This window comes from Cervus canadensis, chromosome 11 (assembly GCF_019320065.1).
Source record: "Cervus canadensis isolate Bull #8, Minnesota chromosome 11, ASM1932006v1, whole genome shotgun sequence".
NCBI classification, from domain to species: Eukaryota; Metazoa; Chordata; class Mammalia; order Artiodactyla; family Cervidae; genus Cervus; species Cervus canadensis.
This window is the reverse complement of record NC_057396.1, coordinates 35,616,038-35,760,216: the sequence shown is the minus strand read 5'-3', so window position 1 is coordinate 35,760,216 and position 144,179 is coordinate 35,616,038. Positions and strand designations below refer to the sequence as shown.

Here is a 144,179-nt window from a genome sequence, read left to right as displayed (position 1 = left end):
AGAAAGTGAAGAACTAAAGAGCTTCTTGATGAAAGTGAAAGAGGAGAGTGAAAAAGTTGGCTTAAAGCTCAACATTCAGAAAACTAAGATCATGGCATCTGGTCCCATCACTTCATGGGAAATAGATGGGGAAACAGTGGAAACAGTGTCAGACTTTATTCTGGGGGGCTCCAAAATCACTGCAGATGGTGACTGCAGCCATGAAATTAAAAGACGCTTACTCCTTGGAAGGAAAGTTGTGACCAACCTAGATAGCATATTAAAAAGCAGAGACATTACTTTACCAACAAAGGTCCGTCTAGTCAAGGCTATGGTTTTTCCAGTGGTCATGTATGGATGTGAGAGTTGGACTATAAAGAAAGCTGAGTGCCGAAGAACTGATGCTTTTGAACTGTGGTGTTGGAGAAGACTCCTGAGAGTCCCTTGGACTGCAAGGAGATCCAACCAGTCCCTCCTAAAGGAGATCAGTCCTGGGTGTTCATTGGAAGGACTGATGCTGAAGCTGAGACTCCAATACTTTGGCCACCTGATGGGAAGGGCTGACTCATTTAAAAAGACCCTGATGCTGGGAAAGATTGAGGGCAGGAGGCGAAGGGGACGATAGAGTATGAGATGGCTGGATAGCATCACCGACTCGATGGACATGGGTTTGGGTAAACTCCGGGAGTTGGTGATGGACAGGGAGGCCTGGCGTGCTATGGTTCATGGGGTCACAAAGAGTCAGACATGACTGAGTGACTGAACTGAACTGAACTGAACAAAGATGTCCGTATCTGTATACAAAAAACTTTAGATGCCATATGTAACCAATGTTGGTTAAATCTGAGGAGCTATTATAAGTATTTATAAATTTGTTTTTCCATCTATAATTTTATTCTTTTTTGACAAAAAACATAGCCTATAAAAGTTTAAAAATTAAATAAAGAAGTTAATTGCAACATTAATAGTGGGTCATGAAACCATTTAGCAAGATAAGGTCAAGAAAATAAAAAGGGTCTCCCTGAAAGCTGTGTGTGTCTCAGAGGATAATGTTAGTAGAATTCGGCCTCTCCACACTACGTGTCTACTTTCCCCATAACAACCAATCCCAGCAGGGTCACATCAATTGTCAGCACCCTCAGTTTGACTTTTTCTGATTTTTTTTCTATTCATTCCTCTCTTGGAAGATTCATCTTCACTGTCAGGTCAGGAGATGTGGGTATAGTTTTCCAAGCCTACTTGTGCCCACACCAGTGCTCTGCTGGCAGAGGGACATAGTTGTGCACTTTCTTGGACTCACTCACGCTTAAAGCTACTAGCACCAACCTTGCCACTTCCTGATATGGCAGTTCTGTCATTTATCCTCTTCCTTTTCCCAATCATCCCTGGCTCCTCTGCTTAACAAAATTAATAAACTCCAATGACAGGTTTAATTCTGTCTCTTCTACCTGGTAGGACTGGGAGGGTGGCAAAAAAGAAAGAACATCACTCCTCAAAAAAGTGATGCTCCTGAAGCTTACTCCAAAAAGATTCAGCAACATCCTCTCTCTATTGAGACAGAGATATCTCTGTGTCTAATGAGGTATGATCCTGTGATGAGCTATAGTTTTATCTTAACCTTTTCTGCTGGGGCTTGACTAGAATACCTCCCCTAGCATCATCCATATGCTGTATGTTCTCAACCTTTGCTTGTCCTTGACTTACTATATGAGCTGAAGGCATGGCCCAGACTCATGGTATCTTTCCTTAGGCATTCTAAGGAATAGAAATAGGCGACATTTTATCCCACCAAAACACTAACATCAAATATGTCATGAGAATTTCTTATATTGTCTCACCAGGGTTCTCAATTATTTCACCAAACTTCTCAGAGTTTGGTAATATTCATATATGTTCATGTCATTTGGTTATTACCCTTCATGACATTTTTCTCCTGCTAAGAAAGACCAGTTAATCTCTGGATTAACCAGGAAACACCACCAATGCCCCTTAACCAAGACAAATGTCCAACCAGCTGAGTTACTAAGAATTAAATGGAATGAGGTCGGATACAAACACTCATTAGTATTATTTTCTGCTGCTTAGAAGCAACATGCTGCATATCCCTGACAGACTATCACTTTTCTGAAAACTGGGAGTGTCATATCCCTCGAAAATTCTTTTTGATGATGTTGAAGTTTTGTTCTCATTGTTTAAAATATCTAGAACTTTGGGACTTCTGTGGTGGTCCAGTGGCTAAGACTTCATGATCCTAGTGCAGGGGGCCCAGGTTTGATCCCTGGTCAGGGAACTAGTTCTCACATGCCACAACTAGGAGTTCACATGCCACAACTAAGACACAGCACAGCCAAATAAATAAATATTTTTAAAAAATATCTAGAGCTTCTTAATGCATGGTTAAGTCCATTATTGAAGAAAGTAGTAGGAAAAGAAAGCCTGGGTGTTTTTCAAGTATTGGAAGAATTAAAAGCCTGTGTCCCTGGAGAGGTAGATTAGCAAAAAGTAGGAAAAGGCCAGTAGAAGTATGGAAGTAATAGCTTCCTTAGAGAAATCAGAACAGTCCAAATATAGTGCACTGGAAACATACAGGTAGCTACGCTAAGCCGTGGCAGAACTCTCTGTACCTTGGCTTGGTGATCTGTGGCAAAGTTCCCCATGGCTGAGTCTTCGCAACTGAACCGTCTAATTTTGCGTAATATGAAGTCTAATGAAAAATGATCTCATGGCAGAACTCATGGACTAAATGAGACTAGGCCTTGAGGCTGTCTCTGGTAGTGATCACACTAGACTGAAAGCTAGAGGTCCCTGTCTTGTTTACCTTGCAACTCAGTAAGCTCTGGAATCTGGATAAAATCCAAAGACAGACAAGAAGAACCATGAAGAATGATTGACACTGAACTTATCCCTCCTCTTGGGATAAGATTTTATTTGACAGAGAAAAACAAAAACTGTCACACTGTTGGTACCTGCCACGGTAGTGGGAAAGACTGGAGGAATCTGTTTCCGTGAAGCAATCTGGATGATCCACACATTAGTGTTTCAAGTTATAGTCAAACTTCTAACTCAAGTCTTAGTGCCAGGGTCCCCAGAGATTTTTACATTCTATCACACATAACATATATGAAAGTTAATTTAGTTAGCTGGGAACCTGAAGTTGTCTTCTGTTCTTTCTTAGCAGGAATATGTATGTATATTTTTGTGTGCAAAATAAAACTAAATACAAGATATAATCTTATATATATACTTTTAAACAATTATTCATTTAAATTTCTCACAAAGGAAAGTTTGAAACAAGGGCTTAAGTTTAGGAGGTAAGCAGGAGGGAGAGAATAAAGTGAATGAGACATAGAAGAACTGCTGATGGTGAGAGGTATGAAGAGAGTAACATGGAAATATACCTTGCCAAATGTGAAATAGATAGCCAATGGGAATTTGCTGCATGACTCAGGGAACTCAAACCGCGGTTTGGTAACAGCCTAGAGGAGTGGGATGGGGAGGGATGTCCAAGTGGAAGGGGACATGGGTAAATCTATGGCTGATTCCTGGTGATATTTAGTAGAAACCAATGCAGTACTGTAAAGCAATTATCCTTCAATTAAAAATAAATACTTTTTTTTAAAAAATGAGACAAACTCCTGATAAAAGATGTGTTATTCAGTGAGTTATTGCATAGGCAATTGGAATTCAATCCCTCTCTGAACCCTCTAAAGAGCTACACAAACTGGGCTTCAGGATTGTCCTTCTTAAGGATGGAAAGCTAGGGTTTGTTTGTTTTGTTTTTACTGATTCTCACTCTGCATTGAGGCTTGCTCCTGAGAGTGTTTCTGGACTACCCCGTGGAGGAACTACCCTATGCAGCATGTGGGATCTCAGTTCCCTGACCAAGGATTGAATCCAGGCCTCTTGCATTGAGAACAAGGAGTCTTAACAACCAGACCACCAGGCAAGTCCTTGGATTTTAGTCTTTTATCCAAGAGATAAGATTTGCAAAAATCTTCTCCCATTATGTATATTGCCTTTCACTTTTTCAGTGGGTGTACTTTGAAACACAAACATTTTTAATTTAGATTAAGTGTAATTAATCTATTTTTCCTTCAGCTGCTGCTTTTAGTTTCATATTTAAGAAGCAATTGCCTAATCAAAGATCATAATCTATCTCTATGTTTTCTTCTAAGAGTTTTATACTTTTACTGTTTGGACTTCAGTTTTTATTCATTTTAAGTTGATTTTTGTATATGATGTGAGGTATAAGTCCAAATTCACTCTGTAGTATGTGGATATCCTGCTGTCCCTGCACTATTTGTTGAAAAATTATTTTTTTCCAATTGAATTGTCTTGGCACCTTTGTTAAAACTCAGCTGTTCATGAAATGTAAGGGTTTATTTATGAATCCCAGTTTTATTCCACTGATCTGTCTTTCTATCCTTATGCCAGAACCACACTGTCTTGATTAGTGTAGCACTGTCTTGAAATTGGGAAGCTTGAGTCCTTTGAATTTGTTCTTCTTCAATACTGTTTTGGATTGTTTGGTTATTCTTAGTCCCTTGAATTTCCATATAAATTTTAAGAAAAGCTTGCCAATTTCTGCAAAGAGGTCAACTGTGATTGTAAATTGTTATTTAACTTTTCTTAATAATAAATTACTTGTAACATACCTCATGCTGATTATAACATTTTTCAACATGAATACTGAGAATCATACACATATTTATTATTTTTGTGCATGTGCATTATGAAATTCTATGAAGGTGCCATTCAGAGGATAGCAGTTGAAAATCATAGCAAAAATTTCTAACTTTGTGAAAATATATTTTTTTATTTTCATGAAGCATAATGATATACATATAACAGTGACACAACATGACTGTTTTTGTCCTTTTCAAATGTACCATGTGATATTTTTGTTGTAGAGGATAAATGTTAACAAGATTGCAGACAGATTCTTCTTGTTTTTTATTTTTTAGTTAATTATAGAGTGCTGAATAATATTGTTCAATAAAAGTATTCTCTAAAATAACCTCATTATATTTCTGAACTACTTTGGCATTAATCTGGAAGTTCAATTGAACTCTCGATTTAGTGTAATTACTTTTCCAAAAGATGGTATCTGTGAATCAGATCAAATAAAACGTAACACTTCTACAGCATAAAAAAATATACCGAGTACCTCACATAGGTCGATCCCATCTCTTCATTGTGAAACTTGAATTTATCCTGGTCACTTCCGTCTGACCCAGATAAAGTATTTCTTTAATTGTTGAAATGTGGCTTCCTTACCTTACCAATTACACTCTTCCTCCAGTGTTGCCACATTCAGGGATCAGTTTTCTTTTGTTTCATGTAACGTATATACTTCATTAGGGACTAATGGTAAAGGCGGCACTAGTGGTAAAGAATCCACCTGCCAATGCAGTAGACGCAATAGACATGGGTTCAATCCCTGGGTCGGGAAGATCCCCTGGAGGCGGGCACAGCAACCTACTCCAGTATTCTTGCCTGGAGGATCCCAGGAACAGAGGGGCCTGGACGGCTACGGTGCATAGGGTCGCAAAGAGTTGGACATGACTGAAGCAACCTAGCATGCCCACATGCATGCCGCATTAGACACGATGGCTTGCTCTCTACTTCATGAACTATGTCCTTTGAACTCTGTCCAGGTATTATACTATTCTGGATCTCCTGCTTCTGAATACCTGGTCTCCACTTTCCCTAGTACTCCCTATTCTTCTTACCACACCCAAGGAACATGACCTTGGTTACCCTGGTCCTTGCTTAATAATTTCAAAACAATTCTTATCCTGATGTTTTCTCATCAAGGCTCATGCCCTCTCTTGTCTAGAGGGCAGAGCTACTTGAACATCAGTTCAGTTCAGTTCAGTTCAGTCTCTCAGTCGTGTCCGACTCTTTGAGACCCCATGAATCGAAGCACGCCAGCAGATCACCTCAAATATGGTATATCTGGATATGGACTCCCTTCACTCTAATCAACTTCCTTTCAACTTCATTTCATGATGGTAACAATCATTTCCTTGTGTCACTAGAGTTCAGTCCCCGGCCCTTCATCCCCTATATATAGTCAGTTACCATAAAGTCCTGCAGGTATATCCGGCAAGAATTCGTCCGGCAAGACGATCTATTTGTCTCCATTCCACTTCCACCACTTGTACAATTACTTATGAAACTTTTTGTTCATGAGGTCAAGGGCAACCTAGTTAAGAACTTTAATCTGCAAGAGCTTTGATCTGTAAGACATGCACCAGACTAGAAGGCAAAATAAGCCCTAAGAGCTGGGCCAGATAAAATAATTTGTTGATCAGAGTTGAAGGGGAAACACTAGAGATATCTTCAGGAAAATTGGAAATATCAAGGGAATATTTTGCCCAAAGATGTGCATAATAAAGGACAGAAAACGTAGAGACCTAGTAGGAGGAGAAGAGATCAACAGGAAATGGAAAGAATACATGGAAGAACTGTACCAAAAAGATCTTAATGAACTGGATAACCACAATGGTGTGGTCAGTCACCCAGAGCCTGGACATTAGCCCAGACATTCTGGAGTGTGAAGTTAAGTGGGCCTTAGGAAACACTGCTCAGTAAAGTTGGTATATGTGATGGAATTCCTGTAGAGCTGTTCAAAACCCTAAAAAGATGGTGCTATCAAAGTGTTGCACTCAATATGTCAGCAAATCTAGAAGACCCAGCAGTGGCCACAGGACTGGAAAAGGTCAATCCTTATCCCAATCCCAAGAAGGGCAGTACTAAAGAATGTTCAGACCATCAGACAATTGCACTCATCTCCCATGCTAGTAAGGTCATGCTTAAAATCTTGCATGCTAGGTTTTAGCATTATGTGAACCAAGAACTTCCCAACATCGAAGCTGGGTTTAGAAAAGGCAGAGGAACCAGAGATCAAATTGTTAACATTCACTGGATCATAGAGAAAGCAAGGGAATTCCAGTAAAACATCTACCTCTGTTTTGTTGGCTACACTAAAACTTTTGACTGTGGATCATAACAAATAGTGGAAAGCTGTTAAAGAGATGAGAATACTGGACCATTTTGCCTGTCTCCTGAGAAACCTCTATGTGGATCAAGAAGCAGCAGTTAGAACCCTGTATGGAACAACTGATTGGTTCAGAATTGAGAAAGGAGTAAGATAGAGCTGTTTGCTGTCACCCTGATTATTTAACCTATACACTGAGCACATAATGAGAAATGCTAGGCTGGATGAATCACAAACTGGAACCAAGATAATCAGAAGAAACATCAACAACCTCAGATATGTGAATGATACCACTCTAATGGCAGAAAGTGAAGAGGAACTAAAGAACCTCTTGATGAGGGTGAAAGAGGAGAATGAAAGAGCCCACTTAAAACTAAACATTTAAAAAACTAAGATCATGGCATCTGGCTCCATTGCTTCATGGCACATAGAAGAGGAAAAGGTGGAAGTAGTAATAGGTTTCCTCTTCTTGGGTTCTAAAATCACTGCAGATGGTGATTGCAGCCATGAAATCAGAAGACAATGGCTTCTTGTCAGGAAAGTTGTGAGAAACCTAGACAGTGTATTGAAAAGCAGAGACATCACTCTGCCAACAAAGGTCTGTATAGTCAAGGCTATGTATGGTTGTGAGAGCTGGACCATAAAGAAGGCAGAGCACCAAAGAACTGTGGTGCTGGAGGAGAAGACTCCTGAGGGTCCTTTAGACACCAAGGAGATCAAACCAGTCAATCTTAAAGGAAAACAACCCTGAATACTCATTGGAAGGACTGGTGCTGAAGTTGAAGCTCCAGTACTTTGATAACCTGATGCAAACAACTGACTCACTGGATGCTGGGAAAGACTGAGGGCAGAAGGAGGAGAGGGCATCTGTGAATAAGATGGCTGGATGGCATCACTGACACAATGGACATGAACTTGGGCAAACTTTGGGAGATTGTAAGGGACAAGGAGGCCTGGTGTGCTACAGTTCATGGTGTAGCAAAGAGTCAGACATGACTGAGCAACTGAACAACGAACAGTAACAAAGTTGAAGGCCATTTTCAGATGGTATCAAGAACTGATATGAAAGAAAAAGATAAATATGGATGATTCATGTTCAGGTTTGACAAAATAACAAAATTCTGTAAAGCAATGATCCTTCAATTAAAAAATAAATTAATTTTAAAAATTAAAAAAAAAAGGACTGATATGACCTTTACTTCAGGCTTGTATATCTACAACTCCCACCATGTCTCCCGAACAATCTGTTCTATTAACATATTTTGTTCACACCACCTCTATACTTTGGTTAGCCTGGTTGGTGGTACTAGCTTAGTATTATCCCATTTAAAGTTCAGTGACTTATGTCATAAAAGCTTTGTACTATGGAACAATACAGTCAAGCACATCCCTAGGTTGGTTTCCATGAAAACCAAAAGGTAGAGAAAACACAGACAGGTATATAACCTTAAATTCAAGACATTGTTCTCTAAGTCAACAAGATAGTGTCAGGAACTAGAACTGAAGTAGAGCTTTCCAGCCAAAGAAAATTCTGGGCAGGAGTTTTTCTAAGTTTCCGTAAGTTCTCTGCCACTTGTAAAGCAAATCAACTCAAACCTTCACAATGAGTCCTATCTGAACTCTCCTTGTCTTTGACATCTAGCAAGTTTTAGTATTTCCTGTAGAAGAGTAGCAAACACTCATATAGCACTTTCTATTGGCAGCTAGTGTATTAATCATGTTTTTTAATATTTTATGATGCTTTGATATCTTGGGGGCTCTAGCTGGCTGAGAAGAGACTGCTCCTCCCAAGGATTGCTAATTCCCAGAGAAAATAAACAATTTGCCTGAAGACATATTTTTCATACACAAATCAACCAGTTCCAAGTACATCATCCCAACCACTGTTTTTATCTAATTCTTCTACCCCAAGTGAATATTTCCTTGTTCTAAATCACTTAGGTCCAGTTGCCAGAAACTAGAGACTACCCCTATAGCCCAGAGACAACTAGAATCATTCAAGCTAGTCATTTGGAAGCAGTTTCCCTGCGTTGTTTTGCCTTTCTTACAGAAAACTATAAAGTCTTTGGCCAGGCTTTCTCTTTCATTCTTTTTTGCTTCCTGATCAACACTAGTGTTTCCCCATGTGGTCTGCATCATGTGAGAAACATAACTACTCTTGGAAACATAACTAATTTTCTCCATGACATCACTCAGTCATCTCCATAAATTAAAATCCCATGAAAGTGAAAGTGAAAACCGCTCACTTGTGTCTGACTCTTTGTGACCCCATGCACTATACATATACAGTCCATGGAATTCTCCAGGCCAGAATACTAGAGTGGGTAGCCTTTCCCTTCTCCAGGGGATCTTCCCAACCCAGGGATTGAACTCAGGTCTCCCACATTGCAGGCAGATTCTTTACCAGCTGAGCCACAAGAGAAGCCCAAGAATACTGGAGTGGGTAGCCTATCCCTTCTCCAGGGGATATTCTTGACCCAGGAATCAAGCTGGGGTCTCCTGCATTGCAGGTGTATTCTTTACCAGCTGAGCTATTAGGGAAGCCCCAAATCCCATGAGTACAACTGAAATAACTAGAGTCATTCTAAATATGTTGTATAGATGAACTCATTTAATCTTCATAACTCTATGAGGTATATACAATTATCTCCATTCTAAGAAAGAGAATACTGATGTACAAAGATGGTAATCAATTTGCTCAAAGTTCTAGGAGTCAGTGGCAGAGTTGGAATGCAAGCCCAGGAAGTCCAGTGTCAGTCTGTGGCTTCACAACTACACTATATTGTCTTCTGAGGAAGTTGGGAGCGTTCTACACGTTCAAGATACAAATCAGTGGCATTTTCCTTACCGCCAAAGACCTCTTGAAATGCTTACCATTCTTGTTTGAAAAATTGTCTTAAATTATTTATCAGAATGTGGAACAAACATTTGTTGTTGTTGTTGTTCAGTCAGTAAGTCGTGTTTGGCTCTTTTTGACCCCATGGACTACAGCACTTCGGCCTCCCCTGTCCTTCACTATCTCCCAGAGTTTGCTCAGACTCATGTCCATTAAATGATGCCATCCAACCGTCTCATACTCTGTTGTCCCCTTCTCCTCCTGCCTTCAGTCTTTCCCAGAAGCAGGGTCTTTTTCAATGAGTCAAGTCTTTGCATGAGGTAGCCAAAGTATTGGAGTTTCAGCTTCAGCACCAGTCCTTCCAATGAATGTTCAGTATTGATTTCCTTTAGGATTGACTGATTTGATCTCCTTGTTGTCCAAGGGACTCTTAAGAGTCTTCTCCAACACCACAGTATGAAAGCATCAGTTCTTTGGAGCTCAGGCTTCTTTATGGTCCAACTCTCACATCCTTCCATGACTACTGGAAAAACCATAGCTTTGACTAGACAGACCTTTGTTGGCAAAGTAATGCCTCTGCTTTTTAATATGTTGTCTAGGTTTGTCATAGCTTTTCTTCTAAGGAACATCTTAATTTCATGGCTGCAGTCACCATTTAGAGCTCAAGAAAATAAAGTCTCTCACTATTTCTATTGTTTCCCCATCTATTTGCCAGGCAGCGATGGGTCGGGTCGCCATGATCTTAGTTTTTTTAATGTCAAGTGTGAAGCCAGCTTCTACACTCTCCTCTTTCACTTTCATCAAGAGGTTCTTTAGTTCCACTTTGTTTTCTGCCATAAGGGTGGTGTTATCTGCATATCTGAGGTTATTGATATTTCTCCCAGCAATCTTCATTCCAGTTTGTGCTTCTTCATCCAGCCAGGCACTTCACATAATGAACTCTGCATACAAGATAAATAAACAGGGTGACAATATACAGCCTTATTGTACTCCTTTCCAAATTTGGAACCAGTTGTTCCATATCTGGTTCTAACTGTTGCTTCTTGACCTGCATACAGGTTTCTCAGGAAGTATGTGAAGTAGTCTGGCATTCTCATCTCTTTCAGAATTTTTCACAGTTTGTCATGATTCACACAGTAACAGGCAAGTGTGGCCTTGGAGAACAAAATGAAGTAAGGCAAAGGCTAACAGAGTTTTGCCAAGAGAACACACTGGTCATAGCAAACACCCTCTTCCAACAACACAAGAGATGACTACGTACGGGCATCACCAGATGGTCAATGCAGAAATCAGATTGATTATATTCCTTGCAGCCGAAGATGGAGAAACTCTATACAGTCAGCAAAAACAAGACTGGGAGCTGACTGTAGCTCAGATCATGAACTCCTTATTGAAAAATTCAGACTTAAATTGAAGAAAGTAGGGAAAACCACAAGGTCATTCAGGTACGACCTAAATCAAGTCCCTTATGATTATACCATGGAGGTGACAAATAGATTCAAGGAATTAGATCTAATAGACAGAGTGCCTGAAGAATTATTGATGAGGGTTTGTATCATTGTACAGGAGGCGGTGATCAAAACCATCCCCCAGAAAAAGAAATGCAAGAAGGCAAAATGGTTGTCTGAAGAGGCCTTACAAATAGGTGAGAAAAGAAGAGAGGCCAAAGGCAAAGAAGAAAAGGAATGATATACCCATTTGAATGCAGAGTTCCAAAAAATAGCAAGGAGAGATAAGAAAGCCTTCCTAAGTGATCAATGCAAAGAAATAGAGAAAAACCATGGTAAAGACAAGAGATCTCTTCAAGAAAAGTAGAGATACTAAGGGAATATTTCATGCAAAGATGGGCACAATAAAGGACAGAAACAGTATGAACCTAACAGAAGCAGAAGATATTAAGAAGAGGTGGCAAAAACACACAGAAGAACCATACAAGAAAGGATCTTAATGACCCAGATAACCACAATGGCATGATCATTCACCTAGAGCCAGACATCCTGGAGTGCAAAGTCAAGGAAGCATCACTATAAACAAACTAGTGGAGGTGACGGAATTCCAGCTGAGCTTTTTCAAATCTTAAAAGATGACTGGAAAACTCAGCAGTGACCACAGAACTGGTAAAGGTCAGTTTTCATTCCAATCCCAAAGAAAGTCAATGCCAAAGAATGTTCGAACTACCACACATTACACTTATTTCACATGCTGACAAAAAAATGCCCAAATTTTCCAAACGAGGCTTCAATAATACGTAAACTGAGAACTTCCAAATGTTCAAGCTTGATTAAAAAAGAGAGGAACCAGAGGTCAAATTGCTAACAACTGTTGGATCATAGAAAAAGCAAGAGAATTACAGAAAAACATCTACTTCTGTTTCATTGACTATGCCAAAGACTTTGACTGTGGATCACAAAAAGCTGCAGAAAATTCTTGAAGAGATGGGAATACCAGACTACCTCACATGTCTCCTAAGAAACCTGTATGCAGGTCAGGAAGCAACAGTTAGAACCAGACATGGAACAATGGACTGGTTCCAAATTGGGAAAGGAGTACATCAAAGCTGTATATTGTCACCCTGCTTATTTAACTTACATGCAGAGTACATCATGCAAAATGCCAGACTGGATGAAGCACAAGCTGGAATGAAGATTGCTGGGAGAAATATCAACAACCTCAGATATACAGATGACACAACCCTTATGGCAGAAAGTGAATTAGAACTAAAGAGCCTCTTGGTGAAAGTGAAAGAGGAGAGTGAAAAAGTTGGCTTAAAGCTCAACATTCAGAAAACTAAGATCATGGCATCTGGTCCTATCACTTCATGGCAAATAGATAGGGAAACAGTGGCTGACTTTATTTTTTGGGGATCCAAAATCACACAGATGGAGACCCCATCCATGAAATTGAAAGATGCTTGCTCCTTGGAAGAAAAGCTATGACCAACCTAGATAGTGTATTAAAAAGCAGAGACATTATTTTGCTGACAAGTTCCATATAATCAAAGCTATGGTTTTTCCAGTAGTCATGTATGGGTGTGAGAGTAGGACCATAAACAAATCTGAGCACCAAAGATCTGATGATTTTGAATTGTGGTGTTGGAGAAGACTCTTGAGAGTCCCTTGGACAGCAAGGAGATCAAACCAGTCAATCCTAAAGGAGATCAGTCCTGGGTATTCATTGGAAGGACTGATGCCGAAGCTGAAGTTCCAATACTTTTGGCCACCTGACATGAAGAGCCAACTCATTAGAAAAGATCCTGTTGCTGGGAAAGATTGAAGGGAGGAGGAAAAGGGGATGACAGAGGGCGAGATGACTGGATGGCATCACCAACTCAATGAACATGAGTTTGAGCAAGCTCTAGGACATGATGAAGGACAAGAAAGCTTGGCGTGGTGCAGTCTATGGGTCACAAAGAGTTGGACATGACCGAGCTACTGAAAAAAAACACAGTCAAAGGTTTTAGCGTAGTCAATGAAGCAGAAACAGATTTTTTCTGGAACATGCTTGTACATACTCCAAATGCCTTCAACAATCTGGTCCTTTTCTTTTCACGATAGGGAATCACTGATACCACTTTAATTTTGACTTCTAAACTTTCTGCCTTGCACCTATATTCATACATACACACATTCCCAGATGAAACAAAGTTATATTTTATAGTTTGGTTTAGGTTTTACATAAAGGAAGACTGTTCTGAAACTTTCTTTTACCCATTCAACACTGTATCTTAGGTCTTTCCATATTAATATTATTTTTTCAGTGATCATATAGTATTTTGTGGTCTGACTTTACAACAGTTTATTACACTACACTTGGCTTGTTTCTTATTTTGGGGTTTACAAACAATGCTGCAATGAATATACTTGTACATACTTCCCTGTGTACCTGTACTTACCGTTAGTATTTCTTTGGGGGACTACAAGGAGAACTCTTGAGAGACATGAAGAATCACTGAGTTACAATTTATGTATGTTTAGTATTTTAATACTTTATTTCCAAATTGCCGTCCAAAATGATGGCAATCTAAGCTACTATTAGCAACATATGAGATAATCTCTTCTTCTAGCACATAGTCACCCTTGATATTTTCAGGCTCTTTCAATTTTGCAAATCTACTGAGTGAAAATGCAAACTCATTGTATCATTTTTATTTTTCTGTTTTCTAGTAAAGTTCAATATCTTCTCCTCTCTTAAGGCTATTTATATTTCTATTGTGAGCTGTCTACTTATATTACTTATGCTTTTTCTATACAGGTGGTTTTCTCACCACTAATGTCTTTTAGTTGAGTAGAAATTCTACATGTTGGTGACGTCAATTTATGACTTCTGATTTTTTTAAATAAGGTAAAAAAAAAAAGTCACATAACAGAAAATTTACCATTTTAAAGTAAAAAGCAATTTGATGATTTTAGTACAGTCACAAAGTTGTGCAACCATAATATCATTTAATTTCAGAACATCATTATCTGGAAAAGAAACCCTGTAGCATTAGGCATTTGTTTCACATTCTCCTTCCACGACCAGACCTGTGGCAATCACTAATCAGCTTTATGTTTCTATGAATTTGACTATCTTTGATATTTCACACAAATGGAATCATGTAATATATTGCCTTTGTGTCTGGCTTCTTTCACTTAGAAATTTTCAAGGGTCACTCATAGCTCAGTCAGTAAAGAATCTGCCTGCAGTGCAGGAGACCCAGGTTCAATTCCTGGGTTGAGAAGATCCCCTGGAGAAGGAAATGGCAATCCACTCCAGTATTCTTTCCTGGAAAATCCCATGGACAGAGGAGCCTGGCTGGCTACAGTCCATGGGGTCACAAGAGTCCGACACAACTTAGCGACTAAACCACCACCCACATGTTGTAGTATGTATCAGTAGTTCATTCCTTTTTATTGCAAAACAATATTCCATTATATGGATATACCACATTTTACTTATTCATTCATCAATCATGGAAACTTGGGATTTTTTTTTCATTCCTTGGCTATTCTGAATAATGCTGCTATGAATATTTCTGTACAAGTTTCTATCTGTTTTCAACTCTCTTGTAAATATACCTGGTAGTATTAGAGGATTTCTGAGTCTTATTATAACTCTATGTTTAAAATTTTAAGGAAATACTAAACTCTTTTCCAAAATAGATGCACCATTTTATATTCTGAAGAACAGCTTACAAGTTTCTGCCAATAATATTATTTTCCTATTTAGTTGTGGTTTTTTTTTTTTTTTTTTGGTCACTCAACATGTGGGATCCTAGTCCTCCAACCAAGGATTGAACCCATGCCCACTGCATTTGAAGCACAGACTCTTAACCACTGGACTGCCAGGAAAATTCTGCCTGTTTTTAAATTATACCCACTCTAGTGGATGTGTAGTAGTATCTCATTACGGTTTCAAATTGCAGTTTTCTAATGATTAACATTTTCATATGTTTACTGGCCATTTGTATACCTTCTCTGGAGAAATATACATTTAAAACATTTGCCCATTTTTGAATTCGGTTGTTTGCCTTTTTGTTGATGAGTTGTATTAGGTTTTTTTAAAAATACATTCTGTATACTAGAACCTTATCAGATGTTTGAGTTGCAAATATTCTCTCCCATTCTGAGTTGTCTTTTAACTTTCTCTATAGTGTCCTTCAATGTACAGTTTTTTATTTTAATGAAGTCTAACATCTATTTTTTCTTTTCTATATCTTTATATATATTTTTGCTTGTGTTTTCAATATCCTAAGAGTTCACTGCCAAATGCAAGAAATTGAAATATGCGCCTAAGTTTTCCTCTAAGAGTTTTATATTATCTCTTACATTAAATCTTGATCCATTTTGAGTTAATTTTTGTGTATGGTGTGAGATAAGGGTCCAGCTTCATTCTTACGCATATGGATGTCCAGTTGTCCCAGCACCATTTGTTGAAAAGATTATTTTTGTCCCACTGAATAGTGCTGGCACCCTTTTGAAAATCAGTTGACCATAAATGTGAGGATTTCCTTCTGGACTCAAAATTCTATTTAATTGATCTATATGTCTACACAGATACCAATACCACACAGTTTTGATTACTGTGGCTTTGTAGTTAAGTTTTGAAGTTTAGAGTTCTGAGTCCTCTAACTTTATTCTTTTTCAAGATTGTTTTGGTTACTATGGGTTCCTTGCTATTCTATATGGATTTTAGGATTGACTTGTCCATTTCTGGAAAGCAGGAAATTGAAATTTGATAGGGATTGCAACTAATCTGTAAATGTAGGGAATATTGCCATCTTAACAATTTCATCTTCTAATCAGTGAACACATGATGTCTTTTTATTTATTCAGGTTTTCTTTAATTTCTTTTTTTATTTGCTTGTTTGTTTGTTTGTTTTTGATGCAACATGTGGGATCTTAGTTTCCCAGCCAGGGACTGAACTCATGACCCATGTGTTGGGAAAGTGGAGTCTTAACCACTCAGCTGCTAGGGAGGACCCTTTAATTTCTTTTGGCAGTGTTTTATAGTATCTAGTATGTGAATCTTGCACCTCTTCAGTTAAATTTACTCTTCAGTATTTTATTATTTCTGATGATATTGTGAATGGAATTGTTTTCTAAATTCATTTTCAGGTTGTTCTTTTTTTTTTAAAACATTTATTTTTATTTATTTATTTTGATGTGCTGGGTCTTAGTTGCAGTACCTGGGATCTCTGATTGTGGTGTGTGAACTCTCAGTTGTGGTATGTAGGATCTAGTTCCCTAACAACGGAGAGAAAACAGGGCACCTGCATTGGGAACATGGAGTCTTAGCCAATGGACCACTAGGGTCTATTGTTTGTCGATAGAGTATAGAAATAAAATTGATTTTTATAAGTAATCTTGTATCCTGCAACTTTGCTGAATTCATTGGTTAGCTCTAATAGTTTTTTAAATAGATTCTTAACAGTTTTCTGTATTTGAAATTATGCCATCAGTGAAATAGCCTTACTTTTTCTTTTCAATTTGGATGACTTTTACTCTTTGTCTTGCCTAATTGCCTTTACTAGAACTTCCAGTGCTAGATAGTGAATAGAAGTGTAAAGTAGATATCCTTGTCTTGTTCCTGATTTTAGGGAGAAAGTTTCAAGTATGATGTTAGCTGCGAGTTTTTCCACTGATGCCATTTAGTAGGTTGGGGAAGATTCTGTCTCCTCTTGGCTTGAAGACCTTTTTTTTTTTTTTTTTCATGGAAGGGTGCTGGAATTTGTCAAATGCTTTTTCTGCATCTATTGAGGTGATCATCTGACTTTCACCTCTTCATTTTCATAAAATGGTGTATTACATTGATTTTCATGTTGACCCACCCTTATGTTCCTGAAATAAATCTTACTTGAGTTTGTGACTTGAGGACTAGTGTTATTTTTTCTTTAATGTTTGATAAATAAAATTTGCTGGTGAAGCTATCTGGTTCTGGGATTTTACTAGTTGCAAGTTTTTAGATAAATGAATCAATCCTTTTACTAGTTACAGGTTTATTCAAATTTTCTATTTATTCTTTAGTCAGTTTTAGTTTTCTGTGTGTTTCTAAGAATATGTCTATTTTATCCAGGGTATCCAATTTGTTAATACATATTTTTTATAACATTCTCTTATAAATTTTCTATTTATGTAATATTTAAAGTAATGTCCATTTTCATTCTTGATTTTATTAATTTGGATCTTCTCTCAAATTTTTTTGCAGTAAAGTGAAATTGAGAAATAAAGCAGCTTTTGTAAGGGGAAGTGTGGTCAAGAAACATTTTGTGAAAGATGGAATGTTCTAAATTACATAGCTCTGAGCATCCTCTAGTTATTGATCTGATGCCGTATAATTTCTCTGCAACCTGTTCAATCTATTCTGCCCTTTGGAAGTCTTAGTCATAAACAAAACTTTCCATTCCCTCAACATGTTCTCTGAAGCTTTGCCTATTTATTTGGATCAGCCCCTTGTACATCAAGTTGGGCTGGGAGTGGAGGAGATCGTATCCAAACCATAGATATTCCCTACTTCTTCTCCTTTGTGGTGAACTTATCAATAGATACTGTCTGTTTTCAGGGATGCATTTCATAGGGATTCTCAAATTAGGATCACTTCTGGCCTGTGTTAATGATGCAGATACCTTGTTTCTACCCAAGACCTACAGATCAGAATCTCCTTAAGGACATACAAATTTGGGAACTACTGCTGTTAATACTTCTTACTGTCTCCTTCATCTGTTTGCCTCTGCACCTTGATACCTACCTCTGGCATTTCTAAGACCCTTTGATGCATACTACTCTATCTTGACCTCAGATATGACTCTATCATTCATCATTTGTTCTTAGGGTCTTTGACAGCATGTAAGAGATATTCCATCCTTAGCCTCACAGCCTTACAGTTTGAGGAATAAGACAGCAGCCTTCAACCTATTTGAGTTAACTTGGGAGGCAGCCAGATAGAAAACTTTATGGCTGGATGGTCAACCAAAGATGTGATAGTGTTAGAGAAACTGAGTGAAATATTCCACTTACACTTTGAATATGAACTGGCATAATGGAATCATCCAAGAAAGAGTCACTTCTGAAGGAAAGAAGGATTATTTGTGAAATGGCAGAATTACAGACATTTTAAGATAGAACTGGAATTAAGCATTTAACAATAGTATGAACATAACAGCAAAGAAATTTTTGTAAGCAATGTTTATTTGTTACCTAGTCATCAACTGAAGAGATGGAAGAGAAAAATAGTGTTAAGAACCTAACAGTTCAGTTTGAATTTTATTTCTGCTGCATATCCATTGGGTAATCTTAGGCAATAGGTTATTCAGTTTCTCTGAATTTCATTTTTATCCCTCATCTGTAAAGTAGAGACAATGGCACTTAATACAATGAGCAGTTTGTGGACTGAATAAAAATATGATGTATAGTGCATAGAACACATTGTATGTTCAATAAATGGTATGTTCCCTCTCTCCCACGGGAATCCAAAGCTTAATTAAATATGGGCAACTTGATAAAATTTGACTGAAGGAACTTTGTTTTAAATTTATGTTTTGAGCAGAAGTAGAGCACTGAAGAATTGATGCTTTTGAACTATGAACTATGGTCTTGGAGAAAACTCTTGAGAGTCCTTTATACAATGAGGAGATCAAATAAGTTAATCTTAAAGGAAATAAACCCTGAATGTTCAGTGGAAGGACTGAAGCTGAAGTTGAAGCTCCAATACTTTGGCCACCTGATGTGAAGAGCCAGCTCTTTGGAAAAGACCCTGATGCTGGAAAAGATTGAAGGCAGAATGAGAAGAGGGCAACAGGGGACAGGATGGTAGGATGGTATCACTGATTCAGTGGGCATGAACTTGAGCAAACTCCAGGAGATGGTGAGGGGCAGGGAAGCCTGGGCTGCTGCAGTCCATGGGGTTGCAAAGAATTGAACATGACTTGGCAGCTGAACAACAATAACAAATCAAGCTTAGCAGGTTCTAAACTAAGAAGTAAAATGATTTAGTGACTCAGAGAGGAGACTCCAAGATTTAGTAAAACAATAGTTTTCAAAAGTCTCATCTATAGCAACATAAGGCATAAGCTCCCTACCTCCTTGCCCCCAAGGTAAAATTAACAAATTTCTAAAGCTCTTTTAAAAAGTGAGAACTTTTTTTTTTTTCCAAAAGTGGAGTTGGAGTTAGACAAGGAAGGTGCTATTTCAAAGAATGGTACTTCAGACATGTAATAAATAGACAAAAAATTAAAAAAAAAACAAAATAAACAAAAACCTCACAAAACCAAAAATCATCCTGAAGATGGAAATAATAGAAAAGGAACTATAAAATCTTTTCCAGTTCCTGACTCTTGTCTATTTATCTGTCCTCTGTTTAAGCTTAAAGACAAAACAAAATAAAATGCAAAATAATGTCCTGTTGAAATTGGTTCTAAACCAGGGATTGTCTTCTTAACAATTTGTCCCACTTGCTTGTTTCTTCTTGGACTGCATAAAGGAAACTCAAAGACCAAATAAAGGGTTGTATTTTAGTGCTCAAAAACTAGTCACATCACCTCTACAAATGATCAAACACCTCTAAAGTCCCCTCACTCTAGTCAACTTTTTTCTGTTCTGGTCTTTGGACACTTTTCTAAAACCAGCTTGAACATCTGGAAGTTCATGGTTCACGTATTGCTGAAGCCTGGTTTGGAGAATTTTGAGCATTACTTTACTAGTATGTGAGATGAGTACAATTGTGCGGTAGTTTGAGCGTTCTTTGACATTGCCTTTCTTTGGGATTGGAATGAAAACTGACCTTTTCCAGTCCTGTGGCCACTGCTGAGGTTTCCAAATTTGCTGGCATATTGAGTGCAGCACTTTCACAACATCATCTTTCAGGGTTTGAAATAGCTCAACTGGAATTCCATCACCTCCACTAACTTTGTTTGTAGTGATACTTCCTAAGGCCCACTTGACTTCACATTCCAGGATGTCTAGCTTGAGGTGAGTGATCACACCATCATGATTATATGGGTCGTGAAGATCTTTTTTATACAGTTCTTCTGTGTATTCTTGCCACCTCTTCTCTATGTCTTCTGCTCCTGTTGGGTCCATACCATTTCTGTCCTTTATTGAGCCCATCTTTGCATGAAATGTTCCCTTGGTATCTCTGATTTTCTTGAAGAGGTCTCTAGTCTTTCCCATTCTGTTGTTTTCCTCTATTTCTTTGCACTGATCACTGAGGAAGGCTTTCTTATCTCTCCTTGCTATTCTTTGGAACTCTGCATTCAAATGGGTATATCTTTCCTTTTCTCCTTTGCTTTTGGCTTCCCTTCTTTTCACAGCTATTTGTAAGGCCTCCTCAGATAGCCATTTTGCTTTTTTGCATTTCTTTTTCTTGGGGATGGTCTTGATCCCTGTCTCCTTTACAATGTCATGAACCTCCGTCCATAGTTCATCAGGCACTCTGTCTGTCAGATCTCATCCCTTAAATCTATTTCTCACTTCCACTGTATAGTCATAAGGGATTTTATTTAGGTCATACCAGAGTGGTCTAGTGGTTTTCTCCACTTTCTTCAATTTAAGTCTGAATTTGGCAATAAGGAGTTCATGAAAAGGCAGAGGAACCAGAGATCAAATTGCCAACATTCACTGTATCATTGAAAAAGCAACAGAGTTCCAGAAAAACATCTATTTCTGCTTTTTTGACTATGCCAAAGACTTTGACTGTATGGATCACAATAAACTGTGGAAAATTCTGAAAGAGATGGGAATACCAGACCACCTGACCTGCCTCTTGAGAAACCTATATGCAGGTCAGGAAGCAACAGTTAAAACAGGATGTGGAACAGTAGACTGGTTCCAAATAGGAAAAGGAGTACATCAAGGCTATATATTCTCACCCTGCTTATTTAACTTATATGCAGAGTACATCATGAGAAACACTGGGCTGGAGGAAGCACAAGCTGGAATCAAGATTGCCGGGAGAAATATCAATAACCTCAGATACGCAGGTGACACCACCCTTATGGCAGAGAGTGAAGAAGAACTAAAGAGCCTCTTGATGAAAGTGAAAGAGGAGAGTGAAAAAGTTGGCTTAAAGCTCAACATTCAGAAAACTAAGATCATGGCATCTGGTCCCATCACTTCATGGGAAATAGATGGGGAAACAGTGTCAGACTTTATTCTGGGGGGCTCCAAAATCACTGCAGATGGTGACTGCAGCCATGAAATTAAAAGATGCTTACTCCTTGGAAGGAAAGTTACGACCAACCTAGACAACATATTAAAAAGAAGAGAGATTACTTTGTCAACAAAGGTCTGTCTAGTCAAGGCTCTGGTTTTTCCAGTGGTCATGTATGGATGTGAGAGTTGGACTATAAAGAAAGCTGAGCACAGAAAGATTGATGCTTTTGAACTGTGGTGTTGGAGAAGACTCTTGGGAGTCCCTTGGACTGCAAGGAAATCGAACCAGTCCATCCTAAATGAGATCAGTCCTCGGTGTTCATTGGAAGAACTGATGCTGAAGCTAAAACTCCAATACTTTGGCCACCTGATGTGAAGAGCTGACTCATTGGAAAAGACCCTGATGCTGGGAAAGATTGAAGGCAGGAGAAGGGGACAACAGAGGATGAGATGGTTAGGTGGCATCACTGACTCAATGGACATGAGTTTGGATAAACTCCAGCAGTTGGTTGTGGACAGGGAGCCCTGGCATACTGCAGTCCATGGAGTCGCAAAGAGTTGGACACGACTGAGCAACTGAACTGAACTGAACTGAACTTTGGACACTTGCTCTTCCTGTGATAAATGCACAATGCTACTCATTGTGCAGAAGCAGAAACTTCAACAAGGAACTTGGGTTATTTTCTTCACCATTGTTTACAGAGGACAGGGAGAGGCTGTATGACAACTCTTAGAACACTGTATTGTTCTCTGTGTCTGCACCAAGCTCCTCATTGTGGTTGTGACTTACTTGGAATTATACTGAATACCTGAGAGAGCCCATTTGCTGTGTTCTCAGTCCCATTTATAGCCCATGTTGACCAAGTAACTGTTGTATATTATGTGACCACCTCATCCTATACCACATGGCCACAGCTGATTGAGGACAGGTAAGTACCTGACAGAAGGACCACCTATACATAGGCTGGCTCACATTCTATATAGTGGAATGACATGAAATGCTTTGCCTTAACTGAGGAAGGAGTTTGCTTACTAAAGGCTGAAACTTTGCTTACTAAAGACTGCCAAAAATGTATATGCAATAACATTTTCATTTATATGCTACAAGTACCTTCTGCCTCAGAGTAATCTGGAAAAACAGATTACTTTTAAGAGCAGACCCTATCCATACTCTGGAAAGTATTATTTTTGAATGACTTTTTTAGTTATATGAATATGAGTCAGGGGCTTCCCCACACCTGCCAATGTAGGAGACATAAGAGATGTGGGTTTGATCCCAAGGTCGGGAAGATCCCCTGGAGGAGGGCACAGCAACCCATTCCAGTATTCTTGCCTGGAGAATCCCCAAAGACAGAGGAGTCTGGTGGGCTAGAGTCCATAGTGTCGCAAAGAGTCGGACACGACGGAAGTGACTTAGCATGCATGCACGAATATGAGTCAAGTATCTATAAACTTTCCTTGGGGAATTCAGTAAAAATACACAAATATAGAGGGCTTATGTTGAAAACCTGAGTGTCCTATTTAGAAAGGTAAATTGATATTTTTTAAAAGCAGAACTACCTCCTGAAAATGATATTAAAAACATTTTTCTTTAGTCTGGAAATAGAATAGCCTACACCTAAAAATCACTGAAGGTATGTGACTTTGTCCAAGTAAGTAGAAGTAGGAAATCAGAGCTGAAGACAAGTCACAGTTATCTAAAATGAGCTTGATTGGTTGTAAACCTACATGTGGTAATGCAAAAGACTGAGCTGTTCATATGTTGGAAAATGGACTGCTCTTTATTTTCAGAGGATCCTTATGGTAAGAGCCTAAGGTAAGGGAAGATTTATCCCCAAGAATGGGGGGTGAAGAGAATGTGTGCTTCCAACCTTCAATCACCCTGAAAGTGAAAGTGTTTGTTGCTCAGTCATGTCCGACTCTTTGCAAACCCATGAACTTTAGCCCTTCAGTCTCCTCTGTGCATGGGATTCTCCTGGCAGGAATACTGGAGTGGATTGCCATTCCCTTCTCCAGGGGATCTTCCCAACACGGACTGAACTCCAGTCTCCTGTGTTGCAGGCAGATTCTTTACCACTGAGCCACCGGGGAAGCCCTTATCTTCCATTACTTTCCCCTGATATTTCCTAGTCACTTCTACAATTTACCACTCCTACAAGGTTAAACTCTTTTCCTTTGTCTTGTCATTTCTCCACAATTTTTTTTTTAAAGGTATATAGGCTCTTGGTCCTAACTACTTCTTCGGGTCTTCAATTCTCATTTAAAGGTTCCAAGTGCACATAACAATATTAAACAAAATCTGTATACATTTTTCCTGTTACTCTATCTATGTCTGTTTAATGCTCAGGCCTGGCCACAGAACCTAAAAGGGTAGAGGAAAGGTTCTTCCCTTGCAAGAACCATGAGTGTGTTGAAGAGAATAACTGAAAGCTTGAGTGTACACGAACTGTGAGCTGGAGAAAAGATAAAAGGTGAAAGAGAGAAACAGATGTAGAGAGAAGCAGACAAACAGTAGTTGATCCTGTTGCACTAGAGAGATAGTATTTGACTTTCTACTGCTGAGGACCCAAGAGCTGTTTTTTGTTTTTTTTAAATTGTTGTTATTTATTTATTTATGGCTGTGCTGTGTCTTTGTTGCTTTGTGCGGGCTTTTTCTAGTTGTGGCAAGTGGGGGCTATTCTTCATTGGAGTGGGCAGGCTTTTCATTGTGGTAGCTTCTCTTGGTGGAGCACAGGCTCTAGGCGCTTGGGCTTCAGTAGATGTAGCACGTGGGCTTAGTAGTTGTAGCACGTGGGCTTAGTAGTTGCGGCTCCAGGGCTCTAGAGCTTGAGCTCAGTAGTTGTGATGCACGGGCTTATCTGCTCCTCCGTATGTGGAATCTTCTTGGACCAGGGATTGAATCTGTGTTCCCTGCCTTGGCAGGCAGATTCTTATCCACTGTGCCACCAGGGAAGTTTCCCAGGAACCGGTTTGGATTATGCATGGTCACCCAGTCCCATGGGACCTAGCCCTATCATGGTTCCAGTTATTCATGAGTGAGTTTTTCTGTGGCAAACTACCGAAAACAGCTCTAACTTAAGCAGAAGGGAGTTTATTCAGAAGGCATTAGGGATATAATCAAACTGACTGGAGATAGGAGAGTCAGGCTTGAGAACTGGTGGGAAGCAAGAGAGCCCTAGAGACAGCAGCTATTTTGGTGGCAGGAATGGTCTGGTCAAGATGTTGCTATACAGACAGAAGGGAAATATGATCATTAATAGTTTCAATCTCTTTGTCCCTGTGCTAGCGATTGAAATTCCAGGGAGGGAATATACAATGCCCTAGCTTGAGTCAGGGGCCTGCCCTCCTAGCTTGAGTTAGAAACCAAGTATCAAATGATAGCTCCAAATTTTTAATTGAAGTGGAAGAGATAATAGGGGAAAAGGAAATTGGGGTGCTAAGGAGGAAAAGGTGAATATTGGGAACCAAACCAAAAACTGTCCACTGTCCAACAACATGGCTTCCTGTCCTTTCCTGTGTTGCCAGAGGCTTTCCCACATGACTGGATTCCCATCTTTTGATTCCTGTGAATACCATTACCATCGGCTGTCCCATAACCATCACTTGAATGATTCTCAGTACTTGGCAACAGAAGGAGTTGAGGCAGATTGCAAAGAAAAGTGTGATCTTTTGGCTTTTCTGCTGTTTTTGTTTTTGGTCTATCTCCTATAGAAATTAATGAAACCTCTCATAAAATAAAGAAAAAGATATCAACTTGCTTCTTCAGAGAATGTTTGGCTCTGCTGGAGTCTCTTGACTTTGTCAATTTTCTCTTTGGACATGTTCCATGTGGGAAGGGGTTATAATACTATAGTATTTCCTTTCTCAGTTAATATTCACTTGGTTTGGCTCAGAGATCAGCCCAAAGAACAGCAGTACATGGGCCCTTACACTCCCTCATTCTTTTCTTTTTTAAAATGAGCTATATAATTCACATGCCATAAAATTCACCCTTTTAAGGAATCAAACTCAGTGGTTGCTGTATATTCACAAACTTCTGCAACTATCACTACTATAACATACCAGAATGTTTTTATTAGTTACTCCATGTTTTTCCTTCCCCTCAACCCCTAACAACTACTAGTCTATTTTCTGTCTCTATGAATTTGCCTATTCTAGACATTTCATATAAATGGGATCATGTAATACATGACATTGTATGTCTGGTTTCTTTCATTTAGCATAAAGTCCCAAGGCTCATTCATGTTGTAACATGACTTAGTACTTTATTTCTTTCTATGGCTAAACAATATTCTGTTGTATGGATACATCATAATTTGTTTATCCATTCACAATCGATAGATATTTAGGTTGTCTCCACTTTACAGCTATTGTAAATAAAGCAGTTATGAACATTATGTACAGTTTTTTGTGTCCACATGAGTTTTCAATTCTATTGAGTATATACCCAGGAGTGTAGTTACTGGCTCATGTGGTAATTCTATGTATAACCTTTTGAGAAATTGACAAACACCATTTGCAAAGTATAAGATTTTATTCCAGATCCTCAACACTATTTGTCCCTCATTTTTTTTCTTTTGGCCACATCACTCAGCACGTGAGGATCTTAGTTTCCCAACTAGAGATCAAACTTGTGCCTCCTGCAGTGGAAGCATGGAGTCTTAACCTCTGGACTGCCAGAGAAGTCCCAGTTCCTCATTTTTATTTTAACTGTTCTAGTGGGTGTGAAGTGGTATCTCATTGTGGTTTCCATTTCCATTTCCTTAATGGTTGATGATGTTGAACATCTTCCCAAGGGCTTATTGGCTATTTGTATAATTTCTCTGGAGAAATGTCTATTCAAATCCTTTTCCCACATGTAACTGGATTGTCTTTTTACTGTTTAGTTGAAAGAGACCTTCCTTTATGTATCCTGGATATTAGTCTCTTAAATGATATATGTGTGTGTGTTAGTCGCTCAGTCGTATCCGACTCTTTGTGACCCCATGCACTGAAGCCTGACAGGCTCCTCTGTCCATGGGATTTTCCAGGCAAGAATACTAGAGTGGGTTGCCATTTCCTTCTCCATAGGACCTTCCCAACCCAGGGATTGAACCTGGGTCTCCTGCACTGCTGGCACAAGCTTTACCATCTGAGCCACCAGGGAAACCCTATCTGATATATAATTTGCAATATTTTCTCGCATTCTGTGGTTAATTATTTCACTTTCTTGACATTGAAGAACAACAGTTTTTAATTTTGATGAAATCTGATCTATCTATTATTTATCTGGTGGCATGTCTTAGAAATCACTTGCTAATGCAAGGTAACAAAACCTTATACTCATGTTTTCTTCTAAGAGTTCTACAGTTTAAGCTTTTACATTTAGTTTTCTGATTCATTTTCAGTTAATATTTTTACATGGTGTGAAGTGAGGGGAACAAATTCCCTCTTTTACATATAGATATCTTGTCCTCGTGACATTTGTTGCAAAGATTATTATTTTCCCTATTGAGTTGCTTCAGTATTCTTTTTGAAATCAAATGACTATTAATATAAGGGTTTATTTCTGTACTGCCAACTTGATTTCATTAATCTATATTGCCATCTTCATGCCAGTACCACACTGTCTTGATTACTGTAGCTTTGTAGTAATTTTTGAAATCAAGAATTGTGTGTCCTCCAACTTTGATATTTTTAAAGATTATTTTTGCTACTCTGAATCCCTTGGTATTCCATATGAATTTTAGGATCAAAAGAAAAGCTGCTGATATTTTGAAAGGGATGGCACTGGATCTGCAGATCAGTTTGGGGTACACTGCCATCTTAACAATGTGAAGTTTTCTAACCTGTGACCATGTCTTTACATTTATTTAGGTCTTCTTTAATTTTTTCAAAAATTTTTAATAATTAAAAGATTATTTTTTAATATTTTATTTGTTTGATGCTATTAAAATGGTATTGTTTTCTCAATCTTATTTGCTGATGGTTGTTTGCTGGTGTACCTAGATACAACTGATATTTGTATATTGATCTGCTATTTTGTAATTTCAGTGACAATTTATTTATTAGTTTTATAATGGTTTTAATGGAGTCTTGGGATTTCCTATGTACAAGATTATGTCAACTACAAATAGAAGTAGTTTTACTTCTTGCTTTCCAATCTGGATGACTTTTCTTCTTTTCTTTCGTCTTCTTTTCTTTTGTCTAACTGCACTGACTAGACTCTCCAGCACAACACTGAATAGAATGGCAAGAGCAAACAACCTTGTCTTGTTCCTGATCTTAGAGGAAAGCTCTGAAAGTTTTGCCATCAAGTATGATGCTAGCAGTAGTGTTTTCACATATACCCTTTATCAGATTGAGGAAGTTGCCTTCTATTCTTAGTTTGTTAAATGTTTTTATCAGCAATATTGAGATGATCATGTGATTTTTTAAACTTTATTAATGTGGCATATTATTTGCTTGATTTTTGTATGTCAAACCAACCTTTCATTCTTGGGGTAAGTGCCATTTGGCCATGGTGTATATCCTTTTTTATATGTTGCTAAATATGGTTTATAAATGCACAAATACACAGCTATTATTTTGCTGAGGATTTTTGTGACTATATTCACAAAGGATGTCCATCTGTAGTTTTGTTCTGTCTTTTCCTTTGTGAGGCCTTTGTCTGGCTTTTTTTGGCTGAGCTGTGTGGCTTGCAGGAGCTTAGTTCCCTGACCAGGAATTTAACCTGCTCCCTCAGCAGTGAGAGTGCAAGGTGTTAAACACTGGACCACCAGGAAATCCTCTCTTTATCTGCTTTTGGTATTAGGATCACAGTGGCCTCACAGAATTAGGCAGTAAGTTTTCCCTCCTGTTCCATTTTTTTTTGAAGTTTGGAAAGACCATACTAGTAATGCAACTTAAGACCAAGAAAATTAAAGACTGTTTCCTGCTGAATAATTCTATTCTTCTAGTTTATAAGAATATGAAATATGATATGAAAGACTATTATGAACAAGGTACTAAATATTTAAAAGACAAAAATCAAGCCAACAAGTTTTGTCCTGGATTAAGCTTACTCCCTCCTAAAATTCCTAAAGATAATTTACTTAAGCTATATCACAAACTTATTTTTATTTATTTATTTTTCAGATTTTTAAATTAATTAATTAATTTTTTTTCATTTATTTTTATTAATTGGAGGCTAATTACTTTACAATATTGTAGTGGTTTTTGCCATACATTGACATGAATCAGCCATGGATTTACATGTGTTCCCCATCCTGATCCCCCCATCACAGTTATTTAATTCCATATTTTTTAAATTAATTTCTTTATTTGTTTTACTTTAAAACATTGTGTTGGTTTTGCCATACATTGACTTGAATCTGCCATGGGTGTACACATGTTCCCCATCCTGAACCCCCCTCCCACCTCCCTCCCCATCCCATCCCTCTGGGTCATCCCAGTGCACCAGCCCTGAGCACCCTGTATCATGCATCGAATCTGGACTGGCGATTCGTTTCACATATGATAATTTACATATTTCAATGCCATTCTCCCATATCATCCCCCCCTCGCCCTCTCCCACAGAGTGCAAAAGACTATTCAATACATCTGTGTCTCTTTTGCTGTCTCACATACAGGGTTATCGTTACCATCTTTCTAAATTCCATATATATGCATTAGTATACTGTACTGGTGTTTTTCTTTCTGGCTTACTTCACTCTGTATAATAGGCTCTGGTTTCATCCACCTCATTAGAAATGATTCAAATGTATTCTTTTTAATAGCTGAATAATACTCCATTGTGTATCTATACCACAGCTTTCTAATCCATTCATCTGCTGATGGACCTCTAGGTTGCTTCCATGTCCTGTCTATTATAAACAGTGCTGCGATGAACATTGGGGTGCACGTGACTCTTTCAGATCTGGTTTCCTTGGTGTGTATGCCCAGAAGTGGTATTGCTGGGTTATATGGCAGTTCTATTTCCAGTTTTTTAAGAAATCTCCACACTGTTCTCCATAGCGGCTGTACTAGTTTGCATTCCCACCAACAGTGTAAGAGGGTTCCCTTTTCTCCACACCCTGGATATATGGATTTCTTAAAGTAGTTTTGTGTTAGTACTCCTGGGTAATGTGATTCCTGAGTTTCTCTCTTCTCAAGGATGTTAATATGCTTCCTTATATGTGTTGTACTCTTGTCTCACATTTTAATTTTCTAGAGATTATTGTATTATATTTCAGGCATGAATGTTGCTGTGGAAGAGTCAAAGGATAATCCAAATTCCCTGCCCCTGTTTTTTTCTGTGTGGATGCTTGAAGAACATTCTTTAATCTTGAAGTTCAATTTAATTTGATATATTTCATCTCAAGTAAATCACTTTAGAATGATAAAAATCAGCTCTTTATTTTACAGATTCAGTTTCTTTTAATTTTTTTTTCTGCTGCATTTTTTGTTACCTCTATTTCAGTCTTTTCATTTTTTAAATTTTTGTTGAAGTATAGTTGATTTACAATGTTGTGTTACTCTCAGCTGTGCAACAAAGTGAATCAGTTATACATATACATTTATTCACTGTCTGCCTTTTTTTCTTTTGGTTTCACTGAACGTCATGTGGGATCTTAGTTCCCCGACCAGGGATTGAACCTGTACCCCTTCCATTGAAAGAGCAGTCTTAACCACTGTATGACCAGGGAAATCCTCTTTGCTGCAATTTTTTCAAGCTCACTCTTATGCAGATAATAATTAGTCTCATGTTGAATAAAGTTTGTTTCCTGTAATGACTAAATTCTAATTGTTTTCATTTTTGTTTTTTCTCTTATAAGTGATTAATTAGGCTTTTTTGTGTTAGAAATCCTTTTTCAGTTGTGTGCATTTTATTTCTTCCTATTTTATGTTAATTTATTAGAGACAGTTAGTGTTATTTTGACCCTTGAATTGTTTTCATAACTCTGCAATTTCCCTCCATCTCTTGTTGCATCTTATCTGATTTTTGAGTTCTTGCTTTGTTTAATTGAGACTATTAAAAGTTCCTTAGGTATACTTATGAACATGTTTATTCTGCAAAGTATTGAAACAGTTACAGATGTTTCTTTTTTAACACCTCTCACACACTTCTACTTGAATATTCATTGGAAGGACTGACGCTGAAGCTGAAACTCCAATACTTTGGCCACCTGATGTGAAGAACTGACTCATCGGAAAAGACTCTGATGCTGGGAAAGATTGAAGGTGGAAGGAGAAGGGGACAACAGAGGATGATATGGTTGGATGGCATCACCGACTCAATGGACATGAGTTTGAGTAGACGTTGGGAGTTGGTCATTGACAGGGAGGCCTGGCATGATGCAATCCATGGGGTCACAGAATCGGACATGACTAAGCGACTGAACTGAACATACATCTATTATGTTACTAGTATCTAGATCTTTCAAGGCTATTTCTGCAGCTTAACTATGTCATTGAGGACCTAAGCTATTCCTATCTTTTGTTCTGCCATACCTCAAAATCACAAGATGGTTGCCACAGCTCCAAGATTCAAGTTTATACACACCAGCATCCCAGCAAGCAAGGATAGGGAAGGAACTAAGAGGGAGCTAATTTTTATTGTGCTTTGTTTTTTTCAGAAAGGAAAGTTTTCCTCAGAACCTCTCTTCCTTCCACCCCAAACTCTAAATAGACTTCTCCTTTCATATTGCCAGAACATATGCTCTTCTCTAAATAAGTCACTGAAAAAGGAGAACTGGATTGTCATGACTCATCTAAGACAATGACTCTCTACTGAGGCTGATTTTGCCCTTCAAGGGACATTTGACAATATTTGTGAACATTTTTGGTTGATACAACTTCAAACCAAAACCAATATTGGCAAGGATAAAGGGAAGAACAGCAGTTGAGCATATACACTACCAACCTATACACCACTGACTAGTGGGAAGAAACCCATTTTCAGCTAGAACACTAAAGAATAATTTATTTTTCTCAACAAGAGGATTGTTAAATTATCCTTCCATTGCCATACAAATGACAAAACAGAACTCCAAGAGAATGTATGGGTCCTAGATATACAGAGAGTAATGCTTCAACATCAAAGTCAGAAAAAGAAAAAAGCAATTGGGGTTTAACAAGTGAAAAAAATACTTCTGTAGAGTATGAGAATACACCTATGAAAATAAACTAATCAAAACAGTCCTTAATGTGAACTTTGTAAATTATTTTATGAATAAAAGTAAAAGTAAAATAGAGAATAAATTAGAGAAAAATGATATCTGTAGTAGACCGAATAATAAATCCTTAAAGATACTCATGTCTTGACTCCTGGAATCTGTAAATGTTATCATACATGCAAAATTTGTTTTTAAAATATGAATAAGTTCTTAAGAAATAGGGAAATTATTTTTTGATTATCCTGTTAGACTCAATGTAATCACAAAAGTTCTTAGAAAAGGAAGGCAGGAGAGTCAGAGTCAGAATAAGAAATATGACAATGGAAGCAGAGTTGAAGTGATGCCATCACCAAGGAATGCAGACAGCCTCCCCAAACTAGAAAAGGCAAGAAAATAGATTCTCCTCTGGAACCTCCAGAAGGAAATAGCCCTGCTGACAGGCATTTTAGACTTGATTTCCAGAACTGTAAGATAATAAATTTAAGGTTTTTAAACTACTAAGTTTGGGCTTCCCAGGTGGTGCAATGGTAAAGAATCTGCCTGCAAATGCAGGAGACACAAGAGACACAGGTTCGACTCTGGACCCAGAAGACCCTTGAGTAGGAAATGGCAATCCACTCCATTATTCTTGCTTGGTAAATTTCATGGAGAGAGGAACCTGGTGGACTATTGTCTATAGGGTTTCAAAGAGTTGGACATGACTGAACCATCATGCACAGCCACAACAAGTTTGGAATAATTTGCTACAGCAGCATTAGAGTATCCAAGTACAGTCTTACATAGAAAAAGAACAGCCCGAGACAAAACAAAAATCATCTACAGGACTTGGACAAGGCAAAGACAAGAGAAATCAAAATTGGATCAAAACAGAGGCGATACCTAGTTAAACACTAATTGGTTTCATCATTTTTCATAGTAAGAAGGAAATTGAACATTTCTTTGGGAATTCACTGTGTATTTGTTACAGTTTGATATATGTACTACTAGTCAAGATTCTTTAGAGGAACAGAACCAATTAGAGATTTTATATATGTGAGATGTCTCTGTATGTGTGTTTTAAGAAATCATCCCACACAATTGGGAGGTCCGGCAAGTCTGAAATCTGTAGGGCTGCCTGGCAGTCTGGGAATTCAGGATGATGTTGCAGGAGTGAGAATTCTGGAGGTCAGCAGGCTACAAACTTAGGTAGGGCTTCAATGTTGCAGATGTGAGAATTTCCTCTTCAGAAACCTCAGTCGTTACTCTGAAGGCCTTGAACTGATTGAATGAGGCCCAGTCACATTATGCAGGTACTCTGCTTTATTCAAACTATACTAAATTAAATGTTAATCACATGTTAAAAAACAAAACAAAACCCTTACAGAACACACCTAGTCTGTTCTTTGACCAAGCGACTAGGCACATAATCTAACCAAGTGGCACAGAAAATTAACCATCACAATGTACACATGTACATTTAACTCTATAGTAGAATACACTGTTTAATTAACAACAGTTCCTTTGTTGTGTTCATCAACTTCACTTACTAGTGTTTAGATAAAGATTATTTATTTATGGCTGCACGGGGTCTTTGTTGTTGCACACAGTCTGTCTCTAGTTGTGGTGATCAAGGGCTTCTCTTCATTGCAGTGTGTGGCCTTCTTACTGTGGTGGCTTCTCTTGTTTCAGAGCACAGGCCCTAGAGCATGTAAGATTCAGTAGTTGTGGCGCCTGGGCTTAGTCATTGTGTGTATGGGCCTAGTTGTCCTTCAGTATGTGGAACCTTTCTGTACTACGGATCAAACATGTGTGCCCTGCATTGGCATAGGGATTCCTAACCACTAGACCACCAGGGAAGTCCTAGATAAAGTTTTTTAATCTGGAATCCATGGACCTAAAGATTCTTAATCAGGAATCCATGGATCTCTAGAGGGTCTCCCATCTTCAGGTGTGGGGAGGAGGTTCATGAAACATTCTAATTATATACAACATTTTGAGTTGATGTATGTTTTTGCATCTTTCTGGGTGATGGGTCCACAATTTTCACTACATGCTCAGAAGACTGAAAGAGTATGAGATGGCCAAGAAAGGTCAAGGAGTCATCATAAACAGACATCAAAGTTGAGTGGACCACTTTTGACATTTGAAGACTAGGTTCTAACTTTTGAACAAGCAGCACCCTTACCAACTGCCCTGGCAGTTACTCATTATACAAAGTCCTCATCAACTGCAAATAACAGATTAAATATAAATCTTACTCTGATATGATATTACATAGAGAAGGAAATGGAACAGTCCCATAGTTCAGCCCAAAATGAGTCTTTTAGAAGCAATTCTGGAGTCATCATAATTTTATAGATGAGCTATAAATGACTTAATGTCAATACATGGTGGTGGAGTAAGAAGCAATGTGGAGCCTTCCACAGTTTTAGAAATGAAAAGGAATACTGCTCTTTGAATCCTAAACTTATCAACTCAGCATATGTAAGAAGCCAGCAAAATGTCTCCTAGGCTCTACAAACAACTATGTAGTTAAAGTGAATAAATCAATTAATAGGGGAAACTAGTATTTTAAAACAATTCGGACTACAAGTCAGCTGCACAAGGGAACTTATAGGGTGATGGAAATATTCTATATGATACTGTATTTATAGACAGATGACTTATGCCTTTGTCACAACCCATAGAATTACACATCACAAGTAGCGAATTTCTATATGCAAATTTAAAAAATATCAACCAGGATGTGCAGAAATCTCAGGATGGAATGCAGACAATGATGAATGAACCTAATATTACAAATGTACACTATAACTTGACAGAAGGAAGTGGAAAAAACAGGAGCTGACTTAAGTGACTTTGGAAAAACATATTTTGACAGGATACTTCAAGGCTAAAGACAAAAAGAACTAGTTAATATGAGTTAACATTTCTGAAATTACTTTATATACATAGAAGGGTAGAATAAGGTCTTCTTTGGTGGCTCAGACAGTAAAAAAAAATTCGCCTGCAATGAAGGAGACCTGGGTTCGATCCCTGGGTCAGAAGGGAATGGCTACCTACTCCACTATTCTTGCCTGGATAATTCCACGGACAGAGTGGCCTACAGTCCATGGAGTCACAAACAGCTGGAAACCACTGAGTGACTATAACATACACAGGGTAGAATAATTGAATGGTATAGATAATAGGAGCCAGATTTCTAACTCTCAGAGAATAAAGTTAAAAATTAATTAAGGAGAAAAGGCTAGAATTAATCTTGTAGTGCTGTATTAGAGTTAGGGATGTATGAACTCAGGTTTGTTGTAAGACATATGCACACAGATACAGAAACATGTATGTGTGTGTTTACATGGATTAATGTCTATGTGTACACACCCTCACAGACACACATAAACACACACATTTGCTAGTTCTGTTCACTGAGTGGGCTGAGAAATGGTGGCAACTCAGCAGCAATAAGCACACTCAGGACTCAGATATTGGTTCCTAAATATAATTCTCCAATAAAAGGACACAGGAGGTAACCTGAAATAACCCTCAGGTAACCTGAAATAACTTTCAGAACTAGAAAAGTCTGACCAAAGCTGCAATTATTTCATCAACAAAATAACAACAAAATAACGATTATTCTCTTATAATACATAGAATAAAATAAATATCCATGAACTTATGCTGATATAAAGAAACCACTGAATAAATAAGTAGATATGTCAATGTGAAAGAAAGAATAAATTTTTCTTACAAAAGAAAAGATTATACATCATGATCAGTGGACTTTATTCTAGGGATGCAAGGGTTCTTCAATATTTGCAAATCAATCAATGTGATACACCATAGTAACAAATTGAAAGATAAAAGCCATATGATTATTTCAATAGATGCAGAGAAAGCCTCTGACAAAATTCAGCACCCATTTATGGTAAAAACTCTCCAGAAAGTGGGCATGGAAGGAACATACCTCAACATAATAAAAACCATCTACAATAAACCCACAGGAAACATTATCCTCAAAGGCGAAAAATTGAAAGCATTTCCTCTAAAATCAGGAACAAGAAAAGGGTGCCCACTCTCACCACTACTATTCAACATAGTTTTGGAAGTCCTAGCCACAGCAATCAAAGAAGAAAAAGAAATAAAAGGAATCCAGATTTGAAAAGAAGAAGTAAAACTCACTGTTTGCAGATGACATGATTCTCTACATAGAAAACCCTAAACACACAACAAGAAATTTACTAGAGATAATCAGTGAACATAGTAAAGTTTCAGGATATAAAATTAATACACAGAAATCCCTTGCATTCCTATACACTAACAATGAGAAAACAGAAAGAGAAATCAAGGAAACAATCCCATTAACCATTGCAACAAAAAGAATAAAATACATAAGAATAGATTTACCTAAAGAAACAAAAGATCCATATATAGAAAACTATAAAACAGTGATGAAAGAAATCAAAGATGACACAAATAGATGGAGAAATATACCATGTTCATGGATTGGGAGAATCAATATAGTGAAAATGAGTGTACTACCCAAAGCAATCTATAGATTCAATGCAATCCCCATCAAGCTACCAATGGTATTTTTCACAAAACTAGAAAATATAATTTCACAATTTGTATGGAAACACAAAAAAACCTCAAATGGCCAAAGCAATCTTGAGAAAGAAGAATGGAACTGGAGGAATCAACCTGCCTGACTTCAGACTATACTACAAAGCTACCAGTCATCAAGACAGTATGGTACTGGCACAAAGATGGAAATATAGATCAGTGGAACAAAACAGAAAGCCCAGAGATAAAGCCATGCACCTATGGACACCTTATGTTTGAAAAAGGAGGCAAAAATATACAAAGGAGAAAAGAAAATCTCTTTAACAAGTGGTGCTGGGAAAACTGGTCAACTACCTGTAAAGGAATGAAACTAGAACACTTTCTAACACCATACACAAAAATAAACTCAAAATGGATTAAAGATCTAAATGTAAGATCAGAAACTATAAACTCTTTGAGGAAAACATAGGCAGAACACTCTCTGACATAAATCACAGCAAGATCCTCTATGACCCATGCCCCAGAGTAATGGAAATAAAAACAAAAATAAACAAATGGGACCTAATTAAACTTCAAAGCTTTTGCACAATGAAGGAAACTATAAGCAAGGTGAAAAGGCAGCCTTCAGAATGGGAGAAAATAGTAGCAAACCAAAATATACAAGTAGCTCATGCAGCTCAATAACAGAAAAATAAATGACCCAATCAAAACATGGGCCAAAGAAACAAACAGACATTTCTCCAAAGAAGACATACAGATGGTTAACAAACACATGAAAAGATGCTCAACATCACTCATTATCAGAGAAATGCAAATCAAAACCTCAATGAGGTACCATCTCACGCTGGTCAGAATGGCTGCCATCAAAAAGTCTACAAACAATAAATGCTGGAGAGGGTGTGGAGAAAAGGGAACCCTCTTACACTGTTGGTGGGAATGCAAACTAGTACAGCCACTATGGAGAACAGTGTGGAGATTCCTTAAGAAACTAGAAACAGAACTGCCATACAACTCAGCAATCCCACTGCAGGGCATACACACTGAGGAAACCAGAATTGAAAGAGACATGTGTACCCCAGTGTTCATCGCAGCACTGTTTACAACATCTAGGACATGGAATCAACCTACCTATCCATCAGCAGACGAATTGATAAGGAAGTTGTGGTATAGATACCCAATGGAATGTTACTCAGTGGTACATATACACAATTGAATGTTACTCAGCTATAAAAAAAAGTGCATTTGAGTCAGTTCTAATGAGGTGGATGAAACTGGAGCCTATTATACAGAGTGAAGTAAGTCAGAAAGAAAAACACTAATGTGGTATATTAATGCATATATATGGAATTTAGAAAGATGGTAATGACAACCCTATATGCAAGAGAGCAAAAGAGACCCAGATGTAAAGAACAGACTTTTGGACTCTGTGAGAGAAGGCAAGGGTGGGATGATTTGAGAGAATAGCTTTGAAACATTTATATTACTATATGTGAAATAAATGACCAGTCCAATTTCGATGCATGAAGCAGGGCACTCAAAGCCAGTGCACTGGGACAACCAAGAGGGATGGGATGGGAGGGAGGTGGGAGGAGGGAATCATGACGGGGGATACATGTGCACCCACAGCTGATTCACGTCAATGTTTGGCAAAACCCACCACAGTATTGTAAAGAATTAGACTACAATTAAAATAAATAAATTAATTTAAAAAAGAATTCAAAACAGTATTTGTAGATACTTCTTCCTCCAGGGGAGAGAGATAATTCCCATCTCCTTGAGTGTGGGCTGGATTTAGTGGCTTGCTTCCAAAGAACAGAGTATGGGAAAGAAAAATGGTAACTTTACAGTGGAGAAAGCTGGCAGGTACTACCTTGACCAAGTGGATAAGGTTAACATAATCAGTAGCAAATCATTTTGATATCATATATCCCCTGATAAATGGTGTGAGGAAAATTCACCTTACTTCTGTGGTAATTTCCCCCCAAACTCATAACTCTTGTGTAATCATGAGAAAAACCCAAACTGAAGGATATTTGACAAAGTATCTGACCAGTACTCTTCAAAACTCTCAAAGTCATAAAGAACAAAGAGACTTCAGTTCAGTTCAGTTCAATCACTTAGTCATGTCCAACTGTTTGCAACCCCATGGCGGACCGCAGCACACCAGGCCTCCCTGTCCATCACCAACTCCCGGAGTTTACCCAAACTGAAAGACTTAGAAACTGTCAAAGATTGGAGGGGAAATGGTAATGGAAATGTGATAACTAAATGCAAATATGGGATACCAGCTTGGACTAGGAATAGAAAAATGACATCAGTGGAAAGTTTTGGTAACTGTACTGTTTGTGTAAAAGATATTACACACAGTAGGGGAAACTGGGTGAAGCATACATGATGTGTTTGTGCATTTACTGTTGTCCCAGAAGTCTCTTATGTTGTCTTCATTTTTTTTTTTTTTCTTTTTTCTATATTGCTTTGTGACAGTGATTTCCACCATTCTGTCCTGCAGGTCATTTATCTGTTGTCTCAGTTATTTATTACTGATTCCTTCTGGTGTATTATTTATCTATCTGTTTGTTTCTTAGTTCTGCTGCTGCTGCTGCTGCTAAGTCGCATCAGTCATGTCCGACTCTGTGCGACCCCATAGACGGCAGCCCACCAGGCTCCGCTGTTCCTGGGATTCTCCAGGCAAGAACACTGGAGTGGTTTGCCATTTCCTTCTCCAACGCATGAAAGTGAAAAGTGAAAGTGAAGTCACTCAGTCATGTTGGACTCTTCGTGACCCCATGGACTGCAGCCCAACAGGCCCTTCCGTTCATGGGATTTTCCAGGCAAGAATACTGGAGTGGGGTGACCATTGCCTTCTCTGTTAGTTCTTTTAGGGCTTTGGTAAACATTTCTTGCATCTTCTCCATTGTATTCCCAAGACCCTGGATCATCTTCACTATCATTATTCTGAATTATTTTTCTGGAAGGTTGCCTATCTCTACTTCATTTAATTGTTTTTCTGGGGTTTTATCTTTTCCTTTCATCTGGGACATAACTTTCTGCTTTTTCATCCTGATTTGCTTTCTGTAATGGACAGGGAGGCCTGGCGTGCTGTAGTCCATGTGGTCGCAAAGAGACATGACTGAGCAAATGAACTGAACTGAACTGAATGTGCTTTTTGTTCTAGCTGATGTGGGATTGTGGTTCTTCTTGCTTCTTCTTTAATCTGATGGAGGAGGTTAAGAGGCTTGTGTAGGCTTCCTGATGTGAGATACTGGCAGTGGGGAAAACTGGGTCTTGCTCTGGTGGGCAGGGCCTTGCTCAGTAAAACTTTAATCCAATTATCTCATATAGACTTTTCTTAATCCTGTGTCTGTCACTCCCCCAATATCAGGGTTTTTTCCAGCGAGTCAGGACTTCCATGGTGGCTCAGACAGTAAAGAGTCCACCTGCAGTGTGGGAAATCCAGGTTCGACCCCTGGATCAGGAAGCTTGAAGGCAGAAGGAGAAGAGAGGGATAGAAGATGAGATAGTGGGATTGTATTACCCATTCAATGGACATGAACTTGGGCAAACTCCAGGGGATGGTGGCGGACAGGGAGGCCTGGCATACCACAGTCCATGGGGTCGCAAAGAGCCAGATACAACTTGGCAACTGAACACACACACATCTGTCATTTGCTGGCTTTGTGACCACAGGGAGGTAATTTATATCCCCACAGCTCAGTGTACTTGTGTGACTTTGGAAAAGTTGCATAACCTCTCTGTCCTTGGAAGCATTCTTATTTGAATTTCTGTCACAGCACTTCTCATTGAAGAAGGACCCTCTAGCCAAAAACTTTAAGATAGTTTATTCAGCCTACAGAAACTGTGGTTCTGGGAAAGGAATGCAGTGAAAAGGGCACATGAACATACTGTCACTAGAAAAATACATCCCCTGTATAAACCAATCATGCAGCTTTCAAGCTAATTGCACCAACACAGAAAATTCTGTTATTGAGTCTCTCACTGAGAATCTGTTCATTATAGGGTCCAAAGTTTACTTTCTGGACTAGTAAGCCTCACATTCAGACCTTACAATCTGATGGGTTCCCTCCCCAAGTCCTCCCCCACCTCCTCAACACCCCTTTATCCACTTTGTTGTTCCAGCCTATTAGGCTTCCCAATAGCCCGCTCTCCCAGCAATAAGTCCAGTAACAACCATACTTGCTACATATAAGATATCCCTGATATCTTGGCATCCCTTTTACTCTCTTGAATAACATGAATACCACTTTACAAAGGGAGATTCCCTCAGCCCCCTTGATGTTTTTATTAAGTAAAAGTTGTGGCTATATACTGGAAAAGTTGGGGCATAACACCAATAAACAATGACTCTAGATTCCAGGCTCTATCTGGTTCCTACTGTGTTGAAAGAAAAGAACTCGAGTTTCTCTCTCCTGCATAATTTTTCTTTCATCTCTGTATACATTACCTGTGCTTTTCCTTACCATTCTATGTTTGAAGGTCTGTGTAACCTGACTTGCCACTTCTCAGAGATGAAGAGAGAAGTACACATGTCATTCATATTTCAGGTATGAGGTCCTTTCCCCTTCTCAATTTTTTACCCATCCTAAAATTTTGCTATGTACCTCAAGTTCTGGCCAACAAGACTCTAACCTGGTTGTAAATTTCTAGTAACTATTGTAACCAAGAACTTTTCTTTACCACTCAAAGTTTGCCAAACTCTATACTAAAAATAGAAATATGTTAGTGAGCCAGGCAGAGGTAAGCAGAACATCTTCTTATGTAAGCTAAAATGAAAAATAAAGTTGCTAAATATTTGTTTCCTCTTTATTATTCAAACTTTCTTACATATAATTTTGTGTGTGTGATTATTACAGTAAATAAACTTAACATCAAGAAATGGACAGTTTCAAGAAATGGCAGGCTACAGTCCATGGATCACAGAGTTGGACATGACTGAGTGACTAACATTTCCACACTTTCTGTATATGTACATATTTTTAAAACACATCTATAGAAGCTCTCACATTTTCTTCCCACAGATGCCTGGGCTGCTAGAGCCTTGCTTTCCATAACCGTGCTCAGGGATACAAAAATCTAATGGCTGACTTCTATGAAATGTACATTTTCAGTTTTACCGCAAACCATGAAACTGCTTTTCAAAATGCAATGTGCTAATCTGCAAGCAGTTTATGAAGGAGCTCCTATTTCTTCACATTCTTTCTAAACTCCATATTGTGGAGTTTACACCTGCCAGCCTGTGGATTGATCTCTCCCCTCAGGGATCAGATTCCTGCTCTGACTGTCTCATTAGATAAGGAAGCCCCCTATTTTCACCTTAGCACTAGATCTTTGATTGTTTAATGTCCCTGAAAATAAGATTACTCCACAGAAGTAAAATAAAAGTTTCAATAGTGGGCCAGTTGTTGTTGTTCAGTTGCTAAGTTGTGTCCACCTCCTTGAAACCCCATGGGCTGTAGTCTGCCAGGCTCCTCAGTCCTTGGGGCTTTCCAGGAAAGAATACTGGAGTGGGTTGCCATTTCCTTCTGCAGGGGATCTTCTCAGACCGGGAATCAAACCCATGTCTCCTGTATTGCCAGGAACATTCTTTACCACTGAGCCACGAGGGAAGCCCGGGACAGTAATAAATGTGAATTTAATAATATATTCTTTTCTGATCCTTCATGAGTCTTTAAAACATAATAAAATAATGTTAAGACATTGTCACCAGGAGCCATTACACACTACTGCCTACTATCTGGCACCTAAATAAGTCTTCAGTAAATATTTGGTGAATGAACAGAAGGAAATGTCAATAATATGTAGCCATGTACAAATACAACTAGGTATCTCTCTTCATCCCTCTCTTTTTGTTGCTTCCCTGACCAGAGTTACCAAGTCCCGTTAGTTCTACTTCTGAGATATCTTTTGTGGCCCTTTCTTCTTAATGATTCCCACTAACGTGACCCAGGTTATAGCCATCTGAATCTCTCTTCCTTTCCCATTTTCTCATCCCAAAACGGACAATATGTCAGTTATTCTTTCATGTTTGTATGGCATCATACATGTTTATCTTCTGCCTGGAAAATATTCATCTGACAATATTCTTACTTATCCTTTAGGATTCAAGTCAAATTTTACCTCCTCTGTGAAGATTTTCTTGACTTCTGGGCAGTTTGTCCTCTGTGCTCCCACAGATGTTTTAATGACTCTTCTAATTGGTTTGTTCTGCTTGTTCGCTAAGTTGTGTTGGATCTTTGCAACTCCATGCACTGCAGCATGCCAGGCTTCCCTGTTCTTCACTATCTCCCAGAGTTTGCTCAAACTCATGTCTCATTGAGTCGGTGATGCCATCCAACCATCTCATCCTCTGTCGCCCCCTTCTCCTCCTGCCCTCGATCTTTCCCAGCGTCAGGGTCTTTTCCAATGAGTTGACTCTTTGTATTATGTGGCCAAAGTATTGGTGCTTCAGTTTCAGCATCAGTCCTTCCAATGAGTATTCAGGGTTGAGTTCTATAAGGATTGATTGGTAAAGATCTCCTTGCTTCCCAAGGGACTCTCAGGAGTCTTCTCTAGCACCACAGTTTGAAAGCATCAATTCTTTGGTGCTCAGCCTTCTTTATGGTCCAACTCTCACACCCGTACATGACTACTGGAAAAATCATAGCTTTGACTATACGGATCTTTGTCGGCAAAGTGATGTCTCTGCTTTTTAGTATGCTGTCTAGGTTGGTCATTTCTTTTCTTCCAAGGAGCAAGCATCCTTTAATTTCAAGGCTGCAATCACCATCTGCAGTGATTTTGGAGCCCAAGAAAATAAAATCTGCTACTATTTCCACTTTTCCCCCAACTGCTTGCCATGAAGTGATGGGACTGGATGCTATGATCTTAGTTTTTTTGAATGTTGAGTTTCAAGCCAGCTTTTTCACTCTCTTCTTTCACCTTCATCAAGATGCTCTTTAGTTCCTCTTCACTTTTTGCCATTAGGGTGGTATTATCTGCCTATTTGAGGTTATTGATATTTCTCTCAGCAATCTTATTCCAACTTATGATTATCCCACCCAGCATGATGTACTTTGCATATAAGTTAAATAACCAGGATGAAAATATATGGCCTTGTTGTACTCCTCTCCCAATTTTTTTTTTCCTCTCCCAATTTTGAACCAGTCTGTTGTTGCATGTCTGGTTCTAACTGTTGCTTCTTGACCTGCATATGGATTTCTCAGGAGGTAGGTAAAGTGGTCTGGTATTCCCATCTCTTTAAGCATTTTCCACAGTTTGTTATGATCCACACAAAGGCTTTAGCATAGTTGATGAAGTAAAAGTAGATGTTTTTCTGGAATTCCCTTGCTTTCTCTATGATCCAATGGATGTTGGTAATTTGATCTCTGGTTCCTCTGCCTTTTCTAAATCCAGCTTATACATCTGGAAATTCCCAGTTCATGTGCCATTGAAGCCTAGCTTGAAGGATTTTGAGAATTATTTTGCTAGCATGTGCAGTTGTATGGTAGCTTTGAGTTCGATTCCTAGGTAGGGAAGAACCCCTGGAGAAGGGAATAGCTAGCTACCCATTCTAGTAATTCTTATCTAGAGAATCCAGGGGCAGAGAAGCCTGGTGGGCTACAGTCCACAAGGTTGCAAAGAGTTGGACATTACTGAGTGACTTCTTGTTCAGTTCAGTTCAGTTCAGTCACTCAGTCGTGTCCGACTCTTTGCGACCCCATGAATCGCAGCACGCCAGGCCTCCCTGTCCCTCACAAACTCCCGGAGTTTACTCAAACTCATGCCCATCGAGTTGGTGATGCCATCCAGCCATCTCATCCTCTGTCGTCCCCTCTCCTCCTGCCCCCAATCCCTCCCAGCATCAGTGTCTTTTCCAATGAGTCAACTCTTCACATCAGGTGGCCAAAGTATTGGAGTTTCAGCTTCAGCATCAGTCCTTTCAATGAACACCCAGGACTGATCTCCTTTAGAATGGACTGGTTCGATCTCCTTGCAGTCCCAGGGACTCTCAGGAGTCTTCTCCAACACCACAGTTCGGAAGCATCAATTCTTCAGTGCTCAGCTTTCTTCACAGTCCAACTCTCACATCCATACATGACCACTGGAAAAACCATAGCCTTGACTAGACAGACCTTTGCTGGCAAAGTAATGTCTCTGCTTTTTAATATGCTATCTAGGTTGGTCATAACTTTCCTTCCAAGGGGTAAGCATCTTTTAATTTCATGGCTGCAGTCACCATCTGCAGTGATTTTGGAGCCCCCCAGAATAAAGTCTGACACTGTTTCCATTGTTTCCCCATCTATTTCCCATGAGGTGATGAGACCAGATGCCATGATCTTAGTTTTCTGAATGTTGAGCTTTAAGCCAACTTTTTCACTCTCCTCTTTCACTTTCATCAAGAGGCTTTTTAGTTCCTCTTCACTTTCTGCCATAAGGGTGGTGTCACCTGCATATCTGAGGTTATTGATATTTCTCCCGGCAACCTTGATTCCAGCTTGTGCTTCCTCCAGCCCAGTGTTTCTCATGATGTACTCTGCATATAAGTTAAATAAGCAGGGTGAGAATATATAGCCTTGATGTACTCCTTTTCCTATTTGGAACCAGTCTACTGTTCCACATCCTGTTTTAACTGTTGCTTCCTGACCTGCATATAGGTTTCTCAAGACTTCTTGTTGGACTACCTTTAATTGTCCTTATTTTTTTGCCATCTTGATCAATGCTGTCCAATAGAAATATAATACTAGCCACATATAATTTTTCTAGTAGTCATATTAAACATGTAAAGAGAAATAGATTAAAAGAATTTAGATATTTTAATTTAGGCTAATACATCCCAATTATTATCATTTCAATATGCAACATATTTATCAATGAGGTATTTTATCTTATTTCTTGGTACTAAGTCTTCAAAATTCTGCATTTTTTATACTTATAGCATTCTCCAATCTAGACTGGCCACATTTCAAGTGCTCAGTAGCCATATGTGGTTAATGGCTCCCATACTGAACAACTAGTGGACATTTAAAAGGAATCATATCCTATTAACTTTTGTACTCCCAGGTGTTTGTCAGAAATACTTAACAAATGTTTGCTAAATGAATTAATGAATAAATGAAGAATGACAAAAATAGCTGGTGTTGATTGCTTACTAAGTAAAAGGCAATGCGATAAGCGATACATGTAAATTCATTCCGTTCCCTACCAGCAATGTTCAGTTGATATTCAATGGCTACTTAACAGTGATTAAGTAATAATTAGTGTTGGGAAAGCCACTTACTTTCTTAAGAACACAATTTTCCCACTTGTGAAAGGAGATGGGCAAAGTGACTCTTAGACCAGTCCTAAAATAGTGTGGATATAAATAAATGCAGTGTATTTTGAGTTGAGTCATGAAAATAATGAATGGTCAGGTAACTTTAGAAGACTAATGTGCAGTGGAAGGACACACATTTTGGAATTAGGCACACCTTGTTAGAATTCCCAACTTCATTATTCAGATAGTTATATGCTCTTAGGCAATGAAATTAAATTTACTAACCTTCCACTTCTTTGTAAAATGGAGACAATAATACCTACCTTGTTGTGGAGTTTGGAAATAGTATTTCTAAAATGTTTGACATATTTGTATATCTTCAAAAGACAGAGACATTATCGGTTATGAGAAATCTTTCACTCTATTTGCCCCCTTAGGATTTAACAATCTTAAAAATAAGCTTTTACATAGGGCTTACCATGTGCTAGAATGCTTTAAAATGTAATATTAACTCATTCAGCTTGATAGCATTCCTATGACGTAAATGCTGTTACTGCTATTTCCATTTCACCCCCAGGAAACTGAGACAAAAATAACTTGCCCACGGTCACACAGATAGTAAGTGGTAGTGCTTGGATTGTGCCACTTACTAGGTGGTGTAATGCCAGGTGTTCAGTGCCAAAGTCAGGACATACGTCTCTCCTCTCTCTTTTGTGTTTCAGCATTTGCGGGTTTTCGATAGTTGCAATGAGCAGAAGCTACTCTCTAGCCGTGGTGCTTGGGCTTCTCTTGTGGTGGCTTGTCTGGTTGCAGAGCATGGACTCCCAGGTGTGCAGGCTACAGTAACTCTGCAACAGGCTCAGTACTTGGAGTGCATGGGCTTAGTTGCCCTGTGCCATGTGGAATCTTTCTGGACTAGGAATGGAACCTGTGTCCTCTGCATTGGCAAGAAGATTCTTAACCACTGGATCAACAGGGAAGTCTTTTTTTTTTTTTTAAACTATTTTTATTAATTTATTTATGGCTGCATCGGGTCTTTGTTGTCGCATACAGAATCTTTTGTTGCAGCACGTGGGCTTCTCTCTAGTTGTGGCACATAGGCTCAGTAGTTGCAGCTTGAGGCCTTATCTGCTACAAGGCGTGTGGGGTCTTTAAAAGTTCCCAGTGGCGGTTTGCTCACTAAGTCATGGCCGACTCTTGTGACCCCCTGGACTATAGCCTGCCAGGTTCCTCTGTCCATGGGATTCTCCAGACAAGAATACTGGAGTGGGTTGCCATTTCCTTCTCCTGGGGATCGTCCCAAGAATCTAACCCGGGTCTCCTGCATTGCAGGCAGATTCTTTACCAACTGAGCTACCAGGAAGCCCTCATAGTTCCCAGACCAGTGATCAAATCTGTGTCCCTTGCTGTGGAAGGTGGCTTCTTAACCACTGGACCACCAGGGAAGTCCCTAGAGTCAGGACTCTTTATCACTGCTCTATTCTTCTCAAGCTAACCACTGATTAATTCATGAGAAAAAACCATACAATTGGCTGCACTAATAAATATATGTTATTATATCATATTTGTTATATGATAATAAATATCATAACAGAGTGGTAAAATGGCTTTTTTTTAATGGAGAAACTAATCTGTGCACTGTTCTCCACTCTGGAGAATAAATGATTGGGGATTGAGTCAAATGTAAGTTCTATTTCCTTAAGAAGCATACATTTGTAATCACTCACAATTTTTTTACACATAGGTGTGGTTTGCTGCCTAAGGCTCTCCCAGTTCAGGTCCTTTGTTTCAACTGTTTCTATTAAAGAGGCCTCTCCCTAGAAGCTCAAGGGTGAGCTGATACTGATTTCAGAGACTTTAGGCATAATTCTCTAAAAGAACCACCCAAAGAGGAGGACAGAGGGGAGTCAGAGTCTGTGACTTACACCTTGGACCTGTTGTGGTGTTAGAATACAGAACTAGTGCTTCTCACTTCTGGGCATTGGGAGCAGCTGTATTCTGACTGAAGCACAAAGGGAGTAAATCACTAAAAAAGAAAGAAAAACGAAAAAAGACAGGAAAAAGAAAATAACCTCCAGGTCTCAGGGTTCTATTGATTTACTACCACCCTCAAAGTAAGTTCCAAATAAATGCCAACGCTATACACAAAAGATTGGCAAATGACTATCAAATCAGTTGTGGGAAGAAACTGGCTAGCAAGACAGTTACTTCTGTTCACAGTGACACTTGGAAAAAAAGACAACAAATGGTATTTAAAGAAATGTTACATTTACTGTTCTTCTTCCAATACCTGTAAGCCAGCTAACAATAGAACACTATTATCAAACAGGGTCTTTGAGGAGATGCTCAAAAACGTAGGCAAAATTTTACCTCTATCTTCTTAGAGGTTTTCAATAGGGCCTGAAAATTAAACTGACATAATACAAGACAAATGTATACACATTTGTATGTTTTACATGACACAGGGACTTGATAAGAAAACGAAGACCCCCCCCCCCCCGCCCCCCAACAAATGGCAAAACCTACAGGCTTTTACATTAGGTGAAACAAAGAAGAAATTGTGGGAAAGTACCTTGTAGCTCAGTTGGTAAAGAATCTGTCTGCAATGCAGGAGACCCTGGTTCAATTCCTGGGTCGGGAAGATCCCCTGGAGAAGGAAATAGTAACCCACACCAGGGTCAGACACGACTTAGCAACTAAACCACCAACTAAATTACGTGGGAAGGTTAAAAAAAGATAAGAATCATTTTAACAGGTCTGTTTATACAGGATTCTCTCAGCTTTGATTCCCTATTGAAGAATGTTTCTTTCTCCTGGTATAGGGAGAGTATCCTTCACACAGGAGATTTCACCTCCTTTTTTGAGGAAGAAATGGGGAGATTAGAAGTTTTTTTGGCATCTGTTATTGTTTCAAATAGCAGGTGAGCTAGTGGTAAAGAACCTGCCTGCCAATGCTGGAGACATAAGAGATGTGGATTTGATCCCTCGGTTGGGAAGATCCTCTGGAGGAGAACTTGGCAACCCACTCCAGTATTCTTGCCTGCAGAATCCCATGGACAGAGGAACCTGGCAGGCTACAGTCCATGGGGTAGCAGAGTCAGACATGACTGAAGTGACCCAGCAGCAGTAGCAGCATTCGTTCAAGTGCCTTTAGTTCAAAATAATCCTTATGTCAAAGCATATTTTGGAGTGGCATAGTCTGCCACTTTTTATTCCTCTCCTTTGAAATTCCCCCTAAAGATTCATAATCCAGAATCTGAGTTGGCAGATTATTCTGTTTATCATTGAATAAGTCTCTTAGTCTTGAGAATAGGTCAGTTCATTTGAACAGCAGTGTCTCAGTTCAGAAGGCAGTGGTACATGTGAGAGTAGTAATTCATCTAAGTCAGATCTCTATTTGATGTGAACAATCAGGCATTCAATGAGGAGCATTTTTAAATGGAAACAAAAGAAAAATAAATATTAACCGTTGGAAACCTAGTTTCTGAGTACAGAGGACAGCCAGGTGAGAAGATTTCTAGATTTAAGCTTAGAAGCATCTTTAGATGGTAGAATGAGGAGGGTAGTTTTTTGTACTTTGATGAATATCCTGGTTTGAAGTTTGAAGTCTCTGGTTATGGCACTGGGTGTTCTGGTGAATTTTCTGAGTGGCCCACACAAGACAGCAGGCATGAAGGTTTTCTTTTAATGTGTGATTTATTGTGATGATTTTTCTGAAGTTTATATTGTCATCTAGTTTTAGATTTTAGGACTTGGGGAAAAGGGAATTTTGAGTTCTTAGTGATTTCAAGTCAGAAGGGTGGGAGAAAAATTAGAAGTGATAATTTGGAGAGTGGTAGCCATATACTGGAGGAAACTAGAAGAATTAAAAATCTAGAGCAGTTTATGAGTAGGTAACAAAACCTCAAAGACAGTGAACACAGCTAGAATCTAATAGTTACAAGAATGTGTTATAGTTTTTCACTGAAATATGTTTTCTCTCTAGAGTCAACCCCATTTTTATTAAACATAGTTACAGTAAGACTATTTTCTTTTTGTAAAATAAGTTTAGTCTTATTAAACTTAGCCTGATTATTTATGTAAGTGCAGCAAGAATGACTTATCATATAGGTTTTTTTTGTCTGCTTTGATAGAACTTTTAATAAGGAATCTTAGGCTGAAACTTTAAAAGTCTTTCAAGGATAAGAAGCCAATCATGAATTCACCATCAGACTTTGCCTATGTACCCATGTGCCATAGTACCCATGGATTTAGGTGAATTCCGCTCTTCTTGAGGTATCCAATATACTTTCAAGCTGGATTTAGAAAAGGCAGAGGAACCAGAGATCAAATTGCCAACATCTGCTGGATCATCAAAAAAAGCAAGAGAATTCTAGAAAAACATCTATTTCTGCTTTATTGACTACATCAAAGCCTTTGACTATGTGGATCACCACAAACTGTGGAAAATTCTTAAAGAGATGGGAATACCAGACCACCTGACCTGCCTCTTGAGAAATCTGTGTGCAGGTTAGGAAGCAACAGTTAGAACTGGACATGGAACAACATACTGGTTCCAAATATGGAAAGGAGTATGTCAAGGCTGTATATTGTCACCCTGCTTATTTGACTTATATGCAGAGTACATCATGAGAAATGCTGGGTTGGATGAAGCACAAGCTGGAATGAAGATTGCCGGGAGAAATATCAATAACCTCAGATACACAGATGACACCACACTTATGGCAGAAAATGAAAAGGAACTGAAGAGCCTTTTGATGAAAGTGAAAAAGTTGGCTTAAAACTCAACATTCAGAAAACTAAGATCATGGCATCTGGTCCCATCACTTTATGGCAAATAGATGGGGAAACAGTGGAAACAGTGACAGACTTTATTTTTGGGGGCTCCAAAATCACTGCAGATAGTGACTGCAGCCATGAAATTAAAAGACTCTTACTCCTTGGAAGAAAAGTTATGACCAACCTGAACAGTATATTAAAAAGCAGAGACATTCCTTTGCCAACAAAGGTTCGTCTAGTCAAAGCTATAGTTTTTCCAGTAGTCATGTATGGATGTAAGAGTTGGACTATAAAGAAAGTTGAGTGCCGAAGAATTGATGCTTCTGATCTATGGTGTTTGAGAAGATTCCTTACAGTCCCTTGGACAGCAAGGAGATCCAACCAGTCCATGCTGAAGGAAATCAGTCCTGAATATTCATTGGAAGGACTGATGCTGAAACTCCAAAACTTTGATCGTTTGATGCAAAGAACTGACTCACTGGAAAAGACTCTGATGCTGGGAAAGATTGAGGGCAGGAGGAGAAGGGGAGGACAGAGGATGAGATGATTGGATGGCATCACCGATTCAATGGACATGAGTTTGAGCAGACTCTGGGAGTTGGTGATGGACAGGCAGGCCTGGCATACTGCAGTCCATGGGGTCACAAAGAGTCAGACACGTCAATAACTGTGAATGATGAAAGACTTAAAAACAGCCATGGTTAAAGATCTGGTAAGAGTTCACTATTTAAAAAATGATACTAATAAATAAATAAATAAATAAATAACGATACAATTATCAGGGACATTTGGTTATTTCTGTGACATGGAATGTTTTTTAAATAACTGGGTTTATGACTACTTACATAGATAATAAGGACACTGACAAATTTCTAGAAAATTTGGAAAATTCTTGAAATATTAGCAACATATGGCCATACAAATATAAACAAATGAAAGTTGTTTAGCATTTCTAACAATGGCTTTTATGTAATTTAACACATTAAATAAGCTAATTAATCTCGCTCTTCTCAAGGAGAGGGAACAAGTCTTTTGAGATCTTCTGAGGGGCATACAGAAAATCTAAGTTAGTTCAAGGTCAAAAAGTCTTCATTTTGAATTTGATTGGGGGAAATTTATCAAAATTGTCAAAAGGTTTAAAACACTTAAGTAGTATCATAGGTCACTGAAAAACAGATATCTAATTAAGGTGACTATTGAAAGATTTTAAAGGGAAATGCAAAAAATTACATAGGTGTTAAAAAAAAAAAAACCATCAGCTATTTTAATACCAAAGACTCAGTTTTGAAAGTAAGCAAAGACCTAATAAATACAGTGAGAGAAATAGGAAATTACTTTGATCAAACACAAAATATTTATTTCCTTGACAAACAAAAATAAAGAAAACATCCTTTTATGATCTTGTATTAAAAGCAGACCAAACATAGCATAACCTTTAAAAACTGTATTAAAAAATTTAAAAATTTTACAATAGCAGACTAATAATCTAATAAACTTTGTCATGTTAACAGAGAAAAAAATTTAACTATAGTTTGTATCCATATACTATTGCAATCATTTAAAAACATCTTATGGGTGTGTATGTACTCAGTTGTGTCCAACCCCTTGTGACCCCATGGACTAGAGCCCACCAGGCTACCCTGTCCATGGAATTTTCCAAGCAAGAATACTGGAGTGGGTTGCCATTTCATACTCCAGGATATCTTCCTGACCCAGGGATTGAGCTCAGGTCTTCTGAATTGCAGGCAGTCTCCTGCACATACTGTGAAGTGTAATAAAATGAGGTATACCAGGCACATAATTATAAACATTTATAAGTTTTAGAGATATATGCTTTTTCATATACACAATTTTTTTAATGTGGCAAAAATATGTATAGTAACAGACCTTCAAATATCTTTTTTCTCTTTGCAAAAATTAAGAAGAGTTTGTTGTTCAGTCACATCCAACTGTTTTCAACCCCATGGACTGTAGGTTGCCAGGCTCCTCTGTCCATGGGATTGTCCAGGCAAGAATACTGGAGTGGATTGCCATTCCCTTCTCCTGGAGATCTTCCTGACTCAGGAATCAAACCCAGGTTTCCTGCATTGTAGGCAGATTCTTTACCTTCAAATCCTTTACCTAAAAATTAAGAAGCCAAAAGTAAATAAACTTAGGTTTAGCAATTAATGTTTTAGTGTATTATCTCATTTAGAAATGATCTAGATATTCAATGAATATCCATCAGTTCAGTTCAGTTCAGTTGCTTAGTCACGTCCCATTGCTTCCCCGTCTATTTGCCATGTGGTGATGGGACTGGAGGCCATGATCTTAGTTTTTTGAATGTTGAGTTTTAAGCCAGCTTCTTCACTCTCCTCTTTCACTTTCATCAAGATGTTCTTTAGTTCCTCTTCATTTTCTGCCATAAAGGTGGTGTCATCTGCACATCTGAAGTTATTGATATGACAATCTTGATTACAGCTTGTGCTTCATCCAGCCCAGCATTTTACATGATGTACTCTGCATATAAGTTAAATAAGCAGGGTGACAATATACAGCCTTGACATACTCCTTTCCCAACTTGGAACCAGTCCATTGTTCCATGTCCAGTTGTAACTGTTGCTTCTGGACAAGCATACAGATTTGAATATCCATAATTTAACTTAATATAACTTTAAGGCCTTGAGCTTCAGAACAGATTTAGGAAACTATTTTTAAGTAGATCTAATATTTCATTATATATATTATATATATTCATATATATTTCATTAATAAAAAACCAAGTATAAATTATTTTTCCTGTAGATAAATCAGGCAAATATTTTTAAAAAACCACAGAAGCAAAGAACCTAAAAGTTAAAACATGACTTTCTCCAATTTTTTAAACATACTGTTGTGTTTGACATACATCAAGCAATTTATTTTCATTATACATTCTGATTTTAAAATTTTACAATCTCAAACATCTAGTTGAGATAACATAAATTTTTTTGACTAGTAAATCCAAATATTAATAGAATACATTCTGTGTTTTCATTACGTTTAATGCTGACAACTCTGGAGACACAACTGCTTTTACTAAAACCAACAAACTTAAGCTAGCTTTCATCCCAGATGCTGTGTACCCGAGAAACATTTGGGTTAGTTTCTATATTTCTGAGAGTTTTATGAATACTTAAATTTATGTAAGCATTTATGTTTTAAGCCAATTAAATAGAACCCTTTTACAAAGTAATTTTGGCAATATCATCCAGAGATAGAAAAGTATTGCATATACACATAGACATACAGAGACAGATAGGAAAAGAGATGCTACAGTTTTCATTTTAAATCTTAGCCATGCATTAGGTATAAATACAGAAAAGCAAAATTTACAAACTTAAACAAGAGTTACCTTTGTCTTATTTTTTCCTTTCAATTTGACCTTCCCATAGGTAGCAATAGGATATGTGTTTAGGGTGAGTGCTGTCTAAAAAAATTCAGATATAAAAGTCTAAGTATTCAAGAATATACCTATTTTAGGGGCTTCCCAGGTGGTTCAGAGGTAAAAACATCTGCCTGCCAACGCAGGAGATGTGGGTTTGATCCTTGGGTCAGGAAGATCCCCTGGAGGAGGAAATGGCAACCTGCTCCAGTATGGACAGAGGAGCCTGGTGAGCTACAGTCCATGGGGTCGCAAGAGTCAGACACGACATACCTATTTCAGCTATGACTCAAAACCAACAAGCCTTTTTATGGCTTAAAATTCAATAAACCTTTTATGGCTTAACCACAGACATGAGAGGCATGCCCGGAGAGTAGAAAAAATGCAGCCCTCCGAAGACCAACAAAGTTCACTCACACAGATTTAGCCTAAGAATGCAAAGAGCTTCACTGTTACAAGCAGTAAGAACAGGGTTTGTGAAACTGTTGTCTCTTGCTTCCAACAGGGATTCGAAATGCTTCCAGCATTAACTAGCGAATCTGTAGCATCCAGTGGGCAATACTAGGATAAGGGCTTCCTAGCTCTAGGAAGACAGTGAAGGTAGAACAAAGGTTTCCTAGGGGCTGGAATCTCTAATTAAGACAAAGCTGGCAAGGTTGGACAATGAGAATGCTGCTTGTCATTTTGTGTCTTGACTTCTAGCCTGTTTGGCTGATTACCTGACTCAAGCCAACACTTGTACCATCCAGTCCAACTGGTAGAGACAAGATAGATTATTTTCACTAGTCACAAAGCCAAGCACTGATGACAAGAAACAAGATGAATGGGGCATCTCCTTTTATGATTTTTCTCCTTATGACAAATACTACGAAGAAACAGAAAAACAAAACAAACAAACAAACAAAAAACAAAGATGAGCAGCCTGTGGATTATTGCCAATAGGTATTGGGAACCAAATTTACAAGACTCACAATTCAAAGAACAAATTTTCACATATATTTTTCTCCTGACAATCCACATTTAGAAAGGGAAAAGATAAGGAGAGACTTTTTATTTTTCTTGTTTTGATTGGGGTATGCAGGCAGAGATTTAAAGGACCAATGTGTAAGAACTGTTACCTTCTGCCAGTTTTTTGTCTGATGTCCCAGGATATCTGAGTGTCCCAACTGTTAAAATCCCAACCTTATCACCAAAAATTGTAGGGGAGGCAAAATTTTGCCTCTTATCTTCTTAAGGCTTTTTGGCTAGGCCTGAGAATTCAACTGTTGGAAGGGTAGGGCTGTGTTCCCTCCCTGTTGTTTGGCCTGAGGCCAAACTGTTGACCTACTCCTGGACACTCACAGGCAAGTCTGAATCAGTCTCTCACCGGCCTCCAAGGTCAAACTCCCTGAGGGTTCTCAGTCCCTTTGCCGGAACCCTAGGTTGGGAAATCAGTTGCAGGTCCCAGAACTTTCTTAACAGTGTGAGAATTTCTCCGGTATAATTTTTCTGCAGTTTGTGGGTCATCTGTTTGGCAGCTTTACGGCGGGGCTAAGGGTGACCTCCTCCAAGAGGGCTTATGTAACACGCTGGGTGTCCCAGGTCTGCTGCAGCCAGAGCCTCTGTCCCAGGGGCAGGTCACTGCTGACCCGTGCCTCCACAGCAGACACTCAAACACTCAAAGGCAAGTCTGGCTCAGTCTCTGTGGGGCCTCTAGGTCCTGACGCACACAATGTTTTGTTTGAGCCATCTGAGCATTGCTGGTGGGTATGATGTTTGATTCTAAATGCGATTTCACCCCTCCTACCGTCTTGTTGGGGCTTTTCCGTTGCCCCTGGACATGGGGTATCTTTTTTTGGTTAGCTCCAACATTCTGCTGTCGATGATTGTTCAGCAGTGAGTTGCAATTTTGGAGTTCTCACAGAAGATGAGCACGTATCCTTCTACTCTGCCATCTTGTTTCTTGGCTGTATATTGTCACCCTGCTTATTTAACTTATATGCAGAGTACATCATGTAAAATGCTGGGCTGTATGAAGTACAAGCTGGAATCATGATTGCCAGGAGAAATATCAATAACCTCAGATATGCAGATGACACCACCCTTATGGCAGAAAGCGAAGAGGAACTGAAGAGCCTCTTGATGAAAGTGAAAAATGAGAGTGAAGTAGCTGGCTTAAAACTCAACATTCAAAAAACTAAGATCATGGCACCTGGTCCCATCACTTTATGGCAAATAGATGGGGAAACAATGGAAACAGTAACAGACTTCATTTTCTTGGGCTCCAAAATCACTGCAGATGGTGACTGCAGCCATGAAATTAAAAGACACTTGCTCCTTGGAAGAAAGTCTATGACCAACCAAGACAGCATATTAAAAAGCAGAGACATTACTTTGCCAACAAAGCTCCATCTAGTCAAAGCTATGGTTTTTCCAGTAGTCATGTATGGATGTGAGAGTTGGACTATAAAGAAAGCTGAGTGCCAAAGAATTCATGCTTTTGAACTGTGGTGTTGGAGAAGACTCTTGAGAGTCCCTTGGACTGTAAGGAGATCCAACCAGTTAATCCCAAAGGAAATCAGTCCTTAATATTCTTTGGAAGGACTGATGCTGAAGCTGAAGCTCCAATACTTTGTCCACCTGACTTGAAGAACTGATTCACTGGAAAAGACTCTGATGCTGGGAAAGATTGAAGGCAGGAGAAGGGGATGACAGAGGATTAGATGGTTAGATGGCATCACCGACTCAATGGACATGAGTTTGAGCAGGCTCCAGGAGTTGGTGATGGACAGGGGAGCCTGGCATGCTGCAGTCCATGGGGTTGCAAAGAGTTGGACATGACTGAGTAAATGAACTGACTGACTAACTGATGTTAGGTAAAGTTGTCTCCAGACCAGATAAAAAACAATCATTTAATCATGTGGTTGAAAGAGTGAATTAAATGAGTTATAATTTTTAAATGTTTGAAAACAGTCTGGGGGAGAGAAAACTTACACAATGCTCAAACTGTACTTTTAAAAAAATACTATGTCGTTTATATTCATATATGAAAAAAAGGGCTATATTACTATGTTTACATACATACCAACAGTGGAAACAGAATTCAATAATGAATCACATCTAAATTTTATAAAAAAGATACAAACATTAAAAAATACTGATTGGTTATAGAAAGCAGAGTGCAATAGAAAGACATTCGGTATCATTTTCATTTCCAATAAAGAGCAGCACCCTCTGGGAAGAATCAAATCAGTGTTGGGGTCCTTTAATGGACCGGAACCTTGTGGTACGGAGTCAACGATAAGAAAGTGAAAGAGAGAAAGAGGCTGACATCCCTTGGTTTACGCAGAGGACCAATAAAGTCCTTGACACAGGACTTGCATCGCTCACGAAGGCACCAGGCGCCCTCTCAAGGGGGTCTTAGAAGCCCGGGCAGAAAAGTGAGCACGACGGGTCTCCACGCTCCAGAGAGTCAGCCAGAAAAAGAGAGAGAGAAAGAGAGAGAGAGAGAGACAGACAGACAAAAAAGACCCAGGGACCTAAGCTCTGATGGAGCAAACGTGCTTTAATGATTTTTCTATGAGTATATATAGGCTGCAGTACAAGAAACTTCTTTTGGGAATGATAGAGATCAGAAAACCAAATGTACAGCAACCGCTACCAAGGGAACAAGGGGTAATGTTAGTCACAAGGTCGGGAGACAATCCATATCTCAACAAAGGGGAAGGAGACTAAGCTGTTTTGTCCTAAGGAGAATGTTTACTAAAGGAGACTCATGCTTGCCTCACACAATGACCTCAGTCCCTGGGAGCAGCGTGCTGTTCTGCTTGAAGAGGGACAAAGGACTCATGAGAGACAGCATGTAGGAATCCTCCCGTCAAACATTCTCTGACAAAGCAGTTAGTAAGACTCCTTACACCCAAAAAAAATATGTACAAAGGAAAGCCAGTGATTGTACTGGTTTTATTACTTTTGCGAAACCATTAAAAAAAAGACCACAAAAATAGGTTGAGCACCAAAGAATTGATTCTTTTGAATTGTGGTGCTGGAGAAGACTCTTGAGAGTCCCTGTACTGCAAGGACATAAAACTAATAAATCCTAAAGGAAATCAATCCTGAATATTCATTGGAAGGACTGATGCTAAAGCTGAAGCTCCAGTACTTTGGCCACCTGATACAAAAAGCCAACACACTGGAAAAGACCTTGATGCTGGGAAAGATTGAGGGCAGGAGGAGAAGGGGACGACAGAGGATGAGATGGTTAGGCAGCATCACTGACTCAATACTCATGAACTTGAGCAAATCCTGGAAGATAGAGGGTGAAAAGAAAGTCTGGCATGCTACAGTCCATTGGGTCAGAAAGAGTTGGACACAACTTAGTAACTGAAAAATGACAAGCCATTTTTTCTTCCTAATACTCAATGCAAAGAAAGTAATATGAAGAAAAATATGCCCTCATTATTCACAATAAAAAGAGTCTGCTTCATTCTGCAGGCATGGCATATTGTTCAATACAGTACATATTGAGCACTTCATTGCTCAAGTGAATTAAAGTATCATTTTGATTCTGAGCCACTAAATAGGATCTCATGCATATTTGGTGACTGGACTAACTGCATAGGAGCTGTGATAGACTGAACCTTCTGTGATCTCACTAAATAAGAAAAAGCCCTACACAAGAAAAGATAACAATCAATCTGTTCATAAATTCTATCTATAGGCTCTTTCACCAGTGTAAGGTGGAAAAGGGGCCCTTTCTTGTTGTGGCCTAAAGACTGATGGATTGATAGTGTGTCTGAAATGATGATGGTAAGAAACTGCCAGATTAAGAAATCCACAATTTGTCTCAATTCTTCAAATAATGGAGCAATTTCCTTTTCTAGGCTGACAATTAGTACTGTATTAGCATTAGTGCTGGCTATGAAACTCACCACCTAAGGTAAAGGATTGAATTCAACCACCTGGTATGTGTTATAGTAACAGATGATACACCTTTCTTTTTTGAAAGTCTGAGTTTTCCCCCTTGGTCTTTTGTAAGGGCAAAAGTAGACAAGAAACCAGGTCTCAAAGCATGCTCTGGAGCGTTATCACTGGTCACTTTAATGATAAGCACTCCATCTCTGACACAACAGTAGCATGGAGCCTTTCAACACTTGGTAATTATACAGGAAACGTTTCAGGTCATCCACAATAACGAACCGCTTTCTCCAACAGGATTAATCTCCATGCCTGGGTTTCTGGGCTGCCTGGTTCTCTGAGCTGTCTCTTCAGGGACAGCTTCTGGGATAGGTTCCTCTAAATGCTGCCGTCACATGATTTGCCTGTTTTTTTTTTTTAATAACAGGCTTTATGTTTAAAGCAGACCAATTCTGGATGTCATAATTGTATGCAGCCAAGGTAGAGAACACCAAAAGAATTGCAGAGAATAATTGTGCTCACTAGAAATTTGACTCTTGAGAAAAGCTGCCTAAAACTCTTTCTATGCTGTGCTCGGTTTATACCATGAAAGCGCATTTCTGATGTATTCTAGATAGTTGTAATGGGTTGTTTACTGCAGCTACAAAATTGTGTTCCCTTTCGTTTAATCAAAGAAGTTACTTTTAAGTAGTTCACACTTTGTTATGAAATCTATAAAAATGAAGCATGGTGGTAATAACTTTTAACCCCATGAGTTGCATGAGAGACATAGGCAAGATTCTGTGCTACTCATTGTGGGGAATACAAAGATGAATAAGGACAAAGCAAAATGACCTGATTTTGTTTTGGAGGAGGCAAATGTGGCACTGTAGAAAGATTATGGAATTTTGCATCAAATAGGCCTAGATTTCAACCCCACTTCTGCCACCTAATACATATGTGATTTTGGGCAGATTACTTGTCTCATTGAGCCCCAATTTTCTCTTCCACAAAATTCAGATGAATAAATGAATAGTTGCATAGAGTTGCAAAGATGGAGTGAAGAACCTCAAAAGAACTGTTTAATGAAACTTTGACAGAACAATATATGAGTTAGAAAATGTTATCAATACATACCATAAGAAAAGTATTTCCTTACAGCAGGAAGATGTACTATTTGAATAAAAAAATTAAAGCTTGATCTTGTCTTCTGTTTTTAAAGAAGTTATGACAGTCTGAGGGAATGCATAAACTTCATCAGTAACATATGTGTTTTTCGTGTCTATTCCTATGTATATTCTCAGCAATATATAGTAACCTTAGGCTGTAAACTACTATAATACATTTCTGACTTGGTGTAATTTACTTTTATTTACCGAACTATACAGTTTCCTGGGTTTATAACTTAGGTAGGCCATAAAGTAGGCAGCTCAGTAAACTTATGTAGGTTTCAATTAGGTGCAGCACCCTGGGTGCTTTTGTTCTACTGAGTGTCAGGCAATGAAACAGCCTGTAAATCTTCTGAAACATCTTAGCCCACCCTTAAAGCACCAATCTGTGAGTTTTAGTCACCGTGCCAGGAACTTCACTCGTTTTAAATTCTCACAATCCTTTTTTTTTCCTTCCTATAGTTTCTACTTTTTGAATTATAGCTAAATCCCAGTGGATTGTTTATACCGTGGGCGTCCCATGAAGCCTAAGGTTATAGTAATATTATGACAAGAGTTTTTCTCACAATCCTTTTATCATTAAAAAAATTGAGATATTTATATATAAAGTGCGTTGGGTGCACTACATCTTAATTGTACGACTCGGAGAATTTTTACCGAGGCATACACCACCTCAGTAACTACCACCTGGAACAAGAGGCAAACGCTCCCAGCTACCCTGAAGGTGCCCTGGGCCCCTTCCATTTCCCCTCACCTCCGTGAGGTAAACATTACTCTAATTTTTCTCACCATGGATAAGTTTTATATGAAATTATTCTGGAAGAAGTGTTAAGTAAATATCTGGCCCAGAGTCCCGCGGGGCTGGACTAGACGTACGCTAGGTTCCCTCTCTCTAGAGCACCTCGCGGAGGCTCCAGGGGACCACAGAGCGGCAGCTCGGCTCTCACCGACCAGAACCAGCCCCGCCAAGACGAGCACCGGGCCTCACGTAGACAGTGCGGGAGCACGCCACAATGGCTACCCGCCGTCCCTCGGACCCGCTTCGCCGCATCTTCCCCGCCTTTCCAACCGGCGCCGCTTCCAGGCGACGGGCAGCCCGGGCGTGGCCGTGGGCGAGACCCGCTGGAACGCTAGCGGCCAGCGGGGGCGCTCCTGAGCTGGGGATGTGGGGGGCGCGCCCATTGGCTGAACTTGCCCCGCGGGCAGGCCGGCTGCAGAGCCCACCTCCCGGCCCCCTCTCCGCTCTCCCATTGGCCCTTCGCGTTCCACACGCGTCCACTCCCTTCCCCCTCCCGCCCGGATGGAAACGGGGTTGAGGGGGTGGGAGGCCAGAACCCGGAGGAGGGTGAGCGGTCCTCTGGTAAGGGGCGCGGGAGAGCCAATCAGGACAAGACTTGGAGAAAAGGCGCCGCGCCAGCCAGTCACATTCCGAGGTCCGGGTCGGGACCGGCTGACGCGAGTACTGGCCACAGCCAATGGGCTTGCCACTACCCATCCGCTCTTCAGCAGCCGGTCGGGGCGGTGGAAGAGCGGGTGAGGAGAGCGCTACGGCGACGGCGGCCTCACTGGACGGCCGGGAGGAAAGCGAGGCCAGAGCCTTTGCGACTAGGTGAGAGGCGGGAACCCCGGGCAGGAGAGGCGGGCTGCGGGCCCCTCCTCTCCTGGCCCGGGCCGCGGCTCTGGGAGCTGTGGAGACAGGCCCGGTTGAGGCGGGGGCAGTACGCGCCGCCCCGCCCCAACCCCCACCCCCTGCTGCCCGGAGCCGGGGGTGCAAGCTTCTGCCGGAGGGTCTCCGCGCGGCTTGGCGGGGCCACCGCCCTCTGGAGGGCCAGGACCCAGAGCGGAGCCGTAGGGAGGGGCCTGGTTTGCAGACGGGGAGCCTGGGGGCGCCGCCTGGGGCGGGGAAGCTGCGTAGAGGTGGCGAAGGTGGGGCAGGATAGTTAACGCAGGAGCAGGTTTGTGCGCTCGAGGGTGGCAGTGAAAGGAGGCCTGTGATGGAAGGATTCTGGATCTGGGGACCAAGAAAGTGATGGGAATAGGGTGATGCTCAGAAAAGGGAGTCCTCGGAGAAGGTGTGGAGCCAGGGCGCGTGTTTGGCCTCTCGGAAATCGGCATTGACAGAGAGTGGGAGGAAATCAACTGGGAGTGACGGGAAGAGGCTTGGGACACGCGGGTCCAGAGTACGAGGCACTTCCTAAAGCCGGAAGGTGACTGAGAGGCGAAGGTTTTAGGTGAGGTGTGGGTGCACGCTGTTTGACTAGAAGGCGTCAGGAGGCCAGTTAGGAGAAAGTATACAGGGAGCAAAGGAGATAGGTTTATGTGTGGTAGCTGAAGGGTGTAGGTTTATGTGTGGTAGCTGAAGGGTGTAGGTTTATGTGTGGTAGCTGAAGGGTGTGGATCTTTTATGAGTAAGTCAGCAAACGGACCAAACTGTCCGTTTGGTCAGGTAGGAGACAAAAAGCCAGGGCAATAGGTTCATTCACTACTCACTTCAGTTCAGTTCAGTCTTTCGTCTTTCACAGTTATTGACGTGTCAGACTCTTTGCGACCCCAAGAACTGCAGCACGCCAGGCTTTCCTGTTCGTCACCAACTCCCGGAGCTTACTCAGACTCATGTCCATTGAGTCGGTAATGCCATCCAACCATCTCATCCTCTGACATCCCCTACTCCTCCCGCCTTCAGTTTTTCCCAGCATCAAGGTCTTTTCCAATGAGTCAGTTCTTCACATCAGGTGGCCAGAGTATTGGAGTTTCAGCTTCAGCATCAGTCCTTTTAGGATTGACTGGTTGGATCTCCTAGCAGTCCAAGGGACTCTCGAGTCTTCTCCAACACCACAGTTCAAAAGCATGAATTCTTTGGCGCTCAGCTTTCTTTATAGTCCAACTCTCACATCCATACATGACTACTGGAAAAACCATAGCTTTGACTAGACGGAGCTTTGTTGGCAAAGTAATGTCTCTGCTTTTTAATATGCTGTCTAGGTTGGTCATAGCTTTTCTTCCAAGGGGCAAGTGTCTTTTAATTACATGGCCACAGTCACCATCTGCAGTGATTTTGGAGCCCAAGAAAATAAAGTCTCTCACTGTTTCCATTGTTTTCCCATCTATTTGTCATCCATGGCCAAATGCTCAGACCTGTTAACTCTCACTTCTGAGGGTGATTGCCCTCCTCTCCAACCCCTGTGACAGTTCATCTCATTGTTTTGCCTCAGCAGGAGCTCATCCTCCCAGAAGCAATGGCACAATTATTGTTTCCTTTTGATTGGATGACAGTGAGGTATCATTTAGTCCAACGTGTAGGTTTAAAGATAACATGAGAGGATACTTAAGAAATTCTGCCCTGCAGGGGAATTTCTCAACTGTCTGTGTAATGTAAAAGCAATATAAGGTCTCTTATAGTAACACAATAAGAATGAACACAGGTAGTCCTGTTGCTGTATAAGAGTCAAACATTTTGATACAGAATTCGATTGTGTATCGTGCATGTTGGGAAATTGTTCAGCCTTGGGAGAGTTTTGTAGTTAGATAGGTTCAAAGTTCCTTTCAGTTAGAGGAAAGATTAACTTGGTATCATTGTTACTTTCTTACTGTTTAAAGCTTTCGAATTTTTATTTGGGGGTGTGGGAAGAGAAAAGTTAGAAAATGAAATGGTCCATTAATGCATTTCAATTGAATTTAAGCAGGAGAAGGTGATTCCCACTAAGGTGTAATTTCTGCTTGAGGGTAGGGCAAAAGGATTATGAAGAATTAAATACTTCTTTACCAACATAGGGCTTCCCTTCCCTTCAGCTGGTAAAGAATTGGCCTGCAATGTGGGAGACCTGGGTTCAATCCCTGGGTTGGGAAGATCCCCTGGAGAGGGGAAAGACCTACCCACTCCAGTATTCTGGCCTGGAGAATTCCATGAACTGTATGTGTATAATTCATGGGGTTACAAAGAGTCAGAACCAACTCAGCGACTTTCACTCACTCACTTACCAACATAAAATAATATAATATTAAGGACAAAAACCAAAGAGGGCATTTGTTGTATGTTTCTTTATTAACCACATACCAAAGCATTGTAGGTAATGGACCATTCTTTAGGATGTAGGAATACTTTTGTGGAAGTAATTTCTTGGTAATGTTATTTACTGATCACATTTTACTCTTAGTATAACAGAATACCTAAGTGCTGAGGTGCTGAGGCGACTGGGAGCAGAGGAGTAATCTCAGTGGTGTGGAGTTAATCAGGGAAAGTTTCCTGAAAGAGGTGAGTGTCGAGCCATCTTTTGAACTAGGAGTTGGGGTGTGGGTTTTTGCAAGACAGGATGATATTCCAGTAGTATGGACATGTTATAAGCAACTGTGGGCAAGAGTGACAAATTAAAAATGGTTTTAAGGAGTTAGATTTGATTGAAGATTTAAGGGTGTGGAAATCAACTAAGTCTTGTTATAGCCTAATTGATAAATGATGGTTTTGTATGGTGGCTACATAGAGAGAGAACTTCAAATACTTAATGATGGCTTGGAGATGGTAATAAAGAAATGAGTACAAGAATTTTTTTTGATAGTTATGGTAAGAAGGATATGGTGAAAATAAGTTGGATTGTTCACAGTTAGATTTAGTGTTCAAGCATATATAGTAATAAATATTTTTGATTCTTGTGCTAGATTATGTTAATATTAATAGCAAAATTTATTGGGTACTACTGTGTGCCAGAAGCTATTTTGAACTTTCCAAGCCTCATCTTCCTTTGATTATCTCTACTTTATAGATGAGAGAGTTAAGGTTCAGAGAGATTTAATTTAACCAGGGTCATACAGCTAGTAAGTGGCAGGTCAGGGTTGGCAAACGCAATAAGTGAATGTGAATTGGACACCTGCTTTGTGCCAGGCATTGTGTTAAGTGCTGGTGATTCAAAGTTGGCAAGCAAATTCAAGGTCAGGCCTGAACCATTTTTAGAGATTGTCAGGAGTTAACAGAAGAGAGCTAGTGAAGAAATAGAAAAAGATTAGTTGGAGAGACTTTTGTTGACACTGAGAAATACACCGTTTAGGGAAACTTAGGATAGAGTTCTACTAAAGAGGAAGTTACCAGTAGCAAAATATGTAGCTGAGAGACTCAGAAGAACAAAGATTGAGAAGAAACCATTGAGTTAAGTAAGGAAAAAACTAGTGTGAATTTAATCTCAAGAAAGCCAAAATAAAGACATTGAAATACAGGCTGGTAGTTAATTGTGTTTAGTGGCAAGTGCTCTATACAAATTTAAAGTTTGGTATGATCACAATTATGGTCAAATTCATAGGAAAGATGTTGGTATGTCCCTTTGTAATATTTTAATTATTGGCTGGTAAGGTGATGGATAATTTAAAAATGCTGGTGCTCTTTGTATTTCTCCAAGTTTATAAAAACAAGCATTGTTATTTTTATAATTAGTGGGGGGAAACTGTTCAACTAATATGAACTAATAGTGAGGGAATATGTGGGTGGCCTAGTCTATGTTTGGGATAGGAAGGAAAATAGTATTGTTTCAGTGTCTACTGCATATGTGCCACTTTGATGGGCACAGTTCCTTCTTGAAAATGAATTATTATTGGAAACAACCTGAAACTGTACATTTGCCTAATCTGAAGGATCCGGTTACTAAAGCACTCTGAATCATACATAGATATATGGTCTTGGCTTTTCTGAATATTGTGTAATGAATGAACTTAAGGTTAAAAAAACCAGACCTTACAAATCACACACTGAGTCATTTTATCTATCTTTTTGGCCTTCCCTAAACCTACATGTAGCCCTTCCTTGCTCCCACTTGTGGATTTATAGTTCGTCTCTTCAGTGTGTTTGTAATGGGCTTAGAGTATCAGTTCAGTATAGCTACATGAAAGTGCTGAGTTTACATATAACAAATTTAACCTAAACACTTAGAATTTATCATGTTTTCTGTTCCCAATTTGAAGAAGAAATGAGATACATTTCAAGAAAATTATCTTTTCTTAAATAATCATTCCAAAGCAAATTAGAAATATTTGTCCTAGTATAGATGTATTCCAACCTTGTAAGTCAAGAATGGGATGTAGTTTTTAGTTTAATTTCATTTGGCGCATAGGAATTGTAGGAGGAAACTGTTTAATCTAGCCACTGTACTATGCTCCTTAAATAAATTATTAATATTACATTTGATTCTCATGCAGTTCTCTAAGGTGGATATTTCATTTTATGAAGAGAATGAGATTCGGAGAATTTGTAACTTTCCAAATGCCAGAGAGCCAGGTGGCAGGGCTCAGATTCAAATTTTGCTCTTCCTGGTCCCACAGCTCATGCATCTGAAATATATGGCTAGAAGGACTTGTTTATTAGTACATATGACTGAAAAGAATACCACATAGCTTTAGGTATTTAGTAACTTTTCCTTACCTTTGAAGATGGGACTCTTGCTCTGTGTGTTTGTGCCTTGTGACATAGGGTTTTAAATAACAGTGATTTTTGTGTCTCAGAGGGTACATTATATTTTATTGCTTTAGAGGTATATGGTTTCACATTTTAGTATTTTTTGAAATGAAGTTTTTACAGTGTCTATATTTCTTTAAAAATGTTTGTGAAATGGATACTATGTCTTAAAGTCAGATGTGTCTCAGAATTAAGGAAGTGTGGTATGTGCATGTAGTCTTCGTGTATAACTGTTTCAGCAGTTTCTTTGCATTTTCTTCCGTCTTCCACCTTTACTTAGTCTATTACTTTTTTTTTAGTATGGTATAATACAGAATTGAAGTGTATACTAATAATAAAATAGTCATTCTCTTCAGGTAGTGAGTATTATAGTGTAGAAGAAAAAATTTTGATACAGAAAATTTACATTGCACTGTGAATCAGCAGATCTGAATTTTAATGTTGGTTTTGTTAGCAACTTGATGTGTAACTTGAGGCAAGTCACTTCCTCTCTCTGACCTTGAGGTTCCTCATCTGTAGAGCGGAATGAGGAGGGGAACTTATAGACCTGTCTAACTTGAAGAAACTGTATGCCTTTTTTCTTATTAAAAAATGTGAAAGCCTTAAAGCCCTTTCTTAAACAACTGTATTTGTTGCTTTTTACTTTTTTTTCTCTCTTCATCTACTGTCTTCCTTCCCTGCCCATTTTTTCCCTGGATACTTGAGGATATTTTCAGATTCTTGTTTCATTAGAGAGTATGAATTACTTTTTATATCTTCTTCAAGACAGACTATCTGAGAAAGTGGGTAAACAGTAAGTAGTTAAATGAGTGAATGAATATGTTTTATCTGGGTTAATAAAAGAATCGTTTAAATAAAACATCATCAAAGAGTTGTTGAGGTTTCATTGAGAAGTAATACTGCTCCCTTTCACATGAAGAATGAAATAAATATGTTTATAAAAGTAAGTATTTGCTCTCTACTGGGCAGATGTACAAAGAAGAAAGTTCCTAAATCTGTTTTTAAAAAGCTCTCTGTTCTAAGAGGCAAGACAGACTTCTTTAAACTTTATATTATGGAAAATTGCAAGCAGAGTTTAAAGAAGTCTGCCTTGCGTGATAGAACAGAGAGCTTCTTTTTTTTTTTAATTATTTAATTGGAGGCTAATTACTTTACAATATTGTGGTGGTTTTTGCCATGCATTGACATGAATCAGCCACAGGTGTACAGGTTTCCCCCCATCCTGAACCCCCTCCTACCTCTTTCCCCACTCTATCCCTCTGGGTTGTCCCAGAGCACTGGCTTTGAGTGCCCTGTTTCATGCATCAAACTTGTGCTGCTCATCTGTTTTACATATGATAATATACATGTTTTAGTGCCATTCTCTCATATCGTCCCATCCTTGCCTTCTCCCACATAGTCCCAAAGTCTGTTCTTTACATCTGTGTCTCTTTTGCTGTCTTGCATATAATGTCATCATTACTGTCTTTCTAAATTCCATATATGTTTGTTAATACACTGCATTGGTGTTTCTCTTTCTGACTTACTTCACTTGTGTAATAGGCTTCAGTTTCATTCACCTCATTAGAACTGACTCAAATGCATTCTTTTTTTTTTATAGCTGAGTAATATTCCATTGTATATACATACCACAACTTCCTTATTCATTTGTCTGCCAATGGACAGATAGGTTGCTTCCATGTTCTAGCTATTGTAATCAGTGCTACAGTGAACACTGGGGTACATATGTCTCTTTCAGTTCTGGTTTCCTCCGTGTGTATGCCCTGCAGTGGGATTGCTGAGTCGTATGGCAGTTCTGTTTCTAGTTTCTTAAGGAATCTCCACACTGTTCTCCATAGTGGCTGTACTAGTTTGCATTCCCACCAACAGTGTAAGAGGGTTCCCTTTTCTCCACACCCTCTCCAGCATTTATTGTTTGTAGACTTTTTGATGGCAGCCATTCTGACCAGCGTGAGATGGTACCTCATTGAGGTTTTGATTTGCATTTCTCTGATAATGAGTGATGTTGAGCATCTTTTCATGTGTTTGTTAACCATCTGTATGTCTTCTTTGGAGAAATGTCTGTTTATTTCTTTGGCCCATGTTTTGATTGGGTCATTTATTTTTCTGTTATTGAGCTGCATGAGCTACTTGTATATTTTGGTTTGCTACTATTTTCTCCCATTCTGAAGGCTGCCTTTTCACCTTGCTTATAGTTTCCTTCGTTGTGCAAAAGCTTTGAAGTTTAATTAGGTCCCATTTGTTTATTTTTGTTTTTATTTCCATTACTCTGGGGCGTGGGTCATAGAGGATCTTGCTGTGATTTATGTCAGAGAGTGTTCTGCCTATGTTTTCCTCTAAGAGTTTTATAGTTTCTGGTCTCACATTTAAATCTTTAATCCATTCTGAGTTGGTAAATCATCTGTCTGCAATGCAGGAGACCCGGGTTCGATTCCTGTGTCAGGAAGATCCCCTGGAGAACGAAATGGCAACCCACTCCAGTATTCTTGCCTGGAGAATCCCATGGACAGAAGAGCCTGGTGGGCACAGTCCGTGGGATTGCAAGAGTCGGACATGACTTAGCGACTAAACCACCACCACCACAATGTTGTTAGAAAGTTTTGTTCTTTTACAGGTGGTTGATCAGTTTTCCCAGCACCACTTTAAGTTAAAGAGATTTTCTTTTCTCTGTTGTATTTTTTTTGCCTCCTTTGTCAAAGATAAGGTGTCCATAGGTACATGAATTTATCTCTGGGCTTTTTGCTTTTTTCCATTGATCTGTCTTTGTGCCTGTACCATACTGTCTTGATGACTGTAGCTTTGTAGTATAGTCTGAAGTCAGGCAGGTTGATTCCTCCAGTTCCATTCTTCTTTCTCAAGCTTGCTTTGGCCATTCGAGGTTTTTTGTGCTTCCATACAAATTCTGAAATTATTTGTTCTAGTAGAACAGAGAGCTTCTTAAAGACAGATTCAAGAGCTTTCTTCTTTGTATACATTTTATACATGCATATCACCAGCTTTAACAATTTTCAGCTTGTGGTCAATCCTTTTTATCTGTATCCTCACTCACTCCCCTTGCCCCCCTCACCTTTTAAATTTTGAAGCAAGTCCTAGACGTTTTTACCAGTTGTTAACCGTACAGCTTGATAAGTGAAACAGTAGACATGCTAATCTAACTGAAGTGGAAATTTCTTTGTGTAAATATATTTGAGACTTGTATGTTATAGTGTTTTGAGCAAGAGAAATTAGATATAATTTACTATGTGACAGGGATAAGTAGTTGGAGAGACTTGACTATATATATATATAGTCATATATATATAGACATATATAAAACAGAATATAGTAACATCAGGTCATGTGCCTGGACTAGAGACTCTAAATGGGAAATGACATTGGTGAGGTGTGTGATATGTGTGTATGTAAATGTTAACCATTTGACAGTTTTAAGATTACTTTGAAATATCTCCTGTAGGTCATTCTTGTCTTTTATGGAATTTTTGCCAAAAAATGTTGGCATGGCAGTCATTTGAGAACTCCTTCTTGAATGTAAGGAATTCATACCACTGTATCTTACTATTTTGGAGTATTGACCTAAAAACTTTGAACTGTTAGCTGCAAATTAACGTTTTAAAATATCTCCCATAATGCAGAGTTTTAGTCAAAGGTCATAAACCCCTTTGAGCATCTCCTCATAGCTTTGTGCTATCTCTTCTCCTCAGAAAAAATACACATATGCACAGTTTTTCATACAGTTTCAGGGGGCTGATAAGCCTTTTAAAATACATTCAGATATCTTTGCATGTTTGTATGATAGAGATTCTGGTTTGTTAATTCATTCTTTAATGTTTAGGCAGAAAGCATATTGGTAAAATTCAACTTAAATTTATTTCAATGTGCTCCTGACCTTTTACAAACAAGTGTTTTTCATTATTGAGTGAAATTATAAATTTCATTATGCAAATGCTTAATTTTTTAAAAGACCCATTCTTAATTGGATTCTTGGGGAAGAACAAGCTGTAGCCAATTTAATGAATATATAGGAATGATTTTACCAAAGATTTTGGAATAAGTGTGTGGAACTTTATATAGTGGCTGCTGTCCATCCTGAATTAACATGAGATAGAATATGACTTAAGAATGAATACATAAATACTGCTTTTTCAGAGGTAAAGGAAAGAACTTTGACTTTTGTTGCCCTTAAATAGTTCAGGTCTGTGGAGGAAATGATCTGTTAAAGTATTTTGAGGTTCACATTTGTGTTAAAAAAAAGTCTTAGATATGATACACGGGCTTAGAAACATGTATTGGTCTGACAAGGGATTAATTTTCAGTAGAGCCCTGAGATCATAAGTATTTATTGTGCATCTAGTGTGACGGATGGTTCTAAATACATTTCTGAGAAGTATAGGGTTTTAAAAACTTGTGAATTGTAGCTAATAGTATTGGGTTGGCAAAAAAGTTCATTCCAGTTTTTCTGTACCACCTTACGGGAAAATCTGAGTGAACTTTTTGGCTAACTCAATATAATCATAATTATGGGTATTAGCGTGAGCAGAATCCTTAGGAGATAGGAACAGATCAGTTAGCTGCTAAATGGGACGTTTGACTCTGCAGAGCGGGACATTTGACTCTGCAGAGCAGAACATAGATTGTTTGAAGATCAGTGAATATTGGTTGTATGGCTTTAAAGTGATAACCCTTGTGACCCATTTGAGTTAATAATTTTCTGAGTATCTAATGTATTAACTGGGAAATAGCATCTTCTAATACATGGTAATATCTAGACTTTGAGAAGTAGAAGAGGATTTATCCATCACTGGTTTAACCTTCTCTTCAGTAAATTCTGTGGATGATCAGAGCAGTTAATTGACTTGCCCAAGGTCAGGTGCAGTGTTGCTCTTATTATCTTGACTCTCTTCATTATGGATCTCAGTTTCTGGAGAAGGAAATATCTTAATACTAGAGTTTTTAGCATTGTGACTTTGATTCTCAATTGATAAATTGACCAAGAATTCTCTGAATTTTTAAACTCTAATATTTTTACTTTGCTGTATATGTTCTAATCCCATCTTTAGCACAATAACCTGTGGTCACAAGGCTTAATAGGGTAGGGTTCTTAGAAGCACTAAGTCACTTTCAGAGCTAGAAAAAGATAAAGAGTCCACAAAATCATCAAACACTTCCCTCCTTTTTTCTGTATCTTTCTGTGCTTGACAGCATTTTGTTGCAAGCTGTACATATGAACCTGGCAAAGTTCTTTTTTTGTTGTTGCAAAATTGGAAGATAGTTGCTTTGCAGTGTTGTGTTGGTTTCTGCCATACAGCAACGTTAATCAGCCATAATGATACATATATCCCCTCCCTCTTGAACCCCAACCCCCGTCAGCCCACAACTTCCCTCACCCCACTCCCCAGTCATCAGAAAGCAGAACCTGGAAAGTTTTAAAGATAGACCAGGAAAAGAGTTTTGAGAAGAGACTTTGTTGTGGGATTAAGTTGTTTTAAGACCTTCCCGGAAGCTTCCTACCCAAAACTTGAGACTGGAGGGATCATTGACATTCAAGATGAGAGAAGTTATTATTACTTCCACAAAGGGCCCTAATTCCAAGTCCTTATGCCATATTTGGTTGGTGTGGACATGGTGACCAGGGAGAAGACCCGCCCGTACATTAGTGGCCCCATAGCTAAGGTGAGGCCTTTTAGAACAGTGACCGCCCAGCTCTTTTAATCCCAGCCCTTTAGCTGGGTCATTCTGTAGCTCAGTAATTCCTTCTTTTTAGTGGAGTAATAGCAACTAAATTGTCAAGGTATACGCATTTTGGGGGAGAGGAACTGTCTTCAGCAGTTAAGAATATGGATGGTTCCTAATTGAATGACAAAAAATGTATTTATCTTAAAGTTTAGACTAGCTAGAAAACGGTAGGTCTCAAATTCTGGTGATGGAATTGTGTAACACATTTCACAGGTTTATTAAAACAACTAAAATAATGAAGTTCAACTAATGGTAATTTTTTATTAGGAATAAGAATAATTAAAATTAAAAACCATGACCAGCTAAAGACAACACAGTTTTACTAACGATGTTTGATTGTTCCTCTTGAAAATTACATAATTCCATGTTTTGAGTGTGTGTATTTGGTGCTTTGCTGCATCGTGAGTTGCAGCACCCAGAATTAGTAATTGTATAGAAACTGAAGTCTTTGGTACATTCTAATAGCATACTCACTTTTGCAACTCTTAATAACTGGCTTTATGGTTTATTCAGAGTAGTCTTGAGGCTCAATGGAATGCTTTCTAAATCATTTGTAGTTCGTGGGAGGTTTGGCTCATGTTTGTACAGTCATTACTTCAGAAGGCTGGTGTGGTAATCGATGAGCTTCTCAGACACTTTGCTTTTTTAGCCACATTTGGAAATTTGTGAAAGGCCAGGCTTTCAAAGAGGTCTACTTTCTTTACCTAAGGACTTTTTGTAGGTCTTTGGTATGCTAATGTGTTTTGTAACTCTCCTGGTTGGGGCTAAAGTGTACAATTTCCCAGTCCCATTTACCACGATTTGGAAAATGCTGCCTTGACTGAATAGAGCCTGTTTTTAAGTCTTGGGAACAGATTGAGAAGACTTCTTAAGAAAGTGACACAAAAACAAGAAATACAGCATATAGCAGGAGCTTCAAAGCACTTTTATATCGTTAAGGACATTTGCTATTGTAATCAGACTGAATATAAACTCTTTTAAACAAAGTCTGACTACTTCTATAACCAGTGAAATATCTGATTCTGTCAACTTGTTCTTAAAATTACTAATCTTCATGAATAGGCTTTGATAGCTTTAAGTTAGACCACATAGGGTACATGATTGATAATCTGCCTGAGTCAGTTTTTTGGATAAACGTGTGTGTAGTCTCCATGGAATGATCAGGGTATACCTGGAACATTTTCCTGTTAAAGTTAATTTTACTGAATAATTTGAAGTATATATATATATTTTTATTTCACATAAACATTCTTAGTTTATTAATCATCTCATGAAAAATTTGCACAGTCACTGCAGAATCTTTATTCCTTCTGTTGTCCAGTCTCCAGCTCACTTTTTGCCAGCACCACCATTGGCCTTTGCAGTCCTCTTGACTTCCTTCATTGTGTTCTTTGTTCCTTTTGCTGTTTTCTTGAGGTCTTTTCCTATACAGGCCATATCTTGCATGTCAGTGTTTGGGTTCATTTTTCTTTCTATAATTTAAGGAATAGTAAAACCTGCCAAAGCCAGTTGTCTTGCCACTACCAAAATGGATTCTGAATCCAAATTCAAAGATGATATCTGGTGTGGTCTTGTACATTTTGGCTAGTTTTACCTAAATTTCTATCTTAGCTATTTTTGCCTTCCCAGGGTGAAGGATGTTGATGATGTCACGCGAGTGTATGTTCCTCAGTTCTTTGTCTCGTCACAACAAAAATTTGGAGTGATGGACATTAAAGCCCCTTGGCGGGTCACAGCTCTTGGAGAACAGACCGTGTTATAGCTCTTAAATAAATCAGTGTTACAGCTCAGTGTTACAGCTCTATTTATTTAGATAATAGCAGGAAAATCCATCTTTGAGGCGTGAGGGCATGTCGATCCAAAGACTCAAAGAGAAGATCACCCCATCGCACGGGGGGGTGGAGAGAGAGAGACAGAGAGAGAGAGTCACGGGGGGGAGGGGGAGAGAGAGAGAGAGAGAGAGAGAGTCACGGGAGAGAGAGAGAGAGAAGAGGGCTTTGGCTCCTCTTTTTATATGGTTTTGGCTCCCCCTGGGCCTGTCCTATGCAAATTGGGCTTAGGCAGGAGCGTTGTTTGTTTTACCTGAGGTTCTCACTCCGGTCCTCGGACCTTCCTTTGTTCTATTTTCACGGGCTTTCCCTTCCAGGTCTTTTAGCCACCGCCGTCTTGGACTCCTTTTCCCTATTCTACCTACCTAACATTCCCCCCTCAAGAGATGGGAGGCCCAATTCTTTGGGAATAGGGGCATCGAGGTCTCTCTGGCTACTTCCTGCTGAACTGGGACGGCGAGGGGCATTGGGCCTCCCCCTCTTGCTAGTCTCAGGCCTCATAGTCCTTATAGCGGTGTCCATCTAAGGGTGACTGAGGTTTTCCGTGGTTGGCTGTAGTTTTATCTTTGTTGAACTGGCGCTGCATGTCGTAGCTTGACCTGGGCAGAGACAAGACAGGTTAGACAATTGACAGTACATGGAACAGTCATTAGCAGCATCAGTATGGCATGACAAGGACTAGTAGGGGCGTTAGCCAATTTTAAATTTACATCACCAGGATGGCTCAAGTCTCTCTTTGTTCAGAGATCAGAAGAACTATCTCCTGTCTGTTTTGGAGTACAATCTCTGCCAAGCTGTGTTGGCTCTTTAGAGCTGTCTTGAGAAATCTTATCCCCAGAGACCAGATTTTGGGGTTGTTTATTAGAAGGGCACTCATTTGTAGTTCTGAATAGGTATCTGAGATCTCCCAGGGGCTCACAGGTGTATTGAGTGCCCTCTTCTGTTTTCTTCCATGGCTTGACTCGTGAGTAGTGAATCCAGGAGTCATGTCTTGGCACTTTGACCGCTGTGGGAGTAGAAAGTATTACAGGGTAGGGGCCCTTCCATGTGGGCTGGAGTTGAGCCTTTGGGGACCCATCTTTCCAGACTTTAATTAGGACTGGAGTCCCTGGAGCATATAGTGGCGAGTCTTTAGAGTCTTTTGGGTCCTGGTTCATACCCCACAAGCATATATCCTGTTGGAGTTGCCCAAAGGCCATGGTATGAGACTGGAGGGTCTGTACCTCTGGATCTAGGAAGAGGTCATTGACATAAACAAAAGGTCTTCTATCATGATTGCAATAGCTGCAAGATTTCAAAGGCAGGGGGGCCAGCAATGGGCTGTTGGATCAAGTCTCTTGGATAAGTAAGCTACAGGCTGGGGCTCAGATCCCAACCTTTGAGTTAACACTCCCAAGGCTATTCCCTCTCTTTCATGGACATAAAGTTGGAATGCTTTTTTTGGATCTGGCAACCTCAAGGCAGGTGCCTGAGTTAAGGCCTGTTTTAGTGTAGCCTCTGCCTCCTTTTGAGGAGTTCCCCACATTAGTGGGATTGAATCAGCTCGTCCCTTTAAGCTTTTATATAAGGGCTAGGCAATTAGACCATAGTTGGGTATCCAGATTCTACAGTACCCAGTTAACCCCAGGAAAGCTCGCAATTGTTTTCGAGTCTTGGGGGAGGGCAACTGGAGGATTCCTTGTACCCGATCAGAGGACAGCCTCCTGGACCCATGTGTAATCTGAAATCCCAGGTAAGTGACCTTTGTCTTGACCATCTGTGCCTTAGCATGGGAGACTTTATATCCCCTTTCTGCCAAAAAGTTTAGAACCTGAATTGCCTGTTGTTGGGCACTTTTTTCATCTGGAGAGCAGATTAGTAGGTCATCTACATATTGTAATATTTTCCCATTAGCTCCCAGGTCCAGATCTAGGAGATCCCGGCTAAGGGCCTGTCCAAACAAGTGGGGGCTATCTCTGAACCCCTGAGGTAATACTGTCCAAGTCATCTGTTGGTGTTTTTCTCCTGGGGCCTCCCACTCAAAGGCAAAAAGATATTGGGATTCTTTAGCCAGTGGTATGCAAAAAAATGCATCTTTGAGATCCAAGACTGTAAACCACGTGGCACTGGGTGGGATTTCTCCCAAGATTACATAGGGATTGGGTACCGTGGGATGGAGGGGGACTACAGCTTCATTTATGATCCGGAGATCTTGAACCATTCGCCAGGTTCCATCCTTTTTCTTTACTGAGAGGATTGGGGTGTTACATGGTGAACTGGTGGGGACCAATAGCCCACAAGCAAGGAATTTATTTTTTAAAAGCTGTAGTCCCTCCTGTGCCTCTCTTTTGAGAGGATATTGTTTCCGGTTAGGAAACCGAGTGGGATCTCGGAGGACAATAATGACAGGTTCAGCTTGGTGGGCTTGTCCAGGAATCCCCTGATCCCACACCTGGGGGTTAATTTTGTCTTCCCATAGTCTTTGTTCTCTCTTTATTGGAGAAGGTGTAATGGGTTATTCAGTAGTAACCAGAAGCTGTAGGGCCCTAGGGGCTGAAAAGCTTCCCACCACAAGGGTGGTCCCCAGTTTAGTGAGTATGTCTCTTCCCATTAAGGGAGTAGGACACTCATGGACCACAGGAACTCGTGGGAAAATATCTGTCCATCCCAGCAACAAAGAAGTGCTTGGGTGAATCTTCTAGTAGTTGCTTTTCCTGTAGCACCCAAAATGGTACAGGTTTGGGAGGAGAAGGCTCCGGAGTAGGAGATCAAGACAGAGTAGGTAGCCCCTGTGTCAACCAAGAAATTCTCGGACCTACCTGCCATATCCAGTTGCACCCTTGGCTCCAGCCCTGTGATGGTTATCTGTGACAGGCGGGCTGGCTGAAGCGGGCCGCTTCAGTTGTGAGGGAAGGCTTGGTGCTTGACCTTGAGGCTCTTGGGTCCCCAGGGCAGAGTGCCGCCCAATGTCCCAATTGATGGCATTTGTGGCAAGCTGTTCTAGGAGACTTGTCACACTTAGGACACTCTTTGGCCCAATGCCCCGCCTGTCTACAGATTAGGCATTTCCCTTGTGCCTTGTCATTCAAGGGCTTGTGGGGTGTGCCATAGGGCTTCCCTGGAGGGCGGCCAGCATCTGGGCATGCCTTGTCTCTTTCCTTCTCTCCCTTTCCTGGGCCTTGGCCTCCTTCTCCTGTTCTCTGTTATAAAAGGTATTGGTGGCTGTCTGGATCATCTCATCTAGAGAGGCAGCAGAGTCCTGCTGCTGTAGCTGTTGTAACTTAATTCTGATATCTGATGCACATTGGGACAGGAATTTGTCCTTTAGAATCACCTGTCCCTCATAAAGAGTCTAAGTCCAAATTGGTAAACTTTTGGAGGGCCTCTTTTAGCCTTTCTTGAAAGGCAATGGGGTTCTCATTGGACTCCTGAGTTATTGCTGAGACCCGGGCATAGCTGATTACTTTTTGCTGGGCTGCTTTCAGTCCTGCCTTTATACAGATTAGAAAATGATCCGTTTCCCAAATGTGCTCAGGGTCATTATAATTCCAGTTAGGATCAGAGGAGGGGACTGCAGTTTCCCCTACTGGGTATCTATCGCTTGACATGTGAAGCCCTGTTGCATACCTCCCGGCTTCCTTTAAGACCCTAGTATGTTCAGGGTCATCTAGTTATCAGGGATGCATCTCAAGGGCGTCTGCCGGGAAGTGGATTGGTTATTTCCCATCTGAAAAAGAGTCATGTTAGGGAGGAAAAGGAAAAGAAAAAAACAAATAGGCTTTTTGAAGCTTATCCTACCCAGTACTGTGGCAACCTGAGAGCAAGGCATCCCCGGGTCAGGATGCAGATCTCCAGGCAGGCTGAGGCGTGACAGCCTCCTAGAGATCGAATCCCCGGGCAGGTCAAGGCGTGACGGCCTCCTGGGACCCTTGGGGCTAGCGGATCCCTGAAAGGCTGAGGCGTGACAACCTTTCAAGGACCAGATCCCTAGGCAGGTCAAGACGTGATGACCTCCTGGGACCCCCGGGCTGGAGTTTGGGCGTCCCCAAGGTCTCCAGCCTGACCAGTGCTAGGTAGGACTAAGGGGTTGGATATTATACAGTTCTTCCCTCCCAAGGCCAGCTATTTTCTGGTTATCCCTCTAGTAGATTGTAGAGGCAACATTGTGGGCCCGGATGTGGCTGAGGAAAGGAGCATGAAACAGGAAGGAAGGGGGGCAGAGCACAACCTTTGGAAGAATGACAGCACCAGAGCATAACGTAAACTGATTAAAGTCAATTGGGTCCAATCCAGCAAACTTTAATCCGCAATCTGTAAGCCAGTGGCTGGGATGACCCTCCCACTCATTAGCATATGAACTCGCCCCTCTCGCAAAACTTAGTTAGGCCACATTCCATGGCCGGTACCCTGTAGAATGGGCGCTTCTCTCTGAATCATAGCAAATCCACCTCCCACTTATCGCTTTGTCTCTCACTGAATGTTTGCAATAAGACCTCAAAGCCTGAGCCGGGCATCCTGGGTTTTGGTCGGGCTCGCGTCCTGGGAGAAAGAGCTGAAGGAAAAGAGGAAAAAGCAGTGGGAAAAACGTGCCAAGGAATCCCCTTCATAGCCTACTGGAAAATTTGCTAGATATCTGACCAGTGCTCAGTTTTCATTGGCCTGATTTTTGGCACAAAGAGTAAGGACAGAAGAACCCCCACCGGCTTGGGTAACAGCTACTGGGGCTCAGCAGATAGTGCCTTTGGGACTTACTTGAAGAGTAACCTCTCCAGAGTCCCTCAATTGCGCCCACTGCCGCCTGCCTGTTCGCGGGGGGTTCAAGGAAAGGAGAAACGAGAGATTGTAATTGTTAGGCATGTCCTTCCAGCCATAGGAGCGAGGACCTCCTACCTTAACCGGAGGTCTTCTGGAATCTGAGGCTGAGCTGCGTGGGCTTTCTGCTGAGTTTGTTTTTCGCTGCCCCGGTTTCCAGCACGATGGGCCTTCCCCTGCGCTGGATTTTCTTCGAGTTCTGCTTCTACCGCAGGAGCTTCGCTGAGTTGGGCTCCTGCTGCGCTTGGCATCTTCCGCGTGGAGGTTGTTTCAGCCAGCTTAAACCCGAGTCACAGCACCATAGATGTCACGCGAGTGTATGTTCCTCAGTTCTTTGTCTCGTCACAACAAAAATTTGGAGTGATGGACATTAAAGCACCTTGGCGGGTCACAGCTCTTGGAGAACAGACCGTGCGTGTTATAGCTCTTAAATAAATCAGTGTTACAGCTCAGTGTTACAGCTCTATTTATTTAGATAATAGCAGGAAAATCCATCTTTGAGGCGTGAGGGCACGTCGATCCAAAGACGCGAAGAGAAGATCGCCCCATTGAAGAATTGTTTTATCCCAGAATGGAATTGAATGCATGTTTTTGTAAGTAGTGGAATTGCTTTTCACCAAACATGTTAACAAGAGCACAGTCCTTTTTCTGTAGGCTTTATGGTAGAGACGTTACCCTATTGGTACAGACCTTAAGGACAGAAAGGAAAATGGGCGTTGCTAAAAAATTTAAGTTTTCTTGTCAGCTGGTAATTTTAATGCTGTAGAATTAATATTTCCTGTCTGATGAAGTAAAACTTGATATTTAAAGATGTTTTTGTGTTTGATTTTTATGTCACTCAAAGAAATTATGAGTCTGATTTTTTTTAATGTGTAATTTTCCAGGATAATGAGGCATTTTAACTTGCTAAAGTGCCCTGCTTACAGAGCAATGTCAGTATTCAAAATAGTTGTGTAGTGCCCTAAGGACTGATGAACCTACTGAGATTCCTTACTGAGAAGTATCCTAGACATTGGGGAAAAATGGATATAGAGAGTTAAATATTGGCATCAATATCTGTGTAGGCAAACAGAGTGACCATTATATTTACTTCAATGGGTGCTTACAACAGGGTTAGACACTAGCATCTTTTATTGAAAACCAAGATGCTAGAGCTATTCTTTTGTTTGTGGAAAAAATGCTTTGTAAGCCTTAATTTTTGAAAGGAAAAAGGAACCCACTATTCTTATCAACTTGTACATTTTGAGTTGGGATTTTAGCCCTTTTTTTGTTGTTTACAGCTCACTTGCAGAGGAGGTTTTCATCTTAAACAAAACACTCAAGACTCTATAGAGTTATTTTTTGAAGTTAATCTTTATATAAATAAAGATTCTAGAGTTATTAAAATATAGTAAAAAGACATTCGTGGTTCCCAGTATGCCTCTAGATGAGAGTCTATCAAAAATTTTTTAAAAGAAAATATATGCTCACTTACAATATGAGGCCTCTTAATAGTCTAGCTAGAATGAATTGGGTGGTTTTTGGCTGCAAGTATGTCAACTCCAAGTAGAAATCTACTGGTTAGAAGTTCACAGTTAAGTGAATATGGGAAAATGAAAATTTTATTGAGTGAATGAATTATTTGTTAGGCAAAATCAGTTGACCCTGGAGCAACAGTGGGGGTTGGGGGTGCCAGTCCTCAGGGATGTCAAAAAAATCTATATGTAATTTTACAGTTGGCTCTCTGTATCTATGGGCTTGCTTTCCTGGTGGCTCAGATGGTAAAGAATCTGCCTGCAGTGTGGGAGACCTGGGTTTGATCCCTGGGTTGGAAAGATTCCCTGGAGGAGGTCATGGCAATCCACTTCAGTATTCTTGCCTGGAGAATCCTTATGGACAGAGGAGCTTGGTGGGCTACAGTCTTTGCGGGGTTGCCAAGAGTCAGAAACGATTGAGCAACTAAGAAACAGCACTCTATGGTTCTGCATCCTCAGGTTCAACTGACTCTGTTATACAGTACTGTGGTATGCATTTATTGAAAAAAATCTGTGCATAATTACACTCATGTAGTTTAAACCTGTGTTGTTCAAGAATCATCTGTACTGGAAAATATGAGACCTATGGGCCAAGTCTTTAAAAGACGTTTTAGGTGGATTAAGTATTTCCTGTGAAATAGGTCAGACATGGATTAAATGTGTTGTTAAACCAGGTTCATTTGCCCCATGTGTGCAGTAGGCCAAAATGTTTGCAACAGACTCAAAGGTTTGCAGTAGAGAAAGAGTTTATTCAGGAGGCAGTCAGGTGAGGAGATAAGAGAACAGAGATCAGATTCGCTTCCCTGAAGGTAAGGGGTTTGCAGTCTTTATGGAATAAAGAAGCAGGGTGGTATTAGGCATAGGCAAAGGTAGGGAAAAGCTGAAGTAATCAGTATTCTTTGTAGGTGTATCTAAGTTACATGCTGCTTCTTGAGATGCATGTTCAAAACTGGAGGCATTTAGCATGATCTGAGGGTGGATTTTTGAGCCCTCTGACATCATTTGTTGGACACTTGCATAGGCCCAGTTTTAGTGTCAGTGGTCCCGACCAAAAATCTTAGCCAGCTTAAACTGAATAAGAGCTGACTCCAAGTTTCTGAAAAGTGGCATAAGCCCCTGATACTGTAGGGACACATTCAGCAGAGGTATATCTGTAGGGGGTGTTTAAAAGAGTTAGAAGAAATAATTAAGATGAGTTTGATCGATGGAAGCAGATTCCAAGCAGAGGGGTTTTTAATAAGCTGTTCCCTTAGTTGCTGTTCTGTAAGACAAGCTCAGAAATTTGTTTTAGTCATCAGTTTGTTTATCTATGGGAGAGTTTCAAATGGTTGACCATTTCAAGAGTAATAGTCAGTCACTTTACCATATTCTCTGTGGCAGATTGTATTTTCTGAATGTAGTTGTAACAATATCTTCCTTCTCATATGTTCTTTTAATGTGACCTTGATTATTCTCTCATCCTGAGGTGGCATTTTATGCCCCCTTCCCTTGAATTTGGGTGATCTTGTGATTCACTTGTGAGCAATAAGGTGTGGTCTGAAAAGGTGAACTCCCTATCCAACTCAACAAAATACTGGTCTTGAAGTCTTTAGCAGCTTTTAAGCTGTATAGCCTGAGATTGCCGTGCTGTCCCAGACTGCCTCATGTGGACAGACTACAGGACTCCAACAGCAGGAGCTGGGACTGTTCAGCTAAAACTGCTTGTTAGAGCTCTTCCAAATTCCTAACTCTGAGATACAGTGAGAGAAAATAAAAATGATTATTGTTGTTTTAAGACATTAAGTTTTAGTGTGATTTTGTTACATAGCAGTAGATAATCAGAACACTGCTTTCCCTGAATCTGCTACTGTATACTGAAATTTATCAGTATACAGTATTTATCTCTATACAGTATTTAGATGTACAGTCAGTGGTATATCCCACTGATTTGTTCTGGGATCTGATCTTTAACTTTATTTTGGTCTTTTACCTCTGATACATAAAACTTTTTTCTTCTCTTCTTTCCTGTACCCATTTAGAAAAGCCATTCCATCTCTTAACTATTTAGTAGAGTGTGTTTTGGTAATTGAAACTGTCATGTTTGTTGGAAAGTGCCCATGATGTGTTTATTAGGTTTTAAGGACACATGAACATCTTTAGAAAGCCTTTTGTTCTAGTCTTTTGTTCTTTAATTTTAGTTACTATGATATTTGACCTTCTATTAGTTTTCCAGGGTTGCTGTAACAAAGTACTACAAATTGGGTGGCTTAAAACGACAGAAATTTATTGTCTAACAGTTCTGGAGGTTAGAAGTCTAAAATCCATGGTCTGTCTGAAACCTGTAAGGGAGTCTTTCCTTGCCTCTTACTAATTTTTTCTTACCATTTTTGGTATTCCTTTGCTTGTAGCTCCAATGTGTAACTCCAGTTTTGCTTTTGTTATCAGGTGTAGTTCTCCCTGTGTATCTCTGTCTGCAAATGCATCTCCTCTTATAAGGACACCAGTGATGTTGAATTAGAGACCCATTTTGCTCCAGTGTTATATCATTTACCTTCACTAATTATACTTCAGTGACCCTGTTTCCAAATAAGTCACATTCCAAAATCCTAGGGGTTAGGATTTCAACATGTCTTTTTAGGAGGAACACAATTCAATCCATAACAGGCTTTGAGAGAGATGGATATAATTATGTTTTAAGTGTTTACACATTTTTACTCCAGCCTCCCTGGTAGCTCAGATGGTAAAGAATCTGCCTGCAATACAGGAGACCTGGGTTTGATCCCTGGGTCGGAAAGATCCCCTGGCGAAGGGAATGGCAACCCACTCCAGTATCCTTGCCTGGAGAATTCCATTGACAGACCATGGGGTCACAAAGAGTTGGCCACGACTGAGTGACTAACACTTTCACTTTTCACTCCAAATTAGATGTGAATGGGGTTTTTAATCGTGACCTTGAAGAAGCTCTGTTCTCTGCATTTTAGGTCCTCCTCCCTCTAGCATACACACATAGTACACATAAAATTTGATAGTAGTTTTTTACTGTTAGACTTACTGACCCTTTTGAGAATCTGATAAAAGCAGTGGATTTTTTCCTCTAGAATAATGTAGAGATATATGCATGGGGTTGCACACCTGTACACACACATATATAAACACACTCAGAAAAATATTTTTCATGAAACTAAGTGTCCCTTGGATACCCGCCTCCATGCAATCCTGTTCATGAACTTCTGGATTAGAAAGATATTAATTCCTAGCAGTTACAGATACCTAATCTTTTATTGGAAAGTGAATGAAATAGAAAAACAATAAGGAAGAAGCAGAAGTATGTATATGGGATATCCTCATGGTCATCATTGTAACTCAGTGTAGCTTTTGGGGGAATTTTCATACTTAGGTAATATTTACTATGTGCTTAGTCTCTTTTCTGCTTCCAATCCCATTCCTTTAGCCATGTAATACTTCTACGTAGAAAAGAATAGGTACTTTTAGACCTCTTACTTAAAGCCCATGTGCCACAACTATTGAGCCTGTGCTCTACACAGATTATAAACAAACTTTGTATCTTCCACAGTGTTGGGGTTAGCTCTTGACCTCTTTACATTCTGTGTTGTGTTTTGATTATCGTATCAAGATTTTTTTGAACATGGTAGTGGTCTAGGGTTTCTGAGTCTATGACTGGATTGTATACTCCATGCTCTTCATTTGTAGTCTTTTTTCCAAAACAGTCTTGCCCAGGCTTCAGCCCTGAACAACTTAATGGACTTCCCTTTTAAAAATAAAGATATTTTTAGTCTATCTGAAAAAAGGTTATCAATCATGTCTTTGTTTTGCACTTAGTTTGTGGCTTATCTGTATAAATGAAGCCTGGCATTCATTTATTGTTTTGTTTTTTTTAAAATGTAACAATCGAGTATTTACTGTCCATTTTAGTGATATGCAAGTTAACTCTAGTAGTAGTGGAATCATAGGCAATGAATATTTAGACTGCTGGTACAGTTGATACCATTGATACCTTTCTTAGTTCATTTTTCTGAATGTGAAATATTCAGAATATTTATTTAGAAATAACAGGTTGGCAGACTATGACCTACTAACTATCTTCCTGTTTTTGTGAATAAAGTTTTATTGGAACACAACCATGTCTATTTGCTTACTGGTCATGGCTGATTTTGTGCCACAAATGGCAGAATTGAGTAGTTGCTACTAAGATTGTATGGCCCACACACCGAAAATATTTATTACTTGACCCTTTACAGAAAACCTGTGCCAACTCTCGGTTTAAAATATTTTGGAATTAATTCCCCCCTTTTAAGAATATTTGAAGTTTTTTTTGTTGTGGTTTTGTTTTTCAGTCATAGAATCTAAGGGATATTAAAAGGCCATTTAGCTCAGCATTCTATTTACTGCTGCTTGAGTTTCCTTCAGTACTCCTGCCAAGTTGTCCTCCAGCTTAGAGGTGTAGGATGATGTGACAAAACAGCATTGGATGTGACTGTGTTAAGCACAGAATTGTCCCTGACTGGGAGTCAATCAGTGACTCCCCATGAAAAGGTAGATGAAGTAGATTATTCTTTGTTTTCCCAACTGTCTCCATTGGTAGGTTATTTACTTTGGGTTAGTTACATGTTAGAGGCACAAAGGAGTCAGTTCTTAAGAGGAAGACAGCTAAACAGATCCTACTTTAGGTGGAAATTTTTAGGAAGCTGGAATGAATGGACATTGTCTAGAGACTTTTGTATTCAGTGCTTAGTTTTTCTAAACAAATCTATAGCAGCTAAAACTTAGGACTACAACTATCTTTTGTCAGCTTTTACTGTTTGTGTTCAGTAAATACTGGTACAGAAAAAACATACAGGTAGAGCCAATCTCACTGCAGACCTTCACTGTAGTATTTGGTACTTTTGTGTACTTGATTCCTTGGTGAGCATGATGAATGTAGAGGTCCTCTCAGGAGATGGGAGAGAGGGGTATCTGATCCAAAGATCAACCTTATCCTGATGGGGGAAGAATTTCTCACATTCCATTTAGGAAATCCAGCCTGTTAAAATCTCGTTAAACAGCAGTTTCGCAGTTAAAGCACCTTCTGGTTTTTAACCTAGTAGGTTTTCCATCTAATAAAGAAATGGAGGGCTTCCCTGTTAGTTCAGTGGTAAAGAATCTGCCCACCAGTGCAGGAGACACAGGTTCGATCCCTGGTCTGGGAAGATCCCACATGCTGCGGAGCAGCTAAGCCCTGTGCGCCACAACTGTTGAGCCTGTGCTCTGCAACAAGAGAAGCCACTGCAGTGAGAAGCCCACACACTGCACCTAGAGAGTAGCCCCCGCTTGCTGTGACTAGAGAAAGACTCACATAGCGGCTGGAACCAAAATAGATGAAAATGTGCACGGACAAAAATACATGGAAAAAAGGAAACGCTCAGGTAATAAAGGTTACCACAAGAAAGGTAAATCCTGTGTATCTTAACACAATGATACTCTTCTATTTTCACTTTAAAAAGATTTTTCATACTGTTTTTTCCTCTTAGATGAAAGGGAGTTTGTAAATTGTTAGAGGACAAAAGATAATGGAGACTGGCTAATTGATGGGAAAATACACCCTTTCAAATTTTTTTTGGTACCTTCTGATTTTTCTATTTTACAAAAATAGTGGTTTTTAAAAATACATAACACATGCACTGGATATATAGTGAGAAACAAATGTCCATAATTTCTCTTCCTGAGCTATCCAGTTCTCCCTCCCAGAGGCAATTGTTATTATCAAGTTTTGGGCTTTTTTTGCTAGAAAAATCTATTTATTTGTAAACATATGCATTCATTTTTCATTCTTTTTCCATAAAAGGTGGTATATTATACAGTATATTACATCTTGGCCTTTAAAATTAATCATGAATCTGTGTTTCACATCAATATAAGCTGAACCACCTCTTCCCTTTTTTAGTCCTCAGGTTTAGTTTAAACCTTCTAAAATCATTAATTTCCTTCCCAGAATTAAAAAATGAGTTTATGTGCATGTGACTATAATAGTATATAATCCAGAGATAAATTAGCTCTGAGTTGGGCTTCCCTGATGGCACAGAGGGTAAAGCATCTGCCTGCAATGCAGGAGACCTGGGTTCGATCCCTGAGCCGGGAAGATCCCATGGAGAAGGAAATGGCAACCCACTGCAGTATTCTTGCTTGGAGAATCCCATGGATGGAGGAGCCTGGTAGGCTACAGTCCACCGGGTTGCAAAGAGTCGGACATGACTGAGTGATTTCACTTGCACTTTTACTTTGGTAATAATTTTTTTTTCCTAGTCTAAAAATTATACTCATAAGTAAATGATTATTTGCAGGAAAAAAAAGATAAATTAACGTTTTTTAGACTGAAATATTATAGATCAGACTGATTGTTGAGGGACTATACTGAGAAATCATTGCCAAAGAAGTAGAGGAAAGATGAATACAAAAATGTAATTATGTGCTCAGCCTTAATCCTTACACAAACGCTATGAAGTGAAGGGTGGGAGGTATATATGCTGTCTATATGTTTTTAGAGATGAGGAAACTGCAGAAACAAACAGATAAGTAAGCTCACCCCCAAGATAAATGGGTGCACCTGAATTCCAACCCAACCCTGCCAGACTCAGGTCCTTACTGCATCATGGCATTGGGCTGCCCGAAAGGATTGTTCCACAAAGTGAGCCTAACTTACTTATCAGGAAACAGTTTATAACAGGACCAGATTCAGTAGAATACTGAAAATGGCCTCACCAGAGACTTAGTTTTTTAATAGCTTTTGTAGGGGAGGAAAAACTTTTCTTCTGTCCCTTTAAGCTCTATGACTGAGGCTTACAAATCAAAATGACAAAAGACAGAGTAATAGAAAAGGCATATGTATGGTTTTTAAACTTGCATAAGGGCATCACAGAAAAGTGAAGACCCAAAAAGACGTGGTTTTCACCTTGAGACTTGAGAGCTTATATACTGTGTTAAAAAGGGTTATAAATTATGGAGAAGTGACTAGACACAAAGGAATTTGGACTTTAGGGGCAATATATTGTGGGAAGGTAAATATGTGGGAAAACTAATAGAAGATACAGGTTACTTTAGTAAAGTTTTTGGTGCTAACTTTCAGTCTTTATCGCCATAGAACTCACTCAGAGAGTCCTCATTATGGCAGCCCTCACTTCTTGGAAGTTTCTGCTTTTAATCAAATGAGGGAAGGTCTGAGAAGAATTCTTTCTGCTTATGTTAAATCTCACTTCCTTCAGCTCAAAGTAATCCATGTGCCATTAGTAAAAATTTGGGAGTACAAATATCTGAGCCCATGCCCCGTTACACAAAACTCACTGTTTTTCAAAGGTAGTTAAGTGTAGTATGTGGTATTTATATATATTTATATATAGGTGTAGGTATTTGTATATATTGTTACAGGTGTTTGTAGAAACATGTTTGAATTTTGTTATCAGTCTTAAGCAAGACCTTATGCTCTCAGAGCTTCTTGTCTGCCTTACCTGATTACCTCTACTACCCTGAAGGTTTTTTTTTTTTTAATTTATTCCAATAAATAATTATATCTAGGGAAAGTCTTTCAGTGTAGACTTGGAGATAAATCCACTAGCCTTTGGTAAGTGTTTACTCCTTAACCCTAGCATGTAGTCCTTTTATTTAAACTGATGGTGGTAATAATTAAGTCCACCTCGGTGGCCTGTGAGTCAGATTCTGGGTTTGACAGTAGACCTTGTCCTTTCTCGTTCTCTTTGTTGGCTGCCTCTGGAAATGGCCTTCAGGGAAATACTGGTAAAGTCTACAGCCTTTGAGTTTTAACTGTTGATAAGAGCCTACCTGCATTGAGAAAGAAAAATTATTAAGAAGGCTTGTAGGAAATTGTATCTGAAAGCATGAGAGATACAGTTTTTTGTGCTTAATCTCTCCTTTTCCTGTCTTGCCTTTATTATTTATTTTTCTTATCACTGGTGAGTCTTCTATAAAACTTTACTTCAAGCCCATGGATCCGCCTTGTTCCTTTCTCTCACCATATCCTTATCTCCAAGAACTGTTCATATTTGTCTTTCTGCTTAGCAAGTATCTGAAACAACTACTTGAAATGTGTTAAAATTTTAATTTGAGTTGTTCTTAGCTTTAATATAGGCAAAGGAACTTCCATTTCTTGGCACTAAAAAGCTACTTTTTGTGGGCAGATTTTTACGGTTTTCTTGGTTTTGTAATACCCCAATCTCTCATTTTGATTGTTTTGTCTATTTAAATAACTCTTTTTTTACAAGTTGAAAATGAGAGAAAACTTATCTAATTATTTTATCTTAACTAAGTTTCTAAAAGTAATGAGACAACATGATTGGCTTTTCATTAATATTAGGACTTTTATTAAGAGATTACAGTTATTTTACAAAGGTGCGGTTTATGTTGATTGGGTGGGTGCTGTCTTAGAATTATCTGTGGTTTCTCTGTGTCCGTTTCAGGCTCTTTTTGCCCATGAGACCTGCATGTTCTCCATTTATGAATAAGGGAACAGGTTCAGAGTAGTAGTTTTGTCTTAGGATCTCATGGCTTCAAAGTGGCAGAGCCTGAACTTGAGCTTCTAGCAAGTGAATGTATCTTAGTTTCAGTAGTTTTGTAATATGTTCTCTTAATGTAAGTTTATATGCATAATATAAAACCCAGTAGCAAAACCCACTTTAGCAAGAAAGCCTTGAAAGTAATTGTAATATTTGGTACCCATCATTTTGCTGGTCTTGCAAAAGATTTCTGCCTCTTTAACTTTTGAACCATAGGATAAGGTACTTTCTGAAGAAGATACCCAACTGCCACTGCTTGGTGGTTTTCTTAAGACAGCTCAAGAACAGTGAAAATAAATATGAGTCATGTTTCCCTGCTTCTCTGCCCTGGCACATGGAAATAATACTGCTGCTTTTCTCATTCTTGCAGTGCTTCAGATAGTTTTCAATGGATCATAGGAGCATTAGATATCTTTTCATTTAAGTAAAATCACACAGTAAGAATCTAAACTGCATGTTCTGGAAGGATTGGCAGCATTTCTCTCCTGGTTTCTGCTTTTCTGGTAGTTTTTGGCCATACTGACAGGACTCCGTGGAAAATGTGATCAGTCTAGACTTGGCTTAAAAAAATTCTCATTTGTACTGGCTTTGCCAGTAAGTTAATAGGGTAAAGTGTATTGGTGGGTGGGGGAATCAAGAATACCTGGAGACAGAGTGTAAAAATACTTGGTGCTTGTAAAGTTTGTGGTTGCATTGTGATAAAGTTGGGGAATTGTGGAAATCTGTTCTTTCTTCCATGAAGAAAACCCTAAAGATAAAATCATGTGCAGATAGTTTTAAGCTAAATACCTGAAACTGATAAGCAGTTTCATTTTATAGCTCTCTTAGTCTTTATACTCTTAAGGACAGAATATTAAGTTTGGTAAAAATTTTTGTTATTTGATGTTAACAAACTGGCTGTTTAGGCTTTACAGGGAGGGCGTCCTCCCTGATGGATAAGGAAGGAAGTCCTTAGATGGGTGTTTTTTAGGGTTGAGCCAAGCATGTATTCAGGCTATAAATGCTCAGTGATTAAGGGGAAAATTTGCTTAGTATCTTTTTCTGTCTTAAATGCACGTGCACACCTCTGGAAAACTTTTTGGTGCCTGGTATCTGGTAGGTGATTAATAAATGTTTGTTGAACAGATATTTACATAGGGAGGAATTGAAGCTCAGTGAATTAGATAACTTGTTCTAGGTCATGTGCTCAGGACACTGTGTTTAACATATATTTAGTACGTAGTTGTTATTAGTATTTACCAGATTTGTTAGGTGTATTGATGCAGAATTATTCTTCATTTCTCCTCTATGACAACTTTAGTGCTCTATGGTTTTAATTAGATTTGGGGTTGGCAAAGTCTTGAAATAGTCTTTTTATTTATTTATTTATTATCTTTTTTATTTTTTAAATTATGAAGATGTGATAACACATTTGCAGGAGACTTGGAAAATACAGAAAACAGTTACATATAGCTTCACTATATATTACAATTATTTTTTTAAGTAGATAAATTAAGATTTTTAGTTGGAGTTTCAATATCAGACTCTCAAAAATTAATAGAACAAATAGACAGGAAAGTAGAAGGATATAATAGACTTGAAAAGCACTGTGAACTAATTCAACATGATTAAGATTTATACAATTTTCACACAACAGGATACAAATTCTGTTCAAGTTCCCATAGACTATAAACCAGGAAACACTGGAACTAAACAAGGAATCTAAAACAAGGTGCAAAAATTTCATGATCTAGAGGTATTGAAATCATACAGAGTCTGTTCTCTTATCACTGTGAAATTATGTTAGAAATCAATGTCAAAAGATAGTTGAAAATAACCTACATGTTTTCAAGTGCAGTTTGACATTTACCCAGAGAAATCTTTGATTTAAACATTGAAAACTTCAATAAAATTAAAAGACTGGAAAAAACAGAGGGTGATTGCAGAGAAGAAGAAAGCACTTAAATGAGAAATTAATATCAAGGCCATTTAAAAAACCCCATTGTATTTGGAAATTTAATGTCTTCTTTTAAATGATGTATGTATCTAAGAAACCATTACAAGGAAAAGTAGAAAATATTTTTAACAATAAAAATGAAAAGAGAGTTTATCAATATTTGTTGCATGCAGCTGAAGCTGCTCATTGCAACTAAATACAATGTAGAATCTTGAATAAAATATGAAAACAAATAGTGGACACTAGCATAAAATTTTGTCAAATTTGAACAAAATCTGTACCTTAGTTAATACTGTATCATGTTTCCTGTTTTGTTTTGTTTTTTACAACACAACATTTCTTTATGTTTTCAGAATTGCATTAGAAATTTCAAGCCTCATTCAAATTTTAAAAAAATCACTAAAATAATAACTGGACTAGAGACTTCTAGCAGTAATGCTAGATGCCAGAATGAATCCACTGTATCAAAAGTTTTGAGTGAATATAAATTAGAAATCTGGCATTCTATTCCTACTTAGATAAGTGGAACCAAAATGTCATTAATTTTTTAGGTAAGTGAAAATTTAAAGTTTTCTATACTATATACATTTATACATACTCTCTCTTTTTATATGTATACAAAAGCTTGTCTACACTTGATAAAAACTGGAGAAAGAACAACAAAAAAAGATAGGGAAATTGGAAAGCATAAACTAAATGAAATGGGAGTACTGAATACGAAATAGGAAAAGTGAAACAAACTAGATAAAAGTAAAAGATCATCATATAGTCCAGTTGTTTTTAAACATGGCAGCTCATTAGAATCACATCTGGAGCTTTGGAGAAAAAAATTACCTGTGGCATTTGTATTTAAAAAAAAAAATTCCAAGGTAATTCTAATGTGCATCTGGGTTTTAAAAAGTAATTACAGGTTTTTCTGTTAAATGGTAGTTTTAGTGATATAGAATCCAGTTATTTTCTGTTGACCAGTCAGGGTACAGTGTTATTAAAATGAATGATAGTAACATAATCTCGGAAGTAAAACATGTTTATCAGTTTTCACAATCAATAGCCAGACAAAAAATAAAAGATCATTACAATTGCAAGCCATAAAGGACACATGATTAACATGATTATCATGATTAACATGATTAACAATGTAAAATAATTACATACAGTTGGGGGGTTAAATAGAGTGATGTGGTAAGTGGAAGTACATGCATGCAAATTTTTCATCCACCCAGTTAGTCTGTGTGTCTTGGTTGATGCATTTAATCCATTTACATTTAAAGATAATTATTGCTGTGTGTGATCCTATTACCATTTTCATTTGTTTGGAGTCTATTTTTTGTAGGTCTTTTCCTTCTCTTGTGTTTCTTGCCTTAAGAATTTCCTTTAGCATTTGTTTTATAGGTGGTTTGGTGGTAACTTTTGCTTGTCTGTAAAGCTTTTGATTTCTCCATCAAATCTGAACTAGAGTCTAGCTGAGTGTTCTTGTTTGTAGGTTCTTCCCTTGCATCACTTAAAATATATTGTGCCATTCCCTTTTCTATTGAGAAATCAGTTATATAACCTTGTAGGAGTTTTCTTGTATGTTGTCATTGTCTCCTTGTGAATTTTAATAGTTTATCTTTGACTTTTGTCAGTTTTATTACTGTGTGTCTCAGTGTATTCCTTCTTGGGTTAATCCTTCCTTGGGGCTCTCTGTGCTTCCTGGGCTTGGTTGACTAACATCTGAAGCAAGTGAAGATCTCCTTTGTGCTTCATTATCTCTTCAGGCCTTTGCCATTTTTCTTTTCTTCTTACTGAATTTGTAGCTCTTCATATATTCTGGGTAGTAATTGCATTATGCGTGCTACTACAAATATCTTTTACCTGATTTGCCTTTTCTCTCTATTAATAGTGTTGTGAGATGAACTCAATTTTAGTGGTTTCCAGTTTGTCAACATTTTTCCTTTTTGATTAGTACTATTTGTGTCCTATTTAATAAATGTTTCCCTAACCCAATTGTGGAGATGTTCTGTGTCATATTCTAGTCTGCCTTTCACATTTGGATGTATAGTCTTTCTGGAATTCATTTTTGTGCGTGGTATGATATACGGTAGTCTTTGCTTCTTATCCCAGTGACATATTTCTGTAGCTTTATAATACATCTTAATACATGATAATGTAAGTCCTCCAGCTTGTTGTTCTTATTGCTTGTCTTGGCTACTCTTGGCCCTTTGCATTTCTGTATCATTTTAGAATCTTACTTTCTATACCTAAACAAAAACAGCTTAAACTTTGGTTAATGTGTTGAATCTGAGTAATATAGTATACACATATTTCTATTTATTTAAGTATTGTTTAACTTCTCTCAATATTTTTTAGTTTTCAGTTAGTATCTTTCACATTTACTTCTAATTTTTGGTATTTTCAAAAATAATTCATTAAGATAAAAACTCAAATAATATAAAATTGATCATTTTAAATTGAAAAATTCAATAACATTTATTCCATTCAATGTTGTGCAGCTACTGCCTTTGTCTAGTTTCTAAACATTTCTGTCTCTCCAAAGTAAAGCTCCTTAAGTAGTTTTCCCCCATGGCCCACTCTTTTCACCCTTCAACCCCTGCCAACTGCTAGTGTGCATTCTGTCTTTATGGATTATCTATTCTGGTGATTTCATGTAAATGAAATCCTATAGTATGTGGTCTTCTATATCTGGCTTTTTAAACTTAGTATGTTTTTGAGATTCATCCTCATTGTGTAGTACATGTCAGTATACTTCATTCCTTTTTATGAATGAATAATATACACAGAGTAGTATATATACACAGCGTATATTCCGTGATTTGTTGATCCATTCATTTGTTGATAGATTCTTGGGCTGTTTATATTTTTGGGCTGTTGTGAACACTGCTACTGTAAACAAGTGTATACAGGTACTTTTTTGAGTACCTGTTTGCAGTTCTTTTGGGGTATATATCTAGGAGTGCCATCACTTCATGGCAAATAGATGAGGAAACAATGGAAACAGTGACACATTTTATTTTCTTGGGCTCCGAAACCACTGTGAATGGTGACTGCCCCTATGAAATTAAAAGACTTGCTCCTTGGAAGAAAGACAACAACAAACCTAGACAGCATATTAAAAAGCAGAGATATTATTTTGCCTACAATGGCCCGTGTAGTGAAAGCTCTGGTTTTTCCAGTAGTCATGTACAGATGTAAGAGCTGGACAATAAAAAAGGCTGAGAGGAGAAGAATTGATGCCTTCAAACTGTGGTGCTGGAGAAGACTCTTGAGAGTCCCTTGGACAGCGAGGAGATCTAACCTGTCAGTCCTAAAGGAAATCAGTCCTGAATATTCTGATGTTGAAGCTGAAACTCCAATACTTTGGCCACCTGATGTGAAGAACTGACTCATTGGAAAAGACCCTGATCCTGGGAAAGATTGAAGGCAGGAGGAGAAGGGGACAACAGAGGATGAGATGGTTGGATGGCATCACCGATGCGATGGACGTGTTTTAGTAGGCTCCAGGAGTTGGTGATAGACAGGGATGCCTGGCGTGCTGCAGTCCATTGGGTCACAAAGAGTCGGACACGACTGAGCAACTAAACAACAACAACCTAGGAGTGGAATTGCAGAGTCATGATAATTATGTGTTTAACTTTTTGAGAAACTGCCAAGCTTTCCTATCATCAGCCGAATCATTTTTCTTTCTCTTCAGCAGTGTACATGAGTTCCAGTTTCTCTATATCCTTATCAATTGCTAGTTGATATATTCCATAATTTTTTGGGCTTTTGTATGGTATTATAAGTGGTATAGTTTGTTTTTTTTTTACTTTGTTTCCTGTATTTTGCTGGTGTATAGAGATACATTTGTTTTGTATTTTTTTTTCACTATATAAACCTTATAACTGGTGACCTTCTTAAATTCACTTGGTAATTCTGATAGTTACTTATGTACTGATTGAATTTTCTACCCACATTTGCATTTATGACTTCCAGTGCTTTCTTATTCTCTATTCCTTTTTCATAGTAGTTTATTATTTGATGGATGGGCAGTATTCTTGTTGAATGACTTACAGAGTATTAGAATTTAAATTTTCTTTAAATTTTTTACTTCTTTAGTGTTCTTTGTGATTGATTCTGTTGCTTTTCATTTTGGTCCTTCTTAATTTTCTTAAATATCTGATGATCCTTAGTTATCCATATTTATGAAGGACTAGAATGGTTGATTTTGGTAGCTGATACTGGCTTCCTCCCAGTTTTCTGAAGTCTGTTTTTCCAAGAGAGCTTTCTCTCCAAGTGGAATTACTGAGAGCTCTGTATGAATTTGTTTTAAGGGCCAGCAGCATTCAGATAGCCTGGGGACCTAAAATTTATTTCTGGGGATCAGTGCTCTGAAGACTTCTTTTGTTTTGGTTGTTTTTGTTTTATTTCTCTCAATGCCCCATCTTCCCTACCTCCATTTGTGGATGTTTAGAGCAACTTCAAGCTCAGCCCTCCTCCTCTTTCATCCCTAGTGCCTGTGCTGGGTGTTCTCAGCAAAGTAAAACTGTGGGGAGTGGCTCTGCTTTTCTCTGAGCAACCTTTAGTTACCTTGATTACTGTATGCTTTAATTTAGCTTCTTGATCCTGAATTTGGGGTTTTCTCTTTAGAGGATTGAGATAGCTCTTACCTCATTTTTGTCCTTTCCTATGTTTGTTTTGCTTAGGTTTTATTTCTTCTGCTGTGACTTCTCTATCATTTTAGCCTCATTTATTTATTTTTTTCCTGTCTTCTTTTCTTACTGTTTATTGATCGGTTTTCAGATTGTAATAAATTTATTTTTTTATAATTGTGAAAAATTTAGGGGTAAAATACATGTATCTATTCCTTAGCTTAAATAAAACACAAATACAGTTGAAGCTCCTCATTATCTTCTCTGATTGTGTGACACTCTTTCTAATGTACCCATAAAGATTATCATGTGTATGCATTTCACAGTAAATGGCATTCTTTTGAATATGTTTGAACCTTGAATAGTGACATACTGCATGAATCTTTCTGCATCTTGGTTTTTCCACTTACCCATAGTTCTTTTATTTGTTCGTTCTCTTAGCATACTCACTCTGTTTTCTCCTGTTTCAGTGGAATTTGGGTAAGGAAGATAACTCAGCCGATATATTTCTTACTAGGACTTTTTTTAAAAGGGAGACTTAAGTATCTTTTGGATATGTTGTCACTACAGACATATAAAAGAAAGGACTTGGTGTTACCTCTTGTTTCAACTGGTGATGATGGGTGAATATGACACCTCACCATGTTACACAAGCTGAGCAATTGCCTTGCTGCTGACCTCTATTTGGTGTTATAAATACTTGTGGAGACAGAGAAATACCATTCATTCGTGTTTGGAGTTTAACTGAGGTTTAAGTGAAGATTTCGGTTCCTATTGCTGAAGGAATTTTTAGAGGTCACTTGGTACAAGCTATGTTAAAGAAACCCAGGCCCAGAGAATGTGAGTGACTTGATTGAGGTGATCCAGGGAAAAAAACACAGGATTTAGAAGCTAGTGTTGCAGTTCATTGTACTTTCTACCTTACTAAAATGAACCAAAAGTTAATGTTCCCTGTTAACATTCATCTTGGATTTTTGCCTGTCCTTTAAGATACTTGAATACCAAGAGATTTTAGTAGATAAAAATTAGCATAGATCTTTGAACTGATACTTATTTGTCATGTTTTCTTTAGGATCAGAATGGTTTCCATCCCAGAATACTATGAAGGCAAGAATGTCCTCCTCACTGGAGCTACTGGCTTCCTAGGGAAGGTACTTCTGGAAAAGTTGCTGAGGTCTTGTCCTAAGGTGAATTCCGTGTATGTTTTGGTGAGGCAGAAAGCTGGACAGACACCCCAGGAGCGAGTAGAAGAAGTCATTAGTTGCAAGGTAAGTATGGAAAGTAATCATTAAGAAGAGAGAAAATAGTGTGTTTGTGTGTATATGATTATAATCATCAACAGCCTAGTATCCTGAAAAAAATTAGTAGAAAGTCCTGTAAGAATGGCGGTAAACTGAGTATGAGTCCTGATCAGTAGGAGATAAAAGCTTTCCTCCATGATAAAATTGTATAACAACTTCTAAAGTACCTTTATGTTATATGTTTAATGTGTTTTTAGAATATTTGAGGCAAGTTATCTGTAATTACTAGATGCTTTAAATAGTTTTCAGAATAATAATACTTAAAAGTTAGTTTCTAATTCTTACTGTGCTGTAAGACACAATACTTTGACAACAGTTAAAATTTTGTAAGCACTAATTGCTCCCCATGAAAGTATTTGGAAGTGGCAAAATCACATACTCCTCTGACTAATAATATGATGATAGAAGGGTCGTATAGAATACAGAGTATGTTACACATTTAAACCTTTAGAAAAACATAATGGAGATGAGCTGGAGTAAAATTATTTCATGGTCATAAGCTTTTGAATTTTCTCAAAATGAATGAATTTATCTGACATTTATTGTTAATAACTTTGGTATCAGTTCAGTTCAGTTCAGTCGCTCAGTCGTGTCCGACTCTTTGCGACGCCATGAATTGCAGCACTCCAGGCCTCCCTGTCCATCACCAACTCCTGGAGTTGACTCAAACTTATGTCCATCGAGTCGGTGATGCCATCCAGCCATCTCATCCTCTGTCGTCTCCTTCTCCTCCTGCCCCCAATCCCTCCCAGCATCAGGGTCTTTTCCAATGAGTCAGCTCTTCGCATGAGGTGGCCAGAGTATTGGAGTTTCAGCTTCAGCATCAGTCCTTCCAATGAACACCCAGGACTGATCTCCTTTAGGATGGATTGGTTGGATCTCCTTGCAGTCCAAGGGACTCTCAAGAGTCTTCTCCAACACCATAGTTCAAAAGCAGTATAGTAGCTATGTAATTTATTAGTTACTAGGTAGGTATTTGGTAACTTTCAACCTTCTAGGGCAGCTGTGACCTACATTAAAAAAAAAAAAAAGACCAAAACCAGAAACATCTGAGTTACTCTGAGCATTCAAAGAATTGCTAAGAAGTATCAAAAGATATGATTAATTCTAGATTAACAGCTGTCTTAGAGTTAATAAATAAGTAATTTATTAGAAATAATTTGTAGTCCATTCTGGTTTGATCTTTCAGTAGAAATCCATAGTTAATAGTGGCTGACCTTTATTGAGTGCTTACCTTGTGCCAGGCGCTATGTGCAAAACATTCTGTGTATGTATTTAATTATTAAAGCAACTTTATAAGGTAAGTGTTGGTGTTATTCCCATTCTACAAGGTCATATAGTTAGTGTTAGAGCCAGTGTTTGTGAACTCTTAATGACTGGACCTTAGAGCTCATGCTCTGGTAGGGACAAATGTTGCTATATCCCATTTTGCTGATATGGACAGTGAGTCTCAGAAGTTGTCATTTTATCTGCAATTGTGTAGCTAATAGATGTTGGATATAATGTAGATGACTTGATAACAAATTCCTTTCTACTTTATAGCATTATTTCCTCAGTGGATAAGAAAGTAAGGCAAAGATGATGGAAGCCTTTGTGATTCAATGGGAAAAGTAATCTTGAGAGTTGGATACTTTACTAGTAAATGTTATAGCTGGTACACGCTGAGTGAAATAGCTTAATTTCCCAAAGGCGATGGCAAAAAACTTGGTGCCTTCTTTACAAAAATTAAAAGAAAAGATGGCAAAAGCAAGAAAGAAATGGGTGAAGACCAGAGAAAAACAGAGTTAACAACAGCAGGAATAAGAGTCAGTTTATGGAATAGGGCAGTAATGGGAAGCTTATCTCCTAGGCGAGATAAAGTATGATAAAGTGAAAGTCGCTCAGTCATGTCCGACTCCTGGCAATCCCATGAACTATACAGTCCATGGAATTCTCCAGGCCAGAATACTGGAGTGGGTACCCTTTTCCTTCTCTAGGGGATCTTCCCAACCCAGGGATCGAACCCAGGTCTCCCGCATTGCAGGTGGATTCTTTACCAACTGAGCCACAAGGAAGTCCAAGAATACTGGAGTGGGTAGTCTAGCCCTTCTCCAGGGGATCTTCCTGACCCAGGAATTGAACCAGGGTCCTTGCATTGCAGGTGGATTCTTTACTGATTGAGCTATCAGGGAAGCCCAAAGTATGGTAACAGAAGATCAATTAAAAGAAAAGATACACCATACAGAGTAAGACCTGTACAGAAGTGTGGGAGCGTTTAAATACAACTTTTAATTTTCTTAAAATTACAGCATTGCAATAAAATACAATCACCAATATTCACTACAATGACTTAGGATAAATTAATAAAAGGTTAAATTACTAGTATATTTAGAATTTTTCTTTACCAAGGTGTTATATTGTTTGGGAATGATTTCCATTCAAATATAATTTTGATTCAGAAGGATAAACTTCTTTCTTTTGTGAAGCATTCATGTTTTTCTTGTTTGTATTTTCCTTTTATTCATTAAGAGGTACTTCTATACCCACAGGGTTTTAATAGTGAGGTGTAAATTAATACTAGTTTTTCCTTTTAAAAATAAATTAGTTGAAACTATTGGTAAGATATTAAAGAATAAAAATAATATTTACTTTTATCCTAGTGTTTATTAAGTTTGTCTCCACATGAAAACTTTAAATAGTCCTTACTTCAACTAGAAAAACTTCTTTTCCCTTAATTAGTTTTAAAAAACAAATCTAGCTCTTTGAGGGCTCCTCAGTGACTATATAGCTCACAAGGGTAGTTATACTCTACTGATATTCTCCCCATTGCCACAGACTCCCATGCACTTGTGTTCTTTCCCTTTGTCCTTCCTTCCATTAAGATATATGAGTCCTACTATACACTAGAGGCTGTTTAGGTTATTAGAGATTTGTTGTGTTGTTCAGTCTCTTGAGTTGTGTCCAACTCATTGTGACCCCATGAACTGTAGCACACCAGGCTGCTCTGTTCTCCACTATCTCTCGGAGTTTGCCCAAATCCATGTCCATAGAGTTAGTGATGATATCTAACCATCTCATCCTTTGCTACCCCCTTCTCCTTCTGCCTTTAGCCTTTCTCAGCATAGTGTTTTCAGCATAGAAGGTCAGCTCTTCACATCAAGCGGACAAAGTATTGGAGCTTCAGCTTCAGCATCAGTCCTTCCAATGAATATTCAGGATTGATTTCCTTTAGGATTGACTGGTTTGATCTCCTTGCAGTCCAAGGGACTCTCAAGAGTCTTCTACATTACCGCAATTTGAAAGTATTGGTTCTTTGGCACTCAGCCTTCTTTATGGTCCAACTCTCACATCCATACATGACTACTGAAGAAACCATAGCTTTGACTATATGGACCATTTTTGGGCGAAGTGATGTCTCTGTGTTTTAATACACTGTCTAGGTTTGTCATAGCTTTTCTTCTAGGGAGCAAGCGTCTTAATTTCATGGCTAGATTCTGTACCGACAATAAAAAAAGATGTGAGTTAATGCTAAAGTATTTACCACCATAAAACCTAGCTACATAATAACTATGATTGAAGAATCTGCCTTCTTAAAGTGTGGTAGGTTCGAAGTTCATTTTCAGTTTCTTTGTGAGAGCTGAGATTGTCATTTTATAATTATGTCATTTTAAATTATATATAAATGTCATTTAAATTATATATATATAATTATATATATAAATGTCATTTAAATTATATATAAAATGTCATTTTAAAATTAAAACTATTTGGTAGCCTAGTATAAGGATGTTTTTAAAAAACATAATATAATTTATAGCTTTTTTCCAAGTGAATTTTAACTGTAACTGTTGAGCAAATTATTTGATAATGTATATTGACTGCAGTGTGTTGCGGATAGTATTATTACTTTATCACTGTATTTTTTCATATTCTTGAAATAGGTTGAAAGATTGTTTGTATAAAGCAATGATTCTCAAACTTTTGGTCTCTAGACCCCTTTACACTCTTAAAAATTATTGATAACTTCAAAAAGGTTTTGTTTTTGTGAGGTTTTGTTTCAGATATCTTATTGATATTTGTCATAGTAGATTCTAAACCAGAGACATTTTTAAAGGAAGAGAATACATGTACAAGCGCACATTCCATTAGCCATCAAGAGTGATGATATCACAAATGTAGCTTTGGAAAATTCCTCTCTATACTTGTAAGAGAATGAAAGTGAAAAATAAATAATGTTTTAGTTTTATTATGAAAATAGTTTTGACTTTGTGAAATACCTAAAATAGTCTGAGAGACTCCTAGGAACTTACCACACTTTGAGAACTGCTGCGGATTAAGAGGGTGCAGTGTTGCTTAGACCATTTGGGGACAGCCTTCTGGCACATTCTTAGGGATATACCAATAGGGGCAAAAATCTTTATGCTTTAAGGAGAGAGCTGACTTTTGCAGATATCCAAAATTAATTTGAACCCAAGCTTGGCAGTAGAACTTCCCTTAAAACTTTTGGAAAGGGAGGCATCAACATTAAGGGGGCTTTAAGACCACAAGGCCTATTTTACGTAATAATGCCTGCTTGTGTTTTGTTGCTGTCTCTGCTTTTTGTTTACTCATGTTGGCATTTTATCATGAACCACTTATAATTGGTATAATTATAATTGGTATGGTGGTTTAGTTGCTCAGTCATGTCTGACGCTTGCGACCCCATGGACTGTAGCCTGCCAGGCTACTCTGTCCATGGGATTCCCTAGGCAAGACTACAGGAGTGGGTTGCTATTTCCATCTCCAGGGGATCCTCCTGACCCGGGGATTGAACCCAGGTCTCCTGCGCTGCAGGTAGACTCTACTGACTGAGCCACCAGGGAACCCCTATAATTGGTATAACCACTAATAATCGTTTCCCAACTTATTCTTACTCATTTTTTATTTTTCAGAAAACATTTTTTGTGCCTGCTCAGTGCTGGGCATTTGACTTGATATAAAGGGTTGAATTCAGGAATAAGTAAGAGTCATTGCTTTAATGGAACCTACAGTCTACAGAGTTTTTAAGAAGGGGGTGAGGAAGAGTGTAGAAGTGTTAGGAGAGATTGGATAGGAGCAATTATTGAAGCTGGAGTTGAGGACCTAAGTAAAATGTGAAAGAGTTGGGCATCTTCTCTGGAGTCTCCAGGGTAATGCATCTAAAATTTTTCCTCACCAGTAAGCCTTATTTGTAAAGGAAATTATTATCTTCTACTCAAAGCCTGAAATTTCATTGAACTTTTGTAGTTTAAACATATGGCCATTATTTTCTATATAAAAAGACCTTGTCCCCAAGTATTTGTCTAAATATTTGACTAAAATACTCTATAAAATTATGTCATTTTATTTTATGCCTTTAATTCCCCATGGCACATCCTACTGATTATTCCTAGGGCCATTCATTCTCATGTATATATAGCATAGCTGCTAAATCAATAAAATGAGTTCTTTTTATATCAAGCAGCAATTAGTATGTACACTTAAAGTTGTTAAACATTTAAGTAGAGTCTACTATGATTTTGAAACAGGAATAAAAGAGCATAAGCATAGGGCATATACTGTAATGTGACATTGTCTTCTAGAAGAATTTCTCAGCTTGAGCACTCTTTGCATTTTAGGCCAGCTGATTCTTTGCTGTGGGCAGCTGTCCTCTGCACTGTAGGGTGGTCAGCACTCTTGGCCTGTGCCCACTAAATTCCAGCAGCTCCCTTTGCTCACCATCCCGGTTGTGACAAGGCATAATTGTCTTTAGACACCACCAAATGTTCCCTGGGGGCTGAAGTTGCCCCAGCTTGAGAAGTGATATGCAGCAATGTCCCTGGGAAAATAAACTTCATTGCTGGCAAGGATTGAATTACAATAGCTGACCATGAAATACATTCTGGAAAGAGAATAAAGTACATTAAAGAGGGCATTAGTGGACTTAGTAAAGTAGGAACTAATTGGGGTACCAGTGGGTTAAAAGCATTGGAAAAGATGGTTTTGAATAACAACATGGTGGCTAGAGAAGGGAGGAGCATCAAGTTTGAGATGTAACTTGTGAAGCAGCATGACCAATTCTTGGTGTTAGTGGTGGAGATATCTAATATGAAGAGGAATTAAAGGTCATTGGCAGTGTGGGAGAATGAAAAAGTGAATTCAATGTGTTAAAAGTACTTTTCTGGTTGTATCTTGGGCTCCTTTTTCTCTGCTAGCCCCTTAAATATTTTTCAGAATTTGTTCTAGGCCTAGATCTCTTCTTACTAGGTCCAGTTAGCTGATTACTCAGCACCTTCTGTTGTATGTGAGATGAACGGTTGTATTTTAAAATAGATTTGGAAAAAGCTTCATGTAGTCTGGACCTTGGGTGCTCCTCATTGTTGGTACTGAGTGATATTCTCCCAGGGCTACATGTGTGGTTTATAGAATCTGATTCTGTCTTCCCTGAACTCAGGACCCACAGAGCCAGTTACCTCTATGGCATTGATCTTCTGTGGAGTCTCATTGACACTTTACAGCCAACATTCACAAAACTGAACTCATCTCCATAGGTATTCATCCAGTATTTTCCACCTAATGAGTTTATCCACGTAACAAGTGTTTGTCAGCACTCTGTTATCTGGGGCCTGTGTGCTGAGCACAGTAGATGTGGTCCCTGTTCACATGGCATTTGTGGTCTTTATTCTTTCTCCTGTCATTGGCCAAGTCTTACTGAGTTCTTTTTAATTTCCCAAACATAAATGCTCTATTACTCTTAGCTGGTTACATGTGACACTTTCTCTGCCTGAAACACTGTTCTTCTACTTTATAATCTCAAGTCCTTCCCCAGCAGGGCAAGTTGTTGCTCCCGTACAGTCTCATAACACTGTTGTGTTAGCCCTGTTGTATTACTTATAACACTATATTTTAACTGTTTCCTTGTTTAATTTTTCCTATAAGATTCTAAATAACTTGAGGCAAAGGTCATTTTCTTGTTTTCTCAGTGTATGGAAAGTACTCATTTCATCTGAAACGCTTAGTAAGTATTAATTACTATAAAAACAGTGATGTTGAAGTCATTAGCTAGAGGTGGAGGAGAAGACTATTACTTACTAAAAGTCATGTAGGAAGGTGAAAGTGAGTACCACGTAGGTTTTATAGACTTTTTTTTTTTGCCTCAGATTTAAGACTCTCTGTTTAAACTACATGTATGGACTTTAAATGGATTGGAGAGTCAGGGGTAATAGAACAGTGGTCTGGAGGTCTCATCTATAAAATCTGGGGTAAAAAAATTAAATTTGACTCACAGTTGAATGTACGTTCATACTGTAACCATCTTGGGATCTGACTGATTCTCTAGTTAAATTTATTCCTTTGAATATACTTAAGGAATATTGAATTTTCTATTTTCAAATTAGAATCCTATATATATGATACTTTACATGTTTTTCCAGCTTCTGATCTTAATATTTCCTTAAAAACTCTTTTCCTTTAACATACTTACTTTTTTCCCCCTTTAAAATTTTTCAAAGATTTGAGGTAGAATGTAGTTAATGGCATTTTACTCTAATCTGCTAAAGAGGACTACAACCAAAAAAAAAGTGATAAGGTTTGGATTTTAGAAATCTGATCATTTTAAACATTGATCTGATATATATACTGCTTACCTCTGTGCTGAGGGATCATACAGTCTAATAAACAAAGGCATAAACAGTTAAAATTTAACTTTGCAAACTGCTACCTCTGTGTCCTTGGTGAATTACTTAACCTCTCTATTTCTCAGATTCCTCATCTGTAAAATGGGGATAGTAATGTGGACCCCATAGAGTATTTTCCATATAGAATGATAGCAATTTAAGCAACCTTAGGATTTGCATAGTTGAAATCTAAAAAATACTGATCTTTGGGGGAGAAGATGGTGATGATGGATTTTAGAAAGTTGAAAAATACTGCCCTAAAATGTTTTTCTCCCTTGATAGCTTTTTGACAGATTGAGAGATGAAAATCCAGATTTTAGGGAGAAAATTATAGCAATCAACAGTGAACTCACCCAACCTGAACTGGCTCTTAGTGAAGAAGATAAAGAGGTCATCATAGATTCTACCAATATTATATTCCACTGTGCAGCTACAGTAAGATTTAATGAAAATTTGAGGTAAGTAAAGGTATTTATATATTTGGACTGCAGCATAGTTGAAAGATCTAATTTGAATTCTACTTGTTTAGTTGTCATTTTGAAAATACTTTGAAAATGTTTACTCTCTATTGTAGCTTTCAGTATCCTACAGAGTGTTAAAAAAATGTTCCTTCTTTTAACAGTTAAAAACATTGGATTGCTAGTGTATGTTTCTTAGAAGTAGTTGCTGTGAATTTAAGTATGGGGCAGGGAGAAAGCAAATGGAAAGTGTGGATTAGAAGAAAGAACTTTACCTTGGGTAGGAATATTAGTCTTAACAACTAATAGTGTTTATTTCCTTTTCCCTCCATTCTTTCAGAAGTGTCTACTCCAGCAGCCTTATTTTTCTACTTCACACATATTCATCTGATACTAAATATTAAATAGTTAGGCTCAGGTTTTGCAGAGAAAGAAAAAATGGCTTATACGTTGAAGTCATACCTTGTTTTTGTTTTAAAATTTTGGTATCACTGTTAATAGAAGGGTCCTTTGGATATAGGTTTACTTTAAAAACAGTTTGGACTTCCTTCAAGATACCTATTTCAAGAAAAAACATAGCTTTCCAAATGGTCACTGTGTTTTAAAAAGTCTCATGTATATGCAATGCAAATAATGGTGCTTAACTCAGAGCACTTTTGATGTTATATACAGTTTTATGATGTAAATCTATTTATATGGTCTTAGATCAGTTAGAATGGTGTTTATTTTTTAGGTTTCATGATTGCTTGAGGGCTTCTTAAAATGTTTTTAAGTTCAGTTCTGATTATAAAGGATTTTGAGATTTATCCCCCGTATTGTTTGTAGTTGTGCAAACCTTAATTGACACTGTGTGACATGACAGTTCAGCGCCAAAACGTTACAGTGAGTTCTGCTTATATTTCAGGTGAGGGAAATGATTAATAGTCCCTTATGTTTCTTTAACAATGCTTTATAGTTTCAAGGTGTTTTCTCACTCATTATTTCATTCCGTGCTTACATTACCCACCTTTATATAATAGGCAAATCCATTTTATACTTGAGGAAGCTGAGACGCACTATGTAATGGAAAAGGCATGAACTTTGGAATTACATATCTTGGTTCTAATCTTGGCTTTATCCTTTATTATCTGGTGATAATTATTTATTTACTTTTTTAGTTCTTTTTATGCAGCAGTTATGTGTTCAAGATTCAGAAGTGACAAAAGAATCTTATTAGAACTTAGTATAATCTCATTTTCATAAAATATGTGTGTATACATACATGTTTTATATACATACTTTTAATATTGGCCAGTTATTATATTTGGATAGTGTGATTATAGGTGGGTTTTTATTATGAAATAGTCAATCTATTGAGTATTTTCCCTTATTCTAGCTTTCATAACCAAAAAAGAGTTCACATAACCTTATGAAAGTGTTTTGAGGAAGAAGGTATATTCATACTTGATAATTGTGATATAATCCTCAAAGGGAAAATTAGAATGTTTTTTTGAAGATTTTGAGGAATTTTGAAGATTTTGAAGAATCTCTTCAAAAGGGAGATTGTTTTGCAAACAGACAACATTCATTCAGGTGAAACTTATCTAAATAACCTTATGAGAAGGACCCAAGTGTAATACTTTTGGGGCAAACATTTTTTTTTCTCTTTGTCTTCCCCTTAGGGTAAGCAACATTACCATTAACAAAAGGGAAAATTTATTATTATTATTTGTTCTTTCACTAGAGATTGATGAACATTTATTGTTCTTCCCTTCCTTGCCAAGGCATGTATGTTTATTCACCTAATCCCAGCTGTTACTTTGAAATTACTGTTTTCTGTGAAGCAATTTTAATGGGTATTGATGTCTAAGTGGTGATATTACAACATTCTTAAATACTGTAGGTTGACATATAATAACTACTTTTACAGAGCAGTTATTCTTTTTTTTAATGGTTAGCATTTTTATGTCTTTTTTTTTCTTAATATGTATTTTATTGAAATCTAGTTGCCTTACAATGTTTCAAGTGCACAGCAAGGTGATTCAGTTATTCATATACACATATATTATTTTTAAGATTATTTTCCATTATAAGCTGTTACAAGATATTGACTCTGTGTGGTTCCCTGTGCTATACAGTAAACCTTTGTTGCTTCAGAGCAATTATTCTTTATAGCCACTTTTTATGTTAGCCCACAAATAAAAAACGGTTCAAAGCTTTTACTTCCAGGGCAAAAAAATCTAAATTTTACTCCCCAAACTATATTTTTGGATAAATCAGAATAAATTGCACATAGATCCTATTTGCAAAGTCCGTATAGTCTAATAGAATATGCTTAAATAACCATAAAATAGAAAATGTGGAGTTACTGAAGAGCATATGTTAAAGTGCTATGCAAGTTGAGAGGTAGCAGAGCTCATTTATTTTTCATATATGGTGGTCTATAAATCTTGAAGTGGGGAGAAATGGATATCAAGATTAGGAGTTATAAAGAAATACTGACAAAAGGAGAGAGTGATATTGAGGATAAAAAAGGGTGTTACTTAAATAGTTGGTTATAGAGCCTGGTATCCCTTAAGTAGTAAGGAAAGTGAGGGTAGGCAGGGTCAATGGAGTTGAGAGTAAAGAAGTATCAAGAGACTAGAGACCATGATGAGGATATAAAACAGGCTTAAGTGCAGAAATGGAAGAACAGATAATGTGGTGGGGGAAAATTCACAGTATGAGGTTTTAGAGATGGAACATTGTGGGGTGAGAAGGCCCAGGGTAGGAATGTGAGAGTAGGTGTTCCGAAAGGAGTGGAAGTAAAGATCCATAATTAGAAAAAATTAAGAAACTGTTGAGTCTAAGAGCATTGATTCTCAGACTTTAGAGTGTGTTATGAAGCTTAAGAATTACTGGAGAATGTGTTAAAAATGCAGAATCTTGGACTGTGTTTGCCAAATTCAAACCCTGTAGTTTTGAAATAATAACCGGGAATCCTCACTTGTAGGAAGAACCTAGGATGTGATTTAAATGACAGATGTCTGGGTCTCCTGCTTTGGTCGATTAATTGGCCCCTAGACATCTGTTTCTATATCTTCATTAAGTTAAAAAGAAAAATCAGCAGCATTAGTGATGAAATCAGTAATGTAGGTAGTATTTTTGTAATCAGTAATGTAGGTAGTATTTTTTCAGAGATAGGAAAGAGAGTGATGAGGGAGAGATCACAATGGCATGGGGAATTTATTTAAAATGTAGTTTCCCAGGACTCAGTTTAGACATTGGAGAGTGTCTAAGGATGAGGTCCAACAATCTGCATTTTAAATAACTCAACAGGTGTCAGTCATGTCAGGGATGAGATCTCTGTTCTATGTCTTAGAGGTGTTATCAACATAGATTTTGAACAACCCAATATAGAAGACAGATGAATAAGAAAATTTATTAGCTGTTCAAGTTGAGGTTTCTCCTTTATTGAAGTGATTTCTGTGTCTGCATTAATGATGGACCATTATTACAAAGATTTGTTCATTTTGCTCTCCCCACCAAAAGCCAGTGTTACATAAAATGCATTTAAGAATCCATATGACCAAAACATAGTGAGAACTTTTATTTTTGTTTAGCATTACTGAATGCTTTCCAATCTAACATGTCAGGATCTCAGCCTAAAGTTCAAGGTGTAGAAATTGGATGGTGGCAAAACAAGAGTGAGGATACTAGCCTGGCAGGGATATTAAGAGTTATTTATGTGGGCACAAAATGCCTTCAGGTTTGGGTTCTCAGTTGCAGATGAATGGAAAGAGGTGAGCAAACAAGAGCACAGGTGTGCTTCCTTTCTAAAGTTATTCCTTATTTTCAGTGACCCAGAAATTCTGTTACCATCCTCAGGAGCCTGAAACAAAATATCCCAAAACATTACTCTCCCTACCACTGTTGTTTTGCAAATGGGAAAGAAAATAGCACATTGCCTTACAGTCCAGTGGACAGTAGCCTCTCTGTGAAATGTCTTTTTTTCTGGATATCTGTTCAAACAGATTTTCCTCCTTCAGTTGAGATAAGGAAAGAAAAAGATAAACTCATGATTGTAAGACCCCAACCCAATTATTTCATTGAAAAAATTTTTTTCTTCTGTTTTCATAGGTTCTCAGATACTATTAAATTAAAATAAACAATAAGGCCCAAGAGTTTTTTCTCATGAATTATTTCTTGTTCCTAGTGACCCAGAACTTGTTGTCCTGTCCTGAGAAACCTGTAATAGGATATTCTCTGTATACCTTTTCCAAAACTGCACCCTCCCCATTCCGACTGTTATGTAAATGTGATATGCATCAAAGCACTACTTTACAGTTAAGTGGACCAGATTTTATCTGTGACATGTATTCTGGCCTTTTAAAAGAATGGTTGATTTTTTTTCTTGTTAAATATTGAAAATGTAACTCAAAACTATTTTTATTTTTTAAAAAATTTTTTCTCATGGTTTTTCTTTGAAAATACATTGTTTTCCATGAAATGTAAGCATAAAATTTATAATTTTCCTATTGAAACAATTTCTGTATTTCTGACTTTTTCATATATAATTTTCATGATGTGATAGTTCATGTTATTATACTGTAATTTCACATTCACTTAGTATGGCAAATTTAGGGAATTTTTCTGAGGGTGTGGGAATAAAGGGAACCTTTCTACTCTGTTGGTGGGAACGTAAATTGGTGCAGCCAATTTCTTTGGAGAACAGTATGCAGGTTCCTCAAAAAACTAAAAATAGATTTGCCATATGGTCTAGCAGTTCCACTCCTGGGTGCATATATCTGCACAAAACTGTAATCCAAAAAGATATATGCAACCCTGTGTCCATAGCAGCACTATTTATAATAGCCAAGACATGGAAACAACCTAAATGTTCATTGACAGATGAATGAATAAAGAAGGTGGGTATATATACATACAATGGAATGTTATTCAACCATAAAAAAGGATGAAATAATGCCTTTTGCAGCTACATGGATGGACGTAGAGATTATCATATTAAGTGAAGTAAGTCAGAAAGAGAAAAACGAATACCACATGATATCACCTATATGTGGAATCTAAAGTATGACAGAAATGAAGTTACCTATGAAACAAACTCACAGACATAGAGAACAGACTGGTGGTTGCCAAGGGGTGGGGGAGGGTTGGCATGAAAGTTTGGGACTAGCAGATGCAGACTCATACACGCAATGGATAAACAACAATGGCCTAATGTATAGCACAGGGAGCTATATTCAATATCCTGTGGTAAACCACAATGGAAAAGAATATGAAGAATATTTATGTTAATATATATGTAACTGAATCACTTAGCTGTACACTAGAAACTAACACAACATTGTAAATCAAGTATACTTCAATTAAAAAACAAAAGTGAAAACACAACCCAAAATTCCCTGAAACAACAAATTTAGCAATTTTTAATTTCTTTTTGAAAAATTTGGGTTAAAACAAGTTTTTCCCCCCTCAGTTAAAATTTCAGTAGGTCAGCTAAATTAGTAACTGTTACTTCTATAATTCCTGGTACTTTATCGTAATCTCTTTCAGATCAGTTGTATCAGCTTATAGTGTCACCAACACTGTATTAACTTTGCCAGTTTTTTTCACAGTATTACTGGTTTTGAGTATTTCAACTTTTTCCCCCCTCAAATAAGTTATAAATGAAAGTATAATATGAAGTGGGCTTCCCAGGTGATGCTAGTGGTAAAGAACCCACCAGCCAATGCAGGAGACATAAAAAACATGGGTTCGATCCCGGGGTCTGGAAGACCCCCGCTGAAGGAGGAAATGGCAACCCACTCCAGTATTCTTGCCTGGAGAATCCCATGGACAGAAGACCTTGTCAGGCTACAGTCCATAGGGTTGCAAAGAGACACAACTAAGGTGACTTAGCATGCACATAATAGATAGCAAAAACTACTCACCCTCTAAGTAATATTTATGAAATGCCTATTTGGGGACTATGTTAGGAATAATGCTAAGTACTTGCAAACTTTTTTTTTTTATTTAATTTTAGATAAAATCTTAGTAGGTAGTCTCTTATCTATTCTTCTTTACTGATGAGGACACAGGCCTGAGTGCTTGAGTGACAAGGTCACTTATCCTAGCTGATAGATATGCTAAGCTGGGTTTGAACCCAGGTCTTATTCCAGAGTCTTGTTTTTAATCCCACTTCACTTCAGGATGTATAAATATAAAAAATATTGTTCACATATTTTTCCATGCCTTTATAGTTGTCATAATTTTTTTAATGGCTGTATTCCTTCATTCTATTAAAAATACCTACTGTATTAAATCATATCATAGTGAATATTTGAGCTCTAGGCTTTTGCTCTTTCTAGGTAGTGCCTTAATCAGTTACTATTCTGCATATATACTTTTGCATTTGTGAAATTTTTTCCTCAAATAAATTTCAAGAAGGAAATATATAGACCTTGGGATTTTGCATGTCCCTCTTGTAACAAATGTACCAGTTTTATTCTTAACACTCCTTTGCATTGTGTAGTCTTAAAAAGTTGGTTAGGGTAATTGCTACAAAAAGAGAAATAAACATTTTTACTTGATTTTATGTTAATAAAATTTAATGTTTTTGAGTTTTCTTTGACTGTTTTGTCCTAATTGACTCTACCATAGCAGTTTAAAATTACTTCTTCTTTTCTTTGTATGTGGTGTAGTCATTTCATAAAACAGTATACTTTCAAAAATCAAGATGCAAAAAAAGTGTAAAATGACTTCAAAATGTATGCGTAAAAGCCAAAGACTGAAATTATCTGCGTCTATTTCTGGGTAATTTAAAATAAGCAAACACAACTGATAGAATGGCTGTACTTCATGTTAAAATAACAAACAAAATCTGAGCTAAGGGATTAGTTGTAAAGAAACAAATATCTCTTTGTCCCTTTCTGTCTTTGATACTCTAAAATGGAAATACGGTTTTTTTTAGTAAGTGAAAGAAAGACATAGCTTCCCAATTTTTTATTGTGACTTTTTGTTTTACAGAGATGCTGTTCAGTTAAATGTGATTGCTACACGACAGCTTATTCTGCTTGCACAACAGATGAAGAATCTGGAAGTATTCATGCATGTATCAACGGCATATGCCTACTGCAATCGAAAGCATATTGATGAAGTAGTCTATCCACCCCCTGTGGATCCCAAGAAGCTGATTGATTCTTTAGAGTATGTTTGTTTGAAATTTATTTAAATTTGCTTTGACCCCAAACTTTGAATCCAGATTTATCTATTTACATGTATCTCTTTGTCTGTTTAGTTTCTCTCTCCATCCACACATTTGTATACATTGCTCTCTTCCTTATTCAGAAAATTATTATATATCTACTGTGTTCTGTTTATTGTATCAGTTTGTACCTAATGACTCTAGGTGAAGTCATTGTGAAGCTTCCACTTTTGAACAGGTGTGATGGTTGGAGGAAAGCCTTTGAACAGCTTATTCATGGTATTAAAGTCTCAGTTTTTCCAAGGAATCAATCTTAGCCACCAAGAAGTTCCTGATATCCATGGAGACTAGTGACTGCCTATTCAATAGCAAGGTCTAATTTATTAAAAGATTATGCTTTTATTTTGCCCAGTGGAGTCTGGTTGACCCTTGAGTAACACAGGTTTGAACTATGTGAGTCCGCTTATATGCAGATTTTTTCAGTAAATAAATACTCTAGTACTACACAGTCTGTGGTTGGTTGAAAGTGTTGATACACAACCATGGTACAGAGCGCTGACTGTAAAGTTACATGGGGATTTTTTACTGCGAGTAGAGTCAATGCCCCAACCCTGTGTTTTTCCAAGTGTCAACTGTATATCCTCAGAGGAGCCTTGAATTTTTAGGTAATCAGAGGAGTCATGATCCTTTAATTGATATTCCTAGTGTTATTGTTTATTATCTTTCTAAGGACTAGAATCCTACTATCAATTATTGCTTGAGAAGTGTTTGTGATTTGGTGGTTACAACTCAGCATGGCCAAGATTTCATTTGCTTTAGCTTGTACCTTCTGATTGAGTGAAACAGACAGGATCAGAGCAAGAATAAATATCAGGGTCTTTTCTTCTTTTATAGACTATAATTACAGAAAATTCCAGTATCCGTTATATCTTCACGTGTTTTTTATTCTCATATAATATTCCTGCAAGCTTTTTCTTCCTTTATTCTCTGTTTGCCCTTAGGTCTCTCTTCTTCCAAGAGATCTGTTCATGTTCAGCTCCTTAGTTACCACCCCCTGTTTTCTTAGTCAAATTATTTACTTCCCAGGGGCGCTACAAAATGTTCATAGCTCCTTCTCGAAGTTTTCTTCTAAAGTAAGCATGGAAGTCCATTTCTTTAAGGTTTTCCTGGGAATAAAATATGAGAAAATAGATTTGTAAGAAAGTTAGTATTGGGAGCTCTCTGGGACATTCTTATGGTAACTCCCTGGTTTCTATTTTCTAATTCCATTTCTTAGATGGTTCCAAATATCTACCTCATTTTCCTCAGAACATTAGGCAGAAGTGTTTAATATCTATGGGAAAAGTTGAACATGGAAGTTAATTTATCTTCTTACCTTTTCTCTATCCAGACATCTGAGTTGCTGAGAGAGAGCCTATAAACCTATTCTATTATTTCCTTTCTTTGTTTACAAAGAAATCTGCCCAGCAGATAATTTTAGGATAACTCATAGATTGTGTAATCTCCCTCCAATGATAAGGCTTACTGGCTGTACAGTCTCTCCTAGTTAAGCCTGTTTTATTTTTTAATGGAACAACTCTTTTATTCATCTTTTGAAGTTCATCTCCATTATGGAATTTTTCCTATGTTGAATAGTAACCTACCTTCAATTTTATAAATATTTCTTTCCTTCCACACAAAAAAGTACTTTCACATACAGAAGAAAATTTATCTTGATAGTCCCATTTTATACATCCTCATCAGTTAGTATGGGTATCACTGTATACTAATAGTATTCTTAGTATACAAATATGCATAGTATTGTAGATAGAAAGGAAAAACTATCTGAAAACAAGTACATAACATTGAAATTAGTAATTTAGACTGAAAAAGACTATAGAGATCACCTAGTATACTACCCTCCTCTTACAGATTATCATAGTAGACATTTTCTTCAGAGACACTGAGAGAACTGAAGGAATTTTATGACTTCACAGTAGATTACTAGACCTTTTATATTAATTGTAAATGTATGTTCATTTAAAATGTATATAATTAACATGTTATGCTGTTATGATGGTTATATACAAATCTTTAATTCCTTGGGGCCAGATGTATTTTGGAATTTATTTAGACTTTAGAAAAAAATATGATCTATTGTGTAGTATGAAACAACTTCAACTGTCTAAGCTCGGGGTAGTACTCCTTGTCAAACACATAGGAAGTATATGAATACTTACAACTAGAAGATGTTTTTTTAAAAAAAGGCCATAAATCAGTTCTAATTCACTTTTGCTACCTAACATATGGTATATGAAAAAACTCTTGGTTTTCAGACATAGAAACTGGATATACATCTGGATTTGTAGTTGATGTTTAATGAAAGAAAAGCTGATTTTCTTTTTTTTTTTTTTTAGTAGAAGTTGTCAGACACTTGAGTTGGAGCCACAGATATATTTGAAATATGCAAAGTGGTTTTTCATTTCTTAAATGAAAATATATCTGAAAATATTTTTGCATGTAATTTGTTTACCAGGTGGATGGATGATGGCTTAGTAAATGATATCACACCCAAATTGATAGGAGACAGACCTAATACATACATATACACAAAAGCATTGGCAGAATATGTTGTACAGCAAGAAGGAGCAAAGCTAAATGTGGCAATTGTAAGGCCATCAATTGTTGGTGCCAGTTGGAAAGAACCTTTTCCGGTAAGTTGCTAGAGATCTTTGTAAATAATTGGAACTGAGAATTTTAAGTCATAATTTTGTACAAAAAGAGTTGGCAGTTTTTTAAGAGCAGGTTTTGTTTACTGAACATGGCTTATTGTGGCAAAGTTGTTTCCATTTGTAGAGAGAGACACTCTTATTGGTACTTTTATGTAAGGTGCATGTACTGTAATGTTGCATGTATAGAAATGCAGATGAACTTTTAAAATGTTAACTGAAAATTAAAGGCTGTGGTATTGTCTGGAGTCAGAGGAGACCATGCCTTTCAAGTTTCTTTGTCATTGATAAGAGATTGGACACTGACACGTCACCATTTGTTGGCTTTTAAAATTATTTGTGGATTAGTTTCCCTTGTGGAGGTGAAGGGAATAGAAATGAGAATATTCAGGATCTTATTTTATTTCATTTGCTTTTTAGTAGCTAAAAGAGGAAGGTCTTTTAAGAAGTTCACTTCTCCTTGTATAGTTCACATGCTAAGGAAGATAAATTTCTGTGATTTGCTGTAGAAAAGCAAGGCATTATAGTATTTGTGAATTGCTGAAATAAGAGAAAACATAGATATAAAATGAGATAAATGATTTAGGAAAGACTTAAGTCTCTGTAGTAAATGATACTGTCTATTTTGTTACTTTGACATTACTCTGTTTTATTCAGTAATCTTGAGAATTTACCATTTCCTTCAATCTAAGGATACTGTCTTAGTAAATGGCATAAAATCAAACTTGAGCAATCTTAATTTAGCTTAAATATTTGACAGGTAAAAACTCCTTTTTGCAAATTCTCTTTGCAGAGAGTTAATGAAAGAGTAGGTTACCCTTTGAAAATTATTATAATTAGTCATTTGCAATCTCAGAAAAGACTATTTAAGATGGGGAGAAATATTCTGGCCTGAATATAGTCAGATTTTTAGTTCTTAGAAGAAGACTACCAAGTATGTTTGTGGAATTATAGAGTTCAAATTGTAAATCTCTTAATTTTATAGTATTTCTAAGCTCCCTTACTTTTTTTTAATTTTTGGTATTAGGGATGGATTGATAACTTTAATGGACCAAGTGGTCTTTTTATTGCGGTAAGTAATAAGCCTTTTTTTTTACTGTATTGAATATTCTGGGGTTTTTTTTTTCCTGTTTTCTGTGTATCTTTGTATTGTGTATATGCACTATGGCTTCTGTATCTTAAGGTTTTGTTTTTAATTTCAACAAAGGCAGGGAAAGGAATTCTTCGAACAATGCGTGCCTCCAACAATGCCCTGGCAGATCTTGTTCCTGTAGATGTAGTTGTCAACATGAGTCTTGCTGCAGCCTGGTATTCCGGAGTAAATAGGTATATGAGATGGCAATGTCGTTTATTAGATGTATAGTAACTGAGATGAGAACTAATGTTAAAAAATCCTCTATAATGGATATTTATCAGTTTTATTAACCCATACTGATATTATATAGATATTATCCCTTTCAACTGCAAGAGTTGACTTACCACAGCCAATGAAGTGATTCCATCAGCAGTAGTAAGAATTAACATAAATTGTTGTGTACTGCCTACAGGATGGACAAGGTCATTAGAAATTTTTTTTTAATACGGACTAAAACTTGGTATAAACTTGTCATATATAAAGAGGTGAAATTCACAGAGAACAACTTACATATATCAAACATGCACACTAGTACACTTCAATCAACTCATGGGTCTCCTTTTAAATGGGAGTAGTAGTATTTATAGGTCTAACACTTAAACCTAAACACCTAAGCTCCTCAGTGACATTTTTCTAAATAATAATCTTCCCTTATTTTTGAAGTCACTGTTTTATATTTTACAAAAAGGAGGGATATGATTATATGAATATATTGTTTCTGGTAAAAGCAGATTCCGTTCACAATTTCTTTTTAACTAGAGCCTCTGAAAATGGGAAGGAGATAGGATGAGCCAAGGTGGTTCTTTATCCTGTATGAAAAAAAGACACTCATGCTAATACAAGAAGAAAAATGAAGTCTGTTATTTTTTATAAATATTTTTCGGGTAGGATTGGAAAAAAAGGTAGTGTAAATAGTTGTTCAGACATAAAAATTAATCCTTTAAAGATAATATTTTAAATATTTATGGTAGAAAAGTCCTCATTCTTCCTACTTAAGTATCATATAAGATTTAGATTGGTTAAGGTTAGCTCTTTTAAATGTTTCATTTCTTTGATCTTTGTCTTTGCAGACCAAGAAACATCATGGTGTATAACTGTACAACTGGAAGCACTAATCCCTTCCACTGGGGTGAAGTTGGTATGATTCTCCCTGTATTTTTGAATGTTAGAATACGTTTTTATAAACCTAAAATGTTCACCGAGTTTTTACGTTAGAATAAGCCATGAGGCATTAAAGCCACCCAGTTACAAGTTTATTCTTAGTTTAGTTGCCATGTTAGAATATCTACTAATACTGCCTTTTGGTCCTTAATAATGTTTCATTAATTTAAAAATACCTAGCTGTGTATTCCCTCCTCATCCCACCCTTGTCTGACCCTTACTGTTTCTCTGCTGCCATCTGCAGCAATGCCCATAGATACCCGTGGTATGGAAATAAAGCTTTTTTCCTCCCTCATGGGCATTCTTAATCCTGATGCTCCCTATTCACAGGAAGTATCACTCACAGCTACAAGAGTTGATATATCACAGGAAATAGCTACTTGTCCTAAGAGGAATAGCTGAAGGAGTAAGCAAGTAGGATACATTTTGCCAGAATATTTTCTGTTGCGTTTATTAATCTGTTAAATTCACAAATTCACAGCAGTAGTGTGTATGCAGTTACTTGTTTCAAAACAGGAATAGTATAACTTAGAATGTACTGAAATTTGATGATTTTTAAGTCAAATATAAAGTAAAATATATTTACAGTGTTGATTTAGTATACTAGGTCTTATTTTATCTCTAATTAAACAGCTTTTGTTACCCTTGTGGAATAATTCTGATTTTAAAGTAAATCTTTGTCTTTTATCCTAGGGGTTATTCTATGACATTTTTATTTCTATTTAATGATTGACTGTTAGAGAATAAACAGTCAAAAAAAATCTAGGGTGCTTTTAATTTTATGATAATTGGTTGTGTTCTTTCAAGAATTTTAAAACACTTTAAATGAATTAGGTTTTTTGTAGTCTTTCATTGTGTTCCGAAGTTTAGCAAAAATCAAGTTGAGCTTTATTTTTTAGTGAATATCTCAGTATACATTTACATTGAAGTATTAACGTAAATGATAATACATTTGATTGTTTTGATATTGTATAACCTAGATAAATTACAGCAGAAGTTAATTTGGGGTTGTTTTAAGCTTGTTGATATATGTTAATTTGAGCAACTTAATTATTCATAAACAAAGGATGATGATTTCCCTTTTCTTTTTTAAGTTAGTACAGTAATAAGAATCTGGAAAGAGGAACAGAAAGAAAGAAGCTATCGTGAGAGGTGAAATATAGAAAGTGACATTGTAAACTGATATAGGTAAAACATTAAAAGGATTTTTAAGAGTGAATTTTAGCAAAAATTCATTCATCTAGTTAAAATTCATAAATAGTGGGAGTTCTAAAACCACTTGAGTTCAGCACTTTAATACCCATATTCCCTTAGTTACTATAGAAAGTAGAAAAGTTTGTTTTTTAAATGAGCAAACTCTTGACATCTTTGGTAAAATATTTTGCTTTGTAAAAACATGATTTTTTTTCCAAAACTTCACTACATGGTTATTATCAAAGCTGTTACGCAACTTTTCTTCCTCAGAATACCATGTAATTTCCACTTTCAAGAGGAATCCTCTCGAACAGGCCTTCAGACGGCCCAATGTAAATCTAACCTCCAATCACCTTTTATATCATTACTGGATTGCTGTAAGCCATAAGGCCCCAGCACTCCTGTATGATACCTACCTCAGGATGACTGGAAGAAGCCCAAGGTAATGGTGACTAGCTCTGTCTTATCTGTTCCTCTGACTGTTAAACAACCCATGCTTACACGAAACTGCATATTAACTCTGTATTTGTTTATGCTTATGATAAGGCTTAATGGCCTTTTGTGACTGAGAAGACTCTTGAATTTAAGAATTTGTCAGAAAAGCAAAGGTAGTGTTATAATTCATTCTGTTCTAAGTTTTGGATGATTAATTATTGTCATATGCTGAATTCTAGGTCTAACTTCAGGTATTTTTTTCTGAATAACAAATAACATTCAAAATGCTTTGATGCTTATTTTTCCTACAGGATATTATCTAAATCATTCCTTCAAGATGAATCCTTTAAACCAAGTATTCAGGCGCCCCAATATTAAGTTTTATTCCAACAACTTATTGCTTCATTATTGGAAGGGTGTCAGACACACAGTACCTGCATTATTGCTCGATCTTGCACTCAGGTTGACAGGTCAGAAACCGTGGTAAGAAGAATAGCAGTAAATACACTGTATTGGTAAGGTGGTGGAGGCTTGCTGGAGAGACAAAAAGTCGCTAGCATGAGCTTTACCTTTAGTTACTAACCTGATTAATCACAATCACAATCCGGATGCTAGAACATTTCTTAGAAATTGAGGATATTTGGGGAGACTGGATCTCATCTTATTGGGCCATTGATCCTCCAAAATCCCATATTACAGGAAATGTCCAGCGTCAAGGTTGTCATTGTTATTATAAGCTGAAATTGAGCCCTTCCCTCCCCATTATCACTTGGAGGTGAGTTTTATAGAGGATTAAGGGTTAAATGTTTTAAGTGGATTGTACAGTTTTATATGAAAAAAACCTAGGATGCTTCTAGGAAATTAATTGCTTGAGCTGTTTCAGCTTCCCATTCAGCTTATAATATTGTAGTTACAGTTTTTGACTAATTTTTCAGGTTGATAATGTCATAATTTAAAACAAAGGTTAACAAATCAAAAACTTCATTTCTTATAGTTGTTGTGGCCTTTTTTTTTTTTATTGAAAGCTCACAAACTTAAAGTAATCCTACTGTCTTTACCACAATTATAGTGAAATATACTATAAAAATATTTATTTTTTTAACTACATTAGCATTTGTAGTGGAACCTTTGATTGGAGAGTTCAGGATTTGAGTATTTAAGTGTAAAGAAGATGCTGATTCCAGAACTTCCATCAGCTGCTCAAAAAATAAAAGCGAGGTATCTGCTAGTTATAGTGTATCTGGATTTGAGTTACATGTAGGGAATTTTCTTTGGATTCAGTTGTCCATTATGTTTCTCATCGTGTATGTTAAATATTGAAATATATGAGTGGTGTTGAACAGCAGTGCATGCTATCTTGATATTAATAGATTTTATGTAGATTAAGGCAGAAAAATCAAAACTAGGTTCAAAAAGTAAAATAAGTTAAATATATCACAATGCTTTACACAGAAAAGGGGGCTTAGTAAACTTAAATGAAGAACCAGAGTTGATTAAATAATTTATAATAGATATTGATGCATAACAAATTATCTCAAACTTAGTGGCTTAAAACAGCAATGGTCATTTTATTATTTCTTTCGGTTTATTGCTTCTCTCAGCATCTGGAATTTAGGAAGGGATCCACTGGGCAGCTTTGGCTTAGAGGTCTTTCATGTGATTGAGGTCAGATGGAACTGAAAGGGGGACATGCAGTGGAACAGCTAGTATCATTGTCTCTTCATGTGGTATCCGGATCTTTTCATAAAGTGTCTTTGCAAGGACCAGTGGTTGCCTTAGGGGAGCTGGACTGCTTACATGACAGCTGGAGGCTTTAAGGAAAAGTGCTACAACAGACAAGGTGGAAGCAACATGCATTTTCTGACCTACTTAAGAAAACTATGCAGCACTATTTCCACCTTATTCATTTAGTCCCAGGCGAGTCACAGATCTTTCAAGATTCAAGGAGCAGGGATATAGAGAATAGTCAAGATCATCTTGTAAATGAACCGGTGAGATGAAAGGTATTGTTGCAACCATTTTTGGAAAGTGCAGTTTGCTGTAGTCAGTCTTCTAGTCCCAACAGTTTATATTCCTCCTACATGGAAAACGTTCTTGCTTTGTCCCCACAAAACCTCTCTGACAAAAGCTTGAAGCCAGTGTGGTTAGTAAAATCTATTATAATTGTGAAAGAAGCTTTTTCAGATACAGTTCCTCAAATATTGATCTGAAAACCTGTCAACTAAAGTGGCAGGTTACCTCCTGCCCATCTGATGTATAATAGTGAGACAAGCATAGGAAATAATTTAGACAGTCTTGTTCAAAAGAGAAAAAGTAAGAGGCACACAGCAATCACTGGTCCATAACAATTCTGCATTCCAGCAGGGTATGTTTGATGGTTTCTTAGTTAGAGTTTCATTCCCCCTCTCTGGTTGTTTTCTGAGGTTTTCGTTCTCTCCTGAGTCATCCTTCTTTTCCCTTTAAAAAAATAAAAAGGCCTGTGTTTGCAACTGAATAGCCTTCTTATCCTATTTCCTGCCCACAAAAAGTTGGGAGTCTTTAGAGCAGAGATCCATATAGTAAATATTTCGGTCTTTGTGAGCCATATGGATTCTGTTGTAGTTTTTTACCTCTGCTGTTAAATGTAGCTTCCACCTTGTAACTACTCAATTCTGCAGCCTCAGACAATATGTAAATGAACAAGCATGACTGTGTTCCAGTCAGACTTTATTTTAAAAATAGATTTATTTGGCTCTAAACTCTGGTTTGCTGGACCTTAATGCAGAGGCCTCTTTGCATTTGGTACTGTCTCTGACCTTTTAAGTGTAAATTCATGATTCCTTTAAAATTGTGTGTGTTTCCCATGTATTTGTTTTAAAACAATCCAGTCCATTAGGCCAAAACCATACCCACAGATCTTTTTGAGACATATCCTTCTGTCTTGGGTTCCTTATGAAGTTGCTGTGGAACAGCACCCTTGAGTCTTAAATCTTTGCCTCTTATATCCTTAGACTCTTAAATCCTGCCTCTTAGAGCCTCTGTAAGACATGTCTTTAACATCTAGAATGAAACTTTTGTCTGAAAGTTTCTAAGAAGTATACTACTTTAATCTTTTTGAGGCCCTAACAGAATCTTAGATCTGCATTCTTGATTTGATCTTTGATCAGAAGTTGTTTCTAAATTCCACTAAAACCAGATAGTTCATTTTTTAAGATGATCTTTGTCCTCTTTGAGGAAATCTTGGCTTAGATCATCAAGTTTATTAGATACATTTTCTGTTTTCCATGTGACCATAGGTAATAGTTTTGTTGTTCTAACTTGCAACATTATTTTCCTCACTTACCTTGAAACTCTCACCAACAGCTTCCTTATAGCCAGCCTTTTAGTTTTTCCACTAATATCTTTGGTTCTTCCATGTTTTATCAGTGGTCTCAAGGGCCTCACAGTTTCTGTCTACCACCTAATCCTAAAGCCAGAATTGCATGTTTTAGTTTTTTATTGCAGCAGTCCCTCACTCCTAGTACTGATATATCTGTTCCCATTATTTGTGCTGCATGACAAATCTTTCAAATTTAGAATCTTTTTTTTTTAAATTTAGATAAAATTGATATCAGACTTTGTATCTTAAAACAGTAATCATTTCATTCTGTTCTGTACTGAGAACTTCTTCAGCAGTAGAAGTTCTAGAAAGCTTTGATGGGATGGTTTAGAAGTGATTGCAGTCATAGGGACTAGAGCCAGGTACACTGTAGGGAATGGTAAAGGAGAGGAAGGGTGCTGAGCAGCTGGGTGGCCAGACATTTTCTCTGTTTATATAGTCTCAGAACCTTTCAGTGTGGTCTCTGCACATGGACTAATTTGGGCTTCCTCACAGTGTGGCAGCCTCAGGGGGAGTTGAACAGCATACATGACCTATGAAGGCTTCAAGGGTGAGTATTCCAATGAGCAAGGCAGAAAGCTACCTTACTTTTTCTTACCTCCCCACAGAAGTCACAGTATCACTTCTACCTCATTCTGTTGGTATAAGTTACCTTCACCTCTTAATGGGCCTCTTAATAGTTAAGGTAATATTGTAGGTGAACATATAAGATGGGAGATAATATTTGCAGCCACCTTAGGGAATTAAAATTTGCTACAAATAGGAAGCATCAAATAGAGTCTTCTTAACTGAAGTTTGTCCTCTACAAGGCTTTCTAAATATCAAACCAGGAATGCCTTGGGAGCTTACACTTTAAATGCAACAAGAGACATAAAGGTTTTTATTTAGGCAGTTTTATAAATGTTAAATACGTGGTGGTAGTTGCTCAGTCATGTCTGACTCTTCGCGACCCCATGGACTGTAGCCTCCCAGATTTCTCTGTCCATGGAATTTTCCAGGCAAAGAAAACTGGAGTGGGTTGCCATTCCCCTTTCTAGGGGATCTTCCCCACCCAGGGATCTAACCGAGGTGTCTTGCATTGAGGGCAGCTTCTTTACCATTTGAGCCACTAGGGAAGCCTCAAATGTTAAATATAAAGTCTTATAATTTATATTATTAAATTTGTTCAGATATTTGCTGAGCAAAGTAGTAGCCTCTACACCTTACATTAGGACCTTAATATAATGCCTGCTTTTGCATTAAACTCAGCAAAAACAAGACTGGGAGCTGACTGTGGCTCAAACCATGAACTCCTTATTGCCAAATTCAGACTTAAACTGAAGAAAGTAGGGAAAACCACTAGACCATTCAGGTATGACCTAAATCAAATCCCTTATGACTATACAGTGGAAGTGAGAAATAGATTTAAGGGACTAGATCTCATAGACAGACAGCCTGATGAACTATGGACAGAGGTTCCTGACATTGTACAGGAGACAGGGATCAAGACCATCCCCATGGAAAAGAAATGCAAAAAGGCAAAATGGCTGTCTGAGAAGGCCTTACAGATAGCTGTGAAAAGAAGGGAAGCCAAAAGCAAAGGAGAAAAGGAAAGATATTTGCATTTGAATGCAGAGTTCCAAAGAATAGCCAGGAGAGATAAGAAAGCCTTCCTCAGTGATCAATGCAAAGAAATAGAGGAAAACAACAGAATGGGAAAAACTAGAGATCTCTTCAAGAAAATTAGAGATACCAAGGGAACATTTCACGCAAAGATGGGCTCAATAAAGGACAGAAATGGTATGGACCTAACAGAAGCAGAAGATATTAAGAAGAGGTGGCAAGAATACACAGAAGAACTGTACAAAAAAGATCTTCACGACCCAGATAATCACAATGGTGTGATCACTCACCTAGAGCCAGATATCCTGGAATGTGAAGTCAAGCGGGCCTTAGAAAGCATCACTACGAACAAAGCTAGTGGATGTGATAGAATTCCAGTTGAGCTATTTCAAATCCTGAAAGATGATGCTGTTAAAGTGCTACACTCAATATGCCAGCAAATTTGGAAAACTCAGCAGTGGCCACAGGACTGGAAAAGGTCCGTTTTCACTCCAATCCCTAAGAAAGGCAATCCCAAAGAGTGCTCAAACTACCACACAATTGCACTCATCTCACACGCTAGTAAAGTAATGCTCAAAATTCTCCAAGCCAGGCTTCAGCAATACGTGAACTGAGAATTTCCAGATGTACAAGCTGGATTTGGAAAAGGTAGAGGAACCAGAGATCAAATTGCCAATATCCGCTGGATCATCGAAAAAGCAAGAGAGTTCCAGAAAAACATCTATTTCTGCTTTACTGACTACGCCAAAGCCTTCAACTGTGTGGATCACAATAAACTGTGGAAAACTCTGAAGGAGATCTCGGGAATACCAGACCACCTGACCTGCCTCTTGAGAAACCTGTATGCAGGTCAGGAAGCAACAGTTAGAACTGGACATGGGACAACAGACTGGTTCCAAATAGGAAAAGGAGTACGTCAAGGCTGTATAATTGTCACCCTGCTTATTTAACTTATATGCAGAGTACATCATGAGAAACGCTGGGCTGGAGGAAGCACAAGCTGGAATCAAGATTGCCGGGAGAAATATCAATAACCTCAGATATGCAGATGACACCACCCTTATGGCAGAAAGTGAAGAGGAACTAAAAAGCCTCTTGATGAAAGTGAAAGAGGAGAGTGAAAAAGTTGGCTTAAAGCTCAACATTCAGAAAACTAAGATCATGGCATCTGGTCCCATCACCTCATGGGAAATAGATGGGGAGACAGTGGAAACAGTGTCAGACTTTATTTTTTGGGCTCCAAAATCACTGCAGATGGTGATTGCAGCCATGAAATTAAAAGACGCTTACTCCTTGGAAGGAAAGTTATGACCAACCTAGATAGCATATTAAAAAGCAGAGACATTACTTTGCCAACAAAGTCCGTCTGATCAAAGGCTATGGTTTTTCCAGTGGTCATGTATGGATGTGAGAGTTGGACTGAAAGAAAGCTGAGCGCCGAAGAATTGATGCTTTTGAACTGTGGTGTTGGAGAAGACTCTTGAGAGTCCCTTGGACTGCAAGGAGATCCAACCAGTCCATCCTGAAGGAGATCAGTCCTGGGTGTTCATTGGAAGGAGTGATGCTGAAGCTGAAACTCCAATACTTTGGCCACCTGATGCAAAGAGTTGATTCATTGGAAAAGACCCTGATGCTGGGAGGGATTGAGGGCAGGAGGAGAAGGGGACGACAGAGGATGAGATGGCTGGATGGCATCACCAACTCAATGGGCATGAGTTTGAGTAAACTCCGGGAGTTTGTGATGGACAGGGAGGCCTGGCGTGCTGTGATTCATGGGGTCACAAAGAGTCGGACGCGACTGAGCGACTGAATTGAACTGAATGTCAGTCATGTCATTCATGGTGTCTATTTTACTCATTTGCATTGTTCTGAGTGTCAGTTGACTTGATAAAAATCTGACTTAACTGTATATCTGGGTATAATTTTAAAAGTACAACTCAGATATGCATCATATGGATTCCTGGTGACTAGTCTCTGGGGACTAGAATTTGTGATATTATCACATATAGCAGCAGTATAAGTTATCTGCTCTAGCTCTTGAAATGTAGTAGTTATTTTCTCTTAAAAATGGTATGAAAAAAAATGGTTCTGTGGCCTCCTTTTTTTTTTTTTTTTTTTAGTTAGCTAACTTTCTCTAGTTTAAAGTTTTTATTTTTGTGATTCTCAGTGGAGGGCAGTTTTGCCTCCCTCAAGAGACACTGGACGGTTATTGGAGATGTTTTAAGTCATCAAACTGAGTAGATGTTACTGGCTTCTGGTGGGTAGAGATCAGAGATACCGCCAAGCGTCTTAGTGCACATGGCAGCCCCTCCCACTAAGAATTATCTGGCCTAAAATGTCTATAATGTTGCGAATGAGGAACCCTGGACTAGATGATCGTTAGAATCTTGCCCTCCTCTGAAAGTTCTTAAGAATTTTTTTCAGGTTGCTGTAACAAAGAATGAACACTCAGAACATACAGGACAATGTGGTCCCAGGACCTGCTCTGACAACATGTTTAATGAAAGACTAGTGGGGCAGAGTTTTAAGTTTCTATTTATATTTCCCATAGTATTGAATCCAGACTTTGATTACTTGATAAATGTTCTGTGAACTTAATATATGACCTTTCAGATTTCCTTCTCCCTCTCCAGTTTTTTATTGTAATTATGGCAGAATCACTGATTGACTTTTCGGGTAATTCTGTCACTTGAATGAATCTGAAAATAAGACTAAGTGAGAATTCTCAGTGAAAATGGAGTTAGGAAGAAAAACTTCTAAAATAAGGTGGATGTCAGAAAGCCACATTAGCCAAATATGTGTATGTGTGTGATTCAGGTATACTATACTGGCTGTGATAGTGGTGTTACTTACCAAACTTGTAAATCTTCTCCTCCCTTCAAATTCTATCTGTTTGAACTATTCCTGTCTAAATTTAGCCTTTGATGCTCAATAATTCTTTCCGTGTTTAATGGAGGTTTTATTTTGTAATTACTTTCTTTAATGAAGTGCAGTTCTTCTTTACATACATAGTCCATGTTGTCTCATTTTCTTTCAGTAGTCTGTATTCAGGGCTTCTTTCTAAATGTATTGAATGTGTCAGAATTGGCTTAGCTAATGTTACTGTTTTGATTTCCTCCTCATTGCTAATGTTCTCATTTTCTCCTATTTCTCCCATTTCTGAAGCCCTGATTTGGGGATCTCTAAACTGTATAATGCTAATCTTAATTGTGGGACTATAAATAGAATTCTTTTAAAGTATTTCTTCACATATAATTTTTCTTTTTATCAGAGATTAGGAATTTTTGGTGTGTTTGTTTCAAAAAGTTCTGCCTTCTATTTCTCTCCCTATCATTGATTATTATTGTGTAGATGTTACTGTTCTGGTTAGTGTTGTGATATCAATGACTTACAGTGAACCATGATATATAAAATGCCAAATTTAAAGATTAAAGCCCCTCGCCCTTTTAAAAAGAAACAGAAAAGCGTTGAACTTTCTTATTCCTATAAAGATGGATATTGGGGATTTGGGAAGATTAGGGAATATATTGAATATCTATTTGAGAAAGTTGTCAATATGAGTCATTGATTTCATGGCACATCCAGGCGCCTGTAGGTGTTCAAGAGCAAGTTGTTTAAAATACATAGAGTTAACTAAATGGCAAATGAATATTTCTGTATACTTTGCTTCCATGATGCTGGAGAGTTGAGATTAAAATGTAACAGTATGTTATGAATTCACAGAAAATCTTACTAAAGTGAAGCTGAACTAAAATGTGATTTAAGGAACAAAAAAGGAAAAGAATGCTAATTGAATTCATTTATTTGCTTAGTATTATATGTAGAAAATTTGGCCTTGAAATATTCCATTTCATATATCAGCAAAACTCTCCTTAGGCAGTATTAATTTCATTTACTGCTGCTTAATTTTTTTTGTTGTTTTGCATTTATATAATGTTCCAAGATGCAGAAATATTCTTATTTCCTGGTGATTTGGTATACTTATTGAACTACATGTTACTATTTTACTGTCAATGTCTCAAAATAGACATTGGTTCCCTGGGTGGTAGTGAGATTTTTCCTTATCTATGCAAATTATGAATCTCAGTTTTTCTTACAATACAGGATGATGAAAACAATAACTCGTCTTCACAAAGCTATGGTGTTTCTTGAATATTTCACAAGTAATTCTTGGGTTTGGAATACTGACAATGTCAATATGTTAATGAATCAACTAAACCCTGAAGATAAAAAGGCAAGTATTTTTTGTTTTATATTAGAAAATAAGGAGCATACTTATTAGAGTATGCTAATTAGCAACCTGAGAAATAATTGGATATTTTCCACAAACATTATGCAATAAGAAAGTTGATCTGTTTATAATGTCCCATTTTCAATCATAATTGGTAATCAAATAAAGTTGCTTTATCTTAAAATTTTATAATTAAGTATGAGAGTAGCAGAAATATTTTCAAAGCATGATTGAAATGTTGATTGTCTTTTTTAATGTCAGGTTCAAAGAGAATTTTTACTTCTTTATGCATTTTCCCCCCAAATACTGTTTTAAGTTTTAAGGAAAATGTCTCAGAAATTGTTTTTCAAATAGTCTACTTTTTGCCATTCCACATTTTGCTTTCTGTTAGTTTGAAACTTAAACTCTTATGAATTTTCCTTTTAAGGTTACCTTAGATATTTGAACATGCATACTTAACAAAAATTGAGCAATTTGTATAGCCTCTTCCTTAATGATACTTAGGACCATAAAATGTTTTAGCTCTGATTACCACCCCCCACTAACTTATGTGGTTATATGTTACTTTAGTGTTCTACTTAAATCTCATAGTTAGAAATGATTATTTTGTTTAGCTTTGTTGTTGTTGCTAAGTAGTGTCCAACTCTTTTGCTCCTGCACAGACTATAGCTCACCAGGCTCCTCTGTCCACGGGATTTCCTAGGCAAAATATTGGAGAGGTTGCCATTTCCTTCTCCAGGGGATCTTCCTGACCCAGGGATTGAACCGGCATCTCGTGCATTGGCAGGTGGTTTCTTTACCACTGAGCCATCAGGGAAGCCTGGAGGCTAACTTGTTCCTGCTTTAGTATCATTTCTTAATTTAGCAAGGCCTAATAAAATATTGATACTTCCACCTTTTCTTGGATAATGCAAAGGTTAAAACGTGTAATCTAGTCAATTAGCATTCATATAGATTTACCAGCATAGTTGTCTTTTTACTGCTCTTATTTCTTCCTCCATCCTCCTCTGATGATTTCAGACTTCAGTCGAATCATTTTCATTCTGCCTAAAGAGTACCCACTAGTATACTTTCTCTAGTGTTTGTCTTCTATTGATGTTAGATTATCTCAGTTTTTATTCTTGGAGTATTTTTATTCTTCAATGATATTCATACTGCTGTAGAATTCTATGTTAGCAAGCTTTCTTTGAACACTTGGAAGATATCTTCTCATAATCTTTCAGCTTCCATTGCTTCTTTTGAGATGTCAGTGGTCAGGCTAGTAGTTCTTTCTTTGGAGGTAATCTACAGTGCCTCTTCTGGTTTAAAAAAATTTTCTTTCTTTGACTTTCAGCAGTTTTACTCTAATATGTATAGATACATGTATGTATATATGGTATGTGTGTGTTTTGAATCTGTGGCTTGATGGCTCACCATTTTTGGAAAATTTCTAGCCATTGTCTTTTTAGATACTGCTTTTTTTCTGTTCTTTTTCACTTTTCCTGTGGGAATCCAGTTACACAAATGTATGACCTTCTCATATTATCTCATATCTTAAGTCTCCATTTCAGTACTGTGGTGCTTTAATGATTTATTTATGGTAGCTTTTTTATTTTTAGTCTAGAGCTTGCTATTTTCAGAGAGGTGTGATGGTAAATTAAATTGTGAATAATCTGTTTATCACACCAAAAAAATTACCTGATTGTGTGTGGAAGAGCTCTGAGCAGAGTATAGCCCTCTTATTTTGTCATGAAGTAGCATTTTTATAATGCTTTCTTTTCTATATTTATCTACTATTTTCATCAAATGGCCTACTTACTGTGACCTAAACTCCTAAGCCAGCTTTCGTTCTTCTTAAAAAAAGAAAGCCACATTCTTTCTCTTAACGTCAATACTATTCTCTAGGAAAATTAATCTGTGTAAAATGCAAGATGTTCAAAAGGAAGAGATACTGTGGATAGAAGTAAACTGGAAATAAGTGTATTGCTTCTGTGTTTAATGGAAGATAATGCAATAGGAGTAAGAACTTTTTTTGTGAGTAGCAGTAAGATTTTAAAAATTAATATGGTAAACATTTTGTAAGCATGTCCTGTGGAATTAGCCTTTGGAAAAAGTTAATTTTTGACTGGTTATGAGAAAAATTATTCAAGAAAATAACCAGTAATTTTTTTGTTTGTGTAGACTTTTAATATTGATGTACGGCAGTTACATTGGGCAGAATATATAGAGAACTACTGTATGGGAACTAAGAAATATGTACTGAATGAAGAAATGTCTGGCCTTCCTGCAGCTAGAAAACACCTGAACAAGTAAGTTTTATATGAGTTTGATTTCATCTTGTCTTCCTTATGAAATACTAGTGTTTTCCTAAGCTGTTAAATTGAGATATTGCTAATAATATATTGTATTTAGGAAAGTGGTTGCCTTTGGACTGTAACTCTGGTAGTTTGATTTAACCTATGACTATTGAAGCTTACTGTTTTCATCAGTTTATACTATTCATTAGTAAGAAAGTCAAGTGGAATTTAGTTTTAAATATCACTTTCATCTTCCCTTATTGCTACTGAAGAAGTAAAGATATCAGGAGATAATAAAAATGTATTTTAAACTGGAGATAATGTAAAGTTTCTTCTACCTTATTGAAATACATCTTTAAAAGAGGAAAAGAGATCTAATAATACATTATTCAGTGTAGAGCTTTTTCTTTGTTTATAAAATAGTTATTCTTTTTCCCTTCAGTTCAGTTCAGTTGCTCAGTCGCGTCCGACTCTTTGCGACCCCATGAATCGCAGGACGCCAGGCCTCCCTGTCCATCACAAACTCCCGGAGTTTACTCAAACTCATGCCCATTGAGTTGGTGATGCCATCCAGCCATCTCATCCTCTGTCGTCCCTTTCTCCTCCTGCCCTCAATCCCTCCCAGCATCAGGGTCTTTTCCAATGAATCAACTCTTTGCATCAGGTGGCCAAAGTATTGGAGTTTCAGCTTCAGCATCACTCCTTCCAATGAACACCCAGGACTGATCTCCTTCAGGATGGACTGGTTGGATCTCCTTGCAGTCCAAGGGACTCTCAAGAGTCTTCTCCAACACCATAGTTCAAAAGCATCAATTTTTCGGCGCTCAGCTTTCTTCACAGTCCAACTCTCACATCCATACATAACCACCGGAAAAACCATAGCCTTGATCAGACGGACTTTTGTTGGCAAAGTAATGTCTCTGCTTTTTAATATGCTATCTAGGTTGGTCATAACTTTCCTTCCAAGGAGTAAGCGTCTTTTAATTTCATGGCTGCAGTCACCATCTGCAGTGATTTTGGAGCCCAAAAAAATAAAGTCTGACACTGTTTGCACTGTCTCCCCATCTATTTCCCATGAGGTGATGGGACCAGATGCCATGATCTTAGTTTTCTGAATGTTGAGCTTTAAGCCAACTTTTTCACTCTCCTCTTTCACTTTCATCAAGAGGCTTTTTAGTTCCTCTTCACTTTCTGCCATAAGGGTGGTGTCATCTGCATATCTGGGGTTATTGATATTTCTCCCGGCAATCTTGATTCCAGCTTGTGCTTCCTCCAGCCCAGCGTTTCTCATGATGTACTCTGCATATAAGTTAAATAAGCAGGGTGACAATATACAGCCTTGACGTACTCCTTTTCCTATTTGGAACCAGTCTGTTGTCCCATGTCCAGTTCTAACTGTTGCTTCCTGACCTGCATACAGGTTTCTCAAGAGGCAGGTCAGGTGGTCTGGTATTCCCGAGATCTCCTTCAGAGTTTTCCACAGTTTATTGTGATCCACACAGTTGAAGGCTTTGGCGTAGTCAGTAAAGCAGAAATAGATGTTTTTCTGGAACTCTCTTGCTTTTTCGATGATCCAGCGGATATTGGCAATTTGATCTCTGGTTCCTCTACCTTTTCCAAATCCAGCTTGTACATCTGGAAATTCTCAGTTCACGTATTGCTGAAGCCTGGCTTGGAGAATTTTGAGCATTACTTTACTAGCGTGTGAGATGAGTGCAATTGTGTGGTAGTTTGAGCACTCTTTGGGATTGCCTTTCTTAGGGATTGGAGTGAAAACGGACCTTTTCCAGTCCTGTGGCCACTGCTGAGTTTTCCAAATTTGCTGGCATATTGAGTGTAGCACTTTAACAGCATCATCTTTCAGGATTTGAAATAGCTCAACTGGAATTCTATCACATCCACTAGCTTTGTTCGTAGTGATGCTTTCTAAGGCCCGCTTGACTTCACATTCCAGGATATCTGGCTCTAGGTGAGTGATCACACCATTGTGATTATCTGGGTCGTGAAGATCTTTTTTGTACAGTTCTTCTGTGTATTCTTGCCACCTCTTCTTAATATCTTCTGCTTCTGTTAGGTCCATACCATTCCTGTCCTTTATCGAACCCATCTTTGCGTGAAATGTTCCCTTGGTATCTCTGATTTTCTTGAAGAGATCTCTAGTCTTTCACATTCTTTTTCCCTTAGTCTCTTATAAAACTAATATGTACTAATTGTTAAAGAACACTTAGGAAACGGAAGAGAAAAAATTACTATTAATCCATTATTCAGAGATGCAATTAGTTTTATTAGTAATCTCTTTTATTCATAGTAATTTTAATACCATTTTTATAACAGTTTTCAAAACTCACATTATTCTTGCTCTTTCAACTCTTTTGAGACTTTATAGGGCAGATAGTTGTATAGATGAAGAAATGGAGACAGGGAAGTTGTATTTGAAAGGTCATATTGTATTAAGTGGCAGAGCAAAGTTCTTTTGTCTACACCCATTGCTCATATATTGTACAGTTAAGCATTGAATAACATGGATTTGAACTGTGTGGGTCCATTTATATGTGGTGTTTTTTCAATAAATACATACTATAGTACCACACAATGTGAAGTTGGTTGAATTTACTGATACAAAAATACAGGTAAGAAGGGCTGACTATAAAGTTATATTTGGATTTTCAATTGTGTGCAGGATTGATGCCCCAACCCCCACATTGTTTAAGGATCAACTGTAGTCCTATATCTTTCACTGCCTGTTTAAGTTAGTGGGATTTATGTAATGTTATGGCATACCTAAGAATTTAGATTCCTTTTTAACACCATTAAAAAAACATCAAAAATGTTTTGAAACATGAGCATCCTGCTCTTTGAGAATGGGAGGGTCTTCCTGTGTAGAGCAAGTACCATGTTTCATTCATGGTATGAGGACTTGTCCAGTTGACTTTTGATCTTGACAGAGAGCTATAACTGAAGGAGTAAGTTCTTTTATCTGACAACTTGTAAGCAGCTAAAGATGTCCAAAAATATTTATTTTGTCTGTAGGATGATGTATGTAATGAATCTCCCTTTTTAGATGCGATAAGCTCTGGAAGTACAAGAGATATTTCTGTTTTACCCAACATACTTGTTGTCTAGCACTGTTTAGGGCATACAGAAGGCTGCTTAATAGTACTTGTTAATAAGTAAATTTACATCCCAAATGTTACAAAAAACTTTGTGTTATTATTGTTAATAGAAATAATGCATTGTTTGATGGACTACTGTCCAGAATGTGCACAGTCAGGTGTTTCTGATGTTTGCTAACTTTCTAATTTCTGCTTAATTTTTAAGTAAGTTTCAAATTAATATGGATTTGAACTTTGATTAGATTAAGAATTGAATATGAATTATCTGCTATCCAACAATATTCTTTTCTAGAAGATAGTATCCAATACATTTCTTGATCTGCTTTCCAGGTTGAGGAACATACGTTATGGTTTCAATACTATCCTTGTGATCCTGATTTGGCGCATTTTTATTGCAAGATCACAAATGGCAAGAAACATCTGGTACTTCGTGGTTAGTCTGTGTTACAAGTTTCTGTCTTACTTCCGAGCATCCAGCACTATGAGATACTGAAGACAAGAATTTAGCATTAGAACATCTATGCATATGGTGGTCTAAATGCATAAAATGTACTTAAGTCATTTCACCTTTTGTCAAGACATTAAACCATCTTAGCTCAGAATGTGGAGTAAATTATGGTACATTTTATGTAACATTTTAATGTATACTCATAAAAGCCTAGTGAATACACTGTGGTATGCCAACTCAAATCTGTAATAGCCACCAAAACCATGACTTAACATTTTGATCCCTGGGGGAATAGGGTTGGGTAAGGGTAGGAGGGGGAGATAGGAACACTGACCAGTATAACTGTGCAATTCTGGAACATACTAATTAAAATATGCCTTAACATAGAGTGATTTTCTAATTATAATATTTAGTACAGTGGAAAGCATTTATTTGGATGGGAATACTAGCTAAGTTGGTAGATATTTGATTCTTCAGTGTTTGATTTTTATCATCAGTTGAAGTGATTTTTAGTTTTGTTAAAATTACAGCCAGACTATTTTCACATCATCCTGTAAGTTACTGAATGGTCTCAAATGTGAAAGGCACGTTTTCATTTTCCTTCTTTCTCTGGTTAGAGGTCTGATACATATCATTTTCTATAAGCAGTCAGTTACTTCCATAATCAGAAGGCTATATATTATTATAGAGACCCTACTGGATCTAAATGAGTTTGAGAATCCATATCAGCATATGCCATGTGTTTTTAGAAGGAAAATGAAAATTCACTAAAACTATTAGTATTAAGAAGAATAGGAGTACATTTTTCTTGACCACATTATGACCAAATAACAACCAATTCTGTGACATTTTGTTCCTGTTTTGAAGCTGGATGATTCCTTGAGACCTTGATAAGGAGGTGTGGGCACAGGGAGGAGTTCATCATACTTGTGCTCGCCTCCCTTTATAGATTTTACTAATGGGACTTTAAAAGGCTTATACTGTCCAATTAAAGCTGAAAAGTACATTACTATGGAAGAATGTATTTGCAGGTAGTCATAACATTAAGAAAATGTTCTCATATGTGTGTAAACACATACTAACTTTTGACCTTGAGAGCTGAATTCCTTCAAGAAAAATAATGCATAGAATAATGTGTATAAGATTAAATAAAGAACTTTATTTACATACCACATAAAGTAGCAAACTGTTGAATGAGTTTAAAGATACCTTTTATTTTTTGTGCATGTGGTTTTAGCTTTTAGAAAGAAATGAGGTATAGAAAAAAGTAATAGCAAGAAAATTGATGTATATTTTAATGATACATTACAATTCCCTTTAAATCTTAATAGTAGTTAATTCTCCTTACTGTTGTAACACACATTTGGTTTAACAGATCAGCATAACATGTTCTAATTTAGCTGATCAAGTTGTACTATATTTAAATCATTAACAGTGTATCTTGAATATGTTTGATGAAGTCAGTTTACAATACAAAAAGTTACATAGAACTTTAATCTTAATTTTCTTTGTCAATTCAGATGCAATGTATAAGAAGTTTATTTTATTATTGTGAAAAAATTAAATGTAAAGGAAATCACCTTCTTCCATGCAGGTGTATAATCTTGAAAAGGAAAATGCTTCCATGTTGAAGCCAGATTTTCTGTAGTAAACTTTTAAAACATTATTTTAAAAGCAATATGTATATAAATATATATATATATATATTCTTTGCAGTGATACTGAAGTCTCTGGTCTAGGACCATACCTTTTATAAGGTGTGAGAGACCATGGCAGTGTCTAAGAATGGAATAAATGATGATGCCTTTGATTTAAAGTGGCCCACATAATTAACTATAGATGCTCTATCCTTTGAATGCTCCGTCTCTCCAATACATTTCCATAATGTGTTGAAAATATGCTAACATTTGTATGATTTTTATACATCTGCTGAATATACTTAGATGAATTATCTGCATTTTGCAAAAGAATCAGGTACAACTTTAGCAGGCAATGTGAAGTACATGGGAGGTGTATATCTTTGAACTCTGTCATTATTATTGTAGTCTAACTTGAGGAAATGATCATTGGGAGGGTGCTAAGGCCACTGCATTAGTTTTGTGTGTTTAGAATTCTTTTGTCAAAAGAAAGCTAATGAATAAATTAACATGTCATTCTGGAACTTAAAAGTTTTAAAATTAGTATAAAACATACATAGGTTGTTAATCCTCGCCAACTTGACTTTGAGCATAACTCAAACATAAAGATTTTAGAAATCATTTGTATTGATGTCATTTGCTAGACCTGGTTTTTTAGTTCTTTCTGATTATATTTTTACACACAGACTCAAATTTTAACAGGATGGCCTGTTAAATAAATCTAATAAATCATTTAACTCATTTGATAAAGCTACATTTTAAACATTGTTTTTCCCCCCATTCACTCTTGATTCTTCTAATTCTGGCATATGCATTTGTCACTTGTGAAGTCATTGTAACTATAAGTAAACTTGACTTGGCAACATTAATATGTTTAATAACTCATCACTGAGAAGCATGGCAGTACATTCTTTGACTTGGGGATGGCATTAAATAAACATTTTCTGAATCTGTGTTATAAAGTTTGGAAGCAGGAAGAGAAAAATCTTATTTCTCTCCCTTTTCTGTGCTTGTCTGTAGGTTCAGGGTTTTTTGCTTTTTTGTTTTAAATGTATATCGATAGTCTTTTATAAGAAATAGAAGCATTATTGGGTGCCTTTGTTTGTAAACCAAAAAGTAATAAATGAATCCCTATATTTCCATTATAGTATTTGTTTTTTTACAATAATTGTCCTGAAAGTTACTCATGAGGTAATGTGGTTAGAATTACAGGAAACAGTTCTCACTTACACTTTTTACCTTTCTTAAGGTGTATTCATTATTTTTTTGTATCCTAATTTTATTGAATTCTAAGTCTCTTACACCGCATTTTAGGGGAAGCACATAGGCAGGATGAATACTTTGTGTTAAAATATTATTTTTATTTATTAGCTGGAATGAGGTGGTTTTTCTGAAAACAGTGCCAGGGTGTCAGTTAGGTTCCAGGTACTCTCCTCCCTGTTGAATGATATCATATTAATTTATAAATACATTTGTTGTAACTTGTCTGTTGAGTAAGTATAAAGAACCATTCATTAGTAATAGAGTGTAACCATAAAAAAGGAGAGAGCTGATATCAGGCCAGGGTACAGGTGAATATAAATGGCCTTCCAAGCCAAGCTCTTCTAGGCTTGACTCTGAAGTCATGACTTGAAACTGTTGGCACTGACTTGTTCTATTTTGAGAAAAACTCCCTATTCTTTTGCATGAGCAACTAGAGAAAGGAATGTATACTGCATAACTTAATATAGAAATGAGTTAATTAAATCTACAGTCTCTGTGATAAAGAAATATGAAATATTTTCTTATTGAATTAATATTTTTATCTTGAGGTATTTTCTAGTCATAGAATGAATGTCTTTTTTTTTTTTTAATGGTGATACTCTTAGCATACATCTCTATCATTAAGATTCCTAAACAAATCATCTTTGTCATTTGAGCATATTTGTTAAATCCTTTGATTTTTCTTTATTAAAAAAATTTGATTAACATTAAGTTTGATGTGCTCTTTTACAAGTTGATGGCTGTAAACTACATTTATATAGAAAAATGTTAAGTGATAAGTATGAGTTTAGTATCTTTATGGTTGGCTAATAAGGCTATAATTGTCTTTTTCTTTCTTTCTCCCTTCCTTTTCCTTCTTCCCTCCCCACTCCTTCCCTCCCTCTCTCCTTCCTTCCCTTTTCTTCCTTCATCACAGATCACATATAATACCTGTATTTTTATACAAGATGAAGAGACAGTGGAGATTTTTCTGAATTCATTAAAAAAAATAAGCATTCCTAATTATTCTCTTCAAAATATTTACCTTAATATTCTCTCCTAGACATTTGACTTAGTTGTATGTTACAGCTTTATGGGGTTGAATTAGGGATCCTCCAGAGGTGCTTTGGAAGCAGAATTCCTTTATTTTCTGCTGTTATACAGAATATCAAATTCTTTCTTCTTTTTCTTTCTTTCTCTTTCTACATTTATCTGTGAAGAGCTTATTTTCAGTTTTTGAGAGCAAAGTATAACTAGAAAGTTTAGGCTGAAACATGAATTATTAATGCCAATAGTTGATGGTCCTTGAACTACGAAGATAATCTCATGTGATTCAACCTAGTATTAAAATGGCTTTCTTTATCTTTTAACAAATACACCTGAACGTAAACATACAGATGCGTACGATTTTATTTAAAATAGTCATCCCAGGAGAATGTGTATTTATTTCATTAGTCCTTAATTTTTTGACATCTAATACCTACTTTTCTGTTTTATGTTACATCTTTCACAACTTTCTTGTTATTTTCCCCAACTAGGTTGTTTTTCTTGAGAAGAAAACCAGCTTGAACCTTTTGCAGTGTAGAAATAACACTAGTGAACACTTGTTGAGCAAGTGTGCAAGGCACTACCCTAAGCGTTTTACATTATTAACCCATTTTTGCCTAGCAGCCCTTTGAGGAGGGCACCTCTGTTTACCCATGTTTTATAGGTGTGATAACTAAGGTGTGTGACGTTAGTAATTTATCCACGTTACACTGCTAGTGGCAGAGCCAAGGTCTGAACTCAGGTAGTTTAGCACCAAAGCCTGCTACACATGTCCATTACGCTATACCATCTTTTATTATAGGAACACATGTACATGTGTTGTGTTAGGCACTGTGTTTTATATATTGCAACTCTCTGTTTATCTGTATCACTCAGCACACTGTAAACTTGTCAGTGGTTTGAATTGGAATATGACACACTACTTACCATTTACGATCATGTGACTTAATTAACATAGGTAGGTAAACATAGTTTAATTAACATATTAAGAACAAAATACTAAAAGTACAAAGGAGTGATACACTGCTTAGTGTGTTCAGGGAAGAGCTCATACAGGCATATTTGAATTGTGGTTTTGTCTGATTGGAAGAATGCTGGGAAAGGGAAGCACTCCAGGTACAGAGAAGGGCATCTGTAAAGGGAAGTGTGGGGAGCCATGAGTAAATATTTTGGTGCTAAAGTTGAGGATGACTAATGGAGGATGAGGTTGGGGAGACATATGGGGGCCAACGAGGGCCTCTGCGTGCTCAGAATTCACTATGGAATGTGGAGTGGCTGTGGTCAAAACCACTTGGAAGGTTCTCCTAGTCAAAGAACACCCAGTTCCTATTAAATATGAATACATTTTGGACTTTCAGTGAACTGACCTATTACACTCATTTTCTAAATGAAATCAATTTAAGAGAAAAAAATTCTACTCAAATAGTGTCATTAAGTGTTAATGGTGCCAGTGGTGAAACAACTGGTCTCTATGTTTTTCAGTTTTCTGTGATTCTCGAAGTGTGACCCTAAACCAGCAGCATGAGTGAGCATCTGGCATTACCTGAGAACTCAATAGAAATGTGGCTTTCAGGGCCCACCCATACTTAGTCAGAAACTGGGGTGGGCCAGCAGCCTGTTCTGACATGCCCTATAAGTGATTGTGAAGCACACTAAGGAGAACTGCTGGTGTGGATAGTCGGTCATCGTGAGATAACACCAAGGTCCTATGGACCTGGGAGGTCTTAAAACTAAAGATCAACACATAAAACACGATACAAAACATGTAGTGATACATAGGAAAAGATCAGACCTCCTAGGAATAAAGTCACAATGTTCAAGAATTAGCTTTATGTGATAACTATGGGTGGTCTACCTTTTTGTCCCTTATTCTTTTACTTTTCCCCTGTTTTCTGCAAGGAGCCTGAGTTTGTTATAAACAAAAGCAAAGGTTTTTATTTTAAAGTAACTTACAAATAAGGGTGAGAGGAAGCTGAGGGGAAAAAAAGCTTTTTAAAAAAAAAAAAAAAGTCCATTCATTCTGGACCTAAAAAAGGTCTGTTTTTAAACTCCAGATCTTGAGATGGCGTTTTTCTTTCATGATTAGAGAGCCACAACTTAATACGTTGTGATCGCCCTTGAAATTGCCCAAGTCTTTGTTATGTTTTTGATGAACTTGGTAATTATATTAATGTCTATGCTTACTAGTTTCTTACTTGGTCTTTATGTGGTACCAACCATGCGTGTATGTCCTTTCTGTGCAGCCAGGTAACCACAGTCCTCTAACTAGCTTAATTCCCTGTTGTAATTCCCATTATAATGCTCACATTACACATCAGTGAATTGTGAGTTTATGGAGAGGCAACTCCCACAGAGAATTCTCAACTCTTGATAGATGGAGAAGGTGTTTCTGTCCTTAAAGCTGAGTTCTAGAGCCTGTGCCATGGGAACCTCTCATAATTACCATAGCAGGCAGGTATTTGAAAGTATGGCTAATTTTAGAATGTTTTACTGGAGAAAATTTGAAATGATTGGGGAGTTTGCCTTAAGCTGTATGCAAACAGAACCTACCGCCATTAGGTTGAAAATATCTATTTACTGTGTTTGCTTCATACGATTGTGAGCTCTCCTGTAGGGCAGGGCCCGTTTTTTAAAGCAACTTGGCACATGGAAGTTACTCAATAAATGTCTCAACTTAACTCAGAACATGAAGTTTGTCCTTCCTCTATCAGCCCCAGAATTGTTAAGCTTCCTTTTAATATACAAAATTTTACAATCAAGAAGAATTTGCCAAAAAGAATATGAAAGCTGACACTAGTAACCTCTTTTTTCTCCCCTCACCTAGAGATGCTTACAGAAGACGATACAAATGCCCCAAGTTAGAAACTCCACAGCTGACAGATATTACTTTTATCCAATAAACATTGATTGGCTGCTGTTATCCACTGATGTAAAGTCATGCTAAACACAATCCTCTGAATTCTTAGTAGATCGTAAAGTACTAGTTCTGATGTCTGTAATACTTTAGAGTTTTTCTTTATGAAGACATTTTTCCAAAGAAATTTATTACAGTTGTCTAGATTGAAGGGCAGCTTGACTCCTGGTGTGTGCTGGTTCAAGTGGTGTGTTCTTTAGAAAACAGAAACTCCTGATAAGCTTTATGAATCTGCTCAGCTCACTGGTGCTGAAACCGTTGGAAAGGTGGACTGTGCATGTAACATCTGGCAGCACAGCAGAATGGCCTAATGCACGTTCTAATCTGGCTATATCATTGGCCTTCTTTCCCAGTATACCAGAATGATCTTGTCAGCCTAGGCCAAGTTTTGAATTTTTTCCCTCTGACATAAGAGGTAACATTCAATACACTATAGGGAATGCCTGCCCTGATCTGACATTCACTTCAGCCCTCAGTTTCCTCATCGTATAATTTCAGTGTTGTTCTAACTTACACCATGTTAGGAGCACCCTCTTATCTCTCGTATTGTCAGATGCATCTTACCTGCAAGCATATTGTATATATCCATACTCTGCTTAACGGACCATAAAATTCTATGTCATCACAGAGCATAAGGACAGATTCAAGAATTGTCAGTACTAGGGTCCTGGTGTATCCAGAGATCCTCCTTATTACTGGGCACATGTATTAGCATAATCTTAGTACAGAAAAAAATTTTAAATAATAAATGCAAGGGGAAAATGTTTTTCTCAGAGAAAGAAAATTCCCATGTGGAATGGCTCTACTTTGCTCCTGCAGACCCAGTCTCTTCTCCATGTAGTTCTTTGCCACATCAAGCTGACCTTTGTGGATGACACATTTGGGTTCCTTTGCCTTCTGGCTTCCAGTTGGATTCAGCCCATGAGAGGCACTGGCAGGAGTAGATGACAGGAGGAGAGAAAGCCCAGGGCAGCTTGTTGCTCAGTCACTCCCTCTGGGCTGTGGTTTGGCAGTGATTGCACTGCTTTACCAAATGCTGCTGCTCCCTCCTACAGCTCCATATTTCTCAAGAGTTCTAGTCACCGCCTCCTCCCCTTGCCTGCAACTTCACCATCACTCATTGTCGCCTTAACCTTGCTCATACTTTTGGAGGCCCTTCCTTGACCTCTGTTACTTTTCCCAGTGTGCTGTCTGTTTCCTGTCTGGCTTGGAAACACGGTCATCTACCTTATGCATTGCTGGTCCTTTCCGCTAACACAGTTCAGAACACTAAATGTGGTGTAATAAAGCCTACTGATAGATCCTGAAAAAATGTTTACAACCTTTCTTACTTTTTCAAGTTGGCTACCACTTTGTCAGTACCTGATATGGGCACACCATCATCACATGGAACTCATCCTTGCTCATCCATATAAATCACTATGGAACCAGTTGCTTATTCACAGATTTGGTCAGCCCACCAACATACAGAAGGTAAATTCTATGCCTGAGGGAAAAAAAAAACCAACAGTTTCACTCTTTTAACCTAGTCTGTCTTCCCCTGTATATACATCCCATTTCCAACACAAGTGTACACACACACACACACACACACGTTGTTCTATTATATGTCATACAGTGGAGTTAAAGTTGTAATACTTCAATACAGAGCCCTTCATCCATTCCTTAAGATGAATTTAGCTCTGGAAGAGACTGTTCAATGCTATCCAAAAATAGATTTCAGAATCTCTGAAGTCTTTTCTCCCTGTCCCCCAGATTTCCTTCCTCTGTCCTATCTGACAGACCCCATCAGCTACCCAGGTAAACTAGAAATGAAAATCATTCTCTGCTCTTCCCTCTCTTGATACTGATTTTTGCACCAATCACCAGATCTTTGCCATTCTATTCCCTTAACATTGGGGGTATATTAACTTCTATCTAAATTGCTACTGGTGTGGCCCAGAGGCCAACATTTTTCTTACCTGTATCATGATGACATTTTTTTAACTGATTTCCATGCCTCTCGTCTGGTTCCTCTCCAAAGCATGCTGTCTTCAGCTACTGAATGATCTTTCTAAATCACAATTCTGATATGTTAGTTTTGATACTTCAGACCTTTAAAACCCCTAAGTGACTTCCCATTTATACACTGCCCCTAGGATCAAGTTCACATAACACAATTTCTAAAACTCATTACCTTCTGGACATTCTCATCACATTTTTTCCTATTCTTCTTCCCCTACCACTTGCTTGTCAACCAAAGTTCTCATCTCTCTCATCTTGATCTTGATGTGCCTCTCTGCAAAATTTTGTCTGTTCTCACCCATCTTTCAGACTTCAGCTAGGCTTCAAGTCTGTATCAAGAATGCTTTCAATGGCAAATATCCAAAAACAGATTGCTACGAACCAATAAGGAATTTTTCTCATACAAAAAATCTGGAGGTAGGCAGTTGATAGCATTGATTCATTACTTGTCATCATAATCATTACTGTTATTATAATAGTATTAGTCTTCTAACCTATTGTTCCTAAGTGATCTCAGAGTTCTGATGAAATTCCATTCCACATTCTCGTTCTTCTGATCCAAACCAGGGATCATAAACAGACTCTAGGTATTATTGCCATTCATTTGATAACTGATACCTATATTGAGAAAAAATTTGAGACCCAAGAGAGGTTCAGCAGAAGACAATGTGAGGCATGATCATTTAGTGACATCTGCCATCTTGTCAACCATAAGCATCTCTCAGTGACCTGGTTAAAAGTTTCACAAAAGTTTCATAGGTAGCTTGTCAGGATGGAAAAGGACAATTCTAAAACAGGAAAAACAATATGATTATTTGTTTTTTTCTCCTTTAATTTGCAAACAGAGTGAATTACTCCACTTTAAATGATAAAACCACCTCACTTTTCTAGGATTAAACACAATTTAGTTATGGTATAGTGTCTTTTGTATACATTACAGAATTCAGCTTGCTCATATTTATTTCTGATTAACACTGTTTACTTGAAATTCATGTTACACCACTTAACAAGGCTTCCAAATCCGAGAACTGTACCAAGTATCAGTGGGGTGGAAAGGGAGGACTGGAAGGACTTTAGCTCCTCCATCATCTAACACCCCCAAGTCACCTGTTGGTATTCCTCAGTAGGGATGCCTGTTCTCAAATGTATGAAAAGCCTGAATTACAAGAATTTTAGAAAATACTGATATTTGTATTTATCTTTAAATTTTTTTTTTTAATGTGGCAGTTTGGGTTTTGGAGAACAGACTGAGGGTTGGGGTTTTGGGATCAAGCTGTTTGTTAGGGATTAATACCTGTGATATTAATAGCCTTGTCTTACTCAATGAAACTATGAGCCATGCCGTGCAGGACCACCCAAGATGGATGGGTCATGGTGGAGAGTTCTAACAAAGTGTGGTCCACTGGAGAAGGGAATGGCAAACCACTTCAGTATTTTTGCCTTGAGAACCCCATGAACAGTATGAAAAGGCAAAAAGATATGACACTGAAAGATGAACTCCTCAGGTTGGTAAGTGCCTAATATGCTACTGGAGAATAGTGGAGAAATAGCTCCAGAAAGAATGAAGAGGCTAAGCCAAAGTGAAAACAAGGCCCAGTTGTGGATGTGACTATTGATGGAAATAAAGTCTGAATAGAACTGTAGAGAACAATACTGCATAGGAATGTGGAATGTTAGATCCGTGAATCAAGGCAAACTGGAAGTGGTCAAACAGGAGCTGGCAAGAGTGAACATCACATTTTAAGAATGAGTGAACTAAAGTGGACCAGAATGGGCGAATTTAATTCAGATGATCATTATATTTACTACTGTGGGCAAGAATTCTTTAGAACAAATAGAGTAGCTCTCATAGTCAATGAGAAAGTCTGAAATGCAGTCCTTGGATGCAATCTCAAAAACAACAAATGATACCTGTTTGTTCCCAAGGCAAACCATTCAGTATCACAGTAATCCAAGCCTGTGCCCCAACCACTAAGGCCGAAGAAGCTTAAGTTGAACAGTTCTATGAAGACCTACAAGACCTTCTAGAACTAACACCCAAAAAATATGTCCTTTTTTATCATGGGGGACTGGATTGCAAAAGTAGGAAGTCAAGAGATAC

At 37.8% G+C, this 144,179-nt stretch overlaps 1 protein-coding gene, 1 long non-coding RNA gene and 1 pseudogene across 4 annotated transcripts; 2 read left to right on the top strand and 1 right to left on the bottom strand.

Annotated features, from left to right (window-relative positions):
• The first annotated feature begins 26,454 nt into the window (after positions 1-26,454).
• LOC122450464 lies at positions 26,455-35,691 on the top strand. The gene is made up of 3 exons (XR_006272125.1): positions 26,455-26,489; positions 30,931-30,933; positions 35,559-35,691. It is a non-coding gene; the product is annotated as an uncharacterized LOC122450464 (long non-coding RNA).
• A 22,393-nt stretch (positions 35,692-58,084) lies between these two features.
• LOC122449238 lies at positions 58,085-60,337 on the bottom strand (annotated as a pseudogene).
• Positions 60,338-60,971: 634 nt separating this feature from the next.
• Positions 60,972-136,021, top strand: FAR1 (fatty acyl-CoA reductase 1). Of its 3 annotated transcripts, XM_043481141.1 has the most exons (13): positions 61,072-61,202; positions 63,748-63,845; positions 96,070-96,265; positions 104,233-104,408; positions 111,396-111,575; positions 114,089-114,266; positions 115,309-115,353; positions 115,489-115,607; positions 116,487-116,554; positions 118,042-118,213; positions 127,271-127,400; positions 129,558-129,685; positions 133,117-136,021. In XM_043481141.1, the coding sequence occupies exons 3-13, from the start codon at positions 96,077-96,079 to the stop codon at positions 133,277-133,279; spliced, it is 1,548 nt and encodes a 515-aa protein (XP_043337076.1). In that variant the 5' UTR covers positions 61,072-61,202; positions 63,748-63,845; positions 96,070-96,076; the 3' UTR covers positions 133,280-136,021. The 3 variants fall into 3 exon arrangements, with proteins under 3 accessions (XP_043337075.1, XP_043337074.1, XP_043337076.1); XM_043481140.1 differs by lacking the exons at positions 63,748-63,845; positions 118,042-118,213 and adding an exon at positions 118,518-118,689 and having other exon boundaries at positions 60,972-61,202; XM_043481139.1 differs by lacking the exon at positions 63,748-63,845 and having other exon boundaries at positions 60,984-61,202.
• The last annotated feature ends 8,158 nt before the right edge of the window (positions 136,022-144,179 follow it).

What these genes read in the sequence shown, in the direction of transcription:
- FAR1 (XM_043481140.1), top strand. Translation starts at nt 61,069, where the DNA reads ATGGGCTTGCCACTACCCATCCGCTCTTCAGCAGCCGGTCGGGGCGGT. An exon ending in AGATTTAATGAAAATTTGAG is followed by an intron (nt 104,409 to 111,395) that starts GTAAGTAAAGGT and finishes TTTGTTTTACAG; the next exon opens with AGATGCTGTTCAGTTAAATG. An exon ending in GTTGGAAAGAACCTTTTCCG is followed by an intron (nt 114,267 to 115,308) that starts GTAAGTTGCTAG and finishes TTTTGGTATTAG; the next exon opens with GGATGGATTGATAACTTTAA.